The sequence below is a fragment of the Macaca fascicularis genome, chromosome Y, assembly GCF_037993035.2.
Source record: "Macaca fascicularis isolate 582-1 chromosome Y, T2T-MFA8v1.1".
Classification (NCBI taxonomy): domain Eukaryota; kingdom Metazoa; phylum Chordata; class Mammalia; order Primates; family Cercopithecidae; genus Macaca; species Macaca fascicularis.
The window spans coordinates 297,532-441,710 of NC_132903.1; the positions used below are offsets into that span (position 1 = coordinate 297,532).

Here is a 144,179-nt window from a genome sequence, read left to right on the forward strand (position 1 = left end):
TATGTCTGCATGCATATGCTTGTATATGTGTCTGTGTGCACATGTGTCCGTATATGTGTGTCTATGTGAATGTGGGTATGCCCACAACAGACCTCGTTCTTGCCTGGGGACGAGATTTTGCCTTTACAAGACCAACAGGTTAACCCCAAGATTAGCAATGATGGTTTTGGCGACAGGATCCTCCCTACACAGCTGCTAAGATCTCGGTGCTTGAGGTATTTGTCAGACAATGGACTTGATGGATCACCTGACCCCACCCAGATGAATAAACTGACTCATCTGATCCTGCCGTCCGCACCCAGGAACAGACTCAGTGCGAGAAGATTTCGCCTCTCACCAATCAGCACTTCCGCTCACTGACGTGCCCACCACCCACCCAGGGGCTCTTAAAAAATCTGATCCCTCAGGGGCCGGGCGCGGTGGCTCACGTCTGACATCCCAGCACTTTGGGAGGCTGAGGCAGGCGGATCACCTGAGGTCAGGAGTTCGAGACCAGCCTGGTCAACATGGGGAAACCCTGTCTCTACTAAAAATACAAAAAAATGAGCAGGGTGTGGTGGCGGGCGCCTGTCATCCCAGCTACTTGGGAGGCTGAGGCAGGAGAATCACTTAAACCCGAGACATGGAGGTTGCAGTGAGCCGAGATTGTGCCACTGCACTCCAGCCTGGGCAACAAAAGTGAGACTATGTCTCAAAAAAAAAAAAAAAAAAAAAGAATAGTAGCCGAGTGTGCTGGTACGCACCTGGAACCCTGGCTACTTGGGAGGCTGAGGTGGGGGAATCGTTTGAACCCGGGAGGCAGAGGTTGCAGTGAACTGAGACTGAGCCACTGCACTCCAGCCTGGGCAACAGAGCAAAAAAAAAAAAAAACAGTCTCAAAAAAAAAAAAAAAAAAGGCGGGGCGCGGTGGCTCACACCTGTCATCCCAGCACTTTGGGAGGCTGAGGCAGGTGGATCACGAAGTCAGGAGATCGAGACCAGCCTGGCTAACACGGTGAAACCCCGTCTGTACTAAAAATACAAAAACTAGCCGGGCGAGGTGGCGGGCGCCTGTAGTCCCAGCTACTCGGGAGGCTGAGGCCGGAGAATGGCGTGAACCCGGGAGGCGGAGCTTGCAGTGAGCTGAGATCCGGCCACTGCACTCCAGCCCGGGCGACAGAGCGAGACTCCGTCTCAAAAAAAAAAAAAAAAAAAGGAGTTGGAACATGTTCAAGAGACGTTCGAATAGTTAAGTGTGTGGATGAGTCCCTGGTGCACCTGTCATAACAAAATCCCATACACCGGGGGACTTAAGCAACAGACATTGATTCTCCCACCGTCCTGGAGGCTGGAGGTCCGAGATCCAGGTGTGGGCAGGGCTGGTTCCTCCTGAGGCCTCTCTCCTGGGCTTGGAGACGCCGTCTTCTCCCTGTGTCCTCACAGCCTCGTCCCTCTGTGTGTGTCTGTGTCTTAATCATCTTCCTCTAAGGACACCAGAGTCCTCTTGGATGACGGCCTTCGCTAGTGACCTCATGTTACCTTAGTCACCTCCTTTACGACCTGTCTCCAAATCCAGTTACATTCTAAGGCCCTGGGGGATGACAGCTTCGACCTGCACATCTTGGGGGTCGCCCTTCCTCACAGAAAATAAACCTTTCTCTTTGCCTTCTTCAGGTGCCACTTGCTGTGTGAGAACAGAAACCCTTCTTGCTTGTCGTTGTCACCTGCTCAAGAACAGTCCGTGGCTCCCTATTACCCCGGGGGGTGAAATCAAATGTCCCTGCCGTTGTGAGTGAGGGACGACAGCTGTGTCCTGAACACACCAGGGGCTCGTGCTGCTGCGGCCGCCCGTCTGGGTCCTCACAGTGTCTGGGGAGTAGCGCCTCGGCCTGGCTCTGGACATCCACGTGTTCCCCGGGGGGACAGCTGGGGCCGGACTCCCTTCCCGTTGTCATGAAAGCTCACGGCCACCCCCTTGGCTTGCTGTGGGTTCCATGTAGCCTCCCTCAGAATTAGCTAAAAATCCTCCGGCTTGATTGATGGCCTTTGCAACGGCCGCGATCAAGGAACGTCGTGCGTCCTGAAAAAGCTCGTGCCGGCCGAACAGGAAGGCAATTAGGAACCGGTGGATGATAAATGGACATTTTAAGCCGCCGTTTACTTAATATCCCCATTAAACAAGACTCTTTGCATTAATCACAATTCTCCAGCAGTCTATGAGGCCCTTTAATTGCTGCTTCAATGAGGACTGTGTTTCCGTCCAAACTCAATCTTGGATGGGGAGAGAGAGAAGCTTGCCAGGGCTCAGCTGCCCGGGCTGCCAAGAACTGTCAGAATCGATCACGTACGTGTTCACGTTTCCTACGGTCTCATTGGAGTACCCGGGGATTGACAGGAGAAAGTACCACATACTTGGTGTGTGTGTGTGTGTGTGTCGGAGACGGACGGACACGGAGGCCAGGAGCAGGGAGCGGTGTGTGTTCACGTGTGAGGTTCTGAGAACAAACACAACTTGTTCCACTCAAAATCCGCAGGCCGGCGATGTCGTGGGCCCGTGCGTTCTGTACTTGCAATGGTTATTTTCATTTTGTTATTTTATTTATTTGAGACAACGTGTTGCTCTGTGGCCCAGGCTGGAGTGCAGTGGTGCGATCTCGGCTCACTGCAACCTCCACCTCCTGGGTTCAAGCGATTCTCCTGCCTCAGCCTCCCGAGTAGCTGGGATTACAGGTGCCCGGCACCACCCCCGGCTAATTTTTGTATTTTCAGTAGAGACGGGGTTTCACCAAGTGGGCCAGGCTGGACTCGATGACCTGACCTCAAGTGATCCGCCCGCCTCGGCCTCCCAAAGCGCTGGGATGACAGGCGTGAGCCACCGCACCTGGCCCATACCTGGCTATTTTTTTAAATGTTTTGTAGAGATGGGGTCTCACTATGTTGCCCAGGCTGGTCTCAAACGCATGTGCGTGCCACCATTGTGGCGAATTTTTTAAACTTTTGTACAGATGAGGCCTCACTATGTTGCCCAGGCTGCTTTCAAACTCCTGGACACAAGTGATCCTCCCACATCAGCCTCCCAAAGTGCTGGGATTACAGGTGTGAGCCACTGCGCCCGGCCAGCAGGTTCTCTTCATTTTTTCTTGACACAGGGTCTTGCTGTGTCGCCCAGGCTGGAGTGCAGTGGCACGGTCTGAGCTCACTGCAAACTCCACCTCCCGGGTTCAAGCAATTCTCCTGCCTCAGCCTCCCGAGTAGCTGAGATTACAGGTGCGTGCTACCACACCTGGCTAATTTTTGTATTTTTAGCAGAGACGGGGTTTCACTATGTTGGCCAGGCTGGTCTCGAACTCCTGACCTCAGGTGATCCACCTGCCTTGGCCTTTCAAAGTGCTGAGATTACAGGCGTGAGGCACCGCACCCAGCCTTGTTTTTTCTTTTTGAGACAGGGTTTGAAATAACAACTCTCTTAAAAAAATATATATATATATGTATATACACACACATAGTTTTAATGTTATATATACATAATATTTTAATGTTATGTATATATGAATGTTTTATATTTAAGTATATATAACATTTTAATGTTTTTATATATAATAGATAACGTTAATAATAATATATTATTAATAATTAATAATCAATAATAAATATAATGTTTTATACATATATATATGTATGTACACACACACACATATATATATATTTTTTAAACAGGGTTTTGCTCTGTCACCTGGGCTAGAGTGCAGTGGTGTGACCGTGGCTCACTGCTATCTCGACCTCCTGGGATCCAGTGATCCACCTGCCTCAATCTCCCAAAGTGCTGGGATTACAGGCGTGAGCCACCACACCCGGCCTCTTTTTTGTTTTTGAGACGAGATCTGAAATAACAACTGTCTTTAAGAAAAATACAAAAAATATATATATATATGTGCGTGTGTGTATATATATAGTTTTAATGTTATATATATTTATATAATATATAAATATATATTTACATATAAAATATATGAATATATATTCATATATTATATATTATATATTCATATATTTATATATTATATATTATATTAATATATAATTATATATTAATATTATATATATTTATATAATATAATATATAATATACATTTATATAATATATTTATATAATATATTATAAATATATTTTTATATAAAATATGTTTATATATTTTATATATTATATATTTTATATATAAATATATATTTTATATATAATATATTTATATATTATATATTTATTTAATATATATTATTATGTATTATATATTAAATATATTTATATATAATAAATATTATTTATTTATTATATATAATATTATATATATAATAAATATTATATATAATAAATATTATATATTTTATTTTATAATATTAATATTTTAATTTATTTTAATTTATTATAATTAATATAATATAATATTTTATAATATTTTAAAATATTTATAATTTTTTAATTTATTATAATTAATATAATTATAATAAATATTATATATAAATATATTATATATAATATTATGTATTATATATAAAAATATATATTAAATATATATTATATATTTAATATATAATATATAATTATAATATATACATTTGTGTATATATATATTTTAAAAAGTGTGATCACAGCTCACAGTTGCCTCGACCTCCTGGGCGCCAGCGATCCTCCCGTCTCAGCCTCCCAAAGTGCTGGGATGACAGGGGTGTGAGCTCCCGGCCAGCACCTTCTCTTATGCAGTGTCTGGCAAGTCCTGCACGTTGGGAAGGTCTCCACCAGGTACCCCAGGGGTGGCACTGAGGGCACGAGGGGGACCAGGGCTCAGAGCATCCACAGGGCGGCCTCCTTGCCTGGTGGGATGAACCCCTGAGGTGAGTTCCAGGCCTGGACTGTTTCCAGGAGGGAGCTGAATCCGACACAGTCCCGTGGCTGGCACCGATTTTGGCATTTCGCTCTCTCTGCAGACACGTGGGGGCATGAAAGCGGCGTCATCCCTTCCAGGGGGCGGCAGTGGGGATGGACCAATCACTTGAATTTTAATGAAATAGGAACACCTATTTCAGAAGAGCCACCGCACCTGCTGCCCAGACCCAACTTTCCAGCTGTGGGCAGCAGGTGTGATGAACACAGGGGTCCCGGGAAGGGTGGAATGGCCCGGGACGGCAGACTGATATCGAATCCTTTGTACCTCTGTGGGTCTGACACGTCTGCAGTCTGGGGAGGGCGGAGAAGTTTTTGCATTCATTTTAATGTTCTCAGAAAGTAGGATAAACAGTGGCAGCGGACGGGATGAATGAGGAGAGCTGGGGTAAACTGGCATTGTTTGCTGTCTCTGGTCTTTGTCATTCTTGACATCTTCGGTGAACTGTGTGGAAAGGGCAGGGTGTTCACGGAAAATAAATAATGTCAAATGCAACTAAGGTACCGTCCACTGACCGCAAGCCGGCGTCTATCCAGAGCTCTGAGGGTCTGTGAGATTTGAAGGAAAAGAAAGGAAGCTGGAAAAAAAAAAAAATTCAAATGAATCAGAGACAAACCATCCCTAAAAGCTTGCTTTAATAATTGTGTGTGTATTTTTGTTGTTGTTGTCGTTGCCATGGAAGATAACTCGGATCCAAAATAATGAGCAAACACTGTCACACAGTCCTTTTCGCAAAATCGCTTTGGCTTTGGGGAAGGCAACTGTCATTAACGGGCAGCCCGCACGTGAAAGCGAGGAGATTTCCTGGGAGAACGGTCTGCTAAGGAAATGTAATGAGACCTATTTCTTGCCCTTATTGCTGCAAACCGTTGCCTGGTACTTAACCAGCCTCTGCCCCTCGGCTGAAGCACGCCTGGTTGAAATTCATACGGCCTAGATTTACAATTTTTAAACGACCGGATATATATATATATATATATATATATATTTTTTTTTTCCTATGCTCTCTGCAGACTTGGTGGACACCTGTTGTTTCTGGTTAGGAAAGGAAGAGATAATTGCGTGGCACAGAGGCTGACTTCTTGAGTCACCATTTAACCAGCTGATTTCAGCCATAAATTGGACAGGGGGAGGAAAAAAAACAAACTAGCAACAAAACCCAAACACACATTCAAACAGATTTGCAACCCTAAAGTCTGTCTCCTTTATTATTTTAATTTTATTATGATTATTTTTTCGCTTTCTTTAACATACAAACGAGCTAGGCAAATCCTTCCGGGCTGACATACATGTGCTTTTCCCCGCCTGGCTATTCTGTAGCAATTATGTGAGGTGAATCGGTGTAAGTGTCAATTAGTTCAACCGTCGTGGAAGACAGTGTGGCGATTCCTCAAGGATCTAGAACTAGAAATACCATTTGACCCAGCCATCTCATGACTGGGTATATACCCAAAGGATTATACATCATCCTACTATAAAGACACACGCACATGTATGTTTACTGCGGCATTATTCACCATAGCAAAGACTTGGAACCAACCCAAATGCCCGTCAGTGATAGACTGGATAAAGAAAATGTGGCACAGACACCATGGAATACTACGCAGCCATGAAAAAGGATGAGTTCACATCCTTTGCAGGGACATGGATGAAGCTGGAAACCATCCTTCTCAGCAAACTCACACAGGAACAGAAAACCAAACACCACATGTTCTCACTCATCAGTGGGAGGTGAACAATGAGAACACACGGACACAGGGAGGGGAACGTCACACACCAGGGCCTGTTGGGGGGTGGGGGCTAGGGGAGGGAGAGCATTAGGGCACATACCTAATGCATGTGGGGCTTAAAACCTAGACTTGGAACCAACCCAAATGTCCATCAGTGATAGACTGGATGAAGAAAATGTGGCACAGACACCATGGAATACTATGCAGCCATGAAGAAGGATGAGCTCATGTCCTTTGCAGGGACATGGATGAAGCTGGAAACCGTCATTCTCAGCAAACTCACACAGGAACAGAAAACCAAACACCGCATGTTCTCACTCCTAAGTGGGAGTTGAACAATGAGAACACGTGGACACAGGGAGGGGAACATCACACACTGGGGCCTGTCGGGGGTGGGGGCTAGGGGAGGGAGAGCATTAGGACACATACCTAATGCATGTGGGGCTTAAAACCTAGACTTGGAACCAACCCAAACGCCCGTCAGTGACAGACTGGATAAAGAATATGTGGCACATAGACACCATAGAATACTATGCAGCCATGAAAAAGGATGAGCTCATGTCCTTTGCAGGGACATGGGTGAAGCTGGAAACCATCCTTCTCAGCAAACTCACACAGGAACAGAAAACCAAGCACCGCATGTTCTCACTCCTAAGTGGGAGTTGAACAATGAGAACACGTGGACACAGGGAGGGCAACATCACACACCAGGGCCTGTCGGGGGGTGGGGGCTAGGGGAGGGAGAGCATTAGGACACATACCTAATGCCTGTGGGGCTTAAAACCTAGACTTGGAACCAACCCAAATGTCCATCAATGATAGACTGGATAAAGAAAATGTGGCACAGACACCATGGAATACTATGCAGCCATGAAAAAGGATGAGTTCACGTCCTTTGCAGGGACATGGATGAAGCTGGAAACCATCCTTCTCAGCAAACTCACACAGGAACAGAAAACCAAACACCGCATGTTTTCACTCATCAGTGAGTGAGAACACGTGGACACAGGGAGGGGAACGTCACACACCGGGGCCTGTCGGGGGGTGGAAGGCAGGGGGAGGGAGAGCATTAGGATGCTATCGTAATGCTAACCAATATCTGATCCATGTGGGGTTTAACACCTAGATGACAGGTTGACGGGTGCAGCGAACCACCACGACACGTGTCTACCCACGTAACAAACCTGCACGTTCTGCCCGTGCATCCCAGAACTTATAAAATTTTTTTGAAGAAGTAAACTGTCTTAAACACAGTTTTCCCTGCAACGTATTAAAATACATCGGTTACTGCTAATTACAAACATGGGATTTTGAGGATCATTTTTTTTCCCTCAAGCCCAGAGAGGGGGTTGCTGTATATTCTGATCCAAACCGGGGTACTTTGGAAGATGAGCAGGAATGTCTCACTAACCAGGTGTGCAGCAAAGCGGCCGGGGCTCTGAGACGGCTGGGAGACGCGTTCCACAGGGCTTTGCTTTGGGAGTGGCCTGTTTCCCACACTGCAGGGATCGACGGACAAATGCCTCATTGTTCCGGGATTCGAAGGTGTGACGTGGAGTGAAATGTGGAACCGGGCGCGGTGGTTCACACCTGTCATCCCAGCACTTCGGGAGGCCGAGGCGGGCGGATCACGAGGTCAGGAGATCCAGCCTGGCCAACATGATGAAACCCTGTCTCTACAAAAAAATACAAAAATTAGCTGGGTGTCGTGCCGTGCACCTGTCATCCCAGCTACTCGGGAGCGGCTGAGGCAGGAGAATCTCTTGAACCTGAGAGGCGGAGGTTGCAGTGAGCCGAGATCACGTCACTGCACTCCAGGCTGGCGACACAGTGAGACTCTGTCTCCCTAAAATTAAAAAATAAAATAAAATAAAATAAAATAAAATAAAATAAAATAAAATAAGGTGGGTGAGGTGGCCTGGGCGCATAATCCCAGCTAACCGGGAGCCTGATTGAAAGAATCTCTTGAGACTGGGCAACATAGCAAGACCCCATCTCTAAAAAAAAAATGCAAAATACAAAACATAGTAAGTCAAGCAAAGATGATGACTGTGAACAGGGTTTTTGGGTTCTCAGAGATTTGGGGTTCTCCCAGCTGGACTGCACCCCAGTGACCATCTTTAAGGCCCTGCCGTGTGGGCGAGGACCTATATTAGATTCTGACCTTCACCCTGGACGGAGCTGTCGACCCGTAAACGTCGGTTTCACATTTCGGCGTTCACGACTCCTTTAAAACACGCACAGGTCGTTTTGTGCAACGATAAAATAAGGACTGGAAAATGTATTCGATTATCCTTCTGTAAAATGAAATCGTGCCCGGGCTTTGACAGGTGAATAAATGGGTGTTATTACACCGCTGATGACGGGTGGAGGGGATTTTGCGTTCGTATTTTATGATGTTGTTGGAGTCTGCAGAGGATTGGACGTCCTGTGGCTCCGTTTCCCACATCGATTCTTACAGAAGGGAGTTCCTTTGAATAATTAATATACTCCCGGTGATAGATGATCCACGGGGCCGGGATATTACGTTATCAATCACGCCCCAGTTGTTTTAACGTAATCCTATCGAACACGTGTCAGGAGCTGTTTACGCAGAGATGACGGTGACCGTGTGGCCGTCGGCACTGACGTCTCCATTCCGGGAGTCCTGGGTGGAGGTTCCGTAGAAAGCTCCCCCGTTTCCAGCCACAAAATTGTCCCATTTCCTTTCCTGAATCTGCCACGTCCTGACACGTTTCCCCCCGTGTTTTAGTCGAGATGGGGTTTCACGGTGTTGGCCAGGCTGGTCTTCAGGGCCTGGCTTCAAGTGATCCACCTGCTTCCGCTTCCCAACGTGCTGGAATGACAGGCGTGAACCACGGTGTCCGGTCCCCAGTGTTTTTCAGATTGTAGTAAAGTGTACATAACGCACACACACAAAAAATAATAATAATCATTATTTTTTTTTGAGACGGAGTCTGGCTCTGTCGCCCAGGCTGGAGGGCAGTGGCACGATCTCAGTTCACTGCAACCTCCACCTCCCGGGTTCACGCCATTCTCCTGCCTCAGCCTCCTGAGTAGCTGGGATGACAGGTGCCCCCACCTCGCCCGGCTAATTTTATTGTGTTTTTAGTACAGACAGAGTTTCCCCAGGTTGGTGAGGCTGGTCTCGAACTCCTGACCTCAGGCGATCCACCAGCCTCGGCCTCCCAAAGTGCTGGGATGACAGGCGTGAACCACGGTGTCCGGTCCCCAGTGTTTTTCAAATTGTAGTAAAATGTACATCATGCACACAAAAAATAATAATTATTATTTTTTTGAGACAGAGTCTCGCTGTGTCGCCCAGGCTGGAGTGCGGTGGTGCGATCTCGGCTCACTGCAACCTCCGCCTCCCGGGTTCACGGCATTCTCCTGCCTCAGCCTCCTGAGTAGCTGGGATGACAGGTGCACACCATGACACCTGGGTAATTTTATTGTGTTTTTAGTACAGACGGAGTTTCCCCAGGTTGGTGAGGCTGGTCTCGAACTCCTGACCTCATTCGATCCACCGGCCTCGGCCTCCCAAAGTGCTGGGATGACAGGTATGAGCCGCCACGCCCGGCCTCAGACACCTATTGGTGCTTCTTGTTTGAACTACATTTGGCATCTGCAGCCGTGTCACCATCCACATCTCCAGAAGCTTCTCATCTTCCCAAACTGAAACCCTGTTCCCCTTGCACACTCACCCCCCTTCCCTGGATGCCGCCAAAGCTACTCTCCGTCTCCATGAATCCGAGGACGCCAGGGACCTCGTCTAAATCCCACAGGGGTTTATCTTTCGATGTCTGACTTCGTCACTGTTCCGAGACCCACGTTTGTCGTAGCGAATGCCACATTTTCTTCCTTTTTTTTTTTTTTGGCTGGTTTATGTGACCATATTAAGGGGGACTTTGGTCTTCCATACAGGAAACAGGGTGCGGACACCACCCTCCAAGGCCCGGCTAACTTGTTTTTTTTTCGGTAGGGTTGAACTCTGGGTTGTAGGGGCATCTGGAGTTCTAACAACAACACCGTGTTTTCTCCCAGTCCTGGCATCCAGGAGTCAGAGACCAAGATGTGGGCAGGACCACCAGTCCCTCCAGAGGCTGTAAGGGAGGGTCCTTCCTGCCTCTCCCAGTTCCTGGGGGCTCCACGCATCCCTGGGCTTGTGGCCGCATCACTCTAGTCTCTGCCTCCGTCTCCACGTGGCCTCCTCTGTGTCTGTGTCTCCTCTTCTGCCTCCAACAAGGACACCTGTCAGATTTAGGGCCCACCCTACTCCAGGATGCTCTCATCTCAAGAACCTTCATTTATTACAAACACCCGATTTCCAAACGAGGTCCCAGTCACAGGTTCTGGGTATGAGGATATGGAACCATCTCTTTGGAAGATCACGGTTCAACCCACTACAGTTGTACCCAGTTCCTTCCAGAGGCTCTAGAGGAGGATCCTTCCTGCCTGTATGCAAACCATACAGGAAACAGGTGCAGACACCACCCTCCAAGTCCCTCAGTGTAACCCATACAGGAAACAGGTGCAGACACCACCCTCCAAGTCCCTCAGTACAAACCATACAGGAAACAGGTGCAGACACCACCCTCCAAGTCCCTCAGTGCATCCCATACAGGAAACAGGTGCAGACACCACCCTCCAAGTCCCTCAGTGCAAACCATACAGGAAACAGGTGCAGACACCACCCTCCAAGTCCCCTCAGTGCAAACCATACAGGAAACAGGTGCAGACACCACCCTCCAAGTCCCCTCAGTGCAAACCATACAGGAAACAGGTGCAGACACCACCCTCCAAGTCCCTCAGTGCAAACCATACAGGAAACAGGTGCAGACACCACCCTCCAAGTCCCTCAGTACAAACCATACAGGAAACAGGTGCAGACACCACCCTCCAAGTCCCTCAGTGTAACCCATACAGGAAACAGGTGCAGACACCACCCTCCAAGTCCCTCAGTGTATCCCATACAGGAAACAGGTGCAGACACCACCCTCCAAGTCCCTCAGTGTAACCCATACAGGAAACAGGTGCAGATACCACCCTCCAAGTCCCTCAGTACAAACCATACAGGAAACAGGTGCAGACACCACCCTCCAAGTCCCCTCAGTGCAAACCATACAGGAAACAGGTGCAGACACCACCCTCCAAGTCCCTCAGTGCAAACCATACAGGAAACAGGTGCAGACACCACCCTCCAAGTCCCCTCAGTGTAACCCATACAGGAAACAGGTGCAGACACCACCCTCCAAGGTCCCTCAGTACAAACCACACAGGAATCAGGTGCAGACACCACCCTCCAAGTCCCTCAGTACAAACCATACAGGAAACAGGTGCAGACACCACCCTCCAAGTCCCCTCAGTGCAAACCATACAGGAAACAGGTGCAGACACCACCCTCCAAGTCCCCTCAGTGCAAACCATACAGGAAACAGGTGCAGACACCACCCTCCAAGTCCCTCAGTGTAACCCATACAGGAAACAGGTGCAGACACCACCCTCCAAGTCCCTCAGTGCAAACCATACAGGAAACAGGTGCAGACACCACCCTCCAAGTCCCTCAGTACAAACCATACAGGAAACAGGTGCAGACACCACCCTCCAAGTCCCTCAGTGTAACCCATACAGGAAACAGGTGCAGACACCACCCTCCAAGTCCCTCAGTGTATCCCATACAGGAAACAGGTGCAGACACCACCCTCCAAGTCCCTCAGTGTAACCCATACAGGAAACAGGTGCAGATACCACCCTCCAAGTCCCTCAGTACAAACCATACAGGAAACAGGTGCAGACACCACCCTCCAAGTCCCCTCAGTGCAAACCATACAGGAAACAGGTGCAGACACCACCCTCCAAGTCCCTCAGTGCAAACCATACAGGAAACAGGTGCAGACACCACCCTCCAAGTCCCCTCAGTGTAACCCATACAGGAAACAGGTGCAGACACCACCCTCCAAGGTCCCTCAGTACAAACCACACAGGAATCAGGTGCAGACACCACCCTCCAAGTCCCTCAGTACAAACCATACAGGAAACAGGTGCAGACACCACCCTCCAAGTCCCTCAGTACAAACCATACAGGAAACAGGTGCAGACACCACCCTCCAAGTCCCTCAGTACAAACCATACAGCAAACAGGTGCAGACACCACCCTCCAAGTCCCTCAGTGCAAACCATACAGGAAACAGGTGCAGACACCACCCTCCAAGTCCCTCAGTACAAACCATACAGGAAACAGGTGCAGACACCACCCTCCAAGTCCCCTCAGTGTAAACCATACAGGAAACAGGTGCAGACACCACCCTCCAAGTCCCTCAGTGTATCCCATACAGGAAACAGGTGCAGACACCACCCTCCAAGTCCCCTCAGTGTAACCCATACAGGAAACAGGTGCAGACACCACCCTCCAAGTCCCTCAGTGCAAACCATACAGGAAACAGGTGCAGACATCACCGTCCAAGGTCCCTCAGTGTAACCCATACAGGAAACAGGTGCAGACACCACCCTCCAAGTCCCTCAGTGCAAACCATACAGGAAACAGGTGCAGACATCACCGTCCAAGGTCCCTCAGTGTAAACCATACAGGAAACAGGTGCAGACACCACCCTCCAAGTCCCCTCAGTGCAAACCATACAGGAAACAGGTGCAGACACCACCCTCCAAGTCCCCTCAGTGTAACCCATACAGGAAACAGGTGCAGACACCACCGTCCAAGTCCCCTCAGTGCAAACCATACAGGAAACAGGTGCAGACACCACCCTCCAAGTCCCTCAGTGTAACCCATACAGGAAACAGGTGCAGACACCACCCTCCAAGTCCCTCAGTACAAACCATACAGGAAACAGGTGCAGACACCACCCTCCAAGTCCCTCAGTACAAACCATACAGGAAACAGGTGCAGACACCACCCTCCAAGTCCCCTCAGTGCAAACCATACAGGAAACAGGTGCAGACACCACCCTCCAAGTCCCTCAGTGTAACCCATACAGGAAACAGGTGCAGACACCACCCTCCAAGTCCCTCAGTACAAACCACACAGGAAACAGGTGCAGATACCACCCTCCAAGTCCCTCAGTGCAAACCATACAGGAAACAGGTGCAGACACCACCCTCCAAGTCCCTCAGTGTAACCCATACAGGAAACAGGTGCAGACACCACCCAGGAAGCTGTTGTTTGGAACCGTTGCCCACTGGGCCCCCCAGGAGGAAAGGTATTAGACCTTTGTCCCATGTGTACTTTGCGAAAATTTCCCCCATTCTGCCCATTCTGTGGGCTGTTTGTTGACTCTGTGGACAGCTTCTTTCTCTGTGCCGAAGCTCTTTAGTTTAATTCCAGCTCTTTCCACCGACAGCCTGCCGGCCACAGGTGGCCCAGGACAGTGTTGAATACAGCCCAACACAAATTTGTAAATTCTCTTCAAACATCATTTTTTTTTTTTGCATTGCTTTTTTTTTAATAGCTCATCCGCTTTCATGAGTGTTGGCGCATTTTATGTGTAGCTAAAAACAATTCTTCTTTCAGTGTGGTCCAGGAAAGTCAAGTGATTGGATACCCCTGGTTTAATTAGTTCCCATTTGTCAATCTTTGCTTTTGTTGCAATTGCTTTTGGCATCTTTGTCATGAATTTTTCTTTTTTGACAGAGTCTCGCTCTGTCATCCAGGCTGCAGCGCAGTGGTGTGATCTCGGCTCACTGCAGCCTCCGCCTCCCGGGTTCGAGCGATTCCCCTGCCTCAGCCTCCCGAGTAGCTGTGGGATTACTGGCACCTGCCACCACGCCCGGTTACGTTTTGTATTTTTAGTAGACACGTGGTTTCCCCAGGTTGGCCAGGCTGGTCTCGAACTCCTAACCTCAGGTGATCCATCCACCTCAACCTCCCACAGTGCTGGGATGACAGGCGTGAGCCACCACGCCTGGCTTGTCATGAAATTTTTATCCGTGCCTATGCCCTGAATGGTATCACCTAGGTTGTCTTACACGGTTTTTATAGTTCTGGGTTTTACATTTCAGCCTTTAATCCATCTTGAGTTCATTTTTGTATATGGTGAAAGGAAGGAGTCCAGTGTAGGTGTATGTTCATTGCAGCACCGTTCACAATAGCAAAGACTTGGAACCGATGCAAACGCCCATCCTTGAGAGACTGGATAAAGAAAATATGGCACAGAGACACGATGGAATACTATGCAGCCATGAAAAAGAATGACCTCGTGTCCTTTGCAGGGACGTGGATGGAGCTGGTGGGCATTATCCTTAGCAAACTAATGTAGGAACAGAAAACCAAATACTACATGTTCTCACTTATAAGTGGGGGCTAAATGATGAGAAAACATGGACACAGGGAGGGGATCAACACACACTGGCGTCTATTGGTGGGTGGATAAAAATTTCGTGATGGGCTGGGCACGGTGGCTCACGCCTGTCATCCCAGCACTTTCGGAGGCTGAGTTGGTGGATCACCTGAGGTCAGGAGTTCGAGACCAGCCTGGCCAACATAGTGAAACCTCGTCTAAAATACAAAAAATGAGCCGGGCGTGGTGGCGGGCACCTGTCATCCCAGTTACTCGGGAGGCTGAGGCAGGAGAATCGCTTGAACCCGGGAGGCGGAGGTTGCAGTGAGCCGAGATCGCACCACTGCACTCCAGCCTGGGTGACAGAGCGCGACTCCATCTCAAAAAAAAAAAAAAGAAAAAAAAAGGCAAAGATGCCAAAAGCAATTGCCATAAAAGTGACAGTTGACAAATGGGATCTAATCAGACCAGGGATGTCCAATCTTTGTTGTGTGGGAGGAGGGAAAAGATCAGGAAAGATAATTTTATTGGGTGCTCGGGTCAGGCACTGGCTAGGTGAGGTTGGGGTAGGTGCCGTGATAATCCATACCTGGTAATGAAATAATCTGTACACCAATGTCCCCTGACCCAAATTTTTCTACGTAACGAACCTGCAAGGTACGCCTGAACCTAAAACAAAAGTTACGGAAAAAAAAAAAAAACAACACAAAAAAACAAAAGCAGAAACAACAACAAAAATAAAACAAAAAAATGTTTGTGCCTTGACAGACAGGAGCTGGAGTCTTGGACCATCTTTTTTTTTTTTTTTGAGACAGAGTTTCACTCTTGTTGCCCAGGTTGGGGGGCAGGGGTGCGATCTCGGCTCACTGCAACCTCCACCTCCCGGGTTTAAGCGATTCTCCTGCCTCAGCCTCCCGAGTAGCTGGGATTACAGGCACCTGCCACCACGCCCAGCTAATGTTTGTATTTTTAGTAGAGACGGGGTTTCACCATGTTGGCCAGGCTGGTCTCGAACTCCTGACCTCAGGTGATCCGCCTGCCTTGGCCTCCCAAAGTGCTGGGATGACAGACGTGAGCCACCACTCCTGGCCCACTATTATATATTCTATCATATCGTCAAGTGTATATATATGATGCATTATGCGTATAATATATATTATATATACTATTAGGCACATGTAACTATTGTAGACAATATAATATATAAAAAGATACACATCTATATTGCAAACTGGGAAAACCTTATATTTTCTACAAATTGCACTATTGGATATTTAAACATATACCATATCATAGTTTATCCATAACACATAATATATTATAATGTGTAATACGGTTACTATCCTGGAGGATAGAATATATGTATATCTATATGCAAGTTGGGAAAATCTAATTTTTTTTCTAGAAAGCTGGGATTACAGGCACCTGCCACCACGCCCGGCTAGTGTTTGTATTTTTAGTAGAGACGGGGTTTCTCCATGTTGACCAGGCTGGTCTCGAACTCCCGACCTCAGGTGAAGTACCCACCTCTTCTTTAAGACGTCTGTCTCCGAGTCGGCCTTGGGAGGTATTTGTATTTCACGAGTCCCCGTAGACGTGAGGTTTCACTCCAAACACCTGACACCTCCAGCGAACTTGGTTCTCAACTGGGTCACGACGGAGATGCTGCTACGGTCTCAGGTTCACAAGTTGCTGAGGCCCAGAGAGGTCGAGAGCTTGGCCGTGGCCACACAGGAAGAACGTGGCGGCCTTAATGTCTGAACTGGGTCTGGCCTCAGCTTGTTTTCTTGTTATCCTTCTATCACCGGTGTTGGTTTTGACTTTTAGATATGTAAACCAGTGTGTGGCTTTACATCGTGTATTCCAGAGAACGTATTCACAGCTGAAATGGGAGAGAGAAAAACAAGGATAAAGAGACAGAAGTTAACTTTATTCCCTGGAGCTGGGTTGTGATTCAGACCACCACAAACAGGCCGGCTGCCCTGGCTCACTCCTGGAATCCCAGCACCTGGGGAGGAGGAGGCAGGAGGATCACTTGAGCTCAGGAGTTTGAAACCAGACGGGGCAATACAGCAAGACCCCATCGCTACAAAAAAATAAATTCAAAAATTAACTGTGTGGGGTGGCAAGCAGCTGTCGTCCCAGCTACTCGGGAGGCTGAGATGGGAGGAGGATCGCTTGAGGCCGGGAGGTTGAGGCTGCAGTGAGCCATAATTGCACCACTGAACTCCAGCCTGGGCAACAGAGCAAGACCCCATCTCTAAAAAACAAAAACAAAAACAAACAAACAAACAAAAACAGAACACAATGAACCTGGGAGAAGCGCAGGTGCAGGTGTCTGTGAGTCGGGCCCTCCTGCAGGTGCAGGGTCCTTCAATCTACCTGGGTTTCTTTGGGAGGCAGAAGGGTCTCAACCTGCCGGAAGGATCTTGGGCGACAGACAGAATAGATACATATTCGTCCTGCTCTCTGGGGTCACCCCAATTCTCTCTTCCTCCTGTTTGTGATGGGAAAACCTGGGTGAGTCTCCTTCCCTCATTCTATTGTATGGTGTTGGATTCTATTCTATTGTTTTCTACTGCATTCTGTTCCATTCCATTCCATTCTATTAGGTTCGATCCCTCCCATTGTAATTCGATTCCATTCTATTTTCTATCCATTCCATTCTCTCTCATCCATCGCTTTCCATTCCATTCTATTATTTTCTATTCTTCTCTATTCCATTTCCATTCATTATTTTCTATTCTATTCCATTCCATTCCATTCCTTCTATTCTATTCCATTCCATTCCATTCCTTCTGTTCTATTCTATTCCATTCCATTCCTTCTATTCTATTCTATCTCTTTTCATTTCATTCCATTGCATTCATTATTTTCTATTCTATTTCATTCTATTCTATTCTATTCCATTCCATTTTATTCCATTCCATTCCGTTCCACTATCTTCTATTCCATTCCATTCTACTTCATTCTATTCCGTTTCATTCCATTCCGTTCTATTATTTTATGTTCATTCCATTCCATTCCATCTCATTCATTATTTTCTATTCTATTGTATTCTATTCCATTCATTATTTTCTGTTCATTCAATTCCATTCATTGTTTTCAATTCGATTCCATTCAATTCCATTTATTATTTTCTGTTCTTTTCCATTCACTATTTTCCATTCTATTCTATTCTATTCCATTCTATTCCATTAATTATTTTCTGTTTCATTCCATTCCATTAATTATTTTCTGTTCTATTCCAGTCATTATTTTCTATTCTATTCCATTCCTTTCCATTCTATTCCATTCATTATTTTGTTTCATTCCATTCCATTAATTATTTTCTGTTCTATTCCAGTCATTATTTTCTATTCTATTCCATTCCTTTCCATTCTATTCCATTCATTATTTTCTGTTTCATTCCATTCCATTCATTATTTTCGATTTGATTCCATTCCATTCATTATTTTCTATTCTATTCTATTCCATTCCATTCTATTCCATTCATTATTTTCTGTTTCATTCCATTCCATTCATTATTTTCGATTTGATTCCATTCCATTCATTATATTCTGTTCTATTCCATTCATTATTTTCTATTCCATTCCATTCTATTCAATTCATTGTTTTCTGTTCCATTCCATTCCATTCATTATTTTCGATTCGATTCCATTCCATTCATTATTTTCTGTTCTATTCCATTCATTATTTTTATTCCATCCCATTCCATTCCAATCATTATTTTCTATTCCATTCCATTCTACTCAATTATTTTCTATTCCATTCCATTCTATTATTTTCTATTCTGCTCTATTCCACTCACTGTTTTCCTTTTTTTTTCCTTTTTCTTTTTCTCTTTCTTTCTTTCTTTCTTTCTTTTTTTTTTTTTTTTTTGGAGATGGAGTCTCACTCTGTCACCCAGGCTGGAGTGCAATGGCATGGTCTCAGCTTACTGCAACCTCTCCCTCCCGGGTTCACACGATTCTCCCACCTCAGCCTCCTGAGTAGCTGGGACTACAGGTGTGTGCCACCACACGCAGCTAATTTTTGTATTTTTAGTAGACAGGGGGTTTCACTATGTTGGCCAGGCTGGTCTTGAACTCCTGACCCCGTGATCCACTCTCCTTGGCCTCCTAAAGTGCTGAAATTACAGGCATGAGCCACCGTGCCTGGCCTCATTGTTTTCTATTCTATTTCATTCCATTGCATTCTATTCCATTTTATTCCATTCATTGTTTTCTATTCTATTCTATTCCATTCCATTCCATTCCATTCCATTCCATTCATTATTTTCTATTCTGTTGCATTCCATTCCATTCAATTTATTATTTTCTATTCCATCCCATTCCACTTGTGATTTTCCACTTGTTATATATTTATTTGTATTTTTTATTTTTTTATTTCATTTTTTATTATTTTTTATTATTATATAATATATAATATTATTTTCGATTCCATCCCATTCCACTTGTTATTTTCCACTCGTTATATTTATTTTTATTATTTTATTTATTATTTTATTTTTTATTATTTTATTATTATTACATAATATATATAATATTATTTTCTATTCCATCCCATTCCACTTGTTATTTTCCACTTGTTATATTGTATTCCATTGCATTGCATTGCATTCAATTTTTTCCATTCTCTTCTTCTCTATCCTATTTTGTGTATGTTATCCAGCATTCACATTGATACACACCATCCAGGAGAAACATGAAACACAGCGAAGGAGAAGAGAGCAAGACACAACAGAAGCATGAGGAGTAAATGGCAGCCGGCGACGGCTAAGCCAGCCTTAAAGAAGGAGGTGCCTTCCTTTGGGTTTCGTGGACACTTATTCTACCAGGATCCTGGAGGCTGCAGGCCCAAGATCAAAGTGTGGGCAGGGCTGGTTCCTCCTGAGGCCTCTCTCCTGGGCTTGGAGACGCCGTCTTCTCCCTGTGTCCTCACAGGGTCATCCCTCTGTGTGTGTGTCTGTGTCCTCATCTCCTCCTCTTATGAGGTGTCTTAGTCCATCTCAGGCTGCTATCACAGAATACCATAGACTGGGTGGTTATAAACAACAGACATTGATTCTCCCACAGTCCTGGAGGCTGGAGGTCTGAGATCCAGGTGTGGGCAGGGCTGGTTCCTCCTGAGGCCTCTCTCCTGGGCTTGGAGACGCCGTCTTCTCCCTGTGTCCTCACGGGGTCGTCCCTCTGTGTGTGTCTGTGTCCTCATCTCCTCTTCTTATAAGGACACCAGTCCTATTGGATCATGGTCCACCCTAGTGACCTCATTTTACCTGAATCTCCTCTTTAAAGACCTCCCCATCTCCAAATACACATTCTGAGAAACTGGAAGTTAAGGTTTCAATATATGAACGTTTTGGGGGTGGGAGAGAGGAACACAGTTCAGCCTGTATCAACCTGCAATATTTGAATGGGAGCTATGCTGGAAAAACGGTCTTTGCGGATGTAATTAAGAGATAAGTTATGATGAAATCATCCTGGATTAGGATGGACCCTAAGTCCAATGACAGGTGTCCTTGTTGGAGACAGAAGAGGAGACACAGACACAGAGGAGGAGGCCACGGGGAGACGGAGGCAGAGACTGGAGTGATGCGGCCACAAGCCCAGGGACGCCTGGAGCCCCCAGGAGCTGGGAGAGGCAGGAAGGAGCCTCCCCTAGAGGCTCCAGAAAGAACCAGACACAATTGCAGTGGGTTGGGATGGTGACCTCAAAAGATCTGTCCATGTCCTAACCCGTAGACTTGTGAATAGAATCTCATTTAGAAAGAAGGTCTCTGCGGGTGTCATTCTGTTGAGTATCTTGAGATGAGATCACCCTGGATTAGCTCAGCTCTAAATGCAATGACAGGTGTCTCCATAAGAGACAGAAGAGGAGACACAGACACAGAGGAGGAGGCCACGTGGAGACGGAGGCAGAGACTGGAGTGATGCGGCCACAAGCCCAGGGACACCCGGAGCCCCCAGGAGCTGGGAGAGGCAGGAAGGATCCTCCCCTAGAGGCTCCAGAGACAGCATAGCTCTGGAATGTGACTCCAAGTGCTGACTCAGCATCTCCTAGGTCGTCTGCTCCCTCTGGGGACCTGGAGCCTGGACAGGTGGGAAGGGCTGGGACTGGGTCTGACGTGGAACTGCCGCACAGACGTCCACCCACCGCCAGGGACTCCTGCTGTTTCTTGGAGGCCGGTTGGCTCGAATCAGAAGACGTTCCGTTTCGGCCAGACCAGCACGTCCCAACCCCTAGAAGTGCCCGTGTGTCCTGGATGGGGACCCGCCATGGCTCTCGCCCGCGCGGACAGCTTCTGTGTCCCACCCTCTCCAGCCTAACCTGGGTGTGGCCGTGACGGGCCACGTCTCAATGTTGTAGGACACCAAGACCCCCGTGGGTCCTATATCCGGGACAGCCGTGGTGCAGGGCCCTGTGTCGAAGTCCAGCTGAGCCGTCGGTCTCGGGGGGTCACTGGGCTGGGTGGCGTGGGGAATCTTATCTTGTTGGTCTGCACCGCGGCCATCCCGGAGACCGCCCATCCTGCCCTGGGTGCAGAAAGCTTCCTTTCATTCCAGAGACCCTCCCCTGAGTTCGTCTTTCAGCCCCGGCTTCAGCCACCAGAAGTGCTTCCCAGAGACACCCCCTTTCTCTCCCGTCCCTTTTGATTTTTCCCCACCACGGAGGACGAGGACACGCACGCCCGGAAACTCAGCTTTAACCCTGTGTGTATTTTATGCGTGGGGCGTTTTCAGTGCCGGTGGATGAAAATGCTCTAATTAAGGGTGTTCCTGAGATGACCCATGCGGTTCGCGTGGCATGGCCCGTGCGGCGGTTCAAAGAATCCGAGGCAAGGTCTGGAGAGAGAGAGGACACAGGCAGGTGCACGCACCTGTGCACACACCACACACACGAGCACACGGACGTGGCCGTCACACCGGCCGCCTGAGAGATGTGGCTCATATTGACACGGCCTTCAGCCCGGAAGGTCACCGGTGGCAATAATGCGCTCGTTAGACACGCCATCCATCATTCCCGTAATTGCAATTTATGGTTGAATCATTAGCAGCCGTTTGTCAACCGCGTCGTTCACCTGGGATCCCGGATGTGCCATAGGATTTAGCAGGTGACCCCTGACCTCTGCGCTGGGGTGGGGGGGGGGGGCAGAGCGAGGAGCCTGCCTCGAAGGCAGAGCCCGGCGGAACAATGAGACTCGCTCGTTCACGGGCCGTTGTTAGGCTTGACACCGGCTCCCTGTCATCTTACAAGGAAAGAGAGCCAAAAAAAAAAAAAAAAAAAAAAAGAAGAATAAAAATCCATAGTATCCTAAATAACGAAGTATCAGGATATTCCTTCCAGACACTCCCTTTAGAAAGAAGGCAGTGCGGTCGGTTGAAACGCACCCGGCGTGGCCTCCAAAGAAAACGTGTTTGTTTTCGTACACGGGTTGCAGCTTTGCAGCGATCTCCGGGCCACACACAGGAGGAAAGCAACAAGGAAGGGGAATTGCAGGCGTGAGCCATCGCACGCTGCTAACTTTGTGTTTTTAGTAGAGACAGGAGTCCACAGATGTCCGGACGTCCACATGTCCAGATGTCCGGACGTCCGGATGTCCAGATGTCCGGACGTCCAGCCAGCCGGGGACCGGTGTGCACCTGTCACAGGTGAGCAGCATTTGTTAGCGACGTCTGCACAGGCATCAGACAGGTGCACGATGTTCCCCCAAGGCCCTTATTCACTTGGAGGCAACAGGAGAAAACCCTCCATTGCATTTCTGTGCCCAGAGACACTTAAATGTGCGCAGTGTGATTTGCTTGTCATTCTGAGCGTGACACAGTGTCCTGTTTTGATTTCCATCGGTGGCAGGTGCATTACTCTCCATCGCCTCCCACCCAGGATGTTTGCAGCCCCCGCAGTGAGACGGTGGCGACGCCCCCCACAGTGTCAGATTTTTGGTGATCCCAGGGGGCCGTGGGGTGTGTCCCTGCCATCCCTGTCGCGAAAATCTCTTCTTCTTGTGATCATTTAATATTCATCCTCGCTCCAAAGAAGATTATCTGTGTAGCGGTGATGCCTCCGTGAACCGTCCACGGTTTCTTTTTTTTTTTTTTTTTTTTTGAGACACAGTCTCGCTCTGTCGCCCAGGCTGGAGTGCAGTGGCCGGATCTCGGCTCACTGCAAGCTCCGCCTCCCGGGTTCACGCCATTCTCCCACCTCAGCCTCCCGAGTAGCTGGGATGACAGGTGCCCACCACCGCGCCCAGCTCATTTTTTTTGTATTTTTAGTACAGGTGGGGTTTCACCGTGTTGGCCAGGCTGGTCTTGATCTCTTGACCTCGTGATCCGCCCGCCTCGGCCTCCCAAACGGCTGAGATGACAGACGTGAGCCACCGCGCCCGGCCGGTATTGTTTTGTTTGAAAAGGGGCATTTACACCCAGGCTTTGTGAAAGGGATATTAATATTCCAAGGTATTTATTCTTGTCCTGACCCTTGGGAGTCCCCGTTAGTCTTTATTATTATTATTTATTTTATTTATTTGTTTTTCTTTGAGACGGAGTCTCACTCTGACGCCCAGGCTGGAGTGCAGTGGCATGATCTCGGCTCACTGCAAACTCCGCCTCCCAGGTTCAAGCGATTCTCCTGCCTCAGCCTCCCGAGTAGCTGGGATTACAGGCGCCGCCACCACGCCCGGCTAATTTTTGTATTTTTAGTAGAGATGGGGTTTCACCATGTTGGCCAGGATGGTCTCGAAACTCCTGACCTCAGGTGACCCACCTGCCTCGGCCTCCCAAAGTGCTGGGATGACAGGCGTGAGCCACCGCAGCTGACCATCTTTTGAGTTTGTGGTTAGCGTCTCCAAAGGAGACAATCAGATATGCATTTATCTCAGTGAGCGCAGGGATGTGTGTCCTTTGCCCATAAAGAAATTCCTCGTGAGGGAGGTACGTAGCTTTTTTTTTTTTTTTGGTCTTAGTAGCTATCTTTTTAAGGAATAGGATGGGAGGCAGGGAAAAGTGAAGCTTTGGTTTTTCATTTATACAGTTTTATTATTATTATTATTATTACTATTATTATTATTTGAGACAGAGTCTCGCTCTGTCGCCCAGGCTGGACTGCAGTGGTGCCATCTCAGGTCGTTGTAACCTCCACTTCCCGTGTTCAAGCGATTCTCCTGCCTCAGTCTCCTGAGTAGCTGGGACGACAGGCGCTCACCACCTCGCCCGGCTAATTTTTTGTATTTGGTAGAGACGGGGTTTCACCACGTTGGCCAGGCTGGTCTCGAACTCCTGACCTCAGGAGATCCGCCCGCCTCGGCCTCCCAAAGTGCTGGGATGACGGGCGTGAGCCCCTGTGCCCGGCCCCAGTTTTGTTATTTAAATATTATGAAACCAAAACGAGAGGAGAAGTACATCACAGCTGACCCGGGAAGAGGTGCAAACACAGAGAGCAGGTGGCCTTTTTGTGGGGCTGAGCACACACACACACACACACACAAAACAACAAGAAAAACAAAACCCGTCCCATTCGTGTCCTCGAGACAAACAGAATTTCTCGTATCTAGGGGACTCTGGATGTGAATCTGCAAAACCGGCTGAGGTTTGACCCTGATCCTTCCTAGAAACGGGGAGGTGAAGCATTGTTTTGTTTTGGGTGTGTGTGTTTTTTTCTCCTTAAAGATCACATTTCAAAGAGGTGGTTCCCAGGTCCCGCAGGAGACAAGGCTCACTCATCCGTTTAAGAGACTTAACAAGCATTTGAAAAGGAAGGAGAAAGGAACTCTGAAAGAAAAAGGGGGGCAGGGGGAAGCTCTCTTCCCTCTTCCATTATTTCCAGCCGGGGAAGGAGCGAGCATCTGAGGGTCAGGGTCTGCTTGTCCTCGGGGAAGCCGCCGTGGGAGTGTCGGGATCTCGGTTTCAGCCTCTGCAGCTTCACTCGTTTTCTGTCCTTTTGGAGCCAGGACACTGATATCCTTCTGTCACCGGACGCGTCTCCCAGTCCAGACCCCAACAGACGGTTCTTGGATCTCACGCAAGAGAATCCAGGGTGAGTCCACAGTGCAAAGAGAAAGAAGGTTTATTAAGAAAGTAGAGGGGCTGGGCCACGGTGGCTCACGCCTGTCATCCCAGCACTTTGGGAGGCCGAAGCAGGCGGATCACCTGAGGTCAGGAGTTCGAGACCAGCCTGGTCAACATGGAGAAATCCGGTCTCTACTAAAAATACAAGCATTAGCCGGCCGTGGTGGCAGGTGCCTGTCATCCCAGTTACTCAGGAGGCTGAGGCAGGAGAATCGCTTGAACGATGGAGGCGGAGGGGTTGCAGGGAGCCGAGATCGTGCCGTTGCACTCCAGCCTGGGTGCCAAGAGCAAAAACTGTGCCTCAAAAAAATGAAAAAAAAGAAAGAAAGAAAGACAGAAAAAAGAAAGAGAAATAAAAGAACGTCCACTCCATAGACAGAGCAGCCCGGAGACCTGCTGATTACCCATTTTTATGATGATTTCTTGATGACATGCTAAACAAGGGTTGGATCATTCATACCTCCTGTTCTTTTTAGTTTGTTTTTGTTTTTTCTGTCTGAGTCTCGCTCTGTCTCCCAGGCTGGAGTGCAGTGACGCGATCTCGGCTCACAGCAAGCTCTGCCTCCCGGGTTCAAACGATTCTCCTGCCTCAGCCTCCTGAGTAGCTGCGATTACAGGCACCTGCCACCACGCCTGGCTAATTTTTGTATTTTTAGTAAAGACAGGGTTTCAACATGTTGGCCAGAATGGTCTCGAACTCCTGATCTCGTAATCCGCCCGCCTTGGCCTCCCAAAGTGCTGGGATGATGGGCATGAGCCACAGACTGTGGCCTCATGCCTCCTGTTTTTAGGCCATTCAGGGTAACTTCCTGGCGTCCCTATGACTCTGTAAACTGTCCTGGCGCTGGGTGAGCGTGTCTTTTAACAGTGCATGCCTTAGAATTAGCGTATAATGAGCAGTGAGGACGACCTGAGGTTACTTTCGTCACCATCTTGGTTTTGGTGGGATTTGTCCGGCTTTCTTCACTGCAAGCTGTTTTATCAGCAACGTCTTTACAATCTGCATCGTGTGCCAACCTCCTATCTCATCCTGTGGCTTGGAATGCCTTAATCCTGGGAGGCTGAGGCAGGCGGATCCCCTGAGGTCGTGAGTTCGAGACCAGCCTGACCAACGTGGAGAAATCCCATCTCTACTAAAAATACAAAGTTACCAGGGTGTGGTGTAATTCCAGCACTTCGGGAGGCCAAGGTGGATGACCATGTCAGGAGTTCAAGACCAGCCTGGCCAGCAAGGTGAAAGCCCTTCTCTACTAAAAATACAATATTAGTGCGGTGTGATGGCAGGTGCCTGTAATCCCAGCTACTCAGGAGGCTGAGGCAGGAGAATCGCTTGAACTAGGGAGGCAGAGGTTGTACTGAGCTGAGATCGTGCTATTGCACTCCAGCCTGGGCAACTGAGCAAGACTCTGTCTCAAAAAAAAAAAAAAAAAAAAAAAGCCTTAGCATTCTGAGAAGGTAGCCCAGAAGGTCTCAGCTTCATTTTACCCTGTTCAAGGGGGAGTTGCTCTGCTTCCAACACCTTTGACAAGGTTGTTTGGGAATCTTCCGAATGATGAGGGAGTGACAGAAAGTTAAGGCGCTCGGATCAGAAGCCCGGGCCGTCTCTCTCACGGGCGTCTGTGGGACGATTGTCCAGGGAGGGGGAGGCTCTGGGCACTTCAGGAGGCTGGAGGTGGGAGCTTTCCTATCCTGGAGGTGGCTCTGTGTTTTGGAGACTCGTTGTACCACATAAAACATCCTTAAATGTTTTATAAAATAAATAATTATTATTATTATAATTATAATATATTATAAATATTATATATTTATATAATATATAATATATAATATATATTATATAATATATATTATAATATAATATATATAATATAAATATTATTATTATTATTAAGAGATGGGGTCTTGCTCTATTGCCCAGGCTGGAGTGCAGTGGTACGATCTTAGCTCACTGCAGCCTCTACCTCTCAGGTTCAAGCAGTTCTCCCATTTTAGCCTCCTGAGTCACTGGGACTACAGGTGTGCACCACCATACCCAGCTAATTTCGTAATTTTTTGCATAGACGGAGAGTCTCACTATGTTGCCCAGCCTGGTTGGGAACTCCTAGACTCAAGCAATCTTCCCCGCTTCTAAAGTGCTGGGGTGACAGGTGTGAGCCACCATGCCCGGCCAGGTTCCCTAAATGTTTGGACAAGTGGTAACAAGTAGCTTACTGCAAAAGTAGAAAGAAAAAGAAAAAGAAAGGAAGGAAGAAAGGGAAAAGAAAGAAGGAAGGAAGGAAAGAGAGAGAAAGAGAGGGGGAAGGAAGGAGGGAGGGAAGGGAAGAAAGGAAGGAAGGAAGGAAGGAAGGAAGGAAGGAAGGAAGGAAGGAAGGAAGGAAGGAAGGAAGATTCTAATTCAAATCAGTCGCTTAAGAGGGAGAGATCAGGAAATTCCCAACTAAAGTGCTGGGGTGAGAGGTTTGAGCCACCATGCCCGGCCAGGTTCCCCAGCTGTTTGGACAAGTAGTAACAAGTAGCTAAGTGCAAAGGCAAAAAGAAAGAGAAAGAAAGAAAAGAAAGAAGAAAAAAAGAAAGAAAGAAAGAAAGAAAGAAAGAAAGAAAGAAAGAAAGAAAGAAAGAAAGAAAGAAAGAAAGAAAGAAGGAAAGAAAGAAAGAAAGAAAGAAAGAAAGAAAGAAAGAAAGGAAGGAAGGAAGGAAGAAGGAAGGAAGGAAGGAAGGAAGGAAAGAAGGAAAGAAGGAAGGAAAGAAGGAAGGAAGGGAGGAAAGAAAGAAAAAAGGAAGGAGGGAGGGAAGGAGGGAAGGAGGGAAGGAAGAAAGGAAAGAAAGAAGAAAGAAAAAGAAAGAAAGAAAGAGAAAGAAAGAGAAACAGCAAATCCTAGTTCAAATCAGTAGCTTAAGAGGGAGAGATCAGGAAGAAAGAAAGAAAGAAGGAAGGAAAGAGGGAAGGAAGGAGGGAGGGAAGGAAGGAAGGAAAGAAAGAAAGAAGGAAGGAAAGAAAGAAAGAAGGAAGGAAGGAAGGAAGGAAAGAAAGAAAGAGAAAGAAGGAAGGAAGGAAAGAAAGAAAGAAGGAAGGAAGGAAAGAAAGAAGGAAGGAAGGAAGGAAAGAAAGAAGGGAGGGAGGAAGGAAAGAAAAAAGGAAGGAAGGAAGGAAAGAAAGAAGGAAGGAAGGAAGGAAATAAAGAAGGAAGGAAGGAAAGAAAGAAGGAAGGAAGGAAAGAAAGAAGGAAGGAAGGAAGGAAAGAAAGAAGGAAGAAAGGAAGGAAAGAAAGAAGGAAGGAAGGAAGGAAAGAAAGAAGGAAGGAAGGAAAGAAAGAAGGAAGGAAGGAAAGAAAGAAGGAAGGAAGGAAGGAAAGAAAGAAAGAAAGAAAGAAGGAAGAAAAAACAAATCCTAATTCAAGTCCGTTGCTTAAGAGGGAGAACTGAGGCCATTTCCCAGCCGGAGGATGTGTCCTCTAGATCGGAGGGCATCGTTGGTAGCAGCCCTGAGTCCCCTCTGAAGTCACTCGCAGACCCCCCAGGCTCTGTGCACAGGAGAACCGCGAAGCCTCCGGGAACGGCGTTTTGTCGCTCGCTGCCATGAGTCTGGCTCGACTCCTCGCAGAATGAGGTGGCCGCATGGTCAGGGGCGTCCGGAGACACGGCCGTGCATGTCTTGGACGTGCGAAGTCATGTAGGGGGTCGGGGAAAGCCTCTCGCAGGATAATTTCTGGATAGTGCTTTATTTTTCTCCAGAGCCATACATCATTGTCAACTCAGAAGATTACACGTTACCATTTCTTCTGTGAACCAGGCACTCGGGGCAGGTGCAAATGTCCCCAGATGCAAATCCTCCTGGTAGATAAAGTGACACAGATATGAATGTGGACAGCGCCGGTCTCCTTCCTCCACAACCCGCCTTTTTTTGTTTGTTTGTTTTCAGGTGATGCCGGCAGACACCCATCGGCAGCCCACGTTTTAATTTCAAGGCTGGGAGCCGAAATGACGGTGTTTAGTCACACACGGCATCTATTATAAGGTAGGCCTGGGCGGGAAGGGAGGTGCAAAATACATGCTATCATTCATTGAGATGAAAATAAAATAAAGTCAGTTGAGCTCGCCTCCCCGGAGGGGACAGGAAGGCAAACGTGTATCTGGCTGAAAAATTTCAGACGATGTTTTATACCTGCATCCAGATTTCGAGACAGAGGCCAAGCACCTGAATTTCTGTCCCAACTTTCTATTTTTAACGTGTTCTTTGCTGGGTCATATTCTTTTCTTTTCTTTCTTTTTCTTTTATTGTATTTTTTTAATTTTTATTTTATTTCATTTTTTTTGAGACAGAGTCTGTCGCCAGGCCAGAGTGCAGTGGCGCGATCTCGGCTCATTGCAACCTCTGCTTCCCAGGTTCCAGCGATTCTCCTGCCTCAGCCTCCGAGTAGCTGTGGCTACAGGCGCCTGCCACCACGCCCGGCTAATTTTGTATTTTTAGTAGAGATGGGGTCTCACCCTGTTAACCAGGATGGTCTCTGTCTCTTGACCTCCTGATCCATCCACCTCGGCCTCCCAAAGTACTGAGATGAGCCACTAGACTGGGATGTATACAGTTGGCCTGTGATCCCCCTCCCTAGACTGGGATGTATACAGTTGGCCTGTGATCCCCCTCCCTAGACCGGGATGTATACAGCAGCCTGTGGTCTCTCTCCCTAGAGTGGGATGTATACAGTCGGCCTGTGGTCGTTCTCCATAGAGTGGGATGTATACAGGTGGCCTGTGGTCTCCATCTCTAATGTGGAATGTATACAGTCGGCCTGTGATCCGCCTCCCTAGACTGGGATGTATACAGCAGCCTGTGGTCTCCCTCCCAGGCATGGGATGTATACAGTTGGCCTGTGATCCTCCTCCCTAGACTGGGATGTATACAGTCGGCCTGTGGTCTCCCTCCCTAGAGTGGAATGTATACAGCCGGCCTGTGGTCTCCTTCTCTAGTGTGGGATGTATACAGTCGGCCTGTGATCCCCCTCCCTAGACTGGGATGTATACAGCAGCCTGTGGCCTCCCTCCCTAGACTGGGATGTATACAGCTGGCCTGTGATCGTTCTCCATAGAGTGGGATGTATACAGCTGGCCTGTGGTCTCCGTCTCTAATGTGGAATGTATACAGTCGGCCTGTGATCCCCTCCCTAGACTGGGATGTATACAGCAGCCTGTGTTGTCTCCCTAGACTGGGATGTATACAGTTGGCCTGTGATCCCCTCCCAGGAGTGGGATGTATACAGCTGGCCTGTGGTCTCCCTCCCTAGACTGGGATGTATACAGTTGGCCTGTGGTCGTTCTCTGTAGAGTGTGATGTATACAGTCGGCCTGTGATCCCCCTCCCTAGACTGGGATGTACACAGCAGCCTGTGGTTTCCCTCCCAGGCGTGGGATGTATACACCCGGCCTGTGGTCTTCCTGCCTGGTGTGTATACAGCAGGCCTGTAACGCCCCCTCCACAGGCCGTATCCCTTGGACTCCTGGTCTGCAGACAGCCCGGGTCCTCGTTCCCTGACACGCTGCGTGGGGCATTCATTTTTCCGTCTGGGCCTGGGTGACCCTGGCTTTGCCGCGGCTTCGAGGCGAAGATCCGTGAAGGCCTCGGTGGGGCTCAGTCTCGTGGTGGAAACTCACCCCGTTTCTGCTGCAGGATGTCCCAGGAAGGCCTAGAATACGGTGGCATCGCGTCCCTCTCCTCTGTGGCTCCCCGAACCTGCAGGTGAATACATCTGCCCCGTCTTTTCTCTGCCTGTATATTTGGGGACGGGTCCGTGGGATACGACTTTGAAGCTAAAAAACTAGTTTCTGGTTCTTTCAAGAACCTTCTAGAATGAGCATGTCTGAATGTCATGACGTCTTTCTCCGAACCAAGATTTCGGATTCCTCCAGGATGTGGTCCACCCACAGCTATTTGACCAGGCTGTTATTTAAGAGAATGTAGATGATTCCATAAACCTTTTAGCCCGTAAAACGTGGATTGTTAAGATCGACCCTTCCAGGAAAAATGATTGAATTTAAAATACCAACCTCTAAAAGGCGCGATTCATAATCTCTAATGGCTTGTGGGAAAAAGCCGTTCTAATTTACGTGTTCCTCCTGGCGGAGCAAGAGGTAGCCCGGGACTTAACGCCGTCATTCACATCGAGGTTCATTTTAAAAGGAAAATGGGGAACTCTGCAGATTTAACGGTTTCAAAACGGCATCTACGGTTTTGACGTGGCCTTTAAACAAACAAACTTCTCGGGGGGAACCCTTCTTCTTCATGTTTATGGGCCATGTGTGTTTCTCGTCTGTAAATTAGTCGGGAGGTTTGCTTATTTTTCCGGTGTTAGCAGTTCTTAGAGCCCTGAGCTTCAGAGTCACACAGAACTGGGTTTGAATCCAAACACAGCACCACAATGTACTAGCTCTGTTTCTCCGGAGAAGTTCGTTCATTCCTTTAATTCTCATTTTCTGAGTCTGTAGCCAATCGCCTAGAGGTTTGATGACATTTAAACCAGATAATAGATGTGCATCGAGTGGCACAGAATTTTAATGCACAGAAAGCGTTCAAAAATAGCCATCATTCTTGTTGATTTCTCAGAGCTCTTTATATATTAAGGACACAGGCTCTTTTATCATTGGCCTATGGTATCAAGATTTTTCAGCTTCTTTTATGCTACTTGAAATTGTTTCTTAAACATAAAGAGTTTTAAAATTAAATGTAGTCAAATTGATCAGTCTCGTTCATATAATGTCTTCCATTGTTTTTATTCCTGGAAAGTCCTTCTCAATGTAGAGATGTAATATTCATGTGTATATATATATATATATATATATATATATTTTTTTTTTTTGAGATGGTGTCTTGCTCTGTCACCAGGCTGGAGTGCAGTGGTGCGATCTCAGCTCACTGCAACCTCTGCCTCCTGGGTTCAAGCGATTCTCCTGCCTCAGCCTCCCGAGTAGCTGAAATTACAGGCACCTGCCACCACGCCCGGCTAATTTTGTATTTTTAGTAGAGACGGGGTTTCACCATGTTGCCCAGGCTGGTCTCAAACTCCCGACCTCAGGTGATTTCCCCACCTTGGCCTCCCAAAGTGCCGGGATTACGGGCGTGAACCACGGCGCCCGGCCTGTCTTCTGCATTTGAAGCTACGTTTCCTGACTTAATTTTTACATGTAGCACTTTTTCCTTAGAAGGAATTGTGATGGTTGATCACGGGTGAGGCCCTGACTTATTTTCTCCCTCGCAATATCGGTCATTTAGATCACACACCCTACTCGTTGGCAAGTCTGTTCTTTCTCTGTGGGTTTTAATTTTGGAAACGTGGCTTACGTGATGGTACATGAATAGCGTCCAGGAGCTCCTGGTTCAGGTACGCCTGTTGGGATTCCCCCAGGGCCAACTTGTCCCGGCCTCTGTGGCCCGGAGAAGGTTCTGTGGGCCTCCAAGGAGGTCTTGGAGCAGAAACAAGTTTGCAAACATGGGGTCTCACTAGGTTGCCCAGGCTGGAGTCTGTAGTACGATAGACTGAGACGATATACGGTAAAAAGAAGGCAGGAAGAACACACCTTGCTTGGATGGGGTGTAGCTTTCTGTGTAGCAGGATGAGCCACAGATAAAACTGCTCAGACTCTAGACAAAAGAAGGTTCTTCATTCAGCCGGGAGCGTCGGCAGACTCCCGTCTCGAGAACCGAGCTCCCCGAGAAAGAAACTCCTGACCTTTTAAGGGCTTACAACTCGAAGGGGTCCACGTGAAAGGGTCATGATGGAACGTGATGGGGGGGATTACACGCATCGGCTAACAGAACAGAAAGTTTTACGGTGCTTTGTCATACAGTGTCTGGAATTGACCGATAACACAAGTAGTTTGGGTCAGGGTTAATATTATTATTATTATTATATTATTATTATTATTTTAACCACCAGGGCCAGGTGGTAGTGCCAACGTCGTCTGGCTGTTTATCTTACTTCTGTTTCTTTCCAACGTTTTGCTTTCCCTCCTTCTCTCCTGTCTTATCAACTAGGGGAAAGGGGAGGTGGGGGAGAAGCTGGGAAGAACAGGGGAAGTGGTGGTGACATTTCGGTCGAGAGGCTGAGATGAGGATTTGGGTCCAAGGGGCTTCTCTGAGAGGCGGGGTCCCCGGGAGTGTCATGGGGAGAGGCGACATGGGAGAGGAATGGGAGAAAAAGCCGGTTGAAGATGGTAGATGGTCATGGTGGAAACATTCCTTTCCGGCAATTTTTTTTGCTGCTCTGTTCATTTTTCTTGCTGTCGTCTCGATGGAGTTTTGCTCTGGCCTGATCTCGGCTCACGGCAACCTCTGCCTCCCGGGCTCGAGCAATTCTCCTGCCTCAGCCTCCCGAGGAACTGGGATTACAGACGCCACCACCACGCCCGGCTGGTTTTTGTGATATTGGTACAGACGGGGTTTCTCCATGTTGGCCAGGCTGGTCTCGAACTCCTGACCTCAGGGGATCCGTCCACCTCGGCCTCCCAGAGTGCTGGGATGACAGGGGTGAGCCATCCCCCGACTGGCCGCTATGTTCAGTTTTAAAAATGGGAAACTGCTGCGTTGGTAAAACCCGTGTTTCTCAGAACTGAGGGTCCATCAGATATCCCTGGAGGGCTGGTTCAAACACAGATTACGGGCCGGGTGCGGTGGCTCATGCCTGTCATCCCAGCACTGTGGGAGGCCGAGGCGGGCGGATCACAAGGTCAGGAGATCGAGACCATCCTGGCTAACCCGGTGAAACCCCGTCTCTACTAAAAATACAAAAATTAGCCGGGCGTGGTGGCGTCTGTGGTCCCAGCTACTCGGGAGGCTGAGGCAGGAGAATGGCGGGAACCCAGGAGGCGGAGGTTGCAGTGAGCCGAGATCCGGCCACTGCACTCCAGCCTGGGGGACAGACTGAGACTCTTGTCTCGGAGAAAAAAATAAAAACCCACAGATTAGGGGGCCCACTTCCAGAGTTTCTGATTCTGTAGGTCTGAGATGGTGAAGAAATGTGCTTCATTCCCTAAAATACGTAGGTCGAAGCCCCAACTCCTGGGACCTCAGAATGTGACTGCATTTGGATGTATCATCTTTAAAGAGGTGATCCAGGTAAAATGAAGTCACTAGGGTATGAGCCCTAATCTCATAGGACTGGGGTCCTCATAAGAAGAGGCGATGAGGACACAGACACACACAGAGGAGCAACCCTGTGAAGACACAGGGAGAAGACGGCGTCTCCAAGCCCAGGAGAGAGGCCTCAGGAGGGACCAGCCCTGCCCACACCTGGATCTCAGACCTCCAGCCTCCAGGACGGTGGGAGAATGAATGTCTGTGGTTTAAGCCCCCGGGTCTGGGTCTGGTATTTGCAGAAGGGTAAACAGAGGAACGTAGCTGGATTTCAGTCATTTCCCTTTCTAAAGAGTTCCTGGGGGGGGGGGGGTTCCTGCTGGTGCGGAATCCTCTTCCGAGAACCTTCAGTTATGGTGGTAAAAGATGGAACGCTCCTCTCTTCATTTGAAGATGTTAGCCACGTTTAACAGACAAACTCTGGTGAAACTATTACAAAAAAGGATACGTCTGTTCCCATTTCCCGGTGAATTTTGATGTGCACGTGGTAGATGCAATAGGAGGAGACACAATTCTGCAGTGTATTAAATAAAAGAACAACGCCATCATCACCCAGTAGATTGATTTCTGTAGTGCAAAGGCGTCTCAGTGTCTGTAAATCTGTGACCGTTAACTAATGATGTCTTCACGTTAAAGGAACGTACGATTTGAATTTATTCGTCGATGCGGAAAAGACTTTGGATAAACATTCGCAAGGAAGTTTCTCAGGAAAAAGCTTGCAGAAAATTAGAAACAAATGGTAGCTGCTTAAATGTCAACCACAGCAGTCGTCTTCACAAATGAGAAGCTGATTACACAATTATTTAAAATACAATTTTAGGCCGGGCGCGGTGGCTCACGCCTGTCATCCCAGCACTTTGGGAGGCCGAGGCAGGTGGATCACCCGAGGTCAGGAGTTCGAGACCAGACTGACTAACACGGTGAAACCCCGTCTCTACTAAAAATACAAAAAATTAACCAGACGAGGTGGCGGCGCCTGTAGTCCCAGCTACTCGGGAGGCTGAGGCAGGAGAATGGCGTGAACCCGGAAGGCGGAGCTTGCAGTGAGCTGAGATCCGGCCACTGCACTCCAGCCTGGGCCACAGAGCGAGACTCCGTCTCAAAAAAATGAGGTGGAAATACTGTATTTTCTGGGTTCCTATATGATCTAACCACCATATCCACTTCCCATTCCTATAATGTTTTGTTAGTGTCTTATAATTAATTTTTAAATTTAATTTAAAATCTGTTTTAAATTAATTTTAGAAATTGATTTAAAAAATTAAATTACAAAAATAATCCGTAGTAATTAAACCATTTTCACACGCCACTAAAAATCATTAAAACAAATGTTTGAAAGATGAAAATTATTGTGTTTTATTATTATATTGGGTTAGCTAGAACCTCCAAATAGCAAAAAATGGTGGTGTTTGGGGCTTATAACTCATCTCTTTTTTTTTTTTTGAGATGGAGTCTCGCTGTGTCGCCCAGGCTGGAGTGCAGTGGCCGGATCTCATCTCACTGCAAGCTCCGCCTCCCGGGTTCACGCCATTCTCCTGCCTCAGCCTCCCGAGTAGCTGGGACCACAGGCGCCACCACCTCGCCCGGCTAGTTTTTTGTATTTTTAGTAGAGACGGGGTTTCACCAAGTTAGCCAGGATGATCTCGATCTCCTGACCTCGTGATCCACCCACCTTGGCCTCCCAAAGTGCTGGGATTACAGGCGTGAGCCGCTGCGTCCGGCCATGTACTTTTAAAGCATAGTAATTGGCCAGGCATGGTGACTCATGCCTGTAATTCCAGCACTTTGGGAGGCCGAGGCAGGAGGTTTGCCAGAGGCCAGGAGTTCAAGGCCACCCTGGGAAAATTAGGGAGACCCCATCTTTACAAAAAAAAGTAGCCGGGTGTGGTGTCCCGTGTGTGTGGTCTCAGCTACTCTGGGAGACTGAAGCGGGAGGATCACTTGAGCCCAGGAGTTGGAGGCTGCAGTGAGCCAAGATTGCAGCACTGCCCTCCAGCCTGGGCAGCAGAGAGAGACCCCGTAAGAAACACAGAGAGAGAGAAAGAGAAGGAGGACATGGAAGGAAGGAAGGAAGGAGGAAGAAGGGAAGGGTAAGGAAGGGAAGGGAAGAAGGGAAGGGAAGGGAAGAAGGGAAGGGAAGGAAAGAAGGGGAGGGAAGAGAAGGAAAGAGAAGGGAAGAAGGGAAGGGTAGGGAAGAGAAGAAGGGAAGGGAAGAGAAGGCAAGAAGGGAAGGGAAGGGAAGAGAAGGGAAGAAGGGAAGGGAAGAGAAGGGAAGAAGGGAAGGGAAGAAGGGAAGGGAAGAGAAGGGAAGGGAAGGGAAGAAGGGAAGGGAAGGGAAGAAGGGAAGGGAAGGGAAGAAGGGAAGGGAAGAGAAGGGAAGAAGGGAATGGAAGGGAAGAAGGCAAGGGAAGGGAAGGGAAGAGAAGGGAAGAAGGGAAGGGAAGAGAAGGGAAGAAGGGAAGGGAAGAGAGGGGAAGAAGGGAAGGGAAGAGAAGGGAAGGGAAGGGAAGGGAAGAAGGGAAGGGAAGGGAAGGGAAGAAGGGAAGGGAAGGGAAGAAGGGAAGGGAAGGGAAGGGAAGAAGGGAAGGGAAGGGAAGAGAAGGGAAGGGAAGGGAAGGGAAGGGAAGAAGGGAAGGGAAGGGAAGAAGGAAAGGGAAGGGAAGAAGGGAAGGGAAGGGAAGAAGGGAAGGGAAGAGAAGGGAAGAAGGGAATGGAAGGGAAGAAGGCAAGGGAAGGGAAGGGAAGAGAAGGGAAGAAGGGAAGGGAAGAGAAGGGAAGAAGGGAAGGGAAGAGAGGGGAAGAAGGGAAGGGAAGAGAAGGGAAGGGAAGGGAAGGGAAGAAGGGAAGGGAAGGGAAGGGAAGAAGGGAAGGGAAGGGAAGAAGGGAAGGGAAGGGAAGGGAAGAAGGGAAGGGAAGGGAAGAGAAGAAGGGAAGAGAAGCGAAGGGAAGAGAAGGGAAGGGAAGAGAAGGGAAGGGAAGGGAAGAAGGGAAGAGAAGGGAAGGGAAGAGAAGGGAAGGGAAGGGAAGAAGAGAAGGGAAGGGAAGAGAAGGGAAGAGAAGGGAAGGGAAGGGAAGAAGGGAAGGGAAGGGAAGAAGGGAAGGGAAGGGAAGAAGAGAAGGGAAGAAGGGAAGGGAAGGGAAGAAGGGAGGAGGGGAAGGGAAGGGAAGGGAAGGGGGGAAGGGAAGAGAAGAAAGGAAGAGAAGGGAAGGGAAGAGAAGGGAAGGGAAGAGAAGGGAAGGGAAGGGAAGAAGGGAAGAGAAGGGAAGGGAAGGGAAGGGAAGAAGGGAAGGGAAGGGAAGAGAAGGGAAGAGAAGGGAAGGGAAGGGAAGAAGGGAAGGGAAGGGAAGAAGAGAAGGGAAGAAGGGAAGGGAAGGGAAGAAGGGAAGAAGGGAAGGGAAGGGAAGGGAAGGGAAGAAGGGAAGAGAAGGGAAGAAGAGAAGGGAAGAGAAGGGAAGAAGGGAAGGGAAGGGAGAGGAGGAAGGAAGGAAGGAAAAAGAAACTAAAGAAGAAAGAAAGAGAGAAAAGAAAGAAAGAAAACAGAGACAAAAAGGCAGCCCACTAGATTAAATTACCCATGAAATCTAAACTTGGTTCCTTAAGCCCCGACACTTTGAAGAGAGACCCAATCCAGAAGTGAGTGGCATTTTGGGGGGGCCTCATGCCGTGGGGAGCTGAGACTGTCTTTGAAACTGGCCTCTGAGTTGAAATTTGGGTCCTACCCTCCCCTGCCCAGTCCTCAGACAGTTTATAAAAGTTGCCTAGACTCACATTTTTATCTGGTAATTCAAGACTCGCAGAATGAATGCAAGAAAACAGAGACGACCTTGTAGAGTAGCTGGCCGTCGTATTTTTCTTGGAAGACAGAGTATCCTTAAATTAATGCTAACATTTGAAATACCGGCCCATTGATCATGGACACACGATTCCTGGATTCCTTGAAATATTTTTGGAAGTGGCAGCCCACGCGTTCCTTCGTTCTTGCCCAACACCAGTGGGCTGGATGGGACGTTCGCCGCAGTCTCCACCGCTCCCTGATGTCTCTCTCACGTCAGGTCCGCCTGACTCACTGACATGACCTGCCTACTCCTGTAAGCGTTTGAGTCTGGGATGTTTGCTAATGTGCTGACGACGTGTTTGTTCAACATGAGCTAAAGTATTCTGAGAGGCAGGTGCTGGCACACCCACGTGCACTGGAGACTCTGAGGTGTGCATTGGAGATTCTGAGGTGCGCACTGGAGACTGAGATGGACATTGCAGACCCTGAGGTGGGCATTGGAGAATCTGAGATGGGCATGGGAGACTGAGATGGGCCTTGGAGACTCAGGTGGGCATTGGAGACTCTGAGGTGTGCTTTGGAGACTCTGAGATGGGCATTGCAGACCCTGAGGTGGGCATTGGAGAATCTGAGATGGGCATGGGAGACTGAGATGGGCCTTGGAGACTCAGGTGGGCATTGGAGACTCTGAGGTGTGCTTTGGAGACTCTGAGATGGGCATTGCAGACCCTGAGGTGGGCATTGCAGACTCTGAAATGTGCGTTGGAGACTGAGATGCTATTTGGAGACTCTGAGGTGGGCATTGGAGACTCTGAGATGGGCATTGCAGACCCTGAGGTGGGCATTGCAGACTCTGAAATGTGCGTTGGAGACTCTGAGATGCGATTTGGAGACTCTGAGGTGGGCATTGGAGACTCTGAGGTGCGCATTGCATACTCTGAAATGTGTGTTGGAGACTCTGAGGTGGGCATTGGAGACTCTGAGATGGGCATTGCAGACCCTGAGGTGGGCATTGCAGACTGAAATGTGCTTTGGAGACCCTGAGGTGGGTATTGGAGACTTAGAAATGTGCTTTGGAGACTCTGAGATGGGCATTGGAGACTCTGAGATGGTGAAAAAGGAAAATCCTCAGATGAAAACTGGAAATAAGCTTTCTGAGAAACTGCTTAGTGTTATGTTAATTCATCTCACAGAGTTACAGCTTTTCCCTCAAGAAGCCGTTCGCTAAGCCTGTTCTTGTGGAATTTGCAAAGTGATATTTGGAAGCCCATAGAGGGCTATGGTGAAAAAGGAAATATCCTCAGATGGGCATTGCAGACCCTGAGGTGGGCATGGCAGACCCTGAAATGTGCTTTGGAGACTCTGAGGTGTGCATTGGAGACTGAGATGGGCATTGGAGACTGAGATGGGCACTGCAGACCCTGAGGTGGGTATTGCAGACTCTGAAATGTGCTTTGGAGACTCTGAGGTGTGCATTGGAGACTCTGAGATGTGATTTGGAGAGTCTGAGACTGAGATGGGCATTGGAGACCCTGAGGTGGGCATTGCAGACTGAAATGTGCTTTGGAGACTGAGGTGTGCGTTGGAGACAGAGATGGGCATTGGAGACAGAGATGGGCATTGGAGACAGAGATGGGCATTGGAGGCCCTGAGGTGGACATTGCAGACTCTGAGATGTGCTTTGGAGACTCTGAGGTGTGCATTGGAGACTCTGAGGTGGGCATTGCAGACCCTGAGGTGGGCATTGCAGACTGAAATGTGCTTTGGAGACCGTGAGATGTGCGTCGCAGACTCTGAGGTGTGCTTTAGAGACTGTGAGATGGGCACTGCAGAGGCTGAGGTGTGCTTGGGACACTCTGGAGTTCCAGTATATGATGTGACTGCTTTTCAGAGCGGCAGACAGGATGTCCAGCTGGAGCCGGCCAGCAGCAGGACGCTGACTGTGCATGAGTGACGCGGCCGTGATTGGTGTAGACGGCCAGCGCGGACGCTCCATCTGCATGCAGGTGCTAAGTGAGCCCTGGGGAGAAGGTGACCTGAATGCTCGTCAACTGTTCTTTAGAAATTTCTTTAAATGGAAAATATGATTTAGGCAATTTAAAAAAAAAAAAAAAAAACAGAGTCCCAGGATATTAGCACACAGGTGAGAAGACGGGAGGCAGGAGGAGGACAAAACCTCTGCTCTTTGGCAAACCGAATGCTGACTAGACCTTAAACCTGGGCGAATGCACCCATAACGTGGGCGTCTTCACTGCTTCCGTGCAAGGTGTGTGCATTTGACACACGAATGGTTTGTCTTTGGGATGGTATTTTTCTGACAATGCAACCTGCAGATAACATCTAACGAGCGGTGAAGGATTATGTGTGCAGTGGGGGCCGAGGTCTCTCTCTCTCTCTTTCTCTTTTTTTTTGAGATTTATTATAATATATATAATATAATATAATATATAATATAGTATATATTTTATATAAAATATATTATAAAATAAATATAAAATATTATAAAATAAAATATAAATATATAAAAATATATATTTTGTATATATATAATTTTGTGTGTGTGTGTGTGTGTATATATATATATTTTTTTTTGAGATAGAGCGTCACTCTGTCGCCCAGGCTGGAGTGCAGTGGTGTGATATCAGCTCACTGCAACCTCCGCCTCCTGGGTTCACACCATTCTCCTGCCTCAGCCTCCCGAGTAGCTGGGACTACTGGCACCTGCCACCTCGCCTGGCTAATTTTTTGTATTTTTAGTAGAGACGGGGTTTCACCATGTTGGCCAAGATGGTCTCGATCTCCTCACTTCGTGATCCACCTGCCTCAGCCTCCCAAAGTGCTGGGATGACAGGCCTGAGCCACCACGCCTGGCTTTTTTTGTTTGTTGTTTGTTTTAGTAAAGACATGGTTTGTCCATATTGCCCAGGCTGGTCTTGAACTCTGGACCTCAGGTGATCCACCTGCCTCGGCCGCCCAAAGTACTGGGATTACAAGCGTGAAGAGCCACCGCACCTGGCCCGAGGTCTCTTCTGAGCGGGCAGAGTCCTGTGGCTCGGCCCTGGCCCACCTGAAGGTGAAGATAGACGGCTTTTCCAGCCCTGGGATCGGTGCTGTCTTGCACAAAACAGGGCAACAGGCAATTTTCTCCAGAGATGAGAATCTCCACCTGCAAAGGAAGGAAGAACGAGGAATTTCTAGAGATGCCTTTGGGAGCTTCAGAAGGAAGAGGGTGTAATCTTGCTGTTTGATATAATGTTGGACGGAGGCGCCGTCCTCCAAGCTCACAAACACACGGGACCAGAGAGAAGGACGGAGGAGACGGGGTTCCAGGGAGGCAGGTGGGAGAACAGGCGTGGGCGATCTCAGGGATGAACAGGGGACGGTATGAAGTGCTTGACCCCACACACACTCACACATAACCAGAAGGTAAGCACACAGCCACTGTCGTGAGCCCTCACGTGCAGGTGCAGTCACGCATTCTTGCAAGTCCCCGCGGGCACACAAGCACATATGCATATACGTGTACAGAAGGCAAACACTCACAGCAACAAGCACTCACATGCAGGTGCACGCATGCATTTATTCAAGCCCCCCCATGCACATATGCACACAGGTGCACAGAAGGCAGGCCCTCACCCAGAGTCGTAAGCACTCACATGTAAACGCACACATTCATGCAAGCTGCACATACGTGCACACACGCACACACATGCACACACATGCACACACAAGCACACACATGCACGCACATGCACACGCACACACACGCACACACATGCACACACATGCACACACACGCACACACACGCACACACAAGCACACACATGCACGCACAAGCACACACATGCACACACACGCACACACATGCACACACACGCACACACATGCACACACAAGCACACACACGCACGCACATGCACACACGCACACACACGCACACACATGCACACACAAGCACACACATGCACGCACAAGCACACACATGCACGCACATGCACACACGCACACACACGCACACACAAGCACACACATGCACACACACGCACACACACGCACACACATGCACACACGCACACACAAGCACACACATGCACGCACATGCACACACGTGCACACACGCACACACATGCACATACATGCACACACATGCACACACACGCACACACATGCACGCACATGCACACATGCACACACACGCACACACATGCACACACAAGCACACACATGCACGCACATGCACACACGCACACACATGCACACACAAAGCACATACATGCACACACATGCACACACATGCACAATGCAAAGCACACACTCCTAGTTTTGTGCATTCACTGTGTATGTGTGTGTCTGTGTGTGCTCACGCGCCCTGATCCGTGTGTGACTGTGTACGTGTGTGTCTGTGTGCTTACACGCCCTGATCAGTGCTACTGTTTATGTGAGTCTGCAGACACACACATACACAGTCGCACAAGAATCAGGGCGCGTGAGCACACACAGACACACACATACACAGTCACACACATGTGCACACGCCCACAGGTAGAAACATACAGCCACACACGTCTATTTTCATGCCAACAGTCACACACAGATCAGTGCGTGAGGGTAGACACAGACTCACACACATACACAGTCACACACAGATCACCTGAGGCCTGGAGTTGGACACCAGTCTGGCCAACATGGCAAAACCTGTCTCTACTAAAAATACAAAAATGAGCTGGGCGCCTTGGCGTGCACCTGTCACCTTAGCTTCGTGATTCCATATTTTAAAAGCAAATCTCCTTTCTGAGAACTTTCCATGCCATTTTGCTTGTCTGTCTAATCCACCTTCTCGTTAAGCAGAAATGGTAATCGCGTCGAAATCACTGACAAACTATGATGTACGATTAAAATTCAGGCCATTTTCTGGGATGCAAACCCGCCCCCCCCCCAGCCTCTGTGTCTCTTTTTAAACCGTCATCTTACAAATCCTCTGATAGAAAGTTTGCACCGTTTTGAGGCAGAGCTTGTCATCGGGAACCATCTGGTTTCCAGAGACGTGGAAGATTAAAACGGGATACAGTATGAAAGCTTGCCATTCAATTGCTAATGTCTCCAACCACCACTCCAGCGGCGAAAGAAGTCATTGGGGGAAAGAGGTAATTAAAAGATCCCCTCGCAGAGACGGGCCCTGAGCAGGACCCGGGCACTCACCAACAGCACAACTCGTTTTCCAGAAGAGAGTAGGCCGCGGCCGGCCGGACGTCCATGGCCTCGGAGAGCTGCTCTGTGTCCTTTGGGGACGACGGTGGGCCCGGCTAAGAGGCGTTTCTCCTTTGTCTGGCCAGCATCCTTCTCTCCTCCTGTCCATGGCCATCGAGTGGCCGGGACTTGGTTGCCGTGGAAATCACGCCCGATGAAACGGAGGTGATGAGTGCAGACGACGTGTCACGAAGAAATAGCGCTGTTTCTCCTCAAAACGGGAGGTCCCAAGGAAGTCTCGATAATTTTCAAAGCCTGCAAGGAGAAAAGGCGATGTTCCGGCCATGGGTCATCCCCTCGCAATGAACCTACCAAGATAGTAAATACCACTCACGCCTGTCATCCCAGCACTTTGGGAGGCCGAGACGGGCGGATCACGAGGTCAGGAGATTGAGACCAGCCTGGCTAACAGGGTGAAACCCCGTGTCTACTAAAAATACAAAAATTAGCCGGACGTGGTAGCGGGCGCCTGTCGTCCCAGCTACTTGGGAGGCTGAGGCAGGGGAATCACTTGAACCCGGGAGGTGAAGGCTGCAGTGAGCCGAGATCGCACTACTGCACTCCAGCCTGGGCAACAGAGCGAGACTCTGTCTCAAAACATAAAAGCACATATTTCAATCGTCATCTTTATTTCCTTTTTAGATAATGGCAACTTTTATTTTGGTCCACGGATGAGAGCGGTGGCCTTCCATGGAGGTTAGAGGTGGTGCAGAATTCTGGCTCGCCTGAGACGAGCTGGGGAGTAAATACCCACATCACAGCCTATTTCTTGCCAGTGGTTCCCTAGGGTAGGTTCTTGCAGAAAGCAGGAGGCAGAGGAAGCAGGTCAAACCCTGTTTTGCAGGTTGGGGGTCTTGGGGTACAGGACAGATGGAAAAGGATGGATTGTGGCTTGTTTTTGTTTGTTTGCTTTTGAGATGGAGTCTGGCTCTGTCGCCCAGGCTGGAGTGCAATGGCGTGATCTCGGCTCACTGCAACCTCCGCCTCCCAGGTTCAAGCGATTTTCCTGCCTCAGCCTCCCAAGTAACTGGGACTACAAGTGTGCACACCACCATCCCTGGCTAATTTTTGTATTTTTAGTAGAGACGGGGTTTCACCATGTTGGCCAGGCTGGTCTCGAACTCCTGACCTCGTGATCCGCCTGCCTCGGCCTCCCAAAGTGCTGGGATGACAGGCGTGAGCCACCGCGCCCGGCTGGGATTGGGGCTTTCAGAGTAGAAATAAACACAAGTTACACTCAGCTCTCCACAAACTCAGGATCTGTGATGCCATCCTCCTGCGTGGCACCTTCCTCCATGTAAAATGCAACCCCAGTGCGGTGGTTTCACTCTGTGTCCCCACCCAAGTCTCTGGAGTCTGTGTCCCCACCCAAGTCTCTGGAGTCTGTGTCCCCACCCAAGTCTCTGGAGTCTGTGTCCCCACCCAAGTCTCTTGAGTCTGTGTCCCCACCCAAGTCTCTTGAGTCTGTGTCCCCACCCAAGTCTCTGGAGTCTGTGTCCCCACCCAAGTCTCTGGAGTCTGTGTCCCCACCCAAGTCTCTTGAGTCTGTGTCCCCACCCAAGTCTCTGGAGTCTGTGTCCCCACCCAAGTCTCTGGAGTCTGTGTCCCCACCCAAGTCTCTGGAGTCTGTGTCCCCACCCAAGTCTCTGGAGTCTGTGTCCCCACCCAAGTCTCTGGAGTCTGTGTCCCCACCCAAGTCTCCTGTGGAATTGTCATCCCGAGTATTGGAGATGAGTGGCTGGTGGGAGGTGACTGGATCTTGGGGTAGAGTTCTCACAGATTTTTTAGCACCAACACTCCCCACCCTCGCCCCCCAAGGACTGTATAGTGAGAGAGTTTTCATGAGATGTGGTTCTTTATAAATGGGCAGTAGGCTGGGCTCAGTGGCTCACGCCTGTCATCCTAGCGCTTTGGGAGGCTGAGGCGGGCGGATCACCTGAAGTCAAGAGATCAAGACCAGCCTGGCCAACCTGAACAGGTGCGGGAGAAACACCTTCTTTCTGGCTTTGAAAATATTTTTGCCCAGGCACAGTGGCTCACGCCTATGATCCCAGCACTTTGGGAGGCCGAAGTGGGTGGATCACCTGAGGTCAGGAGTTTGAGACCAGCCTGGCCAACATGACGAAACCCCGTCTCTACTAAAAAATACAAAAATTAGCCGGGAATGGTGGCGGGTGCCTGTCATCCCAGCTACTCGGGAGGCTGAGGCAGGAGAATCGCTTGCACCCGGAGGCGGAGGTTGCAGTGAGCTGAGATCACACCACTGCACTCCAGCCTGAGCAACCGAGCTAGACTCCGTCTCAAAAAGAAAGAGACAGAAAACAGTTTCATCGTGTCAGAAAAAAGATCCATAATGCATGAGGTTGTGTCTCACCCAGCCTCGGCCACGCAGACCCCCCAGAAGTTGCCTTTGACCTTCTCAGAGACAGGCCTGGTGTCACTGATTTCAGAAGGGTGTGTGGTCCCCTCACTGCAGCTGTTGGTACCTTGAGCTGTGCTTTGTATTTTGTTAGCAATGCTGGCCGCTCTCCAGCTGCTAGGGCCACAGCCACTGCTGCAATATTTGGTCGACGATGTCCCACGTGACAGCAGCGTGTTGTCTAGATGTCACTTTCAAGAGGAAGAGGGATAAGAAGGGTCAGGCATGGTGGCTCACGCCTGTAATCCCTGCACTTTGGGAGGCTGAGGCAGGTGGATCCCAAGGTCAGGAGATTGAGACCATCCTGGCCAATATGGTGAAACCCTGTGTGTACTAAAATACAAAAAATCAGCCGGGCGTGGTGGTGGGCACCTGCAGTCCCAGTTACTCAGGAGGCTGAGGCAGAGGAATCCCTTGAACCTGGGAGGTGGAGGTTGCAGTGAGCCGAGATCACACCACTGCACTCCAGCCTGGGTGACAGAGCAAGACTCTGTCTCAAAAAAAAAAAAAAAAAAAAAAGAAGAGATGGGGAGATGCCCTGCCAGCTTTAAAGACAGAGGAAGGGGGCAGGTGCTGAGAGATGTGGCTTTATTTTGAAATAAAGCAAAGGTGCATACAGCAGAATGCCAGCTCACTGCTGCACCTGCAGGCTGCTGGGCTCCGCTGAGGACAGGTCAGGGTTTGTCTGCTGGAAAGGTGGCCGTGAGCTCGTGCCCACGTTGCACAGAAAGCCAATGGCGCCAGAAAACGGGCTTCTAGGAAGATCATACAACTGTCGCTGCATGCCCATTTTGCAAGCTGCAGCTGTCACTGTGTGCCGATTTTGCAAGCTGCAACCGTCGCTGCGTGTCAATTTTGCAAGCTGTAGCTGTCGCTGCGTGCCTGTTTTGCAAGCTGCAGCTATGGCTGCATGCCTTTTTTGCAAGCTGCAACTGTCACTGCGTGCGGATTTTGCAAGCTGCAACCATCGCTGCATGCCGATTTTGCAAGCTGCATTTCAGAACATCAAGACGCTTTGCGGGGGTTGGTTTATGAAAGTTGCTCACTGGTCTTGCTCCGCTGTTGCCCAAGCTGGAGTGCAGCGTTGACATCAGGGCTCACGACAGCCTCGACCTTCCAAGGTTCGGATGATCCTCCCATTTCAGCCTCCCGTGTAGCTGGGAGTCCCGGCGGGCGTCACCACGTCTGGCTAATTTTTGTAATTTGCGTAGAGATGGGGTCTTGCTCTGTGGCCCAAGCTGCTGTCACACTCCTGGCCTCAACAGGTCCTCCCGCCTTGGCCTCTCGAAGTGTTGAGGTTACAGGTGTGAGACTACACACTTGGCCTTTGGTGCTGTTTCTGCATTGGGAGCACAGGTTCCTTTTCCCCCTGACCTTGAGGTCTGGGAATCACTGGAGGTGGGGAGTGAGGACACGGGTGAGCAGACGCCAGGCCGTTCACCTGCTCACCTTTTCCCATTGATGGCTCCTGTGTTGGATGCAATAGTCTCTCAACTCTCTGTCCTCAGTGGTCACTGTGAACCTCAGAACGCAATTTCTGTTGGAAATAGGTCCTTGTAGATGTCATTGTTGTCAAGAGTAAGATGAGATTATCCTGGATGAAGGGAGATGGGAGTAGGTTGTAGATGAAAAGAGCTAAAGTCGGTAACATATTTGGAGAGATTTATTCTGAGTCAAATAGGAGTGACCACGGCCCGTGACTTAGTTCCAGGAGGTCCTGAGAATGAGGGCCCAAGGTGGTTGGGGGCGCAGCTTCTTTTCAATTAGTTTTTTTTGGAGAAGGGGTCTTGGAGTCTCGCTCTGTCGCCCAGGCTGGAGTGCAGTGGTGCAATATCCGCTCACTGCAACCTCTGCCTCCCGGGTTCAAGTGATTCTCCTGCCTCAGCCTCCCGAGTAACTGGGATGACAGATGCCTGCCACCAAACCCAGCTAATTTTTGCATCTTTTTGATACAGCGTCTTGCTGTGTTGCCCAGGCTGGAGTGCAGTGGCACGATCTTGGCTCACTGCAACTTCCACCTCCTGGGTTCAAGTGATTCTTCTGCCTCAGCCTCCTGAGTAGCTGGGACTACAGGCACCTGCCACCACGCCTGGCTAATTTTCTTTTTTCTTTTCTTTTTTTTTTTTTTGAGATGGAGTCTTGCTCTGTCACCCAGGCTGGAGTGCAGTGGTGCGATCTCAGCTCACTACAACCTCCACCTCTTGGGTTCAAGCCATTCTCCTGCCTCAGCCTCCCGAGTAGCTGGGATTACAGGCACCCGCCACTACGCCCGGCTAATATTTTTGTATTTTTAGTAGAGACGGGGTTTCACCACGTTGGCCAGGATGGTCTCGATCTCCTGACCTCATAATCCGCCTGCCCCGGCCTCCCGAAGTTCTGGGATGACAGGCGTGAGCCACCGCGCCTGGCCCCATTTGCTTTTTTTTAACCATCTCTGCCTACAGACCACCGTTTTAGAGCAATTCCATTTTTTTTTTCCTTGGGTGCGTTACAGTCCTGAGCTGGTGTCTGGGACTCTGAAACCCACATGATTCACCTGACCACGTGAGTCTTTGGCTTGGACCGTTTTCCGGGACAAATAACAGAGGTTTTATCCCGTTCCCTGCCCTGAGACGTGGGAGCGTCTTTGTTGGAATCGGAGCAACTGTCAGCCTGTTCCTGGCCCTCCTGTGGCCTTGCGTTCTTTAGGGGAGGCACAGACATCATCACAAGGCATGCATTTGCCCCTGGGCCCCAGAGGTGCTGGATTATGGGGATAAAGGGAAAAGTCTGTCCACACCTCGTCTTCTGGGATCCGCGGGCCGGAGAGAACGCCCTGCTACTGTCTCCCACAGTCTGACAGCGAGAGAGAGCATCTCATTACCTTAACAGCTGTAAACCCCAATTAGTTCTGAGGCAGAAAATCCACTCTCAAATATGCATGCTTATTTAAAAAAAAAAAGAGAGAGAGAGCAAAAAGAAAAAAAAAAAAAGCTCAAAGCTTGCCATCCTGTGGGTATAATTTACACCCCAAACCTCAGAACCTCAGGACGACTGTGAGGCTGGATATTGTGAGACCGGCTCTTTCAAAGCCGGGTCATGGCAGCAAATGTTCACATCCTCCCGTTCCCGGCAAACGGAGAGAGAAACCGCCCGTGACCCACGGGGTGACACGCGGCTGAATCATTCCAAAGGCAACCGGGGGCCCGGATGGTTCTGCGTCGGTCGCTAATGAAGGCTTGTATATGCAAAGCTCAGCGAGAAGCGGGCTCGGGGCGGACCCAGGGTGGGCTCCAGCCCCAGGGCCGGGCTGGCTGGTGGAGATGGGAGCATCTGTTTGATTTTCTCCACAGAGAGCTGTAGCGTCGTTCCTCTGGGGCCTCCGGTGTCTCCAAACTTTCACGAGTTTCATCTTCCGTGAAACCTGGTTCACTTTTTGATATCTCTCTTTATTTTTTTCCCCTTGTGTGCTGCATGTCACCCTCTGCTTTTTGCATGACATAAATGTAAATGAACAGGAATTCTAAGGAGGCCTGGGAGGTGACCCCCTTTCTGGGGGAAGCTCTGGTCTGCAAAATCACGAGGCTTTTTTTTTTTTGCAGAGTAACACAGGCCTTTGCTCCTCTGCAGCAACAGACGCATTAATGAGGCAAGACGGGTCTCGATGTTGGAGGCCTGGGATGGGGGCCCCTCGTCTGCTCCCGCCACCTCCAAAATAAATAACAGAAGTGCGTTGGCAGGTGGGGACCGACGTAGAAACCACTGGTTTCTACATAGAAATCCTGGCCGGCCCTTGGAGCTGTTTACATTCCTTTTCTATGTGAATTGTTTTCCAGAACGAGGTAAATCACAGTGTCTTACGGTAGAAAAACAGCCCAGACAGAGGAGAGGTGTGGCAAAAAAGAAAAAAGGAAAAAAAAAAAAAGAAGAAAAAGAATGGCATGGGAAGTGTCTCCGCCTTCTCTCTGTCCATTCTGTGCCGGGAGATCAAAGTTCCTACTTCAGCTGTAATTAAGAAAAAGTAACAGAGATCCGAGGCCTTCTGGCTCCGAGCAGGGCCTTGGTGGATCTCGCTGCTGAAAAATCTTCCCAAGATTTAAATAATTAATATGACACCTTGAGCTCCCGCACGGAGACATTAAAAAAAAAAAAAAAAAAAAGGGAACGGGGAGGAAGGGAGCCCCGTGTCGAAGGGGAAAACAATAGGGCAGAGATCATGGGCACCCCGGGGGGCGAGCAGTTTGCCTTTCTCATGCTAACGGACACCCTTTGTTTGCTGTACTTCACTCCGGGTACCCGGAGCCCTCTAGAAGGACACGTGCAGGAAAGGAAGTCTGCTGTGGGGAGTGGCACGATGGTCATTTAATGGTTTTTAATCCTCTTAATCCCGGCAAGAATGGCCATCCCCAGTGCAAATCCGGTCCCCAAAGCCCTCCAGGGCCTGCACCCGGCTCTCCAGACCCAGGTCTCCGAGAGACACCCGGGAAACATCTTATCTACCAGCAGGCCTGGCGTTGTGCTGTGTTCCCGGAGCCCTCTCACCCGGCAGAGGCAACACGAAATGTAAATCGGTTGCAAATCCTACGGCCAGAGCGTCCCGGGAGCGCGGGACGGGGACCGGCCAGGCCTCGAACCCTCCCTCCCTCTTCATGGGGGTCCAGTCCGAGGATTGCTCGTCCTTCCCAGGACTGTGCACATCTGCCCCCAGCCGGCTGCAGGATCCGGCCCTCCGCAAGCTGCTCGTGTGTGTGTGTGTGTGTGTGTGTGTGTGTGTCTGGGAGGCAAACAACATCCTCGGTGGAGTGTGGACACGGAAGCCTCGGTGTTCAGTTCATTATAACTTCATAAAGCCGGTCGCGCCCCGTCTGCCTCTGCACACAGGAAGAAAATCGATCGGTCTAATTTGATAGCTCAGCATAAAAGCTCGACGGAACCTTTGCAAGAGCAGTGATAAAAAAAAAAAAAAAAAAAAAAAAAAGATTGGAAAGAGCCGGGAGTCTCCACGGCATGAGGGCAAGGCCGCAGCTGAATAAACTCAGGGTGGGCGGCCAACCCCGCTGCATAGACGTCCGTTAGGTCCCGGGAGGCAGCTGGATTCGAGTCTGCTGTGTAGATGGCTATTAGGTCCCAGGATGGAGCTGGATTCGAGGCTGCTGTGTAGACAGACATTAGGTCCCGGGACGGAGCTGCATCTGAGTCTGCTGTGTAGATGGCCATTAGGTCCCAAGACACAGCTGCATCCGAGTGTGCTGTGTAGACAGCCATTAGGTCCCAGGACGGAACTGGATTCGAGCCTGCTGTGTAGACAGACATTAGATCCTGAGACGGAGCTGCATCTGAGTCTGCTGTGTGGATGGCCATTAGCTCCTGGGACAGAGCTGGGTTTGAGCTTGCTGTGTAGACAGACATTAGGTCTCCAGACACAGCTGCTTCCGAGCCTGCTGTGTAGACAGCCATTAGGTCCTGGGACAGAGCTGGATTCGAGTCAGCTGTGTAGACAGCCATTAGGTCCCAGGACGGAGCTGGATTCGAGCCTGCTGTGTAGACAGACATTATGTCCCAAGACACAGCTACATCCAAGTCTGCTGTGTAGACGGCCATTAGGTCCCAGTCCCAGGATGGAGCTGGATTCGAGCCTGCTGTGTAGACAGCCATTAGCTCCCGGGACGGAGCTGCATGCGAGTCTGCTGTGTTGATGGCCATTAGGTCCTGGGATGGAACTGGATTTGAGTCTGCTGTGTAGACAGCCATTAGATCCTGAGACGGAGCTGCATCTGAGTCTGCTGTGTAGACAGCCATTAGGTCCCAGTCCCAGGACGGAGCTGGATTTAAGCCTGCTGTGTAGACAGACATTAGGTCCCAAGACACAGCTACATCCGAGCCTGCTGTGTAGACAGACATGAGATCCTGAGACGCAGCTGCATCCAAGTTTGCTGTGTAGACGGCCATTAGGTCCCGGGAAGGAGCTGGATTCGAGTCAGCTGTGTAGACAGCCATTAGGTCCCAAGATACAGCTGCATCCGAGTCTGCTGCATAGACGGCCATTAGGTCCTGGGATGCAGCTGGATTCGAGCCTGCTGTGTAGACGGCCCTTATGTCCCGGGACGGAGCTGCATCTGCCTGCGGGTGTTGAAGACAGAGCTGTGTCCGTCCCTACGTCCTGCGGACAGAGCTGCGTCCGTCTCTGGGCCGAGGTGGCCGTGTCTGTCTTGTGGGGAACAGTCCAGAGGGCTGAGGGGGGACCGCGGTCTCTCGTGGGGTCCATAGGAAAACATGGACACCCGACACATACTGTCCAGTAGGATATGCACGCTCAGTAGGATATGCACATGCTGCGAGTGTTGCGTGTAGTATGTATTTTGTGTGTCGTGTGTGCATTTGGTGTGATGTCTGTACTGTGCAGAGTGTCTGTGTTTAGTGTGGTTTGTGTGTGTTGTGTGTGCGTGTATTTTGTGTGTTGTGTGTGTGTTGTGTGTGTGTTGTGGTGCTGTGTATTTTGCGTGTTGAGTGTGTATGTGTTGTGGTGCTGTGTATTTTGTGTGTTGTGTGTGTTGTGGTGCTGTGTATTTTGCGTGTTGAGTGTGTGTGTTGTGGTGCTGTGTATTTTGTGTGTTGTGTGTGTTGTGGTGCTGTGTATTTTGCGTGTTGAGTGTGTGTGTTGTGGTGCTCTGTATTTTGCGTGTTGTGTGTGTGTTGTGGTGCTGTGTATTTTGCGTGTTGAGTGTGTGTGTTGTGGTGCTCTGTATTTTGCGTGTTGTGTGTGTGTTGTGGTTCTGTGTATTTTGCGTGTTGAGTGTGTGTGTTGTGGTGCTGTGTATTTTGCGTGTTGTGTGTGTGTTGTGGTGCTGTGTATTTTGCGTGTTGTGTGTGTGTTGTGGTGCTGTGTATTTTGCGTGTTGTGTGTGTGTTGCGGTGCTGTGTATTTTGCGTGTTGTGTGTGTGTTGTGGTGCTGTGTATTTTGCGTGTTGTGTGTGTGTTGCGGTGCTGTGTATTTTGCGTGTTGTGTGTGTGTTGCGGTGCTGTGTATTTTGCGTGTTGTGTGTGTGTTGTGGTGCTGTGTATTTTGCGTGTTGTGTGTGTGTTGCGGTGCTGTGTATTTTGCGTGTTGTGTGTGTGTTGCGGTGCTGTGTGTTTTGCGTGTTGTGTGTGTGTTGCGGTGCTGTGTATTTTGCGTGTTGTGTGTGTGTTGTGGTGCTGTGTATTTTGCGTGTTGAGTGTGTGTGTTGTGGTGCTGTGTATTTTGCGTGTTGTGTGTGTGTTGCGGTGCTGTGTATTTTGCGTGTTGTGTGTGTGTTGCGGTGCTGTGTATTTTGCGTGTTGTGTGTGTGTTGTGGTGCTGTGTATTTTGCGTGTTGTGTGTGTGTTGCGGTGCTGTGTATTTTGCGTGTTGTGTGTGTGTTGCGGTGCTGTGTGTTTTGCGTGTTGTGTGTGTGTTGCGGTGCTGTGTATTTTGCGTGTTGTGTGTGTGTTGTGGTGCTGTGTATTTTGCGTGTTGAGTGTGTGTGTTGTGGTGCTGTGTATTTTGCGTGTTGTGTGTGTGTTGCGGTGCTGTGTATTTTGCGTGTTGTGTGTGTGTTGTGGTGCTGTGTATTTTGCGTGTTGTGTGTGTGTTGCGGTGCTGTGTATTTTGCGTGTTGTGTGTGTGTTGCGGTGCTGTGTATTTTGCGTGTTGTGTGTGTGTTGCGGTGCTGTGTATTTTGCGTGTTGTGTGTGTGTTGTGGTGCTGTGTATTTTGCGTGTTGTGTGTGTGTTGCGGTGCTGTGTATTTTGCGTGTTGTGTGTGTGTTGCGGTGCTGTGTATTTTGCGTGTTGTGTGTGTGTTGTGGTGCTGTGTATTTTGCGCGTTGTGTGTGTGTTGCGGTGCTGTGTATTTTGCGTGTTGTGTGTGTGTTGCGGTGCTGTGTGTTTTGCGTGTTGTGTGTGTGTTGCGGTGCTGTGTATTTTGCGTGTTGTGTGTGTGTTGTGGTGCTGTGTATTTTGCGTGTTGAGTGTGTGTGTTGTGGTGCTGTGTATTTTGCGTGTTGTGTGTGTGTTGTGGTGCTGTGTATTTTGCGTGTTGAGTGTGTGTGTGTTGTGGTGCTGTGTATTTTGCGTGTTGTGTGTGTGTGTTGTGGTGCTGTGTATTTTGCGTGTTGAGTGTGTGTGTTTGGTGCTGTGTATTTTGCGTGTTGTGTGTGTGTTGTGGTGCTGTGTATTTTGCGTGTTGAGTGTGTGTGTTGTGGTGCTGTGTATTTTGCGTGTTGTGTGTGTGTTGTGGTGCTGTGTATTTTGCGTGTTGTGTGTGTGTGTTGTGGTGCTGTGTATTTTGCGTGTTGTGTGTGTTGTGGTGCTGTGTATTTTGCGTGTTGAGTGTGTGTGTTGTGGTGCTGTGTATTTTGCGTGTTGTGTGTGTGTTGTGGTGCTGTGTATTTTGCGTGTTGTGTGTGTGTGTTGTGGTGCTGTGTATTTTGTGTGTTGTGTGTGTGTTGTGGTGCTGTGTATTTTGCGTGTTGAGTGTGTGTGTTGTGGTGCTGTGTATTTTGCGTGTTGAGTGTGTGTGTTGTGGTGCTGTGTATTTTGCGTGTTGTGTGTGTGTGTTGTGGTGCTGTGTATTTTGCGTGTTGAGTGTGTGTGTTGTGGTGCTGTGTATTTTGCGTGTTGAGTGTGTGTGTTGTGGTGCTGTGTATTTTGCGTGTTGTGTGTGTGTGTTGTGATGCTGTGTATTTTGCGTGTTGAGTGTGTGTGTTGTGGTGCTGTGTATTTTGCGTGTTGAGTGTGTGTGTTGTGGTGCTGTGTATTTTGCGTGTTGAGTGTGTGTGTTTGGTGCTGTGTATTTTGCGTGTTGTGTGTGTTGTGGTGCTGTGTATTTTGCGTGTTGTGTGTGTGTGTTGTGGTGCTGTGTATTTTGCGTGTTGTGTATGTGTTGTGGTGCTGTGTATTTTGCGTGTTGAGTGTGTGTTGTGTGGCATCGATGTTGTTCATAGCATGTGTGTTTAGTGAGGTATGAGACAGAGCGTGATCTAATGTATCATACTGATTACACAATACACATCCCACGTATATGACACGCACAGACAGCAGATATGTTTTGTGTGGTGTGTGTGTGCTTGCTACTGTAGCCTGGTGGCTTTGGGGTCTCGATACTTCTTAGGATGTCCCCTTAGGATGGAGGGAAATGCGTCTGGCCCCCAAGAGGCCAGAAACCCATAGAATTCTTCCATTAGCATCAGAATCCCTGAGGACATCTGACTTCTGTTCTTTTTTTTTTTTTTTGAGACGGAGTCTCGCTCCGTTGCCAGGCTGGAGTGCAGTGGCGTGGTTCGGCTCACTGCAACCTCTGCCTCCCGGGTTCAAGCGATTCTCCTGCCTCAGCCTCCTGAGTAGTTGGGATGACAGGCGCCCGCCACCACACCCGGCTAATTTTTGTATTTTTAGTTGAGGTAGGGTTTCACCGTGTTGGCCAGGCTGGTCTCGAACCCCTGACCTCAGGCTGTCCACCCACCTTGGCTTCTCCAAAGTGTTGGAATAACGGACATGAGCCACTGTGCCCAGCCAAATTCTGTTGTTTTTGTTGAGATGGAGTCTTGCTCTGTCTTGCAGGCTGGAGGGCAGTGGCACGATCTCAGCTCACTGCAACCTCCGCCTCCCGGGTTCAAGTGATTCTCCTGCCTCAGCCTCCCGAGTAGCTGGGATGACGGACACCTGCCACCAGGCCTGGCTCATTTTTTTGTATTTTTAGTAGAGACGGGGTTTCACCGTGTTGGCCAGGCTGATCTCGAACTCCTGACCTCAGGTGATCCACCTGCCTCGGCCTCCCAAAGTGCTGGGATGACAGGCGTGAGCCACCACGCCCGGACTAATTTATTTTCTTTAAACAAAGCCCAGGGGCCACCGTGAGATTGTGTTACCTCGCTATGGTGTTGTTCCTCTTTTTATCCAATATCCTGCATTTTGAGACACATTTCTAACATACAGAAAGAAATGTTCATACTTCTCGCATTTTTTTGTTTTTGCAGAAATTACCCTAAATCCATGTGTCTTGGCCTCTTAAAAACAAAACAAAAAACAAACCCACAGTTCAATATCTATCATCTATCTATCATATCTATCTATATCTATCTATCATCTATGTATCTATCTATTATACCTATCATCTATCTTATCTATCATCTATTATGTCTGTCTATCTATCTATCTATCTATCTATCTATCTATCTATCTATCTATCATCTATCTCTATCATGTATGTATCTATGTGTTATACCTATCTATCATGTATCTATCTATCTATCTATCTACCATTCTATCTATCTATGTATCTATCTATCTATCTACCATTCTACCTATCTATCTATCTATCTATCTATTTACCATTCTATCTATCTATCTATCTATCTATCTATCTATCTATCTATCTATCTATCATCTATCTGTCTATCTACCATTCTATCTATCTATCTATCTATCTATCTATCTATCTATCATCTATCTCTATCATGTATGTATCTATGTGTTATACCTATCTATCATGTATCTATCTATCTATCTATCTATCTATCTATCTATCTATCTATCTACCATTCTATCTATCTATGTATCTATCTATCTATCTACCATTCTACCTATCTATCTATCTATCTATTTACCATTCTATCTATCTATCTATCTATCTATCTATCTATCTATCTATCATCTATCTGTCTATCTACCATTCTATCTATCTATCTATCTATCTATCTATCTATCATCTATCTATATCATGTATGTATCTATGTGTTATACCTATCTATCATGTATCTATCTATCTATCTATCTATCTATCTATCTATCATCTATCTGTCTATCTACCATTCTATCTATCTATCTATCTATCTATCTACCATTCTATCTATCTATCTATCTATCTATCTATCTATCTATCTATCTATCTATCTATCTACCATTCTATCTATCTACCATTCTATCTATCTATCTATCTATCTATCTATCTATCTATCTATCTATCTATCTATCATCTATCTGTCTATCTACCATTCTATCTATCTATCTATCTATCTATCTATCTATCTATCTATCTATCTATCTACCTATCATCTATCTCTATCATGTATGTATCTATGTATTATATCTATCTATCATGTATCTATCCATCTATCTATGTATCTATGTATCTATCTATCTTTCTATCTATCCATCCTTCTATCTATCATCCAACTGGATTATCAATATCCATGCTTCCACACATATTTCTCTCTCTCTCTCTCACTCTCAACCTCTCCCCCTCCCTCTCTGCTTCTGAGATCTTTCCAAAAGCAGGCAGAACGCGACAGGAAGTGACTCCCTCCCGATTCCTCGCCGGGAGAGGCAGACACCCACCTGTAGGGAGCTGCATTCCTGGGGTCTGTGGTCACGTCACAGTTAGCAACGTGGTACCCGAGCTGGACAAGAGTCAATTTACAACTCTTTTGTGCTGAGTATCAGAACAACCGATCATTCAATTATCTCAGTGTTACCTTTCCCTGGCATTATTTCATTCCTTGAAATTGCTTTTTCATTCCAATTATAGGTTTTCATGGAGAAATTGTTGGATAATGTAATAATATCGGCTTCTTTCTGTCCTCTGAGGGCGATTATGAATGTTTAATAAGACGCCAAAGTTGCAAAACCATTATGCACTTCTCAAAAGAGAGATGCCATATAAATGAATAATAAGAATAAATTATGCAACTGTATTGGATAGGAAAAAAAAATCAATTACTGTTCTTCTCGTGGCCAGCTGTCTACTTTATATGCTGGATTTTAGAGTTAATTAATTAAGTTACGTCCTGTATTAAAAAACAAGCGCGTCAGCTTTTTTTTTTTTTTTTTTTTTTTTTTTTTAACATTTTTTCCTTTTCCTGTCCAAATAGCATGGTGGTTCTACGAGGTCCCCTACATCCTGATGGAAACGTACCATTTCCCGATGAAGCTGCAAGTTTCCACTGGAGGGAAAATGGTGACTCTCTCAAGAATTAGCCTGGAGACCCTGAACAGCTTCAGAATATGCCACCAAAAAATACATAAATAAATAAATTGCAGGGGCCAGGCGCGGTGGCTCACGCTTGTCATCCCAGCACTTTGGGAGGCCGAGGCAGGTGGATCACAAAGTCAGGAGTTCAAGACCAGCCTGGCCACGATGGTGAAATCCCATCTCTACTAAAAATATAAAAAAATGAGCCGGGCGTGGTGGCGGGCGCCTGTCGTCCCAGCTACTCGGGAGGCTGAGGCAGGAGAACGGCGTGAACCCGGGAGGTGGAGGTTGCGGCGAGCCGAGATCGCGCCACCGCACTCCAGCCTGGGCGACAGAGCGAGACTCCGTCTCCAAAAAACCACAAAACCATAATTAAACAGCATGATGTGTAAAAGAGAAGAAGAAAAACCCCAACGTAGTCATCAGATGTCCCTGATGTCTTTACACCTCATTTCATTTGCTTCTGTGACATTCTGAACGCCGTGTTGCGTGGCAGCGCCCAGGAGAGGCTCGTGTGCCAGGTCAAGAGCAGACTCCCAACTGAACCGTGTGCCAGGGACAACGTCGTAAACCCCAGTGACCTCCAAGTGTCTCGTCTTGAGATGCGAATCATTTCTTGACATATTATGTCACGCGACTAAAACCTTTTCTTTTCTAAAAAAAAATATGTCACATGTTTGCTTGCTGATCCTTGCAGGAGAAAAACAAAGAAGTGTTTCTTTTCTTTTCTTTTTTTTTTTTTTTTGAGATGGAGTCTCGCTCTGTTGCCCAGGCTGGAGTGCAGTGGTGCGATCTCGGCTCACTGCAACCTCTGCCTCCCGGGTTCAAGTGATTCTCCTGCCTCAGCCTCCCCAGTAGCTGGGATTACAGGCACCTGCCACCACACCCAGCTAATTTTTGTATTTTTAGGAGAGACGGGGTTTCACCATGTTGGCCAGGCTGGACTTGAACTCCTGACCTTGTGATCCACCTGCCTCGGCCTCCCAAAGTGCTGGGATGACAGACGTGAGCCACCGCGCCCGGCGGCAAAATAATTCTTATGCGGAAGTGGCATTTTTTTTTTGGTTTCATATCCTGGCCCTCTGGATGTTTAACTACTTATTCTTCTGCACCACTGAATACTAATTTTACAGTGTGTGATATTTACTGTCAGGAAGGAAAAACACAGAAATGTGGCTAGTGGTACCTTCTCAGCCCCCACCACCCCCCTGGAGATTACCCAGGGAACATTACGCTCGACTACTGTAGACTTCACAAGAGGCCTGATTCTTTCTGTTGAAAATAAGAGACAGGCCGGGCACGGTGGCCAGTAATCCCAGCATTTTGGGAGGCGGAGGCGGGCGGATCACGAGGTTAAGAGATCAAGATGATATGGCCAACATGGTGAAACCTCGTCTCTACTAAAAATACAAAATAATAAAAATAAAAATAAAAAATTACCTGGCCATGGTGGCATGCACCTGTAGTCCCAGCTACTCAGGAGACTGAGGCAGGAGAATCGCTTGAACCCGGGAGGCAGAGGGTGCAGTGAGCCGAGATCACGCCACTGCACTCCAGCCTGGGTGACAGAGCGACACTCCATCTCAAAAAAAAAAAAAAAAAAAAAAGAAAAAAATGAAAATAAAATACTCATATCATTAAACTCCATCCATCTTTCAGCAAAAGCTTCAAATTGCTCTTTTAAGAGTAAAGTATTGAATAGGAGAAGAGGACTTTTTGTGTTGAAGGGGAGACGCTTTGAGTTCTGTGTGAGGTAGAGGGAAGAGTCAGCAAATACATCCCAAAGGCAGACACTGGGACGCTGGTGTTTGTTCTGGCCATTGGTCTCCTGGTATTGACGACGTGGGCATTGCTGTCCCAGTGTCAATGACCGAGCCGTTGGTATCTCCATCTCAAAGATGTGGCCGTTGAGATCTAGTATTGATGACACAGCCATTGGGTGTCCCGTATTGATGAGCTGGCCATTGCTGTCCTACCATTCATGGTGTGGCTGTTGGTGTCCCAGTATTGATGAGGCAGCCGTTGGTGTCCTGGTGTCAATGATGTGGCCATTGGTGTCCCAGGTCTGATGACACACCATTGGTGTCTTGATATTGTTGATGTGATCATTAGTGTCCCAGTATGGATGACACACCCATTGGTGTCTTGATATTGTTGACGCGGCCATTGGTATTCTGGTATCAATGACATGGCCGTTGGTATCCTAGTATTAATGATGCAGCCATTGGTGTCTGACACAGCCGCTGGTGTCCTGGTATTGATGATGTGGCCATTGGTGTCCTGGTATCAATGCCATGGCCATTGGTGTCCTAGGATTGGTGATGTGGCCATTGGTGTCCCAGTACTGACAATGTGGCCATTGGTGTCCCAGGTCTGATGACACACCCATTGGTGTCTTGATATTGTTGATGTGACCATTGGTGTCCTGGTATTGATGATGTGGCCGTTGGTGTCCTCGTGTCAATGACATGGCCGCTGGTATCCTGGTATCAATGATGTGGCCGTTGGTGTCTGACACGGCCATTGGTGTCCTGGTACTGATGATGCAGTCATTGGTGTCCCAATGTTGGTGAGGTGGCCATTGGTGTCCCAGTGTTGGTGACGTGGCCATTGATGTCCCAGTACTGATGACGTGGCCATTGGTGTCCCAGTGTTGGTGACGTGGCCATTTGTGTTCCCAGGATTGGTGACATGGTTATTGGGTTTCCAGTGTTGATGACATGGCCACTGGCATCCCAGTACTGATGATGTAGCCACTGGTGTCCTGGGACCCACGGCTTGCTGTGCCCCGCCCTGTGTGAATTGAGTCGTGCAGCTTGGGGCATCACTTCAAGGGCCGCCTGCCTTCACCAAGACCCCAGAAAGCCTTCCAGGGTCCGAAGAGCCCCAAGGCTCCTCCGGGACCAGCGCAGAATGTCTGCCGTGTAGACAAGTTAAGAATAAGAGGCTTGATTCTTCCTGTTAAAAATAAGGCAAGAGGCTTTCCCAACCCCCTCCCTTACCTCTTTCAGAATTTCTTTTTTTTTTTTTTTGTCTTTTTCAAATGCGTGTCAATCTTTTTCATGAAGGAGGAAGATGCCCGTAGCCTCAGTGTCTGGGGACGAAGAGGGTCTAACTTGTCACCCGACTCGAGATTGCAAAACCCAGCTAAGTCAATGGATTGTACACACTTCGCTCTACGGAAGGCTGAGATTTCTTTGTGTCGTTGCCACCTCTTTAGTGTCTTGCCTGTGACGGGCTTTGCATTCTGGTTTGATGCTGGTTCGATAATGAAATCGTTTTCTTGTCTCTTTTACCTTTGTGGCGAGGTCCTCAGGGTCGGCAGATTTTGCTTTTAATGATATTTCTTCAACGCTGTCTCCACCAAGACCTTCGAATCCTTCCAGAGGCAGAGGATTCTTGAAGGCTTCAACGGGAATTCTCTACGAAGACCTCGCAAAGCCCTACCCAAGGCAGGGAAGATGAAAAGATGAAACATCTGTTAATATAACCGTTGTGAGAATGTTTTCAGAGATTCCTTCCTTCTGGCAGGGTATTTACGGTATCTCCGTGTTCAGATTCCAACAAACGCGGTTTCTATCCGTGTCTTCATCAGGCCAGGTGTGCAGAAGGACGTGGTTCCCACAGAGAGCTTGATAAACGTTGGGTTTTTTGACCTCCTTGGCATTTGATCTTTGACAGGTAAGCGGGTATGCAGATAGGTGGTGTCCACAGGGCAGCCCGCTCAGCAGTGATGCTTGTCCAATGCTCAGCTGTGGCCTAAGCAGTCTGTGTTCACCAAATTCCTGTGTTGAAATTGTCTCCCCGTCCTTAGTTCAACCCCCATGGAAGACAGTGTGGCGATTCCTCAAGGACCTAGAACCAGAAATACCATTTGACCCAGCAATTTCATTACTGAGTATATACCCAAAGGATTATAAATTGTTCTACTGTAAAGACACATGCACACGTATGTTTATTGTGGGACTGGTCACAATAGCAAAGACTTGGAACCAACACAAATGCCCATCGATGATAGACTGGATAAAGAAAATGTGGTACATGGATACCATGGAATACTATGCGGCCATGAAAAAGGATGAGTTCGTGTCCTTTGGAGGGACATGGGTGAAGCTGGAAACCATCATTCTCAGCAAACTCACACAAGGACAGAAAACCAAACACCGCATGTTCTCACTCATCAGTGGGAGTTGAACAATGAGAACACACGGACACAGGGAGGGGAACGTCACACACTGGGGCCTGTTGGGGAGTGGGGGCTAGGGGAGGGAGAGCATTAGGACACATACTTAATGCATGTGTGGCTTAAAAGCTAGACTTGGAACCAACCGAAATGCCCATCGATGATAGACTGGATAAAGAAAATGTGGTACATAGACACCATGGAATACTATGCAGCCATGAAAAAGGATGAGTTCATGTCCTTTGCAGGGACGTGGGTGAAGCTGGAAACCATCATTGTCAGCAAACTCACACAGGAACAGAAAACCAAACACCACATGTTCTCACTCATAAGTGGGAGGTGAACAATGAGAACACATGGACACAGGGAGGGGAACATCACACACTGGGGCCTGTCGGGGGTGGGGGCTAGGGGAGGGAGAGCATTAGGACACATACCTAATGCACGTGGAGCTTAAAACCCAGACTTGGAACCAACCCAAATGTCCATTGATGATAGACTGGACGAAGAAAATGTGGCACAGACACCATGGAATACTATGCAGCCATGAAAAAGGATGAGTTCATGTCCTTTGCGAGAATACATGGACACTTCACACACCGGGGCCTGTTGGGGGACGGGGGTAGGGGAGGGACAGCATTAGGAGAAATACGTAATGTAGATGACAGGTTGATGGGTGCAGCAAACCAACATGGTACGTGTCTACCTACGTAACGAACCTGCACGTTCTGCACATGTACCGTGGAACTTAAAGTATAATTAAGAGAATAAATCCTCTCTCCAAAGTTGATGGTGTTGGTGGATGGACTGTTTGAGAGGTAAGAGGTCATAGGGTTGGAGCCTCATGGATGGGATGAGTGACCTTATAAAAGGGACACCGGGGCGAGCTCCCCGGCCCCTTCCTCCACGTGAGGGCACAGAGAAAAGGCACAGAACCCACCGCACCTTGATCTCCGTCTTCCAGCCTCCAGAGCTGTGAGCGGTAAATGTCTGCTGTTCGTAAGTCACCCACTGTATTCTGTTCTGTGACAGCGGCAGCCTCAGCCGGCTGGGATAAGAGAGATAAGAGGCCACCTATGGCCCCTCTGCCCCCAGCCCCTTTTCCGGCGGGAGCAGGAGCTCCTTTCTCCGCTGAGAAGATGAAGGGTCTGCGCTGGGGCTTTTCGCACTGGCAGAGGCTGCAAGCTCTGTGTGGATTGCGGACTGGACTCTGCCTCGCCCTCTCTCTCTCTTTCTTTCTCTTCTCTCTGTTTCTCCCTCTCCCCATTCTTTTCTCTCTTTTTGTTTTCTCTCTTTCTCTTTCCCTCTCCTTTTTCTGTCCTCTCTCTTTTCTCTCTTTTCCCTCTCTCTCTTCTCTCCTTCCTTTGTTCCTTCCTTCCTTCCTTCCTTCCTTCCTTCCTTCCTTCCTTCCTTCCTTCCTTCCTTCCTCCCTTCCCTTCCCTTCCCTTCCCTTCCCTTCCCTCCTTCCTTTCCTTCTTTCTTTCTTTCTTCTCACTCTGTCACCCAGGCTGGAGTGCAGTGGTGCAATCTCAGCTCACTGCAACCTCCGCCTCCCGGGTTCACACCATTCTCCCACCTCATCCTCCCGAGTAGCTGGGACTACAGGCGCCCGCCACCACGCCTGGGTAATTTTTGTATTTTTAGTAGAGACGGGGTTTCACCATCTAGGCCAGGCTGGTCTTGAACCCGTGACCTTGTGATCCGCCCGCCTCGGCCTCCCAAAGTGCTGGGATGACAGGCGCGAGCCACCACACCCGGCCCTGTTGAGCTTTTGATTAGGCCATGAGACACGCATTTATCTCAGGGAACAGAGGGATGCAATGAGTTCTTGAGTTCTCTCTTGTCTCTCGTCCAAGAGGAATTTCCTTGTGGACAGATTGTGGGGTTGGAAGCCTGTAGCTCTTTTCTCCTAGTAGCTATCTTTTTTTTTAGGAGTAAAAAGGGGAGCGGGTTGGCCTGAGATAGTTCCCAGCTTGAATTTTTCCCTTTGACTTAGTGATTTGGGAGTCGTCCCAAGAGGGATGTATTTATTATTTTCTCCCAAGTTGTGCCCTGTATCGGTCAATGCTGGAATTCAGGTTCGCGGCTGGATTCGAAGACGGAGAAATGAGTAAGTGGGGGAGTGATTGAGTGACATCGGGGACCAGTTGGGGTGGGAGGTGAAGGGGCTTCGCAGAGCCTGGCCTTCAATCTGTCCTTTCCCTTCGCTTTAACCCCCCACCTCCACCCCAGCCTGCATAACGTTATTTTCTTCTTGTAACGTAAGGTCCGTTTCTCTCTTTGGAGTTCATGTCTTCTCAGGATTTGATGTATGTACGTTCTCTCCATATTGCCGCCTTTGTTCACTTCGTTTTAGTTTTTTCAAGTTGGATTCTCCCTTTCCCATTTTTCTGTCCCAGGAGCCCTCCCCCCGGGGACGGGCGGTTCACCATATCTGTAGCGGACGGGCCCCATCTGTCTTCCTCTCTTGTGTTTTTCAACGGTGGTCCATTATGCAAATGATCCTGGTCAGAGACAGGGAATAATATCAGATAAGGAAGAATTACAATGCTATACATACAAGAAGGCTTTTTTTTTTTTTTTTTTTGGAAACATGGTAATACTGTGTTAGACACAGGACCACCTTCCCTTTATTCATTTTTTCTGGTATGTTATTAGTTTCTTTTTTATTTTATTTTATTTTATTTTATTTTACTTTAAGTTCTGGGTACATGTGCAGAATGTGCAGGTTTGTGACATAGGTAGACACGTGCCATGGCGGTTGCCTGCACCCATCAACCCGTCATCTACATTAGGTATTTCTCCTAATGCTCTCCCTCCCCTAGTCCCCCATCCACCAACAGACCCCAGTGTGTGACGTTCCCCTCCCTGTGTCCATGTGTTCTCATTGCTCAACTCCCACTGATGAGTGAGAACATGCGGTGTTTGGTTTTCTGTTCCTGTGTGAGTTTGCTGAGAAGGATGGTTTCCAGCTTCATCCACATCCCTGGAAAGGACATGAGCTCATCCTTTCTGATGGTTGCCTAGTTTTAGTTTCTTTAACGCAGTAAGTCTTGCCTGGATGGCTTCATGCTGTGGGAAGCACACATTTGACTGCAGGAAGAGAAGAGGGACGCTGCCCGTGTCCCAGTGTGAGCTTCCATCTTCTCTCCCAGGTGGCTGCTGACGCAAAGGGGGAGGAGCCTGGGCGACCGAATGAAACTCCATCTGAAACAAATAAAAAACGAAGAAAGAGCGAAACAAACAAACAAACAAACAAACAGACAAAGAACCAAGAAAGTGATGTCCCCAGATGTCAAGATGAGGGGAAGAAGGAGGATTTCCTTGCTGGAAGGGAGTGTCTACTGAAGGGCTGCTGGGTTTCTCGGAATGTTTCTGTTCTTGACCTGTAATCCCAGCACTTTGGCAGCCCTAGATAGGACGACAGCTTGAGGCCAGGAGTTCAGACAAGCACGGGCAACATAGCCAGACCCCATCTCTACAAAAAAATTGAAAATTAGCCCAGCGTGGTGGTGTGAGCCTGTAGTCTCAGCTACTCGGGAGGCTGAAGCAGGAGGGTTGCTTGAGCCCCGGAGGTTGGGGCTGCAGTAAACCGTGATTTATTTTTATTTATTTTAATTAATTAATTAATTTGTGATGGAGTCTCTCTCTGTTCCCCAGGCTGGAGTGCAGTGGTGCGATCTCGGCTCACGGCAACCTCTGCCTCCCGGGTTCAAGCGATTCTCCTGCCTCAGCCTCCCGAGTAGCTGGGATTACAGGTGTGCACCACCACGCCTGGATAGTGTTTGTATTTTCAGTGGAGACGGGGTTTCACCATGTTGGCCAGGATGGTCTCAAATTCCTGACCTCAGGTGATCCACCCTCCTCGGCCTCCCAAAGTGCTGGGATGACAGACGTGAGCCACCGTGCCCGGCCTCAGATGGGGGAATTTTATGGTATGTGAATTATATCTAAATAAAAATCTTAAAGAAAGAAAAAGAACGAAGGAAGGAAAGGAGGGACAGAGGAAGGGAGGAAGAAAGGAAGGAATGAAGGAAGGAAGGAAAGAAAGGAGGGAGGGAGGGAGGAAGGAACGAAGGAAAGAAAGGAGGGAGGGAGGGAGGAAGGAACGAAGGAAAGAAAGGAGGGAGGAAGGGAGGAAGGAACGAAGGAAAGAAAGGAGGGAGGAAGGAAGGAAGGAAAGTAGGAAAGAAGAAAGGGAGGGAGGGAGGAAGGAAGGAAAGGAGGGAGGAAGGCACGAAGGAAGGGAGGAAAGAAAGGAGGGAGGGAGGAAGGAAGGAAAGGAGGAAGGAAGGAAGGAAGGAAAGAAGGAAGGGAGAGAGGGAGGAATGAAGAAAGGAAGGAAGGAAAGAAGGAAGGAAGGAAAAATGAAGGAAGGAAGAAAGGAAGGAAAGAAAGGAGGGAGGAAGGAAGGAAAGAAAGGGAGGAAGGAAGGAAAGAAGGAAGAAAGGAAGGAAGGAAAGAAAGGAGGGGGGAAGGAAAGAAGGAAGGGAGGAAGGAAGGAAGGAAAGAAGGAAGGGAGAGCGGGAGGAAGGGAGGGAGGGAGGAAGGAAGAAAGGAAGGAAGGAAAGAAAGGAGGAAGGAAGGAAAAACGAAGGAAGGAAGGAAGGAAAAATGAAGGAAGGAAGGAAGGAAGGAAGGAAAGAAAGGAAGGAAAGAAAGGAAGGAGGGAGGGAGGAAGGAAGGAGGGAGGGAGGGAGGGAGGAAGGAAGGAAGGAAGGAAGGAAGGAAGGAAGGAAGGAAGGAAGGAAGGGGAGACAAAAATAAACCGAAATAGGGGCCGTCCACCTTGGAGGCTGATCTGACAGAGGTTCCCGTCCACAGCTCCTGCCTATCCAGAGACTTCCTCAACTCTGAAGCCATCCGTGGTCAGCCAGGGCGCACGGTCCGTTTCCGCCTCGCATCCGTTTGCCGTGAAGACCAGCAGATGGTGTGGACAAGACCGTGAAGACACGGTAAGAAGCATTCCTGGGATGGAGCCATCCCCTTCCCCGATTCACGACAAAGGGAACACGGCACCCACCAGGGCAGTCCCTTCCCGAGGTCGGCAGACCCCACGTCAGGGCTGATGCTTCCTTGCAAGGCGACGCCTGCTGTGATGTGTGGCTGGCGTGTCTGCAAAGTAGGTAAACGCACGTGTGAAGAGCCAAACTCACATATCAAAAAAAAAAAAAGCATACTCTTTACATGGACAGGAGTGGGGCGACGGCGGAGTCTTTGATCAGAAGAAGGCTGAACGGGCCGGGGGACCTGGTCCTGGCCAAAGTGTTGACTGTGGTACGAGCCCATGGGATCGGCCTCTTGTGTGGCCTGCACGCGTTTCCCTGTCCCGGGAAGGAGTGTCTGTGGTTTGGGTGCTACAGGTTTTTTTTGTTTTTCTGTATCATCCATCACGCAGGGCCCTGTTGGCCCTGACAGGTCAGGCGGGATGTGTTTCAACAGTTCTTTGTCTGACAGCTTCACGCATCCGACGACAGCAAAAAGAATGAGATCAAAGTCGACCAGGCCCTGTCGGCCGGGCGAGGTAGGCGAGCCGGCTCGTGTCTTCATCCGGGAGGTGACAGCTGGTGTTCACTGGCGTGGGGCGGCAGAGAGGATTCGGGAGTGTGCAGGGGACTGGGGATGAGGGCTGGGATTCTTGTCTTTCCAGGAGGCCCAGCCCTGCTTCCTTCTGTGCACCTGCCTCCTTCCTGGGTCTGTTTCTCCAGTAGCTGTGGTTCCTTCTGTCCTGAGGCCCTGGGTACCTGTTACTAATCCTGACTTTTGTCTCACGTCCGTGCAGAACACGGAGACCACATCCCCGGAGACCGTCCCCTCGAACCATGGGCCGTCGTCCCTCTGGCGCTGACCACACTCTGCGACGTGTCCGGATGGATAACGGGTGTCTCCTCAGCCTGACCTTGCCCCCGGGGCAGCCACAGACAGCTGGAGGAAGGGCAGTGACGGGAAAGGAAACGTGACCGTGGGGAGTGGGGCAGACACATTCCAGAGTTTCACGGGAGCGAGGCTAGTACAGCGGCTGCTGGAGAAACCGTTCTCCGGGGTATTCTGAAGGCTGCATGGAGAATTAATTCCTTCCTTTCTTCCTTCCTCCCTCCCTCCCTCCCTCCCTTCCTCCCTTCCTTCCTTCCTTCCTTCCTTCTTCCTTCCTTCCTTCTTTCCTTCCTGTTCCTTCTCTCTCTCTCTTTCTTTCCTTCCTCCCTCCCTCCCCGTTCGTTCTTTCTTTCTTTCTTTCTCTCTCCTTTCCTTTCCTTTCTTTCTTTCTTTCTTTCTTTCTTTCTTTCTTTCTTTCTTTCTTTCTTTCTTTCTTTCTTTCTTTCTTTCTTTCTTTCTCTTTCTTTCTTTCTTTCTTTCTTTCTTTCTTTCCTTCCTTCTCTATTTCCTTCCTTCCTTCCCTCCCTCCGTCCTTCTCTTCCTTTCCTTCCTTCCTTTCTTCCTCCCTCCCTCCCTGTTCGTTCGTTTGTTCGTTCTTTCTTTCTCTCTTTCTTTCTCTCTTTCTTTCTTTCTTTCTTTCTTTCTTTCTTTCTTTCTTTCTTTCTTTCTTTCTTTCTTTCTTTCTTTCCTTCCTTCCTTCCTTCCTTCCTTCCTTCCTTCTCTCCTTCCTTCCTTCCTTTCTTCTTTCCTTCCTCCCTCCCTCCCTCCCTGTTCGTTCGTTCATTCTTTCTTTCTTTCTTTCTCTCTCGCTTTCTTTCTTCTTTCTTTCTCCCTCCCTCCCTCCCTCCCTCCCTCCCTCCCTCCCTCCCTCCCTCCCTCCCTTCCTCCCTTCCTTCCTCCCTTCCTTCCTTCCTTCCTTCTCTCTCTCTGTCTCTTTTTTGTTTTAGAGACAGGGTCTCACTCTGTCGCCCAGACTGGAGTGCAGTGGTACAACCGCAGCTCACTGCAGCCTCCACCGCCTGGACTCCAGCGATCCTCCCGCCTCAGCCTCCCGAGTAGCTGGGACTATAGGTGAGCACCACCGTGCCCGGCTAATTTTTTTTTTTTCTTCGTTTTTGTAGAGACACGGTTTCACCACGTGGCCCACTCTGGTCTCAAAGTCCTGAGCTCAGGCGATCCTCCTGCCTCGGCCTCCCAACGTGCTGGGATTTCAGTCGTGAGCCACCGCGCCCAACCTGGATGGAGATGTTGCTGTTCACAGCTGGACGTGTCTTGCAAACTTTGCAAGGCTTCTCTCTTCATCAAGCCGAACCAGTGTCCTCAGGAGCTCACAATGATTGTTTGTAAATAGTTTTAAGCGCCAGGTGTTTAACGAAAGTGTAATGGGTAGAGAAGCCATCCCGCGTGCGTATTGTCACGCCTGTCTGTGTGAAGAGACCACCAAACAGGCTGCGTGTCTGCAATACAGCTTTGTAATCACCTGGGTGCGGGCGGGCTGAGTCTGAAAAGAGAGTCAGTGACGGGAGATGGGGTGGGGCCGTTTTATAGGGTTTTGGTGGGTAAAGGAAAATTCCAGTCAAAGGGGGCTGTTCTCTGGAGGGCAGGGGCGGGGGTCACAACGTGCTCAGTGGCAGAGCTTTCGAGCCAGGATGAGCCCGGAGAAGGGATCTCACAAGGTAATAATGTCATCGGTTAAGGCGGGAACAGGCCGTTGTCACTTCTTTTGTGATTCTTCAGTGACTTCGGACCACCTGGATGTCCACCTGCAGGTCACAGGGGATACGATGGCGTCGCTTGGACTCAGAGGCCTGACATGTGTGTGCGAATGTGCATGTGTGTGTGCAGGTGTGTGTCCATATGTGTCTGCAGGTGCACGTATGTACATGTATATAGGTATGAGTTTGCACGGATGCGTATAGCCGTATGCAGGTGCATATGTGTGGACACGGACGTATTTGCGTGTGTGTGTATGTCTGTATGCATATGTGTATATTGATGTGTGTGTGTATGTGTGTACCTGTGTGTATGTATGTGTATATGGTTGTATGCATGTGTGTATTTCTCTATGTGAATATATGTGCATGTTTTAAATGTGAATGTGTATATGTGTATCTGTGTGTATTTATTTATATGTATGCATATGTATGTATCTGTGTATATACAGATGTCTGTGTGTGTATATATGTGTGTGTCTGTGTTTTTGTGTACATACTGTGTGTGTGTTTGTGTGTGTATGTAACATGTGCGTGCATATATGTGTATACATATGCCTATATGTATATGACTGTGTGTATAGAATGTGTGTATGTATATGTGCTGTGTATATATGTGTGTGTATGTATGTGTATCTGTGTGCATGTGTGTATTTCTGTGTGTATGTATGTATATGCGTGTATATGTGTGTGTTCATTTATACACATCATATGTGTGTATCTGTGTACATATACATGTGTATGTGGGTATATAGGTGCATGTGCATGTGTGTTTATGTGTCTGTCCTGTGTTTGTGTGCATATAGAACATGTGCATATGTATATATGTATAGATGGTATACGTGTGTATGACTGTATATATAATGTGTGTATGTATATGTGTTGTGTGTGTATATTTGTGTGTATATGTGTATAATATGTGTATATATAATGTGTGTATGCACAGACTGATGGTTTACACATGTATATGTGTGGATGGATTTGTGTGTATGCATGCATATGTATGTATATCTGTGTGTATATTTCTGTGCATATGTGTGTATGTATTTATAATGTGTGTAAGTGTATGTGTGCATTTCTTTGTATGTGAATATGTGTATGTGTTTATAATATGTGTGTATATGTGTATGAGTGTATATTTGTGTCTATGTGTATATAGGTGCATATGTGTTTATAATGTGTGTATGTGTATGGGTCTATGTACACATTTGTGTATGTGCATGTGTGTGTGTGTTTATAAAACAGGTGTTTGTGTATATGTTTTTATGTATTTTTGTGTATGTGTGTATATATGTGTGTATGTGCTTATGACACGTATGTGTATGTGTGTGTATATTTGTGTGTATTTTTATATGTGTGTGTATATGTTTATAATACGTGTGTGTATATGTGTGAATGTGTCCGTGTGTGTTAATATGTGTGCATGTGTGTATATAAGTGTATGTGTGTATATTTCAGTGTTTGTGTATATGTGTGTATGTGTTTGTATGTGTGTATATGTTTGTGTATGTGTGTATTTGAGCATGTGTATATGTGTGTGTTTATAATACGTGTATGTGTGTATATTTGTGTGTTTGTGTATATATGTGTGTAGGTGTGTATATGTGTATATGTGCATTTATAAGATGTGTATGTACATGTGTTCCTGCATATATTATGTATGCATGCATATCTGTACGTATATGTGTGTATGTGTTTATGATGTGTATGTGTGTACATGTGTGTATGTGTCTATAACGTGCGTGTGTATATGCATATCTGTGTATGTATATATGTGTCTGCATGTGTATATATGCGTATGTTTATAATGTGTGTATATGTATGTATGCGTGTATATGTGTGTGTTTATAACGTGTGTATGTGTATGTGTATATGCATATATATGTTATGTATGCATATCTGTGTGTATGTATATATGTGCGTGCATGTGTATATATAAGTGTGTATGTGTTTATAAAATGTGTGTATATGTGTATGTGTGTATATTTGAGTGTATGCATATATATGTATGTGTTTATAATGTGTGTATATGTGTTTATGTGTGTATACGTGTGTATGTGTCTATAACGCGTGTAGGTATATGTGTGTATGTATGTATATGTTCTTTACGCGTACCTGTGTATGTATACATGTGTGTATGTGTTTATGATATGGGTGTATATGTGTATGTGTGTATATTTGAGTGTATGCATATATATGTGTATGCGTTTATAATGTGTGTATATGTGTGTATACGTGTGTATGTGTCTATAACGTGTGTATGTATATGTGTGTATGCATGTATATGTTCTTTATGCATATCTGTGTATGTATACATGTGTATGTGTTTATAATATGTGTGTATTTGTGTATGTGTGTATATCTGAGTGTATATGCATATATGTGTGTATGTGTTTAGAACGTGTGTATGTAAATGTGTTGCTGCCTGTATATGTTACGTATGCATATCCGTGCATGTATATATGTGTGTGCATGTGTGTATAGTATGTGTGTGCGTGTGTATATATGTGTGTGCATGTGTGTATAGTGTGTGTGTGCATGTGTGTGTGTATGTGTGTGTGCATGTGTGTATAGTGTGTGTGTGTGCATGTGTGTATAGTGTGTGTGTGTGCATGTGTGTATATATGTGTGTGTGCATGTGTGTATAGTGTGTGTGTGTGTGCATGTGTGTATAGTGTGTGTGTGTGCGTGTATACCGAGATAACTTTCAGCAGTCCTTTGCCTCTTAGTGGCATTCTCCCGTTTAACTGTATTCCCTCCTTTTTGAAGCTGCCTGGCTGTTTACTTTTGCTCCCCCCGCATTGGGTTTTGCCAGCGTGAGCCTCTCCCGGGTGTGAGTGTACCTGTCTCTCAGGACCTGGCTAAGGCTCTCCCATGGAGCTCGTAGCAGCAAAGTGACAAGGGCCGTCACTGCGAGGGGCAGGACAATTCAAAGCCCTCACGATGACCATCGTCTCGTGGCCACTTTTTTCATTTCTTTAAGAGGCATTTTTATTCCGCAGCCTCTCGTAATGTTGGATTCCTTTTCCACTGGCATTTAGAGCTGGAATCAGGGGCCCTTTCCTTCCCACGGTGAAAAGGCGGCCTTGAGTTGGGCTGGAGAGCTCCGCAGGGAGCCCTGGAGACCGGGTTTCTGCCCCCAGGCCTCTGCCCAGGTGTGTAACACAGCGAGGGGTGCACCCAGGCTGTTTGCATACCAATTGGGATGTGATTTGCATGCGGCCGCGGCCTGGAAATCCCTGAGCACCAGCTGAGGGGATATTTAATAACAGTCCTCAGGGCTTGAGGACCAAGAAGCTCAATGGGACCAGCTGCACTCAGTTCCTCTGAGGGCAAAAATGAAAATTAAATTAAATTTAGAACATACTCATGACATAGATGGCAGTGGGGAAGATGGGGGTTGTGTACCAGGGAACGTTGTTGGACGAGACACCAGGATAGGGCTGATGAGGGTGAGACCCCCTCTGGTCCCCCCTACTCCACTATCCTCCCCCAGGATTTTTGCACAAACGCCCACTGAGCTGCCTGCAGGGCCTCGGACTAGCAGGAATGTCTCCATCCCTGACATGCTTTTCATGTCAATGTTTGTCTCTAACTTGTCTGACTATCAGAATTATCGGTGATTCTTTTAACTTTAAATTACTATTGTAATTTTTTTGAGACGGAGTTTCATTCTTGTCACCCAGGCTGGAGTGCGACGGCACAATCTCGGCTCACTGCAACCTCTGCCTCCCGGGTTCAAGCGATTCTCCTGCTTCAGCCTCCCGAGACTTTTACTTTTAAATAATAATTATTATTATTGTTGTTATTATTTCAGACAGAGTTTCACTCTTGTTGCCCAGGCTGGAGTGCAGTGGTGCGATCTCGGCTCACTGAAACCTCCGCCTCCCGGGTTCAAGCGATTCTCCTGCCTCAGCCTCCCGAGTAGCTGGGATAACAGATGCCTGCCACCATGCCAGGCTAATTTTTATTATTTAGTATTTTTATTTTTTAGTATTTTCATTATTTAGTATTTTTAGTAGAGACGGGGTTTCACCACATTGGCCAGGCTGGTCTCGAACTCCTGACCTCCGGTGATCCACCCACCTTGGCCTCCCAAAGTGCTGGGATTACAGGCGTGAGCCACCACGCCCGGCTGAAATTGGTATTGTTTTTAAAAACCACCCAGCCATATATAAAAGCCAAAAGAACGCTAACAAGAACTCCCGTAAACCCACCACCTGGCTTCAGTAATTAGCATTGTGCCAGTTTATTCTGTTTTTGATTTTCATGTTAAGACAGGTTTTCACCTCGTTGCCCAGGCTGGTCTCGAGCTCCTGGGCTCAAGGGATCCTCCTGCCTCAGCCTCCTAACGTGCTGGGATTACAGACATGAGCCACTGTGCCTGGCTAACATTGAGCCTTTTTTTTTTTTCTCTTTTTTTTTTTGAGGCAGAGTCTTGCTTTGTCGCCCAGACTGGAGTTCAGTGGCACGATCCCGGCTCACTGCAACCTCCGCCTCCCAGGTTCAAGTGATTCTCCTGCCTCAGCCTCCTGAGTAGCTGGGATTACAGGCACCTGGCACCACTCCTGGCTAATTTTTGTATTTTTAGTAGAGACGGGGTTTCACCATGTTGGCCAGGCTGGTCTCGAACTCCTGACCTCAGGTGATCCGCCCACCTCAGCCTCCCAATGTGCTGGGATTACAGGTGTGAGCCACCGCGCCCGGCCAGCATTGTGCCATTTTTATATATATATATGTATATATATGTATATATATATGTGTATATATATATACACGTTGTGTGTGTATTCACCGATATGCCCATATAAATAAATGAGCTAAATATATAAACAAGTAATTTATTTACCCATTGAAATGATATTAAATATACCTATATATACACATGAATAAGAGACATATATTAAGCAAGTATTTTTTAAAAAACAGATTTCTTTTCCCTCCCTGCCTCCCTCCCTCCCTCCCTCCCTCCCTCCCTCTCCTTCCTTCCTCCCTCCCTCCCTCTCCTTCCTTCCTTCCTTCCTTCCTTCCTTCCTTCCTTCCTTCCTTCCTTCCTTCCTTCCTTCCTTCTTTCTTTCTTTCTTTCTTTCTTTCTTTCTTTCTTTCTTTCTTTCTTTCTTCTTTCCTCTTTTCTTCTTCTTCTTTTTTTTTTGATGGAGTCTTGCTGTATTGCCCAGGCTGGAGTGCAGTGGCATGATCTCGGCTCACTGCAACCTCCGCCTCCTGGGTTCAAATGATTCTCCTGCCTCAGCCTCCCGAGTAGCTGGGATTACAGGCGCCCATCACCACGCCCGGCTAATTTTTGTATTTTTAGTAGAGGCGGGGTTTCACCGTGTTGGCCAGGCTGGTCTCGAACTCCCAACCTGAAGTGATCCGCCTGCTTCGGCCGCCCAAAGTGCTGGAATGACAGGCGGGAGCCACCGTGCCCGGCCAAAAACAAGTTTGTCAATACGTTACATATACAACTTTTTACCCACCGTATAGTGGCACCCACCTTCTGAAAATAAGTCTTTTTTCATAATAAATATGATTTTCACACATCAGAAGATTAATAATGATGCCCTCACATCATCTCATACACTCTTCACATTTCACAGGTCACACTGAGTTGTTAAACGGCTCAGTGATCTTGAGCTAAAATGCTTCCTGTAACTTCAAAACGTTTTTTATTTTTTCTCTAAGAGATAGAGTCTTGCTCTGTTACCCAGGCTGGAGTGCAGTGGCAAGATCATAGCTCACTGCAGCCTCAACGTCCCGGGTTCAAGCGATCCTCCCACCTCAGCCTCCCAAGTAGCTGGGATGACACGCATATGCACCAGCGCGCCCAGGTAATTTTTAAACTTTTTGTAGAGATGGGGTCTTGCTATGCTGCCCAGGTTGGTCTTGAACTCCTGTACTTAAGTGATCCTACCACCTTGGCCTCCCAAAGTGCTGGGATTATAGGTGTGAGCCACTGCGCCTGGCCTCTTTTCTATCTCTTCAAGAAGCCGTGGTTCCTTTTGGTGTGAAAGATGCATTTTATTTTTATTTGTTATTTTGGTTTATTTATTTAGTTTTGAGATGGAGTCTCACTCTGTCACCCAGGGTGGAGGGTAATGGCACAATCTCGGCTCACTGCAACAGCTGCCTCCTGGGTTCAAGCGATTCTCCTGCCTCAGCCTCCTGAGTAGCTGGGATGAAAGGCACACGCCACCACGCCCGGCTAATTTTTGTATTTTTAGTAGAGATGGGGTTTCACCATGTTGGCCAGGCTGGTCTGAAACTCCTGACCTCGTGATCTGCCCGCCTCAGCCTCCCAAAGTGCTGAGATGACAGGCATGAGTCACCGCAGCTGACTCCGACATGGGCTACAATGTAGTGGAATACTACACAGCCATGAAAAGGAATGAGGCTCTGGCATGGGCTACGACCTAGTGGAATATCACACAACCACAAAAAGGAAAGAAGCTCCCACACAGGCTACAACCTAGTGGAATACCACACAGCTATGAAAAGGAAAGAGGCTCTGGCACGGGCTATGACCTAGTGGAATATTACACAGCCACAAAAAGGAAAGAGGCTCCCACACAGGCTACAACCTAGTGGAATGCTACATAGCCATGAAAAGGAAAGAGGCTCTGGCATGGGCTATGACCTAGTGGAATATTACACAACCACCAAAAGGAAAGAGGCTCCAGAATGGGCTACAATCTAGTGGAATACTACACACCTGTGAAAAGGAAAGAGGCTCTGGATTGGGCTACAACCTCGTGGAATACTACACAGCCATGAAAAGGAATGAGGCTCTGGCATGAAAAGGAATGAGGCAAGGAATGTAGTGGAATATTACACAGCCATGAAAAGGAAAGAGGTTCTAGCACAGGCTACAACCTAGTGGAATATTACAGAGCCACGAAAAGGAAAGAGGCTCTTGCATGGGCTATTACCTAGTGGAATATTACATACCCATGAAAAGGAAAGAGGTTCTGGCTTGGACTACAATGCAGTGGACTATTACACAGGCTACAACCTAGTGGAATACTACACAGCCCTGAAAAGGAAAGAGGCTCTGGCATGGGCTATGACCTAGTGGAATATTACACAGCCATGAAACGGAAAGAGGTTCTGGCCTGGACTACAATGTAGTGGACTATTACACAGGTTACAACCTAGTGGAATATTACACAGCCATGAAACAGAAAGAGGTTCTGGCCTGGACTACAATGTAGTGGACTATTACACAGGTTACAACCTAGTGGAATATTACACAGCCATGAAACAGAAAGAGGTTCTGGCCTGGACTACAATGTAGTGGACTATTACACAGGTTACAACCTAGTGGAATATTACACAGCCATGAAAAGGAAAGAGGCTCCGTCATGGGCTATGACTTAGTGGAATATTACACAGCCATGAAATGGAAAGAGGCTCCAGCATGGGCTACAACCTAGTGGAATATTACACAGCCATGAAAAGGAAAGATTCTGGCATGGGCTGCCATGTAGTGGAATACTACACAGCCATGAAAAGGAATGAGGCTCTGGCATGGGCTATTACCTAGTGGAATATTACATACCCATGAAAAGGAAAGAGGTTCTGGCCTGGACTACAATGCAGTGGACTATTACACAGGCTACAACCTAGTGGAATACTACACAGCCCTGAAAAGGAAAGAGGCTCTGGCATGGGCTACGACCTAGTGGAATATTACACAGCCATGAAACGGAAAGAGGTTCTGGCCTGGACTACAATGTAGTGGACTATTACACAGGTGACAACCTAGTGGAATATTACACAACCATGAAAAGGAAAGAGGCTCTGGCATGGCCTATGACCTAGTGGAATATTACACAGCCACAAAAACGAAAGAGGCTCTGGCCTGGACTACAATGCAGTGGACTATTACACAGGCTACAACCTAGTGGAATATTACACAGCCCTGTAAAGGAAAGAGGCTCTGGCATGGGCTACGACCTAGTGGAATATTACACAACCACAAAAAGGAAAGAGGCTCCCACACAGGGTACAACCTAGTGGAATATTACACAGCCATGAAAAGGAAAGAGGCTCTGGCATGGGCTATGACCTAGTGGAATATTACACAGCCATGAAATGGAAAGAGGTTCTGGCCTGGACTACAATGTAGTGGACTATTACACAGGTTACAACCTAGTGGAATATTACACAACCATGAAACAGAAAGAGGTTCTGGCCTGGACTACAATGTAGTGGACTATTACACAGGTTACAACCTAGTGGAATATTACACAGCCATGAAAAGGAAAGAGGCTCCGTCATGGGCTATGACTTAGTGGAATATTACACAGCCATGAAATGGAAAGAGGCTCCAGCATGGGCTACAACCTAGTGGAATATTACACAGCCATGAAAAGGAAAGATTCTGGCATGGGCTGCCATGTAGTGGAATACTACACAGCCATGAAAAGGAATGAGGCTCTGGCATGGGCTATTACCTAGTGGAATATTACATACCCATGAAAAGGAAAGAGGTTCTGGCCTGGACTACAATGCAGTGGACTATTACACAGGCTACAACCTAGTGGAATACTACACAGCCCTGAAAAGGAAAGAGGCTCTGGCATGGGCTACGACCTAGTGGAATATTACACAGCCATGAAACGGAAAGAGGTTCTGGCCTGGACTACAATGTAGTGGACTATTACACAGGTGACAACCTAGTGGAATATTACACAACCATGAAAAGGAAAGAGGCTCTGGCATGGCCTATGACCTAGTGGAATATTACACAGCCACAAAAACGAAAGAGGCTCTGGCCTGGACTACAATGCAGTGGACTATTACACAGGCTACAACCTAGTGGAATATTACACAGCCCTGTAAAGGAAAGAGGCTCTGGCATGGGCTACGACCTAGTGGAATATTACACAACCACAAAAAGGAAAGAGGCTCCCACACAGGGTACAACCTAGTGGAATATTACACAGCCATGAAAAGGAAAGAGGCTCTGGCATGGGCTATGACCTAGTGGAATATTACACAGCCATGAAACGGAAAGAGGTTCTGGCCTGGACTACAATGTAGTGGACTATTAGACAGGTTACAACCTAGTGGAATATTACACAACCATGAAACAGAAAGAGGTTCTGGCCTGGACTACAATGTAGTGGACTATTAGACAGGTTACAACCTAGTGGAATATTACACAACCATGAAAAGGAAAGAGGCTCTGGCATGGGCTACGACCTAGTGAAATATTACACAGCCACAAAAAGGAAAGAGGTTCCCACACAGGCTACAACCTAGTGGAATATTACACAGCCATGAAATGGAAAGAGGTTCTGGCCTGAACTACAATGTAGTGGACTATTACACAGCCATGAAAAGGAAAGAGGCTCTGGCATGGGCTATGACCTAGTGGAGTATTACACAGCCATGAAAAGGAAAGAGGCTCCCACACAGGCTACAACCTAGTGGAATATTACACAGCCATGAAACGGAAAGAGGTTCTGGCCTGGACTACAATGTAGTGGACTATTACACAGGTTACAACCTAGTGGAATATTACACAACCATGAAACGGAAAGAGGCTCTGGCATGGGCTACGACCTAGTGGAATATTACACAGCCACAAAAAGGAAAGAGGTTCCCACACAGGCTACAACCTAGTGGAATATTACACAGCCATGAAATGGAAAGAGGTTCTGGCCTGAACTACAATGTAGTGGACTATTACACAGCCATGAAAAGGAAAGAGGCTCCCACACAGGCTACAACCTAGTGGAATATTACACAACCATGAAAAGGAAAGAGGCTCTGGCATGGGCTATGACCTAGTGGAATATTACACAGCCATGAAAAGGAAAGAGGCTCTGGCATGGGCTACGACCTAGTGGAATATTACACAGCCATGAAAAGGAAAGAGGCTCTGGCATGGGCTACAACCTAGTGGAATATTACACAGCCATGAAAAGGAAAGAGGCTCCCACACGGGCTATGACCTAGTGGAATATTACACAGCCATGAAAAGGAAAGAGGCTCTGGCATGGGCTACAACCTAGTGGAATATTACACAGCCATGAAAAGGAAAGAGGCTCTGGCATGGGCTACGACCTAGTGGAATATTACACAGCCATTTAAAGGAAAGAGGCTCCCACACAGGCTACGACCTAGTGGAATATTACACAGCCATGAAAAGGAAAGAGGCTCTGGCATGGGCTACGACCTAGTGGAATATTACACAGCCATGAAAAGGAAAGAGGCTCCCACACAGGCTACGACCTAGTGGAATATTACACAGCCATGAAAAGGAAAGAGGCTCTGGCATGGGCTATGACCTAGTGGAATATTACACAGCCATGAAACGGAAAGAGGCTCTGGCATGGGCTACAACCTAGTGGAATATTACACAGCCATGAAAAGGAAGGAGGTTCCCACACAGGCTACAACCTAGTGGAATATTACACAGCCCTGAAAAGGAAAGAGGCTCTGGCATGGGCTACGACCTAGTGGAATATTACACAGCCATGAAACGGAAAGAGGCTCTGGCATGGGCTACGACCTAGTGGAATATTACACAGCCATGAAAAGGAAAGAGGCTCTGACACAGTCCACACTGAGCATGACGTTGAGGACATAAGGGAGAGAACTCAGACACTAAAGGACACAGTCCAGGATTCCTTTGATTTTAAATATCTGGAACAGGCGAATCCACAGGGACAAGAGACGGATTGAAGGTCATCAAGGGGTTGGGGAGGGGGATGGGGAATGACAGCTTCATGGGTACAAGGTTTCCTTTTGCAGCGGTGAGAACGTTCTGAAATTTGATAGAGTTGCTGGTTGCGCTACACGGCGAATGTGCTAAATGCTCCCAAATTGTGCACTTCAAAATGGCAAATTCTATGTTGTCTCCAGCTTAACTTCATAAAACAAAAATCTTGGCCGGGCACGGTGGCTCAAGCCTGTCATCCCAGCACTTTGGGAGGCCGAGACGGGTGGATCACGAGGTCAGGAGATCGAGACCATCCTGGCTGACACGGTGAAACCCCGTCTCTACTAAAAAATACAAAAACTAGCTGGGCGAGGTGGCGGCGCCTGTAGTCCCAGCTACTCGGGAGGCTGAGGCAGGACAATGGCGGGAACCCGGGAGGCGGAGCTTGCAGTGAGCTGAGATCCGGCCACTGCACTCCAGCCTGGGCCACAGAGCGAGACTCCGTCTCAAAAAAAAAAAAAAAAAAAACAAAAATTTAAACAAAAGAGGGACAGGTAGCATCCCAAGGACATTTGCAGATGATACTAGAGTCTTAGGTGCTTCTAACACCAATAAAAAGCGGACAGAGGCCGGGCGCGGTGGCTCACACCTGTCATCCCAGCACTTTGGGAAGCCGAGACGGGTGGATCACCTGAGGTCAGGAGTTCAAGACCAGCCTGGCCAACATGTTGAAACCCCGTCTCTACTAAAATACAAAAATTAGCCAGGCGAGGTGGCGGGTGCCTGTCATCCCAGCGACTCGGGAGGCTGAGGCAGGAGAATCACTTGAACCCGGGAGGCGGAGGTTGCAGTGAGCCAAGATCGATCCATTGCACTCCAGCCTGGGAGACAGAGCGAGACTCTCCATCTCAAAAAAAAAAAAAAAAAAAAGGCCTGCGATTTTGCAAAACCCAGAAGGCGTGCAACCCCGGCTTGCTGCTTTTTAAAATAGTCCACGTAAATTATAATTATCGTTCTTCGTGTGTTTCCCAAAGAAGAACCTTCCCGTAATGAGAGCCCGCCTAGGCCGGCCGCTGTTGTAAATCTTCTCGTGGTGTGGACATAGCGGGGGGCTGGAGGGGGGAACCCTCTGGATTTGTGGGTAACGAGAGCAAACACGGGGCAGGCCCGCCGTTCACCGCACAGTTCCATATTTATGACGCGTGGACGCTGGGAACAGCAAGGACGACAGTGTCCCAAATGCGGCGAGGCCACCGTTCGCCGGATTTTACGTTCCTGTGTTGTTTTCTTTTCATTTATCTCCTGGTGAAGGAAAACTAAACGTCTTCCTTACAACGAACACGCTGGATGCCAAAGAAAGGCATCTAGAGGCCTGTGGGCATCCCAGGGCTGGCACTGATGACTCTGCTGACTTTGCCATCTCCCCTCTCACCCACAGGGTCGGACGTGCACAACGTTCAGGACTTCAGAAACGCGACCAGACCGAAAAGACGTGGGCACCAGCCACCGTTCTGGTGGGGCAGGGCCTGTAGAAAATCATGCACAAATGCCACTCTGTGAATCCACGTGGCAGGGTCCACGTCCCCCGGCAGAGGATGGAGCCCAGTCCCAGGGCCCAAAGCCGGAGGAAGGGCTGGGCTGTCTAGAGACGCCACGTTCTGTCCTGTGGGTTTTGCTACCAGCTCTGCGGAGGGCGGTTCTTCCACTGAGAAAATCCGTGATGCTTTTTTCGGGAAACCGCGGGGTGCATTCCTGGGCTAAATTGGTAGCGTTGCATACTTTCCAGCCAAAGGCTTCTCGGTCCGGTTCAGCGGTTTTTAGCCCCTGTGCACTGTCCTCCCGGAGACGAGACACTGAAACGCATCTTTTTTCTTGTTGGAGACAGAGTCTCGCTCTGTGGCCCAGGCTGGACTGTGGCTGTGTGATCTCGGCTCACAGCAACCTCCGCCTCCCGGGTTCGAGCCATTCTCCTGCCTCAGCCTCCCGAGTAGCTGGGATGACAGGTGCACGCCACCTCGCCCGGCTAATTTTTGTATTTTTAGTAGAGACGGGGTTTTTTCATGTTGGCCAGGCTGGTCTCGAACTCCTGACCTCAAGTGATCCACCTGCCTCGGCCTCCCAACATGCTGGGGTGACAGGTGTGAGCCGCCGTACCCGGCCAAACGTGCAGCACGTCCTGCTGCGTAGGTCTAGGGAGATCCTGGAAGATTCCTGTGGGCCTGGGTCTATATGGAAACGTCCGTAATTCAGGACAAAGCTGGCGGGATATTGGAGAGAAACATGGAGCTAGGAAGGGGCTTGGAAACATGGAACCAGGAGTGCCTCTGACAGGTTATTTAAAAAAATTTTTTTTTAAATCCTTCCTTGGATTGACAAGTAGAGGGTTTCTATGAGAACACAAATCGAGATGTGAGCACCTACAGATGCAGTCTGCTTTTGTTCTCATCTAAAACGTATTTTTTTTTTTTTGTTTTTTCTTTGAGACAGGGTCTCACTCTGCCGCCCAGGCTGGAGTGCAGTGGTGCGATCTCGGCTCACTGCAGCTTCCAGCTCCCAGGCTCACGCTATCCTCCTACCTCAGCCTCCTGAGTAGCTGGGATTACAGGACGGGCATGCACCGCCACGCCCGGCTAACTTTTATTTTTCTAAAGATGGGGTCTCACTACGTTGCCCACGCCGGTCTTGAACTCCTGACCCCAGGCAATCATCCTCCTGTCTCGGCCTCCCAAAATGCTGGAATCACAGGTGTGAGCCACCAAGCCTGGCCTTCTAGATGCTGCATCCCGGGGCCACCAGAAAGTGGAAATGTAGAACAGAAGGGCAGTCACGAGTCGAAGGTAAGCAAACGGGACCGTGGAAAACGGCTTGGGCTGATCTGGTTGCTGGAGGTTGTCCTGTGGAAACTGCAACCCAGCACTCAAACTGCTTGGAAAGAGGAACTGGTTTTGTGAAAGAGAATGGTCCTTTCTGTCCATATGGATGCGACTACTATCCATGAGATAAATGTAGCAAGACATATAGAAAAAAAAATGGTTACTGGGGACAGGGTGCGGTGGCTCACACGTGTCATCCCAGTGCTTTGAGAGACTGAGGCAGGTGGATCCCCTGAGGTCAGGAGTTCAAGACCAGCCTGGCCAACATGGAGAAACCCCCGTCGCTACTAAAAATACAAAAACTAGCCAGATATGGTGGTGCACGCCTGGAATCCCAGCTACTCGGGAGGCTGAGGCAGGAGAATGGCTTGAACCCGGGAGGCGGAGGTTGCAGTGAGCCGAGATCACACAGCCACAGTCCAGCCTGGGCGACAGAGCGAGACTCCGCCTCAAAAAAAAAATAAAAAATAAAATAAATAAATAAATAAAATAAAATAAGTAAATAAATAAATAAATAAGAAATTTCAAAAGAGAAAAGTGTTAAAATACTGGTTTTATTTATAGTCGTCTGCGTTCTTTGCCTGGATAGAATATCATTTAAAAATACAACCAGCTAAGTGGGAGGAACGCTGGCAAAGTTCTGTTATTCCAGGAGGAATATTTCTGAGCAAATAGGATCCCCCCCTTCCACCTCATTTTTTCTGAAATATGAGACTGAATTTTCTCACAGCTGTTTTTTTTTTTTTTCTTCATTGGAATAACGTGTAAAAAAAGCTGAGTCTGGGGTAGGTCTGCGGGTAACTGTTAAAAATGAGATCATTGCCAACAAAAAGATAATTCTTTTAAATAATTACCCTGCAAGGGAGAGCCAGAAATGAAAGGAGAACATGAACTCACCGTAAATGAGCGATTTGGAATTTCTTTTGGCTACTGGTATCACCAGGTGTCTACGGATTAATTGTGAGTTTTTTGAGACGGAGTCTCGCTCTGTCGTCCAGGCTGGAGTGCAAGGTGCGATCTCGGCTCACTGCAACCTCCGCCTCCCGGGTTCAAGCGATTCTCCTGCCTCAGCCTCCCAAGTAGCTGGGATTACAGGCACCTGCCAACACGCACAACTAATTTTGTATTTTTAGTAGAGACGGGGTTTCACCATGTTGGCCAGGCTGGTCTCGAACTCCTGACCTCAGGTGATCCACCCGCCTCAGCCTCCCGAAGTGCTGGGATGACGGGCGTGAGCCACCGCGCCCGGCCCCTCATCCCTAACCCCAATCATGTGAGAAACGGTTGGAGATGTTTTGAAATACACCAGAGGCTGGATCCGGTGATCGGGGCAAGTCGAACCGATACTTCCCCGTTGACCACTGAGGAGGAGAATCTTGTTTCTTAACTGTTGTGAGGAGGTTTCGAATGAGATTTGCATACACTCAGTAAAGAAAACGACGAATAGGCCGGGCGCGGTGGCTCAAGCCTGTCATCCCAACACTTTGGGAGGCCGAGACGGGCGGATCACGAGGTCAGGAGATCGAGACCATCCTGGCTAACACGGTGAAACCCCGTCTCTACTAAAAAATACAAAAACTAGCCGGGCGAGGTGGCGGCGCCTGTAGTTCCAGCTACTCCGGAGGCTGAGGCAGGAGAATGGCGTGAACCCGGGAGGCGGAGCTTGCAGTGAGCTGAGATCCGGCCACTGCACTCCAGCCTGGGCCATAGAGCGAGACTCCGTCTCAAAAAAAAAAAAAAAAACAACAAAAAAGAAAACGACGAATAGTAACAGGTTGCAAACGAGGTCTGTGCGTTTAACCCGGGGAGCTGCCGTCCAGGGGGAGCTGGAATGCGTGAGGAGGTGCAGACAGTCTGTAGCTTTCAGTTGACCTGGGCGTGGGCGTCTGTGATCTGTCTTTGGCCGGGTGTAAGCAGGCTCGGATGCCCGCTGCTTCCTCAGGGCTAGACACGAACCTGCCCCGTTGCTGTTTCGTTTCAAGACGTCCGTGACTGTGACGGCTTCACGTTACTCCGAAATTACCTGCCGGGAACTGTTCAGTGGGATTAGCCGACCTCACACTGCACATCCCCCTTTAAACGAAAGGCTCACCCTACTGAAAGAAGACCTGAGGGACCTCGGCGAGGCGGGAGTTAGGTGATGTCTCGGATGATTTTAGGAAAAATAAATGGCTTCCCTGGTTCCAGTTCCAGAGTTCTGTCTTTTTATTCCCGGTGGGGGTCGCGGCGGAGCGGGAGTGGCGGGGTTTGGGGACGGGGGATGGCAGGTGCGTGCAGGAGCCGTCGCCGAATGAATACAAGGTGAGAAGTAAAAAGGGAGATGTAACCAATTATGGAAACAGGTCTCGGTTGTGTGTGTCTGGGAGACGTGGAGGGAAGCACCGTTTCTTTCTTTCTTTCTTTCTTTCTTTCTTTCTTTCTTTCTTTCTTTCTTTCTTTCTTTCTTTCTTTTTTTTTTTTGAGACGGAGTCTGGCTCTGTCGCCCAGGCTGGAGTGCAGTGGCCGGATCTCAGCTCACTGCAAGCTCCACCTCCCGGGTCTACGCCATTCTCCTACCTCAGCCTCCCAAGTAGCTGGGACTACAGGCGCCCGCCACCTCGCCTGGCTAGTTTTTTGTATTTTTAGTAGAGACGGGGTTTCACCGCGTTAGCCAGGATGGTCTCGATCTCCTGACCTCGTGATCCGCCCGTCTCGGCCTCCCAAAGTGCTGGGATGACAGGCTTGAGCCACCGCGCCCGGCCCACCCTTTCTTTCTTTAGCAGCCGTGACATCCGATGAACTCTGAACTTTTTGTCGGCCTCATGCCTCAGACACCACTTGGCCATCCCCTAGCCGGCGGGCGTTGGTCTTTTGGATGATTTGCCTGGAGCTGCTGCTGTCCAGGACATCACCAAGACTGGCACGGAGAAGACCAAGGCCCAGTTAGTGTTTGCAGGCATTGCAGGGAGAAGGGGGGAGATTGCGGGTTGCTCCCTGTCCCTGGAACCTCGCTGTCTGTCTGAGAAGTGATTAGATTGCAGGCATGTGGTCGGTGCGGGGGGAGGGGGGGAGTCAACCCTCTCAGGGCCTCTAATCACACGTGACACTGGCTGTCAGGAACACAGCTTTGCAGCGGGGCCGCGGATCATTAGGGATGAAACTGCAAATCACCACAACAAATAGGGGCTTAATCTCCCAAGAAAGGGGATGTCACCGGCTGGCCTGGGAGGCCGGGGTCCCTGAGCGGCGGCGCTGGCTGGCCCGGCTGCATCCCCTGCATCCCATTTGCAGAGCAGGCTCCTGCGTGCAGGGCCCAGGCTGGGCCACAGAAGCGGCTGGGCTACGGGCATCGCGAATTCCTGGATCCTGCTGGATAGGAAGCGTCCGACGTGGGCAGTGACCGTGACTCACACAGTCATGAAAAGTGCAAAATGTGGCCACTTGTTTATGGCAGTAACCAATTTTAGCAGCGGTCTTGGTATCTAGAAAAAACACTTTCTATTTTTTTTGGGTGAATGTGTAGCAAAGATGGAAGCTTGTCCCCAAAGAGGTCTGGCCTTTACCTTTGAGCCCTGGGAGGTCACCTCTAAGGCCTCAGGAAGTCATGCGTGATAAGAATGTCGTTATTTGGGCCGGGTGCAGTGGTGCACGCCTGTAATCCCAGCACTTTGGGAGGCCGAGGCGAGTGGATCATCTGAGGTCAGGAGTTCGAGACCAGCCTGGCCAACATGGAGAAACCCCGTCTCTACTAAAAATACACAAATAAGCCGGGCGTGGTGGCAGGTGCCTGTAATCCCAGCTACTCGGGAGGCTGAGGCAGGAGAATCGCTTGAACCCGGGAGGCGGAGGTTGCAGTGAGCCGAGATCGTGTCATTGCACTCCAGCCTGGGTGACAAGAGTGAAACTCTTAAAAAAAAAAAAAAAAGGAAAGAAAATAAAAAAAAAAAAAAGAAAGAGAAAAGGGCCAGGCACAGTGGCTCATGCCTGTAATCCCAGCAATTTGGGAGGCCGAGACGGGCAGATCAACTGAGGTCAGGAGTTCGAGACCAGCCTGGCCAACATGGTGAAACCCCGTCTCTACTAAAAATACACAAATTAGCCGGGCGTGGTGGCAGGTGCCTGTAATCCCAGCTACTCGGGAGGCTGAGGCAGGAGAATCACTTGAACCCGGGAGGCGGAGATTGCCGTGAGTCGAGATCGCGCCACTGCACTCCAGCCTGGGTGACAGAGCGAGACTCCGTCTCAAAAAATAATAATTAAATTAATTAACTAATTAATTAAAGTTGGTGCCTGGAAGTATGAACTCATCTAGGTTGAACTCCATTTCACTCTGGCCAACCCTTTAGTCATGAAGCTCCCGTCTCCATTCGGGGTGACTCAGCTCCCACTTTGCAGGAGGATTTGTATTATAGGTAAATAAAACAGCTTCAGTCAGCGTTTCATAAAGACAAACACAGTAGGATTTTGCTTCTCTGAGGTCCCGAGAGTGGTCAAATCCATAGAGACAGGAAGTACCGAGGTGGGTGCCATGGGCTGGGAGTCAGGGTTTAATGGAGACACAGTTTCAGTTTGTTCAAACCAGGGAAAGATGAGGATCCATCAGGATACTGACGGATGAACAGAGAGGAAAAGGATTTTACTCTAAAATGGTAACTTAGACGATGCAGAATCTTAAAATCAACTTACATGTTGATTTTTTTACAACAACTGCTGAGGCGGGCAGATCACCTGCGGTCAGGAGTTCGAGACCAGCCCGGCCAACATGGCGAAACCCCATCTGTACTAAAAATACAAAAAATTAACTGGGCAAGGAGGCAGGTGCCTGTCATCCCAGCTACTCGGGAGGCTGAGGCAGGAGAATCGCTTGAACCCGGGAGGCGGAGGTTGCGGTGAACTGAGATCGCCTCACTACACTCCAGCCTGGACGACAAGAGCGAGACTTTGTCTCAAAAACAAAGCAACAAAACAAAACCAACCGACCAAACAAAAAACCAACTTTATTGAGGTTTAATCAACATCCCATGAAATGCTTTCATTTTGACTATGCGGTTCAACGCTTCTTAGTGAATTCATAGAGTTGCCATCACCACAATCTAATTCTGGAATATTTTTATCACCCCCGAAAAAGAAATCGTAGAGCTAACAGCACTCCCTTCTCTTCCCTTCTACCCCATTTCTGCCCGTAGCCTTTACACAACATATAGTCTTTTATCCCAGACTGCTACTTAGCTTAGTGTTTTTGAGGTATACCCGTGTTGGAACATATATTAGTATCTCATTGGCTGAATAATACTCCATTGCGGGCAAACACCATAATTTCTTGATCTGTTCACCTGCTGTTGAACAGCCTGTTCGCACGTCTTGGCTGTTACAAATCGTGCTGCTAGGAATATTGACCGACAGGTCTCTGAGTAAACATAAGTTTTCATTTCTCTTGGGTAGACGCCCACAGGAGGAATGGCTGGTCTGAATGGTGAGTTTGTGTTCAACTTTTTATTGATTTTTTTAGTGGTGTTTCTCTCCTGTCGCCCAGGCCGGAGTGCAGTGGCTGCATCTCAGCTCACTGCAACCTCCACCTCCTGGGTTCAAGTGATTCTCCTGCCTCAGCCTCCCGAGTAGCTGGGATTACAGGCGTGCACCACTACACCCGGCTGATTTTTGTGTTTTTAGTGAAGACGGGGTTTCTCCATGTAGGCCGGGCTGGTCTCGAACTCCCGACCTCAGGTGATCCACCTGCCCCGGCCTCCCAAAGTGCTGGGATGACAGGCGTGTGTGTTCCACTTTTTACAAAACTGTCAATGCGTTTTCCAAAGTGACAGTATCAGCTGACATTTCTACACACAGTGATTCTCACAAACACTTAATAACATCTTTTTTTTTTTTTTTAATAGCCATTCCTGTGGGTATGAAGTGATATGTCGTGGTTTTAATGTCTGTAATGAGGAAGGATGTTGAGCCTCAATGCTGACTCAAGATCTACATAGTAGGCCAGGTGCGGTGGCTCAAGCCTGTCATCCCAGCACTTTGGGAGGCCAAGACGGGCGGATCACGAGGTCAGGAGATCAAGACCAGCCTGATCAACACGGTGAAACTCCGTCTCTACTAAAAATACAAAGATTAGCCGGCTGTGGTGGCAGGTGCCTGTCATCCCAGCTACTCGGGAGGCTGAGGCAGGAGAATTACTTGAACCCGGGAGGTGGAAGTTGCCGTGAGCCGAGATCTCGCCACTGCACTCCAGCCTGGGCCACAGAGCGAGACTCCATCTCAAAAAAACAAAACAGAACAAAACAAAACTGCATAGTTATGACACAAATACTGACGTTCTTTTATCGTATTGATTTCTGGAGCTGACTCTGGGATTAAATGACTCGAGGAAACTGATTTATTGTATGGTTATTTGTTCCCTCCCCCCCCCCCCCCACCCAGGGAAACGGTTTGCTCACGTACAACAAAATGTAAGCGGGTCCAAAATGAATAAGACAGATTCTTGGCGTGGCTGGAAAAGCGTTTAATGTGTTTTTATCATTTGGAACTCCTTGAGGGGACGCACCGTTTTGTCGAAGCGGGTGGCTGTCCGTCTCTCTTTCTGGGGATGCTGGATTCATTCTTTTCCTGATCACGCATTTCTTTGGTCACTGCTCTTAATTTCCGTGCCCCAGTTTAGGGCACAGACCTGCCTGAAGGCCTTTTGCTGTATCTCTGTAACTGCACTAATCAGCTGTTCGTAACTTCCACGGATGTCTATAAAAATGTGCACCTGCCAGGATTAAATGCCCCACCTTCGCCGTGTGACACACAGGACTGTCCTCAGTCACCGCCAGAGCCTGCGCAGATCGCTCCATTAATTAGGGGGGTTCTCGCTTCTGTCCGAGTTTATTTTCTGCTTATCTAGAGGTTTCTCTGGCTGCATCAGCGGACTCGTTTTCTGAACCAATGTCAGCCCTTCTTATTTATTTCCTCAGGCAAAAAAAAATATATAAGCTTTTTAAGAGAAAATACTTACCCTACTTTTAATGATAAGGCAAGGAGAATTTTCTTCTGTTTAAAAATTCCCTGTATGACAAAATACACAGTTAAACTTTGTCTGGCTTAAAAATAGCTTTGCCGTACCGCTCCGTCAACAAGCGAACGTGGAATTCTTGGATGACACTAAAGAAATGGGATGAGGAAGCTCAACCGTCTAAAAACTACATAGACAGACACGGTCTAGACACATATATTCAATGACAGTTTTTTTTTCTTATGTATCTGCCCATTCATCTGCCCATCTATCTCTTTATCTATTCATCTTTCCATACGTCGTTCCAGCCAGCTCGTTACACATCATCCACCCGCCCATTCATCCATTCACCCATCCATCCACCCACTCACCCATCTGTCCATTTATCTACCCATCCATCCATCCATCCATCTATCCATCCATCCACCCACCCACCCATCCACCCACCTACCCACTCATCCATCCATTCATCCATTATCCATCCAACCTTCCAATCATCCATCTATCTATGCTTCCTTCCACCCATCCATCCATCTACTCATTCATTCATCTGTCCATTATTCATTCACCTGTTCACTCATCTATCTATCCATCTATCCAACGTTCCATCCATTCATCCATCCACTCATGTATTTATTTATCTATCCATCTGTTAACCCACCCATGCAACTATCCTTCCATCCATCCACCCACCCATTCATCCATTCACCCATCCATCCACCCACTCACCCATCTGTCCATTTATCTACCCATCTATCCATCCATCCATCCATCCATCCACCCACCCACCCACCCACCCACCTACCCACTCATCCATCCATTCATCCATTATCCATCCAACCTTCCAATCATCCATCTATCTATGCTTCTTTCCACCCATCCATCCATCTACTCATTCATTCATCTGTCCATTATTCATTCATCTGTTCACTCATCTATTTATCCATCCATCCAGCGTTCCATCCATTCATCCGTCCACTCATGTATTTATCTATCCATCCATCCATCCACCCACCCATTCATCCATCCATCCACCCACTCACCCATCTGTCCATTTATTTACCCATCTATCTATCCATCCATCCATCCATCCATCCATCCATCCATCCATCCATCCATCTATCCATCCACCCACCCACCCACCCACCTACCCACTCATCCATCCATTCATCCATTATCCATCCAACCTCCCAATCATCCATCTATCTATGCTTCTTTCCACCCATCCATCCATCTACTCATTCATTCATCTGTCCATTATTCATTCACCTGTTCACTCATCTATTTATCCATCCATCCAACATGCCATCCATTCATCCATCCACTCATGTATTTATCTATCCATCCGTTAACCCACCCATGCATCTATCCATCCATCCATCCATCCATCCGTCCATCCATCCACTCATCCATCCATTTATCCATTCATCATCCACCTACCCACGCATCCATCCATTCATCTGTTGTCTATCCAACCTTCCAGTCATCTATCTATGCATCCATCCATCCATATATCTATGCATCTATCCCTCCATCCTCCCATGTATCCATATATCCATTCATCTATCCATCCATCCACTCATTCTTTCATCTATCCATTATTCATTCATCTGTTAATTCATCTGTCCATCCATATAGACGCAAGCATGCTTATGTGTAGACATACATCTGTAGAGAGAGATATATGCGTATATACACGTGTACAGGAGTTTACATAGAGGTCCATGCATGCTTATGTAGAGATACACATCACACACATGTACACATATATTAGATATGTATAGAAACACATAAGCATGCATGGGTATACATACATGGAGATGGCTACCTATATTTGCCTAGAGCTATGTAGATGTTAGGGCGCGTGTCTTTGCGTCTCTATGCACACGGTCTCTGTATATGTATACATCTATATATGTCTGCCTGTCTCTATGCACAAGCATGTGTGTGTCTATATATAAACACCTCTATATGTCTATGTCTATATGCATACATATTTGTCTATGAACATACACCTATGCATAGGCGTGCATGTGTCCATATGTAAACACCTGTACACATGTATGATGTCTATATGCATACCTATCTCTCTATAGACATATATCTACACATAAGCGTGCATGGGTCTATATGTAAACACCTGTACCTGTGTATGATGTCTATATGCATACATATCTCTCTATGGACATATGTCTACACATACGCGTGCATGGGTCTCCATGTAAACACCGGCACATGTGTGTGATGTCGGTATGCATACATATCGCTCCATAGACAAATGCGTATACATAAGTGTGCATGTGTCTATATATGCAAGTGTGTATATAGAATATAGAATATACACACTTGCATATACACAAGTGTATATATACAATATACACACTTGCATAAATGTATAGATGTGTATATTCATACGTATCTCTATAGACCTATGTCTGCACATAAGCATGTATAGGTCTACGTGTAAACACCTGTACATGTGTATGATACCTGTATGCATACATATCTCTCTATAGACATATGTCTACACATGAGCGTGCATGGGTCTATATACACACACTTGCATATGTGTATAGATGTGTATATGCATATGTATCTCTTTATAGACATACGTCTACACATAAGCATATATGTGTCTATGTGCAAACACCTGTACATGTGTATAGATGTGCACACAGAGAGAAATATGTCTATAGTCTATATATAAGCATGCATTCTTCTATATGTAAGCACCTGTATATGTGTATAGATGTCTACATATCTCTCTCTAGGCATACATCTATGCATAACCGTGCATGTGTGTGTATACGTACACACCTGCAGTTGTGTGTAGATGTCTGCATATGTCTACATATCTCTGTAAACATATTTCTAAACATGTATAAACCTGCCTATAGATACACACATCTACATATATGTGTGTCTATTTGTTTGCCTCCCCCTGTCTCTCTGTCATTTTCTTTTTCACTTTTTAAAATTACATTTAAGTTCTGGGGTACACGTCCAGAACGTGCAGGTTTGTTACACAGGTGTACACGTGCCGTGGGGGTTTGATACACCCATCAACCCGTCGTCTACATTAGGTATTTCTCCTAATGCTCTCCCCTCCCCTAGCCCTCCAGCCCCTGACACCCCGACAGGCCCCGGCGTGTGACGTTCCCCTCCCTGTGTCCATGTGTTCTCAGTGTTCAAGTCCCACATTTTAGGTCCTTTCAGATACGAGTCCACTGTGGAAGAGATTTGTATCTAACAGCAGAACCGTGAGCCTAACCTGAGAGCTGGACGCAGACCCTGACCGCAGACCCTGACCCGGACTTGACAGGTGGATTTGTTAACCCTGACCCCTGATTTGACAAGTACATTTGTTGACCCTGACCCTTGAGTTTACAGGTGGATTTGTTGACCCTGACCCTTGACTTTACAGGTGAATTTGTTTACCCTGACCCCTGATGTTACAGGTGGATTTGTTTACCCTGACCGCTGACTTGACAGGTGGATTTGTTGACCCTGACCCTTGAGTTTACAGGTGGATTTGTGATGGCATCTGAGTTAATTCTCGTCATAAATTGCCTTTTATTTTATTTTGAGACGGAGTCTCACTCTGTCGCCCAGGCTGGAGTGCAATGACGTGATCTCGGCTCACTGCAACCTCCGCCTTTCGGGTTCAAGCGATTCTCCTGCCTCAGCCTCCCGAGTAGCTGGGACTACAGGCACCTGCCACCACCACGACTAGCTAATTTTTGTATTTTTAGTAGAGACGGGGTTTCACCGTGTTAGCCAGGATGGTCTCGAACTCTTGACCTCATGATTCATCTGTCTCAGCCTCCCAAAAGCAATGGAAGTTTTAAAGTCCCCACGTGCTCAGGCGTCCTGTGGGTTGAGAGTCTTTCAAGACAGATTTTTACTCCGTTTCCTCCCAGATCTGAGCCTATTCTGAAGACAACGCATCATCTCCAGCTGGAAAAATGTACAAGTCTTCGGTGGTTCCATTTTTCCTTCTCATACGTAGAAACCCCGCTGTCTTCTTCATGGCCAGTGACTCCCTCGAATGCCCCAAGTCAACCAGGGGGAAAACCCCAAATAATGAAACCGTTCCACAAAAAATACTGGTTCGATTTTTTTTTCTTTCCCCCATAACCTCGTTAGTAGAGGCCCACACCCCATGGACTTGAGGTTGCCTTGGGCCAGAAGTTACGTTTCTCATTAATATACATCAACTGTTCTCGCTCTCTCTCTCTCTCTCTCTCCTTTTTTTTTTCATAGCAACTGTGGTTGCCGGGCGCCTCTCCCCCTTTTGTTCCTCGATAGAGCGTTTGTGAATGTAAAAGAACAAATGTCACTTCTCGTTACGCGAACTAACGGTAAGAGAATTGATAGGCCTTTCTACCTAATGCTGTTATCCGAACCAGGTTTGTTTATTTAATGAACAAAATGTCACATCAGATCTCTCTTCCCCTGACGTCCAAACCCCTGGCAGCTGCTGGTGGCAGCGTTTCCTGAAATGGGGAGGTAGACGGGGACTGGCTAGATTAACTAATTAGGAGAGACACACACCTCCTCTGATGGAACTTATTATTATTACTGTTATATTATTATTACTGTTATTATAATATTATTATTATTACTGTTTATTATAATATTATTATTATTATATTATTATTATTACTTATTATTATTATTACTGTTTTTTTTTCAGATGGAATCTTCCTCTGTCCCCAGCCTGAAGTGCAGTGTCACCATCTCGGCTCACTGCAGCCTCCGCCTCCCGGGTTCAAGCGATTCTCCTGCCTCAGCCTCCTGAGTCACTGAGATGACAGGTGCCGGTCACCACGCCCGACTAATTTTTTTGAATTTAACTATTATTATTTTTGAGACGGAGTCTCGCTCTGTTGCCCAGGCTGGAGTGCAGTGGTGCGATCTCAGCTGTCTACAACCTCTGCCTCCGGGTTCAAGCGATTCTCCTGCCTCAGCTTCCCAAGTACCTGGGATTACAGGTGCCCACCACCACGCCTGGCTAATTTTTGTGTTTTTAATAGAGATAGAGTTTCACCATGTTGGCCAGGCTGGTCTCGAACTCCTGACCTCAAGTGATCCGCCGGCCTCGGCCTCCCAAAGTGCTGGGGTGACAGGCATGAGACACCGTGCCCTGCCGTTATTACTACTTTTTAAAGCAGAATTTCAATGGCTATGGTATGGATTCCAGGTGTCGGATGGTAAGGAGGAGGCGTCCTGACCCGGGTTGGTCCACATCAGGGATGCAAGATTTAGATGCCAAGATTTAAAGCTTCAACAGGCCATGCAGGCTTCTGGCAACCGAGATACAGATACGTAATCTCCCTGGGAACGTATCAAACGGTCGGGGCACCAGGAGTCTTCTCGTCGGCTGCCAATTTCAGGGGACGAGGACCGCAGCCAGGTCAGAAGCGTGCTTTGCCGAGGTGACAGCTTGTCACTTGCAGAGTTACGCCGTCTAAGCCACTTCATAATTGCAATGTGCCCCACGTGTCGGAAAGGCTGGAGTCTAGGGCTGGAAACACGTATGTCGGGGGCCAGGTGTGTCCCTGGGGGAACAGCACAGGCGTATCAGGTGCCAGGTCTCCGCTGACCCCAGAGCCAGCCCCGCTTGGACTGGCCGCCTTGGGTCTGCTGTGGAGAGCGGACGTATGGAGAAGCTGCACTGGAGAGGGGACATATGGAGAAGGGACGTATGGAGAGGGGACATATGGAGAGGGGACGTATGGAGCAGGTGCACTGGAGAGGAGACGGATGGAGAAGGGACGTATGGAGCAGGTGCACTGGAGAGGGGATGTATGGAGCAGGTGCACTGGAGAGGGGACGTATGGAGAGGGGACATATGGAGAGGGGACGTATGGAGCAGGTTCACTGGAGAGGGGACGTATGGAGCAGGTTCACTGGAGAGGGGACGTATGGAGAAGGGACATATGGAGCAGGTGCACTGGAGAGGGGACGTATGGAGAAGGCGCTCTGGAGAGAGGACGTATGGAGCAGGTGCACTGGAGAGGGGACGTATGCAGAGGTCCTACCCCAGCCTCCATCAAAGGAAGGGAGAAGTATTTTCGCCCTGGCGCTATTTACGCTTTGCCACGCTGTCCTCTGTCACCGGCCGTGGCCGAAACCACAGCCGAACGTTCAGAGGCTGCAGAGAAAGCAGAAACCGCGTGTGTGTGTGTGTGTGTGTGTGTGTGTGTGTGTGTGAGAGAGAGACATGACAGCCGGGCCTCTGAAGCGTGCCGTGGAAGACGCAGTTGTGAGAATGTCTGGCAATTAAAAATAATTGGGAAGCAGGTCTCGTTCAGCCCTTCGGAGAATGCCAGCGACGATATAATGATGTTTCATTAGACATGCCGTACACTGCACGCTCCGTATGGCACTCACAATTAAACAGAATCATAAAGGAGAGAGTGGGGTGGGGGGGGGGAGAGAAACATTAAAAATAAAAAAACCCAGCTCAGATTAGCAATGCATTTAATGGGTACTTCATTAGCTAATTGATTTCTTATTAGTTACAGGCAGTGGCCCGGCTCGGGGCTCTGCACACGCAATTAGCAGCATTTACACAATTACGCAGAAGCTCATTTCGTAGCCAAACGTTCCTGGAATCGATGGCGCCCGTGTGGCTTAGGGCAACTTCACTCACTTTATTTTATTTTTCTTGCTAATATTGGCTTAACCTTCAAATCAAAAATTCTCTCCCCCCCCCCCGTTCCCCGGGGGACCTCACCAGATTTAATCACCATGTTAAACGCAGAGAAACAGGCACACGTCATCCGATCAGAGCTGAGCTACCTTATTTTCAGCTGCTTTTATGGCTCTGGGGAAAAGCCAGCCCCCTTGTCCAGTGACAGAAATCTCCAGAGCAGGTGGATTTGCGCCTCACGTCCAAGGCCAGGAGGGTTTTGCACGTTGCACTTTGCAAAAATGAGCAGCTGGACGCCTGACCACACCTGTCTTTAAATCCTTCACGGAGGGTGTGCAGAGGTCTGACGTTCACGTGCAGGCTTCTCTCTCCAGGGCACAGAAAGGGATTTGGTGCGGCGTCGGCGGCGGAGAAGCTGCTTGGACCTCAGGGAAGGATGACCCTTGGTTTTCTGGTTTCGGGGTTTTTCGTTTTATTTATTTATTTACTTGTTGATTTATTGATTACTTATTACTTATTGATTTTATGGATTTATTAATGTATTTATTATTTATATATTATTGTTTATTTATTTATTATATAATTGTTTATTATTTTATAATTATATAATTTTATATATTATATAGTTTTATATATTATATAATATACAATTTTATATATTATATAATATATAATTTTATATATTATATAATTATACAATTTTATATATTATATTTTATATATTACAATTTTATATATTATATAATTATACAATTTTATATATTATATAATTATACAATTTTATATATTATATAATTATACAATTTTATATATTATATAATTATACAATATTATATATTATATAATTATACAATTTTATATATTATATAATTATACAATTTTATATATTATATAATTATACAATTTTATATATTATATAATTATATAATTTTATATATTATATAATTATACAATTTTATATATTATATAATTATACAATTTTATATATTATATAATTATACAATTTTATATATTATATAATTATACAATTTTATATATTATATAATTATACAATTTTATATATTATATAATTATATAATTTTATATATTATATAATTTTATAATTTTATATATTATATAATTATACAATTTTATATATTATATAATTATATAATTTTATATATTATATAATTTTATAATTTCATATATTATATAATTTTATAATTTTATATATTATATAATTATATAATTTATATATTATAATTATATAATTTTAATATAATATATAATTATATAATTATATTTGTATATAATTATATTATTTTATAATTATATAATTGTGTTATATAATTATATAATTTTATATTTATAAAATAATAAACAATTATATAATAAATAAATAGTTTATTATTTTATTTATTGATGATTTATTTATGTTTATATATTATTTATTTTTTTTTATTATTTTATCTATTTATCTTTTTAATTAATTTATTTTTTTGAGACAGAGTCTCACCCTGTCCCCCAGGCTGGAGTGCAGTGGTCAGATCTCGGCTCACTGCAACCTCTGCTTCCTGAGTTCAAGCGATTCTCCTGCCTCAGCCTCCCGAGTAGCTGGAACTACAGGCATGCGCCACCACGGCCGGATAATTTTTGTATGTTTGGTAGAGACAGGGTTTCTCCATGTTGGCTAGGCTGGTCTCGAACTCCTGACCTCAGGTGATCCGCCCGCCTCGGCCTCCCAAAGTGCTGGGATGACAGACGTGAGCCACAGTGCCCGGCCTGTTTGTTTGTTTTTTAGAGACAGGGTGTGCTCTGTTGCCAAGACTGGAATGCAGTGATGTGATCACGGCTCACTGCAGACTCTACCTAACATGCGTTAGTGATCCTCCCACCCCAGCCTCCCGAGTTGCTGGGACTACAGGCACCATGCCTGGCTAATTTTTAGTTTGGTAGAGATGGGGTCTTGCTATGTTGCCCAGGCTGGACTCAAAGTCCTGGGTTCAAGCAATCCTCTGGCCTCAGTCTCCCAAGTAGCTGGGACCACAGGCAGACACCACCACATCTAGTAACTTCCTTTTTTTGAGATGGAGTTTCACTCTTGTTGCCCAGGCTGCAGTGCAGTGGCTCGATCTCAGCTCACTGCAACCTCCGTCTCCCGGGTTCAAACGATTCTCCTGCCTCAGCCTCCTGAGTAACTGGAATCACAGGCGCCTGCTACCACGCCTGGCTAATTTTTGCATTTTTAGTAGAGATGCTATTTCTCCATGTTGGCCAGGCTGGTCTTGAACTCCTGACCTTAGATGATCCACCCACCTCGGCCTCCCAAAGTGCTGAGACGACAGGCGTGAGCCACCGTGCTGGGCCTGTTCCTTCTGTTTTTAATTTTTCTAGAGATGGGGTCTTGCTGTGTTGCCCAGGCTGGTCTTCAACTCCTGGCCTCAAGCCATCTTCCCACCTCAGCCTCCCAGAGCGTTAGGATTATGGGTACGAGCCACTGTGCCCGGCCAGATGATGTTTTAAAATGACTCGTGGCTCACGCCTGTAATCCCAGCACTTTGGGAGGCCGAGGCAGATGGATCACCTGAGTTCAGGAGTTTGAGACCATCTTAACCAATATGGACAAACCCTCTCTCTACTAAAAATACAAAAATTAGCCGGGCGTGGTGGCGGACGCCTGTAATCCCAGCTAGTCAGGAGGCTGAGGCAGGAGAATCGCTTGAACCTGAGAGGCGGAGGCTGCAGTGAGCTGAGATGGTGCCATTGCACTCCAGCCTGGGTGACAAGAGCAAGACTCCATCTCAAAAAACAAAAATAAAAAATAAAAAATAAAAATAAAAGAAAAAAGACACTGAGGGACAGTCAGGCTGAATTCTGGTCCCTGTCTCCTCAGACTCATATATTGAAAACGTAAGCTCCAGCATCTCAGAATGGGAGTGTATTTGCAGACAGGAGTATTAAAGACGTGATTCAGGTAAAATGAGGCCACTAGGCTGGACCCTGATCCAATAGGACTGATATCTTCTTTCACTTATTTTTTCTTCTTCTTCTTATTTTTTTCCTCTTAACTCAGAGTCTCACTCTGTCGCCCAGGCTGGAGTGCAGTGGTATGATCTCAGCTCACTGCAACCTCCACCTCCCGGGTTCAAGCGATTCTCCCACCTCAGACTCCCAAGTAGCTGGGACTACAGGCACCTGCCACCATGCCCGGCTAATTTTTTTTTTTCCTGTATTTTCAGTAGAGACAGGGTTTCACCATGTTGGCCAGGCTGGTCTTGAAGTCCTGACCTCAAGTGATCTGCCCACCTCAGCCACCTAAAGTGCTGGGATTACAGCGTGGCCTTCTTTTTCTTAAATTTGGTTACTTTGAAAAGTGAGCAGAGCTTGGTTCAGACCCTGGTGGATCCTCATCAGAATGACCTGTGATCTTTTCATTCAGAGTTTTTCAACGTATTTTTCTTCCTGAATAAAGGTGCTGCTTTTCATTTGTTTGTTTGTCTGTTTTTTTCTTTTCTTAACTGTCACCAACATCTGTCTACACAACTCTTCATCTTGCCAAACTCAAACTCTGCCCCCATTAAACACAGACTCCGCACTCCCCCTCCTCCAGCCCCTGGAACGTACCATTCTATTTCCTTTCTCTGTGATTTCGATGACTCTAGGGACCAGCTGTGAGTGGAATCATAAAATACTTGTCCTTTGGTAACTGGGTGATTTTACTGAGCATCAAATCTTTGAGGTTCATCCATGTGGGAGCAGGTGTCGAAACTTCCTTTCTTTTTGAGGCTAAATAATATTCCACCATATGAATATATCACAGAAATACGTAATAATATTCCATTGTATCTCACAGAGATATTCCATTGTATGAATATATTTGATAATATTCCATTGTATGACTACATTTAATAATATTCTATGGTATGGCTATATCTCACAGAGATATTCCATTGTATGACGATATTTAATAATACTCCATGGTATGGCTATCTCACAGAGATATGCCATTGTATAAATATATTCAATAATGTTCCATTGTATGATTATATCACAGAGACATTCCATTGTATGAATATATTTCATTGCGTTCATCCATCCACCCATTGATGGACACCTGGGTCGCTTCTCACCTTCTGAATGTTGCCACTAATGCTGCCGTAAACATGTGTGTTACCAGTTGCAAATATTCTACAGGTTGGCCAGTTGTAAGAAAATACATCTTTCTTTCACACGCGCCATCCTTCCAGCAGACATACATTCTATTTTATCTAGTAGATACAAACAGTATCTGTCGGATAAGTCCTAAGGAAACTCAAGTTCAGTTAATGGAGCTAAATCCAAGATGGTGGCCATCATCCCACATTGATGGAGAAAGTCACAGCTAATGGCTCTAGACAGTCCGGCGTAGCCCATAAAGGCTCTGGGGCCAGGCAGGTACTGGAGGGAATGCGAGTCCTGACACTTTGTGGTCAGGCGACCATCACAAAATGTCTCTTCATCTCATTTGGGAAACAAAGGCAGTATGTCCCTTTGGGGAGATTGGGACAATTTAGTAAACTCAGGTGTTGCCACACCACTGGTGTTTGATAACCAACCATTAACGCCCAGCTGTGTCCACTGCTCAGAGTGGATCAGACCTTCATTTGGCGCCACCGGAACGTGAACGTCTCAGTTGAGCGTCATGGTGGGCGAGTTGCTGGTTGCCAGGAAAGGCGGATGGTTCAGTCTGAGAAATGCTGAAGGAGAAACGTCAGCGACAATCAAAGAAGTAGCCCTGGGAGGGAAGGAGGATGGGCAAGTCCGAGAGATAGAAGAGGAGTCTAGGGCAATGAGATTCTCCCTCCATTGTTGCTACAGGGGCAGGAGCTGTGTTCCTTTCTCATGTCCCCAAACACATACCAAATTCTGAGCCGTCTCAGGATCCCTGGGAATTGCACACAAAGTCACTGGGTTTGAGGCCAGAGACAGTCTCTCTTTTACTCCACTTCAAGTCAACCTGTGACACCAAGTTGGGCCAAACCAAAGAGCTGCCGACTTAAGGGCTGATATGGTTGGGCTCTGTGTCCCCACCCAAATCTCATCTTAAATGGTAGCTCCCGTAATCCCCCTGTATTGTGGGAGGGACCCCACGGGAAATAATTGAATTATGGGAGTGGTTTTCCCCATCCTGTTCTCATGGTAGTGAATAAATTTCATGAGATCTGATGGTTTTATCAGGGAAAACCCCATTCCCTTGGTTCTCGTTCTCTCTTGTCTGCCGCCATGTAAGACATGCCTTTCACCTTCTGCTATGATCGTGAGGCCTCCCCAGCCACGTGGAACTCTGAGTCCATTAAACCTCTTTTTCTTTATAAATTACCCAGTGTCAGGCATGTCTTTATCATCAGCGTGAAAACAGATGAATACAAGGGTTATTCTGGGAAATTATTTACAAATGCTTATGGTAATGATACTGGTGGTTTGGGAGACATCCCCAGATGCCAGTGGGACGTTAACCCCAGCCGACATCCAGGCTCTTGACACTGTGGTGAGAATGAATTCAGGACAAGTCAGAAAAGAGTAAAAGTAAGGGCTGGGTGCAGTGGCTTACGCCTGTAATCCCAACATTTTGGGAGGCTGAGGTGGGTGGATCACAAGGTCAGGAGATCGAGACCATCCTGGCTAACACAGTGAAACCCTGTCTCTACTAAAAATACAAAAAAAAAAAAAAATAGCTGGGCACAGTGGTGGGCGCCTGTAGTCCCAGCTACTTGGGAGGCTGAGGCAGGAGAATGACATGAACCCAGGAGGCGGAGCTTGCAGTGAGCTGAGATCGCACCACTGCACTCCAACCTGGGCAACAGAGCGAGACTCTATCTGAAAAAATAAAAACAAGAAAAAGAGTAAAAGTATGGAGATTTACTGCAAAGGGAAAAGTACACACTCAAGAAAAGTAACTGGGCATGGTGGATCATGCCTGTAATCCCAGCACTTTGGGAGGCTAAGGAGGGGGTGGATCACAAGAATCAGGAGTTTGAGACCAGCCTAGCTAACATGGTGAAAACCCGTCTCTACTAAAAATACAAAAAATAAGCCAGGTGTGGTGGCAGGTGCCTGTAGTCCCAGCTACTCTGGACACTGAGGCAAGAGAATCGCTGGAACCCAGGAGGTGGAAGTTGCAGTGAGTGGAGATTGCACCACTGCACTCCAGTCTGGGTGACAGAGCGAGACTCCAACTCAAAAAAAAAAAAAATTCATTTCCTTGATTCAAATTCACTTCCTTGATTCCACTCCTACTGCCCAGCTGAGATCAGCGGTTGACACTTGAGTAAACAAGAATAAAAGCTTATCCTTTTATGAGTGAAGGGGCTGTTTGTTACGTACCAATAGCTGACTGCTGCTCTTGGCTGGACGCAGGAACATTATACTCTAACCCCGCCCTCTCGGAATCATGGCTAGGAAAACTAAGATGTGCATGTAAATTAGTAAGTTTGACACACATTAAATGGCCAACCCTTGCCCATTTCTAATCTATGAAAATCGCAATGTCATCTCTTCTATCTAGTATTATTTAGGTAGTAATCTAAATGTTATTAATAATCTTCAATATAATAATCTAAATATGATCTTCAATATAATAATCTAAATATTATTAATAAGCTTCAATACAATAGTATTTAGATATTAATCAATTATTGAATGGTCAATGAGTCAAGAAGCAATTATTAAATTAATAATTGTGGAAAAATAATTAATATATTAACATTATTAGAATATTAATCTAAATATATTAATAATTTCCTTCAGTTTAATATTATGACACTTGAGTAAACAAGAATAAGAGCTTATCCTTTTATGAGTGAAGGGGCAGTTTGTTACATACCAATAGCTGACTGCTACAAGCTAATTTGGAAGGCTCGGGGCTAGGCTCTTGGCTGAATGCAGGAATATTATAATCTAACTCTACCCTCTCAGAATCATGACTAGGAAAACTAAGATATGCATGTAAATTAGTAAGTTTGAGACACATTAAATGGCCAACCCTTGCCCATTTCTAATCTATGAAAATGGCAATGTCATATCTTCCATCTAGCATTATTTAGATAGTAATCTAAATGTTATTAATAATCTTCAATATAATAATCTAAATATGACCTTCAATATAATAATCCAAATATTATTAATAAGCTTCAATACAATAGTATTTAGATATTAATCAATTATTGAATGGTCAATGAATCAAGAAGCAATTATTAAATTAATAATTGTGGAATGATAATAATTAATATATTAATATTATTAAAATATTAATCTAAATAATATTAATAATCTCCTTCAGTTTAATATTATGACACTTGAGTAAACAAGAATAAGACTTATCCTTTTATGAGTGAAGGGGCTGTTTGTTACGTACCAATAGCTGACTGCTACAAGCTAATTTGGAAGGCTCGGGGCTAGGCTCTTGGCTGGATGCAGGAACATTATACCCTAACCCCACCCTCTCGGAATCATGACTAGGAAAACTAAGATATGCATATAAATTAGTAAGTTTGAGACACATTAAATGGCCAACCCTTGCCCATTTCTAATCTATGAAAAAGGCAATGTCGTATCTTCCATCTAATATTATTTAGATATTAATCTAAATATTATTATTACTCTTCAGTATAATAATCTGAATATCAAAAATCTTCAACATAATCTAAATATTATTAATAAGCTTCAATACAACATTATTTAGATAATCAGTTATTGAATGGTTAATCAAGAAGCAATTATTAAATTAATAATTGTGGGACAATAATTTAATAATTAATATACTAATATTATTAAAATATTAATCTAAATAATATTAATAATCTCCAGTTTAATATTATTTTAAAGAAACACACCTGCAGAAAACACATTAAATATATCCTCCTCATACATAGCCTCCCACATGTCTGTATTTATCAAGTAGAAAACAGTTGAAAACCACAATATATCATACCTGTAATCCCAGCACTTTGGGAGGTCAAGGCTGGTGGATCATTCGAGGTCAGGAGTTAGAGACCAGCCTGGCCAACCTAGTGAAACCTGGTCTCTGCTAAAACTACAAAAATTAGCTGGGCGTGGTGGCTCACGCCTGTAATCCCAGCCCCTCGGGTGACTGAGGCACAAGAATCACTTGAACCTAGGAGATGGAGGCTGCAGTGAGCTGAGATCATACTCCCGCTCTCCAGCCTGGGCAACGGACTAAAACTCTGTTCGAAACAAACAAACAAACAAAAAAACCCCCACAATATAAAAATTATTAATTTGCCATAGTGTCATGCTGTGTAATTGCAGTGCTTCCAGAATCTGACACAGGAGGATGACTTGAGGCCAGGACTTTGAGACCAGCCTGGGTACCATAGCAAGACCCTACCTCTATAGAAAGTCAACAAATTACCTGGGCATGGTGGCGCATGTCTGTAGTCCCAGCTACTCGGGGTGCTGAAGGGGAAGGATGATTTGAGGCCAGAAGTTTGGGGCTGCAGTGAGCCGTGATCGTGCCACTGCACCCCAGCAATTCGAGAAATTATTAAATCCATCTGGTCTTTGATGCTACACATAACAAAATACCCGCCGAGAGATTAAGCATCCCATCCAAGTAAAAAACAAACAAACAAACAAACAAAAAAACAGGCATCAGTGGCCGGGCACAGTGGCTCACCCCTGTAATCCCAGCACTTTGGGAGGCCGAGGCAGGTGGATCACGTGAGGTCAGGAGTTGAAGACCATCCAACCTGATCAACATGGTGAAACCCCATCTCTACCAAAAATACCAAAATTAGCTGGGTGTGGTGGTGGGTGCCTGTCATCCCAGCTACTTGGGAGGCTGAGGCAGGAGAATCGCTTGAACCCAGGAAACAAGAGGTGGTAATGAGGTGAGATCGTGCCGTTGCACTCCAGCCTGGGCAACAAGAGTGAAACTCTGTCTAAAAAATAAAATAAAATAAAAGCAGACATCAGCAAGATAGAACTAGAAGTCAGTCCTAAAGAGGCCCTCAGCAAAAAAAACCATCAACTAGTAGCAGTCAGGGATTGGCAGAATCTATAAAACGGAATTTTAGAAAGTCATTTACTGCACTCAGCTAAAAGGCGCTCTAATAAAAATCACCAATTTATATTAACTATTACAGAATGTTATAAAAATACACTTACTTTCCGTGAGTATGATACTGGAGACTTTCAAAGTTTTGATAAATACCGGTTGGGTGGAAAATCTGATTATTTGATAGACAATCCCAATTAAACTCACATTTTCAGATGAAAAAAAAAATGCGTCTAAGCTATGGAAAATCTTGCTTTCTTCGCTCCTGAAATCTTTACACGGTTAATTTACTCAGTCTTGGGTTAAGAGCCCACGCTAAGATAAATTTCTGCCTAAATTGTGAATTTATGAGATTCCCATTAATGAAGTTTTATTGAAGACACATCCCGTTCCTGATATAATTTTAATGTCATCATCATCAATTATCTTCCTAGTCTCATAGCCCAAACCTTGCAAAGTTTATTTCCATCAAACGAAACGAAAGTCACACATACACACACACACACACGATTCATTAAGAGGGGCAGAGATAAAATCATTACACACCATCCATCTTGAGAAGTTGAGCCAATGTGTGTATTCTTCAAGGATCACACCTATATTTTATTTTATTTTATTTTATTTTATTTTATTTTATTTTATTTTTATTTTATTTTTTTGAGATGGAGTTTCGCTCTTATTACCCAGGCTGGAGTGCAGTGGCACCATCTCGGCTCACCCCAACCTCCGCCTCCTGAGTTCAAGCGATTCTCCTGCCTCAGCCTCCCAAGTAGCTGGGATGACAGGCACCTGCCACCACGCCTGGCTAATTTTGTATTTTTAGTAGAGACAGGGTTTCGCCATGTTGGCCAGGCTGGTCTCCAACCTCTGACCTCAGGGGATCCACCCGCCTCGGCCTCCCAAAGTGCTGGGATGACAGGCGTGAGCCACTGTGCCTGGCTGATCACATGTATTTTTAAAGAGAGGGAAATAAAACCAACATTGTTCCCGATTTCCTTCCCTGGTCTTTGTCCCCTCCTGGAAGATAAGAAAACGCTTTACATCCTCTCAGCCTTCATTGTCTACTGTAGACTTGCTAACGCACAGACAAGACGGCCCTGCATCTTCATAGCTCTCAAATCATGGATTGTAAAATAGCTTCGAGAAACGGGAAGATAGGCTGTGTCCAGTCACCAAGATAAACCTGGAGGATAAATTTATTTATTCTGAGACACAGTCTCGCTCTGTCACCCAGGCTGGAGTGCAGTGGTGCAATGTCAGCTCACTGCAAGCTCTGCCTCCTGGGTTCAAGCCATTCTCCTGCCTCAGCCTCCCAAGTAGCTGGGACTACAGGTGCCCACCACCACGCCCGGCTCGTTTTTCTAGTTTTAGTAGAGACGGGGTTTCACCGTGTTAACCAGGATGGTCTCGATCTCCTGACCTCGTGATCCGCCCACCTCGGCCTCCCAAAGAGCTGGGATTACAGGCCTGAGCCACTGCGCCCAGCCTAATTTTGTATTTTTAGTAGAGATGGGGTTTCGCCATGTTGTCCAGGCTGGTCTCGATCTCCTGACCTCAGTCGATCAGCCAACCTCAGCCTCTTGAAGTGAGATTACAGGAGTTAGCCACCGCGCCTGACCTGTGCTGTCTTTCCATTTGCATTTTTTTTTGAGATGGAGTTTCCCTCTAGTCGCCCAGGCTGGAGTGCAGTGGCGCAATCTCGGCTCACTGCAACCTCCACCTCCCAGGTTTAAGCAGTTCTCTTGCCTCAGTCTCCCGAGTAGCTGCGATGACAGGTACCACCACCAGCTAATTTATTATTATTATTATTTATTTATTTATTATGTATTTATTATTTATTTAATCAATAGTTATTATATTTATATATTATATATTTTATATGTAATACATAATATATAAATGATATATAAATATATAAATATATAATATATTTAATAATTATTTATATATTTATATATAATATATATAAATATGTAATATACAAATATATAAAAATATATTATATATTTTTATATTTTATATAAATATTATATATTTACATTATATATTAAATATTAAATTATACATTATTTAATTTAATTATATAATTTAATTATATAATAATAAATAATAAATATTATATATTAATTTTATATAAAAATATTATATAAATATTAAATATTAAATATTATATATATTATATATTATATATTTATTTTATTTTATTTATATATTATATTATATATAATATATACTATAAATTTAATTAATATTTATTATATATTAAATATTATTAAATAATAATATTATTATTTTATTATTATTATTATTATTATTACTATTATTTTTGTATTTTTAGTAGGGACAGGGTTTCGCCATGTTGGCCAGGCTGGATGCAAACTCCTGGATTCGGGTGATTCACCTGCCTCAGCCTTCCAAAGTGCTGCGATTACAGGCGTGAGCCACCGCACCTGGCCTGGATAGCATTTTTAATTTTACCTTGTCCTGAATAGCTTCATATTCCTCTCACTACTTTGAAGCTTGGTTCTGGGATTCTGTGAGGACACCTGGAAGTCGTCTAAGCCCTTCAGGTCTTGCTTTTCATTTTGTTGTGATGAAGAGCGATGTTCAATTCGGGATTAATTTCTCCAAGCTACTGAGGAAAGGTCATCGTCACTATCCTACGTCATGCCCCGTGAATTATGGAAGTTTTCCAACCAGCAGGTCAGAACAGGTACTTTCTGAGCATTGTGCAAGCGCTGGTCACTGGTTCCTCTTCCCACGGCTGCTTTCTGGTGGTTCTTTCCCTGACCTTGAATAATTTCCTCATAGACACCTGTCCATCAGTTCCCAGCTGGAGTCCCTCTAGGGGGACCTTCTGCAGAAGGTCTCCATGCTCCTTTCTCCACGTGGCTCTCTCCCATCTGCTGCCTTGTCCTGTGAGCTCTTGCTGCCTTGGTCTCCCCTGACTCTCAGCTCCACCTTCTCAACTCAAGGGGTCTTCCAGGTTCCATCTGGGTTGCTGCTCCTTGTACTGCTGCCTACACAATCTCTCCGGCAGTAAGCCGGGTGATCACAGGGCATTAGTTTTCCATCTCTCAGAGATCATGGTCATCGCCTCATATCCAGGGTCTTGAACATCATCGTTTCATGTATTTTGCCCAGTGGAAGATAATTCTGATCTCTGTGGATTCATGTTGGTCAAAAGCAGAAACCTGCATCTATCTGTCTACCATTCTATCTATCTATCTATCTATCTATCTATCTATCTATCTGTGTATCTATCTATCTATCTATCATCTATCTATCTATCTATCTATCTATCTGTGTATCTATCTATCTACCATTCTATCTATCTATCATCTATCTATCTATCTATCTATCTATCTATCTATCTACCATTCTATCTATCTATCTATCTATCTATCTATCTATCTATCTACCATTCTATCTATCTATCTATCTATCTATCTATCATCTATCTGTCTATCTACCATTTTATCTATCTATCTATCTATCTATCTATCTATCTATCTATCTATCTACCATTCTATCTATCTATCTACCATTCTATCTATCTATCTATCTATCTATCTATCTATCTATCTATCTATCTATCTATCTATCTATCATTCTATCTATCTATCTATCTATCTACCATTCTATCTATCTATCTACCATTCTATCTATCTATCTATCTATCTATCTATCTATCTATCTATCTATCTATCTATCTATCTATCTATCTACCATTCTATCTATCTACCATTCTATCTATCTATCTATCTATCTATCTATCTATCTATCTATCTATCTACCATTCTATCTATCTATCTACCATTCTATCTATCTATCTATCTATCTATCTATCTACCATTCTATCTATCTATCTATCTATCATCTATCTGTCTATCTACCATTCTATCTATCTATCTATCTATCTATCTATCTATCTATCTATCTATCTACCATTCTATCTATCTATCTACCATTCTATCTATCTATCTATCTATCTATCTATCTATCTATCTATCTATCTATCTATCTATCATTCTATCTATCTATCTATCTATCTATCTATCTATCTATCTATCTATCTATCTATCATTCTATCTATCTATCTATCTATCTATCTATCTATCTACCATTCTATCTATCTATCTATCTATCTATCTATCTATCTATCTATCTATCTACCATTCTATCTATCTATCTATCTATCTATCTATCTATCTATCTATCTACCATTCTATCTATCTATCTACCATTCTATCTATCTATCTATCTATCTATCTATCTATCTATCTATCTATCTATCTACCATTCTATCTATCTATCTATCTATCTATCTATCTATCTACCATTCTATCTATCTATCTATCTATCTATCTATCTATCTATCTATCTATCTATCTATCTATCTATCTACCATTCTATCTATCTACCATTCTATCTATCTATCTATCTATCTATCTATCTATCTATCTATCTATCATCTATCTATCTACCATTCTATCTATCTATCTATCTACCATTCTATCTATCTATCTATCTATCTATCTATCTATCTATCTATCTACCATTCTATCTATCTATCTATCTATCATCTATCTGTCTATCTACCATTCTATCTATCTATCTATCTATCTATCTATCTATCTATCTATCTATCTACCATTCTATCTATCTATCTACCATTCTATCTATCTATCTATCTATCTATCTATCTATCATCTATCTGTCTATCTACCATTCTATCTATCTATCTATCTATCTATCTTCTATCATCTATTTATCATCTATCATCTATCTATCTACCTACCTATCAACCAATCGTCTTACCTGTCATATTCTCTATCTACCTATTATCCATCTACCTATCTACCTACCTACCAATCATCTTTCTACCTATGTATCATATTCTCTATATCTATCTATCTACCTATCATATACCTACCTACCTATCTACCAGTCATCTTATCTATCCATCATATTATCTGTCTACCTATCTATCCATCCATCTACCTACCAATCATCTTTATCTATCATATTATCTATCTATCTATCTAATCTATCTATCTATCTATCTATCTATCTATCTATCTATCTTCTCTATCATATTCTGTATCTACCTATCTCTCTATTTACTGATCAGTTAATCTATCAACCATATTCTCTATCTATCTACCTATCTATCTATCTATCTATCTATCTATCTATCTATCTATCTATCTATCATCTTCTCTATGTATCATATTCTCTATCTACATATCTCTCTACCTACCAATCAGCTTATCTATCAACCATATTCTCTATCTATCTATGTATCTATCTATTTATGTATTATCTATCATGTATCAATAGATCATCTATCTGTCATCTATCTATCTCTATCTGTCTATCTATCTTTCTATCTATCTATCATCTTCTCTATCTTATTCTCTATCTACCTATCTCTCTACCTACCAATCAGCTTATCTATCTATCAACCATATTCTCTATCTATCTATCTATGTATGTATCTATCTATTATCTATCATGTACCAATAGATCATCTGTCATCTATCTATCTATCTATCTATCTATCTATCTATCTATCTATCATCTATCTATCTATCTATCATCTTCTCTATCGTATTCTGTATCTACCTATCTCTCTCCTTACTGATCGGCTTATCTGTCAACCATATTCTCTATCCATCTATTATCTATCTATCTATCTATCTATCTATCTATCTATCTATCTCTCTATCAATCATCATCATCTTCTCTATGTATCATATTCTCTATCTACGTATCTCTGTAGCTAGCAATCAGCTTATCTATCAACCATATTCTCTATGTATGTATGTATGTATCTATCTATCTATCATCTTATCTATTATCTATCCACCTGTCTTCCTATCTATCTAAAACTCTATGTTTAAAACCTTGACTTCTAAAAACATTATAATAGACCTTATTTAATGAACACGCATTGTATGCCACCCTTTGCTTATCTTATTTCTTTTTCTTCATGCCCATTTTGAAAGATACATATTATCCCTGTTTTGCAAAGTGAGGTTCAGAGATAAATAGTTTGACAAGAGTCACACTAGCCAGCCAATAAACCCTTCAGCCTGATTCAGTCTTGAAGCTTTCTGAGGATGACTTCACCATACCATTGGTTTACCAAGTAGGGATGATGTGAGGGTACTTGTTTGCTTGTTTGTTTGTTTGTTTGAGACAGAGTCTCACTTTGTCATCCCAGCCTGGAGTGCGATGGCGCGATCTCGGCTCATGCAACCTCTACCTCCTGGGTCCAAGCAATTCTCCTGCTTCAGCCTCCCAGGTAGCTGGGATTACAGGCACCTACCACCATGCCAGGATAATGTTTGTGTTTTTACTAGAGACGGGGTGTCACCCTGTTGGCCAGGCTGGTCCGAAACTCCTGACCTCAGGTGATCCTCCCGCCTCGGCCTCCCAAAGTGCTGGGATTACAGGCATGAGCCACCGCGACCGGCCGAGGGTACGTGTTGAAAATGCAGATTCCCTTAGATGTTGGTGTGCATGCACGTGTGTGCCTGCCTGCATGTGCGTGTGACTATAAAGAAATAGAATGATAAACAATTGGGGGAGGAGATAGAACTAGTCTCTATCTTGAACGTGATGCTGTTTACATGTTTCAAAAAATGTGTTCAAATTCATAGAACTGCACATCACGAAAATCAATTTTATAGTATGATAATTTAAAATGTAAAGGTTTCGAAAATGTTGAAAAAAAATGCAGATTCCTAAATCCTATTCCAAGCCTCCTGAAACATAATCTCTCTTTTAAACAAGATGCCACGTAATGGACACAGATCCCAAGAATGTAAAGTCTTATTTTCCATTCATCAGAAGGTGAATGTCTACGTTATATAATCTATAATCTATTATTATATTATTATTATATTATATTATAATATAATCATATTATATAAATAATACATAAATATCATATTTATATATAATATAATACATAAATATTATATTTACATAAAATATAATATATAAATAATATATAATATATAAATATAATATATTAATATAATATAATATTTAAATATATTATAATATATAAATATATAATATAATATATTATATATAATATAATATATAAATATTATATAATATATAAATATTATATAATCTATAAATAATATATAAATATTATATAAATGTAATTATTTTATTATTATATTATTATATTATAATAACATAATATATTATATATTTATATTATAGATCTATTATATATTATAGATAATATATAATATATATAATTATAGACTGTGTATAATTACATATACAATTATATATTATAATTACAGACTGTGTATAATTACATATATAATTATATATTATAATTAGACTGTGTCTTGTCTCTACTGCCTTGTAAGACTCCCCCAGCTGCCTATTTTATTGAATATATATTTTTTTTACCTACGTGCATTCTTCCCAGCTTCAGTGAAAGATGCAAAACGTGTATTTGTAAATTAACTTTTCTGAAACTGCACTCTCAGTGCCGTTTTATCCACTCTCACTAGCCTTGTTTCTCCGCTAAGTACGATTTTATCCACAGCCATCCTTCCACGGTTTTTGCCATGTGGCAGCTTTTTTTTTAACAAAAGAACACCTTTCATGTCAAATAAATAAACCATCGAGTATCACGGTTGTCCAGATTCCTGTTCAGTTTTACAAAGCTTCTTTAAATTGGTGCCTCCAAGCCTTTCTCCAGGCACTTTCTTTCTACGACGGGTTGGATGTACAGGGATCAAACGGAAAGCAGAGGGAGGAGGAGGCCTAGGTGATGAGTCAGGAAAGATGCTTTAGGTGTCTGAATGTTAGAGCACAGTGACACAAGATAATACAGAGTCTGTGACTGCACCATGCCAACACCCTGGTGAAAATCGATATTCCTCTTGCTGATTCTGCAACTTGGAATGAGGTGTTTCCAACGGAGGCACTGTTGACATTTGGGGCCAGGTAATTCACCGTGTTGGGATCTGTCTCACATACTGTAGGATACTGAACCGTGTCCCTGAGCTCTACCCACTAAGAAACTAGTAGTGTCTACCACCTCCTCCCTGCTCGTGATAACTAGAAATGTCTTCAGTCATTGCACAATGTCACCCATGGGGCAGAATTCCGACTCACTTTTTTTTTTTTTTTTGGACACAGAGTCTCACTCTGCCCCCCAGGCTGGAGTGCAAAGGCACAATCTCAGCTCACTGCAACCTCTGCCTCCCAGGTTCATGCCATCCTCCTGCCTCAGCCTCCTGAGTAGCTGGGATGACAGGTGCCCGCCACCACGCCCGGCTAATTTTTTTTGTATTTTTAGGGGAGATGGGGTTTCACCGTCTTAACCAGGATGGTCTCGATCTCCCGATCTCGTGATCTGCCCACCTCGGCCTCACGAAGTGCTGGGATGACCGGGGTGAGCCACCGCGCCCGGCCTCGGACTTCAATGTTTCTTCACTCTTCTCACGTCCAGAAAAGAGAGCAAAGACATAATTAGCATTAACTTTGAGATTACCAATAAATTTTAGTGAATAAGCAAATTTGAAAATACAGAGTGTGTCCACAATGAGGAAGTATTGTATTCTTGAAGACTACAGGGCCCTAAAACATTACTATGTAATGGGATCCCTAATATTGTCTCTCATGTGGTAGAAGCTGCCCTCATTGTGGTCTGAATGTAGGGGTCCTTCCCAAATTCTTATGTTGAACTCTTCACCCCCAGGTGATGGTGTTAAGAGGTGGGGCCTCTGAGGTGTGATGAGGTCATGAGAGTGGAGCCTTCTGAATGGGATTAGTGCCCTTAGAAAAGGGATCCTAGAAAGCTCCCTTGCCCCTTCCACCATGTGAGGACACACCAAGAGGTCACCATCTATGAAACAGGATAGGTAAGTGGGTGGATAGATGAGTGAATGGATGGATGGTAGAGAGGACAAATGGATGGATGATGGATGGGTGGGAGGGTGAATTAATGATTGTATAGACGGATAGATGGTTGGATGGATAGATGAATGCATGACGGATGAGCAGATGAATGGATGGATGAAGGGATGGATGGATGGATGGATGGGTGGAAGAGCAGACAGATGGATGGGTGAGTGGGTGGATTAACGGTTGTATAGATGGATAGATGGCTGGATGGATAGATGGATGCATGATGGATGAGTAGATGAGTGGGTGGATGAATGAATGGATGGGTGGATGAGTGGCTGGATAGGTATGTAGATGGATGTATGAGTAGACGGATGGATGGATGACAGATGGGATGATGGATGGATAATGAATGAGTGGATAGGTGGATGGATGGATGAATGGGTGAATGGGTGGATGGATGGGTGGATGAGTGAATCAATGGGCAGATGGATGAGTGGATGAATGGTTAGATGGATGGATGGATGTGAGTATGAGTAGATAGATGGATGTAAAACGAATGAGTGGATAAATGGATTGGTGGGTGGATGGATGGGTATATGAGTAGATGGATGGATGATGGATGGATAGATGGATGGATGAAGGATGAGTTAAGGAGTGGATAGATGGATGGGTGGGTGGATGGATGGATGGAAGATGGATGGATGGATGGGTATATGAGTAGATGGATGGATGATGGATGGATAGATGGATGGATGATGGATGAGTTAATGGGTGGATAGATGAATGGACAGATGGGTGGATGCATGGATGGATGGGTGGATGGATGGTGGGTGGGTGGGTAGGTGAATGAGTGGATGGCTGGGTGGACAAATGAGTGGATGGATGAATGGGTGTACAGATAAGTGGATGGGTGGATTAGTAGATGGAGGGATGGATGTGCTTGTGAATGGAAAGATGGATGAATGGATAAGTAGGTGGGTGGATGGTTGTATGAATGAATAGATGGACGGATAGGTGGATGTATGATTGAATAGCTGGATGGGTGTGTGGATGAATGAAGGGATAGATGAGTAGATAAGTTCAGACATTCTTTAACAAAAATGATTTTTATTCTATGTGTTCCCGTTTACTCTGCCTTCGCCTCGTCATCTTCAAAGACAATATATTGGTTTGCAGACATTCAAGAAATTATTTTAGAAATGTGCTTTGGGAACAAATAGACACATCTCATTTCTTATCCACTCCCCAGAGATAACTGCCGTGGTCACTTAATGTCCTTCCAGAACATTTTCCGCACGTTTAGACACATTTGGACCTGTTGTTGCACCTGTGTGACTTGTGAAACCATTCCTAGTGTCCCATCGTACTGTAGTATGGAGATTCTTCAAGTTGCTTTTGTCACTCAGCAATCTGTGTTGGAGATATGCCCTAGCCACACACAGAGGCTCACTTTCTGCATTTTATCTGTTCAATGTTATCCACAGGATGGATCCCTCAGGTTCCCCATTGGGCGGACAATTAAACTCTACCCGTTTCTCTGCTATCACAGCCTTTGCTGCAACAAGCATTTCTTCCTCATACTATGTCGTGCCTGAGTATGACAGTTTCTCCAGCGTAGATACTTAGAAGTGGGATTGCCTGGTCAGAAGAAAACGTGCATTTAATTGTCATGGACAGCACTGACTTTCCCTCCAATCTGTGGCTCCAATTTCCCGCTCCCACATGAGGAGATAATTGCCTGACATCCTGCAACCACTTGCCACGATCACACTTTGCAATGTTTTCACTGTTATAGGCAATTGTGCAATCATGTGCTCTTTTCGTTTGAACTTGTAAAAATTTATTATAGAGAGCAAAAGGCAGAGAACTGTCATAAAAAGGACAAATAATGGTGTGTGTTACTAGTCATTCCTGTAAGGAAATGAACAGGGGAACCAGTGTAGGAAATGCTACTTGTGATGATGATATTGCAATGTATTGAATACTTACCATGTGCACTGACACAGTCTTATCTCTACTGCCTTGTAAGACTCCCCCAGCCGCCTGGGCTCCCCACAGCGTTGCTCACATGGTGCTTTTACACAGTCATATATATATATAAAATATAAAATATATATATTTCACAGATAATATATAATTACATGTAGTATCTACACTTTATAATTATCTACAATATATGATTACAATACAATATATAAGTATCTACAATATATAATTACATGTAGTATCTATATATTTACATATGTTATATAATATTGACATACGATATAATATATGATATATAATATTATAATATGTTATATGAAATATATTATATAATAGGTATATTATATATTGTATAGTATATATATCAATATTATAGCTATATTATATATTAATGATATCATAGATTATAGATTATATACATTATATACAGTATAGATCATAGATAATACACATTGAAGATTATATACATTATATTATAGATTATATACATTATACAATGCATATAATGTATAATATGTAATTATATATAATATAGCATATAATGTATATGATGTATATGATGTATATATAATAATATTATATATTATATAATTGATATAATATCATATACATAATATATAATGTATATAATGTATATTACATATAATACACATTATATGCATTATATACATAATATGCATTATGTACATACATTAATGTATATTACATAACATACATTATACACATTATGTAATATACATTATACACATTATATAATATACATAATATACATTATGTATGCTATATAATATAGATTATATAGATCATATACATTGTATATTATGTATATTAAATATAATAGATTATGGATTATATACATTATATAATATATCATATATAATGCTATATATGTTATATATAATGTCATATATTATATATCATATATTATATAATGTATATAATCTATAATCTATAATAATATATAATATATTATTATATTATGTTATAATTATATTATTATATAAATCATATATAATATATAAATATTATATAATATATAAACAATATACAGATATTATATAATATATAAATGATATATAAATATATAAATGTAATTATTTTATTATGTTATTATATTATAATAATATATAATATATTATATATTTATATTATAGATCTATTATATATTATAGATAATATATAATTATACAATTATAGACTGTGTATAATTACATATATAATTATATATTATAATTAGAGTGTGTCTTGCCTCTGCTGCCTTGTAAGGCTCCCCCAGCTGCCTGCACTCCCTAGACTGTTGCTAACATTGTGCTTTTACACAGCCATATATACATAAAATATAAAATATAAGAATATAAAATGTATACATTTTATAGACAATATATAATTATATATACTGTATATATGTTTGTATATACTATATACTATATAATATATATAATAATATTATAATACACTATAAAAATAGACATACCCAAAATATATATACATACACATATATATAGATTTTTTTGAGATGGAGTCTTGCTGCCATCACGGAGGCTGGAGTGCAGGGGCACGATCTCAGCTCACTGCAACCTCCACCTCCCGGGTTCAAGCGATTCTCCTGCCTCAGCCTCCCGAGTAGCTGGGATTACAGGCACCCACCACCACGCCTGGCTAGTTTTTATATTTTTAGTAGAGACGGTGTTTCTTCATGTTGGCCAGGCTGGTCTTGAACTCCCGACCTCAGGGGATCCATCTGCCTCGGCCTCCCAAAGTGCTGGGATGACAGACGTGAGCCACCGCACCCAGCCGAATTGTGCTGTTAAGACAGAGTGAGAACGAGCTGACTGGGCGTGGTGGTTCATGTCTCTCACCCTAGTGCTCTGGGAGGCCCAGGTAGGAGGATCACTGGAGGCCAGGAGCTCAAGACCAACCTGGGCAACATAGCAAGACCCCTAGCTTTCTCTTAAAAAAAAAAAATCAGCCAAGCATCTGATTGGTTTCATCAGTGAGGTGTGATCGTGCCACTGTGCTCCAGCCTGAGTGACAAAGCAAGACCCTGTCTTGGAAAAAACAAAACAAAACCACTGAGAACTGAACTGGCCTTCCCTTGGTAATTGAGCTATGAGTCTGGATTATGTGGGTAACTGTGTTGCAGTCATTTCTTCTTTGATTTCAGTGAAACTGAGTTAAATATTTTGCACACAAATGCTGCTTCTAGGATCCCAACCCATCAAAACAGCTTAGTTACGGCAGGTAATCTCTTGACCTCATGTCTGACGTCTTCCATGTGTCGACAAAACAAGAAGGTCAAAATATAAGTGGAGAGGTTGACGCTTCCTTCCGGACAATGCCCTGAAACTGTCTGCAAATGTTGTGTCTGAACTGGGCTGTGCCCACGAGTTTCGTCCTGTATCGCGAATGAGTTCATCAGTTCAGAAAGATACACAACGGCTATTGCTGGAATGGGGAATTGTGTCCTGGGTGACGCCTAGGATGGAATACAGGGCAAAAAAATACATTAATATTTGAGTCTTCTTAAGAAAGTCTAGGCCGGGCGCAGTGGTTCACGCCTGTAATCCCAGCACTTTGGGAGGCCGAGGAGGGTGGATTGCCTGAGGTCAGGTGTTCGAGACCAGCCTGGCCAACATGGTGAAACCCTCTCTTCATTAAAAACACGAAAATTAGCCAGGAGTGGTGGCAGGGGGCTGTCATCCCAGCTACTTGGGAGACTGAGGCAGGTGAGTCTCCTGAACCTGGGAGGTGGAGATGGCAGTGATCTGAGATTGCACCGCTGCACTCCAGCCGGGATGATGAGAAAATCTGTCTCAAAAAACAAACAAACAAACAAAACACCCTTTATGCTCTTTTATTTCAATGGTTTACGGAACCAAGGAGCCTATCCTGTCAGAGCTTGCATTCAGGCATGGAGAAGACACCATTGAGGAGGATGAAAATGATTTACAGTCACGTGGAAAAAGAAACTTGGGCGCCCAAAACACAGCCAGGAAAATGAGGGTAAGGGAAGTATTTGAATTTGACTAGCAATACCAAGCCGCAGATACATGAGTTCACAGGACTGTGGCTGTTCAGACGTCAAGGGTGGACAGAACCCGGCCAGTCAGCCCTGACACCTGCACCCCAGGGCAGTCCGTCTACAAATCGGTTCCTGATTCCTCTACCCGGGACTGTAGTCCACTGTCCTTGCAATAGTTTGCTGAGAATGATGGTTTCCAGCTGCATCCATGTACCTACAAAGGACACAAACTCATCCTTTTTTATGGCTGCATAGTATTCCATGGTGTCTATGTGCCACATTTTCTTAATCCAGTCTGTCACCGGTGGACATTTGGGTTGGTTCCAAGTCTTTGCTATTGGGAATATTTGACTTTTTAAAAAAATTAAGTGCTGAGAGTTTGTATAAAAATTTTAATATGATGTAAAATTTATATTTCTATAATTAATATAAAAACATTTGTTGTATAGTTAATAAATATTTTGAAAACATTAATTGTATTTTTAATAAATATTTTGAAAATATTACAAAAATATTTTAATTTTATAATATGTTAACAAATATATTAAATATATTTATGATTTTATAAATATATTATAACAAATATATTAAATACATTATAAATATAAATATATAATATAATAAAAATGTTAAAAATATAAATATATAATATAGTACATTTTAAAATATTAGAAAATATATTATAATTACATTATAAATATTTTGTTTATAATTAGTATGTAAAAATTTATTAAAATATTTATGATAATTATTTTTAATAATTTAAATTTATTATATTAAATATAATAATTTTATATTTTTACAGTTACTATGAAAATATTCAATAGTAATTTATTCTGACAGCTCTCAGAATTTCAAAGCTAGTATTTGACTTGCTTCTTAAACAAAAACCAAATATTTGATTTGCTTCTTCACAAAACACAAGTAGTAAGAGTTTGTATCAAAAATCTTAACATGACACAAAAATGAAAGCCAGAGAGTTAATACATCAGGAGTCCGGATAAGCTTTTTTTTTGGGCGTGTGGGATTTTTATTCATAGATTTTTTTGTAAAAAACTCTTTATACATCTCATCGTACATTTTCGTGCTTGAGGATTTCCTTTGACGTTCTCGTCGGCTGTTGGAGCAAGATAAGATCCCATTTGGGGTTGTCGTGGATGAACCGCTTCGCTGAGGATTTGCAAAATGGGATGTCCAAGGTCACTTTGCTGAGGATTTGCAGAATGGGGGGTCTGAGGTCGCTTTGCTGAGGATTTGCAGAATGGGGGGTCTGAGGTCGCTTTGCTGAGGATTTGCAGAACGGGGTGTCTGAGGTCTACCTCCGTGGAAGCTGGTGCCCCTGCGGACCTCGCCGACACGCGTGGGAGTTTAGCACGTTCACCAACAGGCAAATGAATCCGTGTGTCTTTACGAGTCTTCTGCAGTTAACAGACGATCCACCGCGTCCTGTCACAGCCCAGATGAGTGACAAGCCGGTACTGACAGAGAGTGAAACGTGTCTGTTACTTCGCTGACAGCCCCGGCACCTTCTGCAAAATGCCTCATTTCCTGCTGCCTCATTTTCCGCTGTGAGAGTCAGGTGGCTTCCTTTGGTCTCCACAGGAAACAAAATGATACATTCACAGGGTCTTCCCACGCTGGGAGAACGGTGGCAGAACCCGAAAGGTGACCTGGGCTAGCTGGGAGCACCTGGGTAACGCTTGTGTGCGAATTCTTCAGCATCCGTGACAGCCTGGTTTGCAAACTCAAGGGAACTGGGGGCGCTGGGAGATTCCTGAAGGCAGGTGTGTGGTCGGAAGGGTGTGAAACGACCCAGTTCATTTCCTGTGTTCACAGCTGGTTACCACAGATGCCTGGTGTACAGGGCGCGGCTCTTTTCTCAGGTGAGCACCCCACAGCCAAGTTATCCCAGTCCGTCTGGGTCACCTGCAAACGGATGCACCATTCACGTCCCACCTTGGGGGCTTGTTCTTTTCTGCAGTGCACTCCTGGCTTATACCTGCGTGCTCAGATGCAGGGGTAGATAGAGCATTTTGAGGACAACTGTGGCAATGTGTCCGGTGGCCATGACCCAGTCGGACCCAAGAAAGTACCTTCTGGCTCTGCTGTGGCTCTTTGAGATACGTCATCTCCCCATTTCACAGATGAAGAGACTGAGGCTGAAGAAGAGTCAGTCTCATTCCTCAGCAGTAGTCACGGGGAGAGTTGAGCTGACTCCCAACCTGCTCCCAAAGATAGAACTAACAAATGCTGGCAACGTCATGGTCACAAATGCTGGCAATATCATGGTCACAAAGAGTGTCATTAACTCCGGATAGCAACCAGGTCTCCTGATCAGAAAACCTAACAGGTGTTGGTTTGATAGATACATCCATTCGGTGTGTCTCCGTCTGTGCACCTATGCATTCTCCATCTATCCATCTATCATCTCTCCATCCATCTATTCATCTGTCAATCTATCCGTTCACCTATCCATTCTTTATATCTGTCTCTCTGTCTATCCATCTATTTATCTCCATTTATCCATCATCCGTCTATCATCTATTTATATTCTGTCATCTCTCTCTCAATCTTCTATCTATCCTATCTGCTACCTAAAGCTGTCTGTCTTCTGTCTATCTAAGTATCATCTGACTGTCATCCACCTACCTATATCTATCATTTCTCTAGTTCTCTAGGTCTGTCTATATATCTATCTATATCATCTCTATATCGGTCATCTATTCCTGTATCTATCTATCATCTATCTATCTACCATCTATCTATCAATACATCTATGTATCAAACATCTATGTCAATCAGTACATCTGTCAAAGTATCAATCATCTAACTATATCAGTACATTTACGTATCAATCATCTATCATGTATCTATCTATCTATCTATCTATCTATCTATCTATCTATCTATCTATCTCAGTACATCTGTCTATGTATCAATCATCTGACTGAAGAAAGGGCTTGGAGACGGAGTCGATGGCACCAGCATAGGAGAGGCAGGATGTGGGTCCCATTCCTTGAAACCTCTGTCTTCCTCCTAATTTACAAGTCCTGTCTGAGATTCTCCTCTGGTGTTTATTTGCTGTTTTTCTTGTGATGCCAGATGTCCAAGCATGTTTTCACATTGGTTTTGAAGGTCCTGATGGAGAACATGTGCCTGGAGATAAATGTGCTTTAACCGAATATGTGTCTTCTGGAACACTCTCCAGATAGCTCTAGCCAGTGAGAAGTAAGGACAGCTGCTTCCTTTGGACCCTACAGCGACCATTGTTTGTCTCTACCTGCACAACCTCTATCTCTCCTCAAGGTTTAAGCAACCAGTTTCCTGCAGGTGAACATCCTGACACCATAATTGGTTCAAAGATGGGTGTAGGACTTATTGCAAGCCCTGGATTTGTGTAGAAAGTGAGCAGTGTAACAGCCTGGGAGGAGGTCCTAGAGGGACTTGAACAAGGTGACTTATCAGAGAGAGAATCTGAGGAAAAGGCTCAGAACTTACCTCTAATCTCTTGCAGGTTGAACCCAACAATTCAATGGAAAACCAGGGCTCATAGTTTCTGTTGGGAGAGAGGTAGAAGCTCTCTTGGGTTTGTGGTAATACTTGAATGAGTTAGCCCTTTTGAACAAACTGCACATTAAGAAGGTGTTGGTTACAAATGAGATGTTTCCTGTGTTACTAATGGACACCCGGAAGAGGTAGGGTATTAGAAAGGGTATTAGCTGGCCGAGCTCGGTGGCCCAGGCCTGTAATCCCAGGACTTTGGGAGGCTGAGGCAGGTGGATCATGAGGCCAGGAGATTGAGACCATCCTGGCTCACACAGCGACACCCTGTCTCTACTAAAAATACAAAAAAAAATTAGCTGGGCATGGACACAGGCGCCTGTAGTCCCAACTGCTTGGGAGGCTGAGGCAGGAGACTTGCTTGAACCTGGGAGGCGGAGGTTGCAGTGAGCTGAGATCGTGCCATTGCACTCCAGCCTGGGCGACAGAGAGAGACTCTGTCTCAAAAAAAAAAAAAAAAAAAAAACACACACACACACACACACACAAAACCACAACAAAACAAAACAAAACAAAACAAAAAGGTATTAGCTTCCATTGGCCGCTGTAACAAAAACGATGACAAATATCATCTTAGTTTATTTTGTGCCTCTGGTTAGGTAATTTATACACAATGGGAGTTTATTGGTCCCATGGTTCTGAGGGCTGGGAAGTCTGAAGTCTGAGGTTGAGGTGCTATGTCTGGTGAGGATCTTTTTGCTGTGTCATCCATTGCGAACAATCTCTTCCAGATACTTCACATCCCCACTTTGGAGACGAAGAAACTGAGGTTGAAGAACGGGCAGTCTTATTTCTCAGCCCCAGTGATGAGTGGAGCTGGGTTGACTTCCAACCTACTCCCAAAGATAGCATTAAGAAATGCTGGCAACGTGGCGGTCACCAATAGCGATCATCAACTCCAGATGGCAAGGAGGCCTCCTTAACTAGAAAATCTCACAGCTATTGGTGAAGGAAGGGCACAGAGTTGAAATCACCATGGTTGACCCCTTGAAACCTCCATCTTCCCTTTGATGTACAACAAGCCCTGCCTGAGGTTCTCCTCTGGTGATTTTGTTTGCTGTTTTTCAACTGGACCAGTTCCAGAGCCCAAGCAAACTGGGGCAATGATGAGGGGAGGGTGTGATGGATAGATAGATAGATAGATAGATAGATAGATAGATAGATAGATAGATCAATGATAGAGATGGATAGATAGACAGACAGACAGATAATAGATGGATGGATTGATAGATGGGTAGGTAGATATATAGATAGATGATAGATGGATAGATTGTTAGATGGGTAGATAGATAGATGGTAGATGGATAGATTGATAGAGGGGTAGATCGATATATAAGTGACAGTTGGGTAGATAGATAGATAATAGATGAATAGATAAATGATAAATGATGGACAGATAGACAGATGATAGATAAATGATAGATTGAAAGTTGGATAAATGAGAGATGGATAGATAAATAAATGATAGATGAATAGATAAATGAGAAATGATGGACAGATAGATGATAGATGATAAATAATTAAATGATAGATGAATAGATAAATGATAGATGGATACATAAATGACAGATGAATAGATACATGATAGATGAATAGATAAAATACAGATTGATATATAAATGATGGATAAATACATAAACAATAGATGGATAAATAGATACATGATAGATGAGTATTTGATGGATAGATAGATAAGTAATAGATGAATAGATAAATGATAGATGGAAGATAGATAAATGGCAGATGCATAGATAAATAAATGATAGATGAATAGATAAATGAGAGATGATGGAGAGATAGATGATAGATGGATAAATAGACAAATGATAGATGAATAGATAAATGATGGATGATAGATAAATGACAGATGGATAGATAGACACATGATAGATGAATAGATAAAATATAGATGAATATATAAATGATGGATAGATACATAAACAATAGACGGATAAATAGATACATGATAGATGAGTATTTAGATGGATAGATAGAAAAATAAGTAATAGATGAATAGATAAATGACAGATGGAAAGATAGATAAATGATAGATGAATAGATAAATGATAGAGGATGGACAGACAGACGATAGAGGGATAAATAGATAAATGATAGATGAATAGATAAATAATAGATGGATAAATGACAGATGGGTAGATAGATCCATGATAGATGAATAATAAAAGATTGATAGATAAATGATGGATAGATACATAAACAATCGATAGATAGACAGATAGATGCTCGATGGGTATTTAGATGCATAGATCGATAAACAGACAAGTAATAGATGAACAGATCGCTGATAGGTGGACAGATAGATACTAGATTTCCAAGCATATTTTCGCATTTTCATCTTGGTTTCATAGGTTCTGATAGAAAACACGTGCCTGGAGACCAATGTGCTTCGAATTAGGACTTTTTTTTCTTTTTTCTTTTTTTGCCCCAGAAGGTTAAGAGAGTCCCATGAATGGAACGTGGGAGGGGACCTGTTTAGTGTTTGGAGCTGGCTGTTTAGTGTTAGAAAGGCTTCACCATGACTCGTTGAAAATCAGAAAAGGGACGTAGCGTCTGCTGGATGCTAAACAGGTGGTCCCCAGAGAAGGTCTGGAGGTGAGGGTTGCAGGGTTGATGTGCAAGCAGCAAGACAGGTGCTTATTTGGAGAAGTACGTGTGAACCAGTCGCCCTCCCCACCTAAAGGTGTTCTGGGTTTGAGGAGGTTGTTCTTGCTAATTCATGCAGCATGTGACTGGTTGCATCAGGGATGAGACAGGGTAGGTAGGTGTGTACATACCTACCTCCTTACCTAGTAGCACGTAGTAGTAGGCTACCTACCTAGTATGTACATAGTTAAGTATGTACATAAATATATACATAGATGGTAGATAGGTAGGTAATAGATCAATGGCGGATAGATAAATAGATACTGGATAGAGAGAGAGATAGACGATGAAGAGAGAAATAGATGATGGATAGAGACAGAGGGATACATAGATAGATGACTGACTGATTGATTGATTGATTGATTGATAGAGATAGATACATGAATACAAGAGCCGTACACATGAAGGTGTGCTTACATGCAGAGATAGATGATAGAGATAGATATTATGTAGATAGGTAGACAGAGGAGAGATGATGGATAGAGAGGAGATAGAGAGATAAATGCTGGATAGAGAGACAGAGAGATAGAGATAGATAATGGATAGATAGGTGCGGTACATAGGTGTAGATAGATAGATAATAGGTAGATAGGATAATAGATGATAGGTAGATAAACAGATGATAGGTAAGTAGATAATAGATGATTGATAGACAATAGATAGATGATAGATAGATTAAATAGATAGGAAGATGATAGATAAATGAGAGGTAGGTAATAGATAGGTAGATGATAGATAGATTAGCTAGATAGGTAGATGACAGATAGATGATAGGTAGATAGACAGATAATAGGTAGATGATAGACAGATAGGTAGATAGATGAATGGTAGATGAATATATAAATGATAGATGGATAGATAAATACATAAACAATAGATAGATAAATGGTAGATGGGTATTTAGATGGATAGATAGATAAATGGATAAATACTAGATGAATAGATAACTGATAGGTGGACATAGAGATAAATGATAGATGGATAGATAAAAGATAAATAAAGAATAGATGGATCAATAAATAGTAAATGAATAGATAGATAAATCATAGATGGGTAGATAAAAGATAGATAAATAATAGATGGATAGAAAAATAGTAAATAAAAAGATAAATGATAAATGGGTAGATGGATAGATAAGTGATAGATAACACATAGATAGATACATAGATAGATAGATGGATAGATAGAGAGATAGATGGATAGATAGATAGATAGATAGATAGACAGATACATAGATAGATAGATAGATAGATAGATAGATAGATAGATAGACAGATACATAGATAGATAGATAGATAGATAGATAGATGGATAGATAGATAGATAGATAGATAGATAGATGATAGATAGATAGATAGATAGATAGATAGATAGATAGATAGACAGATAATTGGTGGATGACAGGTGAGAGAGAAATGGCTGAAGAAAGGGAGAGAAAGAAGGAGAGAGATTTGGGGTCATTAGATAGCAGAGGAAAAGCATGTACACAAAACCTTCGCACCATCTGTAGTGGAATATCTATATATATAAATACACAGAGAGAGAGAGAGAGAGACAGAGAGTCATCCGGCAGCAGAGAGAAAACCCACCCAGGGCCGAGGGCATGCTGCAGGCTGGAGAGAGACGATGAGTAATGTCTGACGTGACAGGTCATTTTCTGCACGTCTGGAATCCAGGCCTTGTTTTTTCATCCACATTGTGGCCGTTGGCTACAAGCTGACCATTGACCGTCTCTGGAGAGAGATCCCGGGATAGAGCAGACCGAGGCCGTTGGGTGACTTGTGTTATTTGGAGATTTCTGTGGATGCTCCTGAAACCAGATGTAGTGAGGTATTGTCGTCTCACTGCACGCCAGCCTGAGCGACAGAGCAAGACCCTGACTCTTATAGAAAATAAAAATAAAAAATAAGGCCGGGCGCGTTGGCTCACGCCTGTCACCCCAGCACTGTGGGAGGCCGAGGCAGGTGGATCACTTGAGATCAGGAGATCGAGACCAGCCCGGCCAACATGGTGAAACCCCGTCTCTCCTAAAAATACAAAAATTAGCCGGGCGAGGTGGCAGGTGCCTGTAATGCCAACTACTCAGGAGGCTGAGGCAGGAGAATGGCTTGAACCCGGGAGGCGGAGGCTGCAGTGAGTCCAGATGGTGCCACTGCACCCCAGCCTGAGTGACAAGGGAAAAACTCCATCGCGAAAAGGAAGAAAAAGACAGTCAGAGGGAGGAAGGGAGGGAAGGGAGGAAACACTCAAGTCAAGTGGGTTTTCTTTCTTTGGGTTTATTTTTTCTTTCTGAGCAGAAGCCACCAGCAGAACTGAAAATTGATTTGCTTTGTTTTTTTTTTGACATGGAGTCTCGCTCTGTTGCCCAGGCTGGAGTGCGGTGGTGCGATCTCGGCTCACTGCAACCTCTGCCTCCCAGGTTCAAGCCATTCTCCTGCCTCAGCCTCCCGAGTAGCTGGGACGACAGGCACCTGCCACCAAGCCTGGCTAATTTTGTATTTTTTAGTAGAGATGAGGTTTCACCATGTTGGCCAGGCTGGTCTCGAACTCCTGACCTCGTGATCCGCCCGCCTCGGCCTCCCAAAGTGCTGGGATGACAGGTGTGGGCCACCACGTCCAGCCCATTATTATTATTATTATTATTTTGTATTTTAGTAGAGACATGGTTTTATCACGTTGGCCAGGCTGGTCTCTATCTCCGGACCTCATGATCCACCGGCCTCGGCCTCCCAAAGTGCTGGGGTGACAGGCATGAGCCACCGCGCTCGGCCAAAAATGGAGTTTAATTTCCTAAATATCCTGCCTGTGGGAGAAAGTACCTTCGTGATCCTGCAGGAGCTAATTTCCACCCAAATCCTCAACGGCTTTGGGACTCTGGCTATAGCAGATGATGTCACAGTGACGCAGCCGTCGTCCTGTGTGGAGGATGGTTCCCGTCCGTGTGCTGTGTCCTGGCCAGCAAAGAGGTACAGGTACCAGGTAAAATGTGTGTGTGTAGATCACGCATAGACTTGGATTCTGGGTCTTCATAAAAAGTTTAAAGAAGGCCCGGAGTGGTGGCTCACACCTGTCATCCCAGCACTTTGGGAGGCCGAGGCGGGCGGATCACCTGAGGTCAGGAGATCGAGACCAGCCTGGCCAACATCGTGAAACCCCGTCTCTACTAAAAATACAAAAATTAGCCGGGTGTGGTAGCACAAGCCTGTAATCGCAGCATTTTGGGAGGCCGAGGCAGGTGGATCACAAGGTCAGGAGTTCGAGACCAGCCTGGCCAACATGATGAAACCCCGTCTCTACTAAAGATACAAAAATTAGCCGGGCGTGCTGGCAGGTGTCTGTAATCCCAGCTACTCGGGAGGCTGAGGCAGAATTGCTTGAACCCGGGAGGCGGAGCTTGCAGACAGCCGAGGTCACTTCACTCCAGCCTGGATGATAGAGTGAGACTCAGTGTCAAAAAAAAAAAAAAGTTTGAAGATGGAGGGGGAAAGAGGAGAAAGAAGAGGAGGAGGAGGAGGTTGGAGGAGGAGAAAGAGAAGAAGAAGGGGGAGGAGAGAGACAAAGAGGAGGAAAAGGAGGAGGCGGTTGGAGGAGGAGAAACAGAAGGACAAGGAAGAGAAAAAGGAGGGGAGGAGGAAGGAGAGGAGGAGGGGAAGAAGAAGACACAGAAAGAGGAGAGCGGGAAGGAGAAAAAGGAGAAAGAGAAAAAGGAGGAGGGAGAGGAGGCCAGGAAGGAGGAGGGAGAGAAACAGAAAGAGGAAGAGGAGGGGAAGGAGGAGGAAGAGAAAGAGGAGGAGGAGGAGGAGGAGCAGGGAGAGGAGGAGGGGAAGGAAGAGGTTGGAGAAGGCGGAGGAGGAAGAAGAGAAACAGGAACAAGAGGAGGAAAAGAGGGAGAAGGAGGGAGAGGAGGAGAAGAAGGAAGAGGAGGAGGAAGAGAAAGAGGAAAGCGAAGAGGAGAAGACGGAGGAGGAAAAAGAGAGAGGAAGAGGAGGGGAAGAGGAGATCGGAGAGGAGGAGGGGAAGGAGGAGGGAGAGAAAGAGGAGGAGGAAGAAGAGAAACAGGAACAAGAGGAGGAAAAGGCGGAGGAGGAGGGAGAGGAGGAGGGGGGAGGGAAAGAGGCAGAGATGGAGGAGGGAGAGGAGGAGGGGAAGGAGGAGGAGGGAGGGAAAGAGGCAGGGGTGGAGGAAGAGGGGAAGGGGGCCGAGGAAGAGGAGGAGGAGAAGGTGGAGGAGGCCGAAAAGGGAAAGGGGGGCAGAGGGTGCAGACGGACTCCGGAAAGCGGGGCCCCCTCACCCCCGTCCCGCCATAATAAAGACGCGACGCTTCTTCTTGCTGAGAAAACACGAAGCTGTGTTTCTCCTTCCCCAGAGACCCTCCGCAGCCCCCCCGGGAGCCGCTGCAGCCCGACCTAAGCCAGATGCCTGCGCTGTTCCCCTCCCTGTGGACCTGCTCTCCCCACGCCGCGGCTCCCCGCCCGGGCCACGTCTGAGCGCTGCCAGGAGGCTGAGCGGCAAACCCTAATGAGGGGCAGGTGCACCCGGAGACCGGCTTCCCACAGGCCCGTCGCTCCCTCCCGCGCTGGGAGTTCTCTCGGGCCCCGTTTCCCCCCTTCTCTGGCAGGAACATGCCGCCTGCGCCCCGGAGCTTTGCGAGGTCTCGGTGATAATAGCAAAGGTCTTTGCCCCGCGGGGAGAATGACTCATCCGCGCTGCATCCCGGGCGGATTCCGGAGTCCGCAGTAATTGCAGGGCGGACCCTCTGCCCCGCACAGGGCGCCCCAGCTCCTCCCCCGTCCTCCATCCCTGTCTCCGGCTATTAAGACGCGGCTCTCAGGGGCCTCTAACTGGGGCAGGTATATCCGCCCTGCAGAGGTGGACACTCTCTGTTTCCATTTATGTTCCCTGTCCAAGGCAGGACGTGACCCTGTTTTATGGATTTTCCAGGCCGCTCTGCCCTAGATACAATTTTCTCTGACATTAAGAATACATGGAGAACCAAATGCATTTCTCCTCCTCCTCCTCCTCCTCCTCCTCCTCCTCCCTCCTCCCTCCTCCTCCTCCTTCTTCTTCTCCTCCTCCTCCTTCGTCCTCCTTCTCTTCCTCCTCCTCCTCCTTCCTCCTCCTTCTCTTCCTCCTCCTCCTCCTTCCTCTCCTCCTCCTTCTTCTCCTCCTCCTCCTTCCTCCTCCTTCTCTTCTTCCTCCTCCTTCCTCTCCTCCTCTTCCTCCTCCTCCTCCTCCTCCCTCCTCCCTCCTCCTCCTCCTTCTTCTTCTCCTCCTCCTCCCTCCTCCTTCTCTTCCTCCTCCTCCTCCTCCCTCCTCCTCCTCTTCCTCCTCCTCCTCCTTCTTCTCCTCCTCCTCCTCCTTCCTCCTCCTTCTCTTCCTCCTCCTCCTCCTTCCTCCTCCTCCTCCTCCTCCTTCTTCTCCTCCTCGTCCTTCCTCCTCCTTCTCTTCCTCCTCCTCCTCCTTCTCTTCCTCCTCCTCCTCCTCCTCCTTCTTCTTCTCCTCCTCCTCCTTCCTCTCCTCCTCCTCCTTCCTCCTCCTCCTCCTTCCTCCTCCTCCTCCTCCCTCCTCCTCCTCCTCCTTCTTCTTCTCCTCCTCCTCCTTCCTCTCCTCCTCCTCTTCCTCCTCCTCCTCCTTCCTCCTCCTCCTCCTCCTCCCTCCTCCTCCTCCTTCTTCTTCTCCTCCTGCTCCTTCTCTTCCTCCTCCTCCTCCTTCCTCCTCCTCCTCCTCCCTCCTCCTCCTCCTCCTTCTTCTTCTCCTCCTCCTCCTTCCTCTCCTCCTCCTCTTCCTCCTCCTCCTCCTTCCTCCTCCTCCTCCTCCTCCCTCCTCCTCCTCCTTCTTCTTCTCCTCCTGCTCCTTCTCTTCCTCCTCCTCCTCCTTCCTCCTCCTTCTCTTCCTCCTCCTCCTCCTTCCTCCTCCTCTCTCTTCCTCCTCCTCCTCCTTCTTCTCCTCCTCCTCCTTCCTCTCCTCCTCCTTCCTCTCCTCCTCCTCTTCCTCCTCCTTCTCTTCCTCCTCCTCCTCCTTCTCCTCCTCCTCCTCCCTCCTCCTCCTCCTTCTTCTCCTCCTCCTCCTTCCTCCTCCTTCTCTTCCTCCTCCTCCTTCCTCTCCTCCTCCTCTTCCTCCTCCTCCCTCCTCCTCCTCCTTCTTCTCCTCCTCCTCTTTCCTCCTCCTCCTCCTCCTCCTCCTCCTCCTTCTTCTTCTTCTTCTTCTTCTTCTTCTTCTTCTTCTTCTTCTTCTTCTTCTTCTTCTTCTTCTTCTTCTTCTTCTTCCTCTACTTAATAAGATCCATACCCATAAGAGAAACGAACATCTCTTTTCAGACATGGGGGACCTGGGGCAGCTTGTGAACGTTTACTTGCAGTTTGCAGCACAATTCCAAAGCCAACACCTGGCGTGGACGATCTTACCAGCTATGCTGTGTCTAAAATGTGTTTTTTCCAGCCTGGGCAACGGGGATTTCATGACAGCTCACGGCAACCTCTGCCTCCCGGGTTCAAACGATTCTCCTGCCTCAGCTTCCCAGATAGCTGGGATGACAGGCACCCGCCACCGTGCCCGGCTAATTTTTGTATTTTTAGCAGAGATGGGTTTTCACCACGTTGGCCAGGCTGCTCTCGAACTCGTGACCTCAGGGGATCCCCCCCGCCTCGTCCTTCCCAAAATGCTGGGATGACTGACAGGCGTGAGCCACCGCACCCGGCCAGAAATCTATGCATTTGCCTTTGAATATTAGCCTCCACCGCCCCATCACCAAAGATACCAACATCCTCAGAAAAACAAAACAAAAAACGGAGAAAAAACAGGTTACCAGCCTCCTGCCACCCCTGAACAATAAATGGAAAAAAATGTGGAATTAGCACCATGTTGGCAGGATTTTGGGTGAGGTTATAAGGCGCTTCCTTCATCTGGAGCTGAGCTTTTATGTCTTGAGTTTGACCATTCCTTGGTTCTGTATTTCATGTTTTAAAATATGCACCCTCAGAGACCGCGTGCCGGTGAGTCAAATATACAAACAGATTTTTAAAGTGTATTTATTTTAAACAAACAAACAAACAAAAAGTCACAAATGAGGTAAAACAAAATGAAACTAACTTTATACAGTAAAATAAACGATGGCCGGGCGCAATGTCTCATGCCCTGTCATCCCAGCACTTTGGGAGGCCGAGGCGGGAGGATCACCTGAGGTCGGGAGTTCGAGACCAGCCTGACCAACACGGTGAAACTCCGTCTCTACTAAAAATACAAAAATCGGCTGGATGTGGTGGCGGCGCCTGTCATCCCAGCTACTCGGGAGGCTGAGGCGGGAGAATGGCGTGAACCCGGGAGGCGGAGGTTGCAATGAGCAGAGATTGCGCCACCGCACTCCAGCCTGGGCGACAGAGCGAGACTCTGTCTCAAAAAATATAAATAAATAAAAATAAATAAAAGCATAAATAAATAAAAGTCAGACGTGGATACCAAGCTGTCATGTCCACAGATTAGGCTGCGTCAGATGACCGGACAGACTCGCTGTCTAGAATCCTGCTAGCCGTTGTCTCCTGTCACCTTGACATGCCGTAAAGCCCTGGGCCATCCGTGTTTCCATCCAGCTCCTGGTGGCTCCAGGGACCCCTGGGCTCGGGGCCGGATCCCTGCAGTCTTTCTGCCTTTGTTTCTGTGTGGACTTCACATTTGAGGACCATCGCCCCGTAGCTCTCGATGAGTGACTGTATTCCAGTTTCCTGCAAACCTCTCTTTAGTTATTTATTTATTTATTTATTTATTTATTTATTTATTTAGAGACAGAGTCTCGCTGCGTCACCCAGGCTGGAGTGCAGTGGTGCGATCTCAGCTCACCGCAACCTCCGCCTCCCGGGTTCACGCCTGTCATTCGAGCACTTTGGGAGGCCGAGGTGGGTGGATCCCCTGAGGTCGGGAGTTCGAGACCATCCTGGCCAACATGGTGAAACCCCGTCTCTACTAAAAATACAAAAATCGGCTGGATGTGGTGGCGGGCGCCTGTAGTCCCAGCTACTCGGGAGGCTGAGGCAGGAGAATCGCTTGAACCCGGGAGGCGGAGGTTGCGGTGAGCCGAGATCGCGCCGTTGCACTCCAGCCTGGGCAATGGAGCTAGACTCTGTCTCAAAAATATAAGTACATAAATAAATAACACAAAATAAACAATCTTCCTGCTTAAAATTGGGGGCATTTTTGTCGAGACAGCTTCATTCAGGCCACGGTATTGCAAAAAGCATGTCATTGTTACCAAGAGCGAGACTCCGTCTCAAAAAAACAAAACAAAACAAAACAAAAAAACACAAAGGAAATCCTCATAAACTTTATTTATGCTTGTATATTTTGTTCATGGTTAATGAACGAATGACACATTGTATATATTGAGGGTGGACAAAGTGGCATTTTGACCCATGTGTCCCTGGAGGCTGCTTAAATCAAGGCATCTAACATGTGCCTCATGTAGTTATTTATCAGGATTCTGGAGAACAGGTGTGGGGAGTCCTGGGGCTGACTGGGGGGTCCCGTGGGTTCCAGTGAGGGCGGCAAGAGGAGCTCAGACAAGTTCCCGGTCTGTTTTCTTCACGTCGTGCATCCGGAACCTCCTCGGTGGAGCTGGTGCTTCGTCCTCAGGCCCCAGGACCATTGAGTCTCCAGGACGACTGTTGGCCACTGTGAGATGGAGGGAAGGCTCTGGATAGCGTGAGAGTGTGGGGGTGAGAGAGACAAAAGGAAGCGGAGAGGGGGAGACGGGGCACAGACAGAGGGAGAGAAAGAAACAAAGGAGAGGAAATAAAGAAAGAGAAAGAAAGGAAAGAAAGGAAGAAAGAAAGAAAGAAAGAAAGAAAGAAAGAAAGAAAGAAAGAAAGAAAGAAAGAAAGGAAGGAAGAAAGAAAGAAAGAAAGAAAGAAGAAAGAAAGGAAGAAAAGAAGCAGAGAGAGGGGAAGGTATGAAGGAAGGAAGGAAGGAGGGAGGGAGGAATGAAAAAAGGAAAGAAGGAAGGAGAAGGAAGGAAAGGGGAGGGAGGGAGAAGAGATAGAAAAAAGAAAAAGGTAGAAAAAGAGGGAGAGACAGACAGAAAGAGACACACAGAAGATGGAGAGAGAAAAAGTATAAAGGAAGGGAGCAAGAAAGAAAAAGAAGGTGGAAAAACAGGGAAAGAGGAAGAAACAGAGGCAAAGAGAAAGACAAGAGGTAAATAGAGAGAGACAAAGAAAGGAAAGAAAGAAGAAGGGAGGGAGGGAGGGAAGGAAGGAAGGAGGGAAGGAAGGAAGGAAGGAAGGAAGGAGGGAAGGAAGAAGAAGCAAAGGAAAAGGGCGGGAGGGAGGAGATACAAAGCAGGTAGAAAAAGAGGGAGAGACAAACAGAGAGAGACACAGAAGATGGAGAAAGAGAGAAAAATAAAGTATAAAGGAAGGAAGCAAGAAGGAAAAAGCAGGTGAAAAAGAGGGAAATAGGAAGAAACAGAGGCAGAGACAAAGACAAGAGATAAATAGGGAGAGAGAAAGAAAGAAAAGAAAGAAAGAAGATGGGAAGGAAGGAAGGGAGGAAGGAAGGAAAGAAGGAAGGAAGGAAAGAAGGAAGGAAGGAAAGAAGGAAGGAAGGGAGGGAAGAAGGGAAAGAAAGAAGGAAAGAAAGAAGGAGAGAGAGAGGAAGGAAGGAGAAAGAAAGGAAAGAAAGAAGAAAGAAAAGAAAGAAAGGCAGAAACAGGCGACAGAGAAAGAGAGAAACACAGAGATAATGGAAGAAGAAACAGAGGGAGGGAGAAAAGAGAAAAAAGAGAAAGAGAGAGAGAGAGAGAGAGAAAGAAAACAGAAACAGAGGAGGGTTACATAGAGAGAGCAAGAAAACAACATGAGGGGGAGGGAGGGGAGAAGCAGGGAGACAGCTGAGAGGCGGTTTAGCCCGCAGACTTCATACAGGAAAGGAAATTGCTTCCTTCCGAGAAGGCTTTTTGTAAAATGTAAACCATGTGGCCTGACCTGCTGGGGAAAGAACCGTCAGTTCCGACACGAACACGTCCAAGCTGGAAACCGTCGGACCCCTGGACCCCTCTCCCCTGAACCTGCTCTCCCTCTGGCCCCCTTCTCCGGCCAAAGCGCCCCAACTCCATCCTTCCCCAGCGGCCACAGCAAGTCCCCCGTTGGGGCCAGTTTTGTGGATGAGCCGGGACTTTCCCGAAAGCAAAGCCCCGGGGCCTGCAGGAGTCACTGAGCTGGTGCTTTGCAGACAGCAAGGACACAAGGAAACGAAGCAGACAGGGGGAGACAGAGAGGGAGAGAAAGGAAACAGAAAGAGGGTAAGAGAAATGTAAGAAAGAGAAAGAGACAGAGAAGAGAGAGGGAAAGAAGAAAGAAAGGGAAAAGAAAGAAAGAAAGAAAGAAAGAAAGAAAGAAAGAAAGAAAGAAAGAAAGAAAGAAAGAAAGAAAAAAAAAAGAAAAAAGAAAGAAAGAAAGAAAGAGAGGAAAGAAAGAAAGAAAGAGAGAGAGAAAGGAAAGAAAGAAAGGAAAGGGGAGGGAGGGCGAAGAGATAGAAAAAAGAAAAAGAAAAAGAAAGTGAGAGGAAAGAAAGAGAGAAAGAAAGAAGGAATAAAAGAAGAAAGAAATAAAAGAAAGAAGGAAGAAAAGAAGGAAGGAGAAGGAAGCAAAGGGGAGGAAGGGAGAAGACATAGAAAAAAGAAAAAGAAAGAAAGAAAGTGAGAGGAAAGAAAGAGAAAGAAAGAAAGAAAGAAGGAAGGAAGAAAGAAATTAAAGAAGGAAGGAAGGAAAGAAGGAAGGAGAAAGGAAGGAAAGGGGAGGGAGGGAGAAGATATAGAAAAAAGGCCATAAGCCCAGGGACGCCTGGAGCCCCCGGGATCTGGGAGAGGCAGGAAGGAGCCTCCCCTAAGGCCCTACAAGAAACCCAATAAAATTGTTTTGGATTGAACTATCGTCTCCCCCAAAAGTCATGTCTACATCCTCACTCCCTGAGCCCGTGAGTGGGACCTTATTCAGATATAAGGTCTTTAGAGATGGAACTAAGTCAAGGATTTTGAGAAGAAATCATTCTGGAGTAGGGTGAGTCCCAAACCCAATGACAGGTGTCCCTGTAAGCCACAGAAGAGGAGACACAGACACAGAGGAGGAGGCCACGTGGAGACGGAGGCAGAGACTGGAGTGATGCGGCCACAAGCCCAGGGACACCTGGAGCCCCCGGGAGCTGGGAGAGGCAGGAAGGATCCTCCCCTAGAACCTCCAGAAGGAACTGAACACAATTTTAATCAACATTTGCATTTTCTTTTCTGAAAAGTGTTTGCTTCCAGCCTTTCTCCTGTTCTCGGACCTCATGATGGTATTTTTTTCTCTCTCTCTCTCAACCCGTAAGAACTGTTTGTGTGTTAGCAAAATGAACGCGTTGTCCCTATACGTCTTACACATGGTTTATTCCAGAATGCCAGCTCCCTTTTCCATGTCTTCTCGGAGGGTTTGTTGTGTAGACAAGGATTCGGCATTTTTTTTTTGTTTGTTTCTTTTGAGACGGGAAGTCACCGTTGCTCAGGCTGGAGGGCAAGTGGTACCGTCACAGCTCACGTCACCCTCAACTTCCCAGGGTCAAGCAATCCTCCTACCTCAGCCTCCTGAGGAGCTGGGACCTCAGGCACACACGGCCACACCCAGATAATTTTTTTAATGTTGTGCAAGGTCAGAGTCTTGCTGTGGTGCCCAGGCTGGTCTCGAACTCCTGGGCTCAAGTCACTCTCCCACCTCAGCCTCCCAGAGTCCTGGCATCACAGACACGAAGCAGCGTTTTGTGTACCTGACTTAACTATATCCAGAGACATTTATCAGTATGTTCCCTTGTGGCCGCCGCGTCCTTAGAAAGCGTTTTCCACTCCGAAGTTATAACAATATCCCTTGGTTTTTCCTCGTAGGTTCATGGTTTTCCCTTTTATGTTTAATTCTTTCTTTGTCTGGAATTATTTCAGGGCGACCACAGAGAGAAAGACAGACAGAGAGAGAACCCAGGTTTTTTTTATTTTTCTTTTTAGATAGAGTCTCGTCGTGTCGCCCAGGCTGGAGTGCAAGGGCACGATCTCGGCTCACTGCAACCTCCGCCTCCCGGGTTCAACCGATTCTCCTGCCTCAGCCTCCTCAGTAGCTGGGACTACAGGCACCTGCCACCGCGCCCGGCTAATTTTTGTATTTTTAGTAGAGACGGGGTTTCACCGTGTTGGCCAGGCTGGTCTCGAACTCCTGACCTCGTGATCCACCTGCCTCGGCCTCCCAAAGTGCTGGGATGACAGGCGTGAGCCACCGCGCCCGGCCAACCCCGGGCTTTTCTTCCCCCTAAATTTCTAGTTATAACCATTTATTGAATCATCCATCATCCTCTGCCGACTTGAAATACTCATTTTATCGTATAAAAACGACTCCATTTGTATACCTGTGTCGCTCAGTTTCTCCGTTTCTACCACCATACCACTGCACCTGCCCTGGAAATCGCATCTCTTACTATCCGACGGGGTTAGTGATTTCATCCACCTTCTCTCTTTCGGGGGTTTTCTGATGCGTCCGAGCATATTCAGACGACCTTTTGAATAATTCTTTCCGTCTCAGAAAATACATTTCACTGGAGACCTCATTGAGTTTAGGGGATTCTCTGATGAAAAATCTTACGATATGACGTTCGGAGTCATTTGCAAACTACCTACGGCTGGGGAAGCCCAGCATCGACAGGCTTTTTGGGGTGGGACAGTGAAGATACAGCTGTGTTTATTTTCTTTCTTTCTTTCTTTTGACCAGGTCTTGCTCCGTCGCACAGCCTGGAGCGCACTGGTGCCGTCTCGGCTCACTGCGGCCTTAACCTCCCAGGCTCGAGTGATCCGTCCGCCTCAGCCTCCCAAGTGGCTGGAGCCACAGACGTCCACCAGCAGCCCCCTGGCTACGTTTTGTAATTTTTGTAGAGATGGAGGTTTTGTCACGTGGGCCAGGCTGGTCTCGAACCCCTGACCTCAAGCGATCCTCCTGCCTCGGCCTCCCAAAGTCCAGGGATTACAGGCGTGAACCACCTTCCCCAGCAAAACTCACAAAACCTCCCACTGTACTTTGCTCTCTTTCCTCTGGAGACTTGAATTTTGTACACAGGCAGCCGACGTTCTCTGAACATAGCCTGGCCTTTGAAATTCCATTCTTTTTTTTTTTTTACCTCCTTGACCTTTTTTTATTTTTTTATTTTTTATTTTTTTTTGAGACAGAGTTTCGCTCTGTCACCCAGGCTGGAGTGCAGTGGCCGGATCTCGGCTCATTACAAGCTCCGCCTCCCAAGTTCACGCCATTCTCCTGCCTCAGCCCCCCGAGTAGCTGGGACTACAGGCACCTGCCACCACGCCCGGCTAGTTTTTGCATTTTTAGTAGAGACGGGGTTTCACCATGTTGGCCAGGCTGGTCTTGAACCCCTGACCTCATGATCCACCTGCCTCGGCCTCCCACAGTGCTGGGATGACAGGTGCGAGCCACCGCGCCCGGCCTCACCTCCTTGACGGTTTACAGGTAAAAACTGTCTGAATCCGTCAGCAAAGGGTCAAGATCACACAGAGCCTCAAGCCATAGACCTTCTACGTGCAAATCAAAATCAACTCCGAAGGCTGAGCCGTGTTTCCCGGAGGAACTTTGCTGAAAGGAAAATCACGAACCATAACAAACCCTGCAACCCCCCACTGCAAACTCCCAAAGCTTCCACGTGTGTTGAAAAACCAGAAAAAAATCGCCTTCTCGAATAGTATCCACATCTTCATCTTTCTTTTAGGACCCAAAAGAGGCCTCGTGGCTGTTTCTTGCTGGAGAGAAAGCGTTTCACATTCGGTACCTCCTGTTTACAACATTGCATCAGAAAACACAGTTGTACAAACACTACTGTTAATTGCACGTGGGGTGTGTGTGTGTGTTTTAAAACAACCAAACGGCTAAACTCTATAGGAATTAGTCGAAATGTCATTTCTGTGGCACGTGATATTGAAAAGCAAGTTATTTCAGAAAAGGCTGTGTGTTCTACGAAGTATGTTTTCCATCGCACTTGGGGGTGTGTGTTTTAAACGAACAAAAGTGCTAAACTCCATAGGAATTAGTCGAAATGAATATCGGGAAAGGGGTTCCTTCAATACTTAAATAGATGTGTTTTTGCCGCCTGGTATTTTATTTATTTTATTGTGTCATTTCTATGGAAGGAGAAATTATTTAAAAGAAGAAAAAGACCTCACGTTTTTTTTTTTTTTCTCCTAAATTTCTGGCCCCAGACCTTTCGTGATACTGAGAGCAAGTACCTCAGAAAAGACTGTCTTTCTAGAAATGATGTTTTTAATGGCTGTGTGTGTGTGTGTGTGTGTGTGTCTTCAAATAACAAAAATTGTAAGCTCCATGGGGATTACTCAAAATGAATAACAGGGGAAGGTTTCCTTCTTAAATAGATGTGTCTGCAACCTCTTATTGTATCATGTCATTTCCATGGCAGGAGATTATTTAAAAGAAGGGGCCACTTGTTTTGTCCGAAATGTCTAGCCTCACCCTTCATGATGTTGAAAAGCAAGTATTTCAGAAAAGGCTGTGTTCTACAAATTATGTTTTTAATGGCTGTGTGTCTGTGTGGGTGTGTGTGGGTGTGTGTGTGGGTGTGTGTGTGGGTGTGTGTGGGTGTGTGTGGGTGTTTTAAAATAACAAAAGTGCTAAACTGCACGGAAATTACTCAAAATGAATATTGCAGAAGGGTTTCCTTTGATCCTTCGATAGTTTGCTTCCATACACTTAAACACAGGCGTTTGCAACCTACTGTTTTATTTTATTATGTCATTTCTAAGGGCAGGACATGATTTAAAAGGAGGAGCCCACGTTTTTTGCGCTAAATTTCTAGCCCCAACCTTCATGATGCGGAAAAGCAAGTATCTCAGAAAAGACTGTCTGCTACAAATTATGTTTTTCATTGCACTGTGTGTGTGTGTGTCTGTGTGTGTGGGTCTGTGTGTGTGTGTGTGTTTTAACATAAGAACAGTCCTAAGTTCCGTAGGAATTACTCAGAACCAATACTGTGCCACGGTTTCCTTCGATACTTCAATAGACGTGTTTACGACATTCTGTTTTCTCTTATTATGTCATTTCTACGGAAGGAGAGTATTTAAAAGGAGCGGCCCACGTTTTTCCTTCTAAACTTCCAGCCCCAAATCCTTCCTGACATAACCCACCTCCCTCTGCAGATTGGAAAGAGGCGATTCTACCGGCCGAGCATCCCCCAGGGCCGTAGAAGACGATGCCCCGTGTGAGGTCAGGTCCACAAAGCCGCCACGCGTGCACTGTCCGTGCGAGTGACTCTGCTGAATACATTTGGCAAAGGGAAGGCAGGTGCTGCAAGGGAGGCCCATTCAGATGGCACAGAAATGCTCCAAGTCCAATACGCCTTCCCTGTCTCTGGGAGTCTCAGCCTCCTGCTCCGTCCACCTAGGACAGGTCCCTGACCCACCCCCCAGGCCCGCCCACCTCCAATCACACCCCTTCCACCCCTTCCTACCATGACGGCTGCCACTGAGGACCTGATTATCTAACAACGTATGGGGCATCTGCAACCACCAGCCCTTCCCCTCCTCATAATGTTTTCTGACACATTTCAGGAGAGGCAAGGAAAACTCCTTGTCCGACGATGATCGTTCACAAGTTTTATTCTTTATTTATTTACTTAAGGCCTCTCGTGTGGCAGGTGGACGGTGCGGGTTATTTATTTTTTATTTATTTATTTGCCAGACCCTCAGCTCTCCGCGGAGTCTGGATATGTCGACACGCACGGGCAACACGCATAGATGGACGTGAACAAAACTGTTGCCTCCCGAGGCTTGCGAGGGATGCACGTTGTTCAGGCTGCAGACAGCACGAGCGAGAGGCAGGGGTTGTAGCTCCTTGAATGGGGTAGTCCAAAGACAATCGTGGCTATAGGAAAGAAAGGGGTGGCTCACGCCTGTCATCCCAGCACTTTGGGAGGCCGAGGCGGGTGGATCACCTGAGGTCAGGAGTTCGAGACCAGCCTGCCCAACACAGTGAAACCCCGTCTCTACTAAAAATACAAAAATTAGCCAGGCGTGGTGGCGGGCACCTGTAATCCCAGCTACTCGGGAGGCTGAGGCAGGAGAATCGCTTGAACCCGGGAGGCGGAGGTTGCAGTGAGCCGAGATCATGCCTCTGGACTCCAGCCTGGGGACAGAATGAGACTCTGTCTCAAAAAACAGCAACAACAAAAAAAGAAAGGATGGGCGAGCCTAATGAATGTGGCACTGTCCCGGGCACTCCCTCCTTCCTCTAAATTCCTCACTAGATTTAGGGGTATGGCAGGTGCTTGGTGCTAAGGGGCTGCAGCCTCCTTCTTCCTGGGTTTTCCAAGGATGTAGAAAGAGAACAAAGAGAAACCCAGGTCTGTGTTTAGGAGCCAAGCTGAAATAGCCAGTTGCCATCATTCCTTTTGCCTTTGACTTTCCTGAAGAGCTTGCTTGCTGGGGAGAAAAATATATATATATATCCTTGCCTGAATTAATTAATGGATGCTGCTTACCTGTGACAGGTGATTTTGAGCCTTGATTTTTTTTTTTTTTTTTTTTTTTTTTTTTTGTCTCTCTCTCTCCAGCCCTTCTGACTCTGGTCCCCGCGGTTACCTCTGCGTTTGTTTCCAGACTGCGGAGATTTTGAATAGGATCACTGGGGAGGGTGCCGACCTCTCTGCACACAGCCTTGCGCTGTGGGAAACTGAGTGGAGAGGGGCTGAGTCCCAGTCCCGATGGAGTCCAGAGAACCTGAAGCCAAAGGCTTGGACGATCTAGGGGCTGCGAGGGACGCTGGGCTGGTGCCCTCAGACACGGCACCAAACATTTCTGCGTTGCTCAGCCCGGGAAGCAGGGATTTCTGAAGACAAGATCTGATTTTCTTTCCACTGAAGAAAGAAATGTGGCCGGGCGCGGTGGCTCACGCCTGTCATCCCAGCACTTTGGGAGGCCGGGGTGGGCGGATCACTTGAGGTCAGGAGATCGAGACTGGCCTGGGCAAGGTGGTGAAACCCCATCTTCACTAAAAATGCAAAAATTAGCCGGGCATGGTGGTGGGCGCCTGTCATCCCAGCACTTTGGGAAAACAAGGTGGGAGGATCACCTGAGGTCAGGAGTTCGAGACCAGCCTGGGCAAAATAGTGAAACCCCATCTTCACTAAAAATGCAAAAATTAGCCGGGCGTGGTGGTGGGCGCCTGTAATCCCAGCTACTCGGGAGGCTGAGGCAGGAGAATCACTTGAACCCGGGAGGCAGAGGTTGCAGTGAGCCGTGATGGTGCCACTCACTCCAGCCTAGGAGACAGAGCCAGACTCTATCTCAAAAACAAAACCAAAAACAAAAAACTACGAGTCTTGAAGGGTGACATTTTAGGTGGGAAATAATGACAACAGCTCAAAACACAAACCAAAGCTATTTTGTTTCCCAACTTACACGAAAAACACAACCGAACAAAACAGGTGCTGGGGTGATACTGAAAGATAAGATTGCTTAGAACGGAGGCTGATTTTTGGAGGCGACTTTTGTAAATTGTTCTTCGTCCCTGGTGTTACTTTGGTTCAGGGAGCCTGGATTTTAGTGTAAAATCTGCCTCATTTGTTATAATGTATATGGATCCTTCCTTCCTTCCTTCCTTCCTTTCTTCTTTCTTTCTTTCTTTCTTTCTTTCTTTCTTTCTTTCTTTCTTTCTTTCTTTCTTTCTTTCTTTCTTTCTTTCTCTCTCTCTCTTCCTTCCTCCCTCCCTCCCTCCCTTCCTTCCTTCCTTCCTTTCTCTCTTTTTAAGTCAAAGCAAGTTTATTAACAAACTGAAGGAATAAAACAATGACTACTCCCTAGGCAGAGTAGCCCTGAGGGCTGCTGATCGGCTATTTTTATGTCTGATCCTATTCATTTATTTATTTATTGGAGACAGAGTCTCGTTCTGTGGCCCAGACTGGAGTGCAGTGGCGCGATCTCGGCTCACTGCTGCAACCTCAGCCTTCCGGGTTCAAGCCATTCTCCTGCCTCAGCCTCTTGAGTAGCTGGGATTACAGGCACCTGCCACCACGCCCGGCTAATTTTACTTTTTATTTTTTATTTTATTTTTTTTTAGTAGAGACAGGGTTTCACTATGTTGGCCAGGCTGGTCTCGAACTTCTAACCTCAGATGACCCGCCCGCCTTGGCCTCCCAAAGTGCTGGGATGACAGGCTTGAGCCACTGCCCCCAGCCCATCCTCTTTATTATTTTAAATTCTATTTGTATTCTTGATCTTCCCAGTTTTAGTGGCTCTTCAGGGACTGAGAACCCATGAAATCATGAGAATTTCTCTCCTCTTTCACCCAGGAAAGTTATCCCATGTCTTTGGAGGAGGTAAGACCGGAGGTATCTGTCTTGCAGGAGGCAGAGGATTCCAAAAACAGACATTGCAATGATTTTCCCGAGATGGGCAATTGTTCCTTTCCTCCTCTCAGACACCTGTCCCGTGAGGCGAAGATGAAGCTGCTTCATTTTCTTCAGG

The 144,179-nt window shown here is 46.2% G+C and overlaps 1 long non-coding RNA gene and 1 pseudogene across 1 annotated transcript; one reads left to right on the top strand and one right to left on the bottom strand.

The window, feature by feature from the left end:
- Positions 1-13,756: 13,756 nt before the first annotated feature.
- LOC141409594 (small nucleolar RNA SNORA70) lies at positions 13,757-13,883 on the bottom strand (annotated as a pseudogene).
- A 10,803-nt stretch (positions 13,884-24,686) lies between these two features.
- Positions 24,687-58,218, top strand: LOC135969208 (uncharacterized). The gene is made up of 3 exons (XR_010584343.2): positions 24,687-24,972; positions 28,924-29,019; positions 57,437-58,218. It is a non-coding gene; the product is annotated as an uncharacterized lncRNA (long non-coding RNA).
- The last annotated feature ends 85,961 nt before the right edge of the window (positions 58,219-144,179 follow it).